Source organism: Panthera leo, chromosome B2 (assembly GCF_018350215.1).
Source record: "Panthera leo isolate Ple1 chromosome B2, P.leo_Ple1_pat1.1, whole genome shotgun sequence".
NCBI lineage: Eukaryota > Metazoa > Chordata > Mammalia > Carnivora > Felidae > Panthera > Panthera leo.
The window spans coordinates 118338896-118483074 of NC_056683.1; the positions used below are offsets into that span (position 1 = coordinate 118338896).

Genomic DNA, 144179 nt, shown 5'->3' on the forward strand with positions numbered 1-144179 from the left:
CTTTTCCTCACATCCACAAGTTAATATTCACAGATTCATTATGTCTTTATGCACGTCCATCGCCATGTTTGTAAGCCTTCTGATCCTAATAAAAACAGGCAAGGACCCTTATTTGGGGCTCTTGTCTTTTCCTGGACATTAGCCATCTCTCACTTTCAATACTGCATCCCTCTCTTTTGCTAGACAAGAGAGAAATTTAGACCCAGAGTCTACAATAGCCATGTAATAGGCTCTCAGTATCTTTCTGTCACACACAGAGGTGAATGTCCATAAAAAATGGGTGGAAGGGCCTTGATGGTGGTAGCAATGGTGGTAGTGAAGGTTAAAGCAGCTCAAGATAGCAAGGTGGACAGATTGAGGGCTGGAGAGGATTTGATAGGCCTGCTGAGGTTAAACTTATTAACTTATTTTCTTTCTTTCTTTCTTTCTTTCTTTCTTTCTTTCTTTCTTTCTTTCGAGATAGAGTGAGCCACCCATGCATGCATGAGCAGGGGTGGGGCAGAGGGAGAGGGAGAAAGAGAATCCATGCTGGGCATGGAGCCCAGTGTGGGCCCCGATCTCACAATCATGAGATCATTACCTGAGTCGAAATCAAGTATCAGACACTTAACCAACTGAGCTACCCAGGCACCCCAAACCTATTTCTGACCTGCTAGCTCTATATTGGAAGTAGATTAGACCACTGGTGAGGACTTCCAGGCAACTATGTCATTGATACTGATTAAGAGTACAGTTTTCTGGAAACAGGACTCTGAAGAGAATAACCTAGGAACCCAATGGTCAGCAGGGTGGAGCACATCATAGGTTGTTACGGAGTGGATGGGACAGACCTAGGATGGTGAGGAGCAGAAAGGACACTAGGAAGCAGCAGAAACCAGGGCAACTAGAATATCTTGGGAATACAGAACATGAATTCATACCAAGGCTATACGTGTTCTTAGAGCTTTTCCACACCTGTTTTCTGGAAACCCTTCTCCAGATGTGCCTAGCCACTTATTGTGGATTTTTAAATTCCCTCTTAGCCAAGGGATGTTCCATCTTGTTCCACTTGCCTCATTAGGTATGAAATCCTGATTTATCTTATTCACTAATTTTTCCTTCTTTCTTTTATCCAGATAACCTACACTACCTCAAGTGGGGGAATGCTGTCAGGAGTAAGGTTCAATAAAACAAGGTTAGAAAATGAATAAGCTGATTTCAGAGTGCACAGTGCCCTTTGTGTGCATTTTCATTGTCATAGTCATTTCAGATGCTCCGTGCCCTCATCCTCTCTCTCTTCTTTCCCTATCAGAACCAGCTCCTGGTTGTCATTAACTTTTCTCCACTGAGATATAAATGCTAGATAAAACATTCTATCATCCATCTCAACAATACTTGCATTTTGGTAAATAAAGGGTTAATATAGGTAAATAAAGCATTAAGCTAATGAAAGCATTCCCAACATAGTTATTGTGTAATTTCAGCATCTTGTGGTTAATGAGGGAATACTGGAACCTGAAGGTTTTGGTTTCTGAAATGAAAGTCTATGTCCGTGAACGCATGTATGAGATACACCCAGCCATGCCCACCACCTTCAGATTGGTGCTTCCTCTGCCTGGTTATCTTTGTGATCCTAGAGAGACTGATCTATGCACAATAAGTGCTTCATTTTTTTTTAATTTATTAAAATTTTTTTAACGTTTATTTATTTTTGACAGAGAGAGAGCATGAGCAGAGGAGGAGCAGAGAGAGAAGAAGACACAAAACCCAAAGTAGGCTCCAGACTCCGAGCTGTCAGCAAAGAGCCCGACACAGGGCTTGAACTCACGAACCCTAAGATCACGACCTGAGCCAAAGTTGGACGCTTAACTGATGGAGCCATGCAGATGCCCCAGTGCTTCATTTCTGATTTTAGATTGTAGAGACCACAAAAACTTTAGACTTTATTCCTCTGGAGTCATCACTGATCAAGAAGGCTAGTCAATTATCACTGGTTACTCTGTGTGGTAAGACTTCGATCTTTATTTCTCTACAAGAAATCATCGACACAGCAACATGTAAGTGTTAATATTTCCTGATAATTCCAGCATATGTTATTTTAACTTTGCTCGTGGGTTTGAGAACTAGTAGTGCGTTCTCATTAGCAGAGCTCTATTCCAGGAGTTGGAAATTAAGAAGCAATAAATCATGAAAAATACTTTCTGGTTGTAGTAATAAGTCTGGCTGTTTCAGTGTATTTTTCTATGTTTACTTAGCAAAAGTCTTAAGTAAGCCCACACTGAATAAATATGGGTCAGGGTTCCCTTCCCTCTCTTCCATTCTACTTCTCTCCAAGGAAATTGGTGTGGAAGAAAATCGCTCTGTCTGAAATGGTGACCCTCCTTGGAACCAGACTCATCCATATCTCCATCAGCTCACTCTCAAGACATTTAACTCAAGCTTCATACAGAACCCCTGGGCATTACGTTTATAGTTTCTACAGGAAGGCTTATTGAGAAGGAGAAGAATGAGGGCAAATATGGAACATCGGTGCCCAGGGAGCTGATGGAGGTTGGAATTCTCTTTCTTGCACCCTGGGAGAGTGGTGGTCTCATTGACACTCACTCTCAGTACAAGATCTTGGTTCTGGCATGAGAAGTCGGGCAAATTCCCACAAGAAGAAGAAAGGAGGAAAAGGTATGGACAGGATTCAAAGTTTCAAACTCCCTCTTGGAAAACCAAATTAATAATAAATGATTTGAAATTTTAGAATAAAAATTTTTATTTAGTGTTTTAAATATAAAATTGTATCATAATAGTATTTCCCCCCAAATACACAAGCCTCACTGAAAGTCTAATATACTCCACAGAAGCTCTTTGGTCTGAAGTATGGGTATTTCACCAGGGGTCCTGGTCACCCTGGGGTTTGGGGCTTGGGAGTCGGGGTTGGGGTGGGGGCTAGAGAAACACTGGAATTTCTTAGTTCTCCTCCCTGTAGGGAGTTTACCTTTCTAAACACTCCTGGTATTTTGGTCATATTAGGAGCATGTGGCATACCACCCAAAGAATGGATTTGGCAGTCATTCTGGTGATTTGATTAAAAAAACCCAGCCAACTGGAATAATTCAATTTGATGAGCATATTTTCTTTCTTCCCTTCTAGTTTGCCTGCTGTTTATAAAGTCATGATTCCCTAATTTTTTTAATGATTCCCAAATTTAAAACTTGTGCACAGACTGGTCCTGATACTGGTGGAAAATTTAGAACCTAGGATTCGATGCAAGCCAAGTAATTATTTTTTATGAGCTTAATTTTTTTTTTTTTTGAGCAATTAATCTATGACAAAGCAGACAAGAATACACAATGGGGAAAAGACAGTCTCTTTAATAACTGATGTTGGGAAAACTGGACAGCTACATTCAAAAGAATGAAACTAGATCATTTCCTTACACCATATCCAAATATTGACACAAAAGGGATAAAATACTTGAATGTAAGACCTGAAAACACAAAACTCCTAGAAGAAAATATAGACTATAAGCTTCTTGATATTGCTCTTAGCAGTATTTTTTCTACCTGAATCCACAGGCAAGGGCAACAAAAGCAAAAATAAACAAATGGGACTACAGCAAACTAAAAAGCTTTACACAGCAAAGGAAACTATCAACAAGATGAAAAGGCAACCTACTGAATGGGAGAAACTATTTGCAAATCATCTATCGATAATATCCAAAAAATATGAAGAACTCTTATAATTCAAGAGGAAAAAACAACAAATCTAATTCAGAAGATCTGAACAGACGTTTTTCCAAAGAAGGCATGCAAATGACCAACAGGCACATGAAAAGATGCTTAACATTACTAATCATTGGAAAAATGCAAATCAAAACCATAACAAGATATCACCTCATACTTGTCAGAATGGCTATTATCAAAAAAGCAACAAACAAACAAAAAAGAAATGATAAGTCTTGGTGAAGATGTAAAGAAAAGGAATTCTCATGTACTATTGGTGGGAATGCAAATTGGGCAGCCACTATGGAAAACAGTATGGAGTTTCCTCAAAAAATTAAAAATAGAATTACCATATAACCCAGCAATTCCACTTTTGGGTATTTATCTGAATAAAAACACTAACTTGAAAAGAGGCATACAGCCCTACCTTCATGGCAGTGTTATTTATAGTAGTCAAGATATAGAAGCTACATGTGTCCATTAATAGATAAGTGGATAAAAAAATGGTACATACACACACACACACACACACACAATGGAATATTACTCAACCATAAAAAGAATGAAACATTACCACTTTTGACAACATGGATGGACCTGGAGGATATTATGCTAAGTGAAATATGTAAGATGTAGAAAAAGACAAATATACGATTTCACTTAAATGTGGAATCTACAAAACAAAACAAATGAACAAACAAAATGAAACAAAACCCGACTCAGAGTTACAGAGAACAGACTGATGGTTGCCAGAGGAAAGGGCATTTGGGGGTGGGCAAAATGCATAAAGGGGGGATCAAGAGCACAAATTTTCAGTTACAAAATAAAATCATAGGAATGTAATGTCCAGCACAGGGAATATAGGCAATAATATTGTATTAACTCTGTATTGTGGCAGATGGTAACTAGACTTGTTATGGTGATCATTTTTGTAGTGTATATATATAAATATTGAATCGCTACGTTGAACACCTAAAACTAATATAATATTGTATGCCAATTATACTTCAATAAAAAAGAAAACAAAACAAAGGGCTGTTTCTTTTAGCAGTATGGTATCTTTCAAATACTTCTTTTTACTATTAGCCAAAGAGTAATTTAAAATCAGCAGAACTATTGTATGATATACAAATTACATTATATGCATCATATGATAATAATACATCTTTGGGGAAAAAAACCACATGGGATATTGACGATTGGGCAATAGGATCAAGGAACATCCAGAATCTTCCTTATGAAAGGGTATTTGAATATTGCATTTTATCTGGAGCTGATGATGTCTTGGAATAAGAGGCTCAAAGGGAGTGAAAATAGGCCAGGATCGTGTCAAAAAGTGATATTAAGTGGCAAAGAAGTCTTAAGTGGTTTTTTTTAGGAATGAAAGTCATTATAGTCAGGAGAGGGGAAAGGGAGGGCAGGTCTGTTTATCTTATCACAGATCTTATAAAAAAGCACTCTTTTATTTTTAAACTCCCATTTTACCTTGAAACAAAGGGTTAGTTTCTTGCATAGAGTTCTGTGTGTTTAGAAATTTACTTTGGATCCTCAGACAGGTCTGTAAATTTACACAATGATCACCTCAGGATAGAAGGTCCTTTGGAGCAATTAAGAAAAACCAGTTTGCCTCCTTTGTGGTTTTTAACCTGAAAAGTTTTTTTCAAGGTAAAAACACCTTTTTGTGTTCCAGTAGTCGTGGTCTGAAATTAAAAATGAGCATTAATTTAAAACATAATGTTAACAAGTAATGTTTGCCAATGCTTCGTTTGAAACAAAAAAAATAAAATCCTAGGAAGTTGAGAGTAAACAAACCACTACTCCAAAGTGGCAGATTCACTCTTTAGGAATAAATGGTTGGCTTCAATTTGCACCTGCTCCACAGTGACTATAACAGGAACACCATCACCAATTCTAAGCGTCCCTTAAAATTTACAAAGTGCTTTCAACGTCCAGAATCTTATCTTTCTTTTTTTTTTTTAATTTTTTTTTAACGTTTATTTATTTTTGAGACAGAGAGAGACAGAGCATGAACAGGGGAGGGGCAGAGAGAGAGGGAGACACAGAATCTGAAACGGGCTCCAGGCTCTGAGCTGTCAGCACAGAGCCCGACGCAGGGCTCGAACTCACAGACCGTAAGATCATGACCTGAGCCGAAGTCGGACGCTTAACCGACTGAGCCACCCAGGCGCCCCTTAATTATCTTTCAAACAGCCTTTCGAGATGAGCAGAACAGATAGTATTATATTATCCTTATTTTTATAATGTGGAAACCAGGGATGCCTGGGTGGGTCAGTTGGTTGAGTGTCCGACTTTAGCTCAGGTCATGATCTCGTGGTTCAGGAGTTCAAGCCCCGTCCCGGGCTCTGTGCTGACAGCTCAGAGCCTGGAGCCTGCTTCAGATTCTCTGTGTCTCTCCCTCTCTCTCTCTCTGCCCCTACCCCACTTGTGCTCAGTCTCTCTCTCTCTCTCTCTCTGTCTCAAAAATAAATAAAAGCATTAAAAAATAAGTAAAAAAAAAAAAAATGTTGAAACCAAAGCAGAAAGAAGTGAGGTAATTGGGCTAGGTCATTCAACTATGAAATAGAGAAACTAGGACTTCCACAAAGGTATTCTGATTACAAAACCTTTTCTCACCACAAAACGATACTTCTTTAACTACCTTAACAAATAGTTGCAGATCCTTCAAAATAGTATATTTGGGTGCAGTCCAGTTGGGATCCATGGATATCAGGCACAACCTAATCATGTGCTTCCCTTCCTGCTCTCACTGTCCCTTCTCTTCAAAGAGAATCTTGGCTCTTCAAAAAAGAATCCCCAAAGAAAATATCTGCAACTAATGGAAAAAGTTGTATGAGTAAATACATTTAGGAGGCAGATTTACCAAACATGTTGGAGGCCTAGAAAGAGTATTTTTATATAGATTTTTATGACTGCCCTGGGATTCCACACAACAGATGGGCAAGTAAGTACTAGGATGTTTTTAGTGCATCACAGAATTGATGTAATGAAAACAATGAAAAAAATACGTGAAATATGGATTTTTATTGAACTTATGCAAATAACTATATTGTGTAATGCCCCCGATTTCGAATCCGAGAGACCACCAAGGAGCCGATACTGATGCAAACGCACAAGGGTTTATTTACAAGTTCGAGCTTGGGCCCAAGTATACCCGACACAGCAGAGCAGGGACTTGGACCCCTAGATTAAGAGGCGTAGCAGTTTTATAGGGGCCAGGGGCCAATGAGATTGTAACACACACAGAAAGTTGCATAGTCATGTCAGTCCACACGCAGGTGGCCAATTGAGTTACAATTTACCCTATAGTAACTGTTTGAACTAGCCTATCACTTTGGTCAGAATTGGCGTGCAAGTTTGGCGGGCAAAAGGTGGGGTTTACATTCTTCGGCGGTTAGGGCTTCCGTATTCCTATATGAGCCGGTTTCCAGTAAGGGTGTGCTCAGAGGCTTGACTAGGGTGGGGGAGTGTCTTAAGCAATAAGTAGGTCATGTGGGGGTTATACGTGAGATGGTGGGTGTAGCACAAAATGGAGTTAGTCTTGCTCTGCTTGTCCAGGGGTAGGGGATTTTTGTTAAATTCCTTGGGTCCCACAATTGCCAGAAAAATATAAAAATATTCACTGACCGTGCCAAATTTGGAGGGATCAGGTAGGGGAAAAAAAGATGTTTTATCTTTGCCCTAAGTCACAGGAAGCTTAAGAAAAAAAGAAAAAGCTTTATTTATATCTAGCAAACCAAACATTACAAAATTAGCAATGTTTCGGGGCACCTGAGCAGCTCAGCTGGTTAAGTTCCGACTCTTGATTTGGCTCAGGTCATGATCTCGTGGTTTGTGAGATTGAGCCCCACGTCAAGTGCAGGTCACTGCTGCCTGCTTGGAACTTTCTCTCTCCCTCTGTCTGCCCCTCTCTCCTTCAAAAATAAATAAATAACCTTAAAAAAATAGCAACGTTTCAAATAAAAAGTCATAAAAATTATAGGCGTTATTCTCAATTCATTCAGTCCCGTGTAATTACCTCTTGTTGATCTTTTATTATGAAGCCAGCAGTGTCTCCACCAAGGGTTCTATAAATTCTTACTTAGTTGAGTGATATTTGAAAGTTATCAGAAATCTGTACTCCGAAGTACCCGTTAGATTCCTTTCATGAATTTCTCTGAAGATGAAACACGTTTTCAGGAAGCTTTTGTAAAAGGATCCAAATAAAACGGTAACCATCTATACATAACAAAAGACTTAAAATAGCCATAGTTAAACATCTGATGAGAGCTCATTATAATGCAAAAAAAATTGACAAGATCATTTATTTCTGTGACACATAACATTTTAAGATAATAATAAATAGAATTATGGCTGATATTAGGACATATCACAATTCTAGGAATGTTATATAATTCTTAGAATGCTCATATTATTAACATTCATTTATAGCATACAACCTAAGAAAGTTTACCATGGCTTATTCGACAATGCTTCTATGTAATTTAATATATTAAATAAGCCTAATTTGTGTAATATTTCTTTTATAAAAAGAGAGAATAAATTTTTTGAGATATCCCAGGGACCCTGTTAAGATTCTCAACATTTGTTTGAGGTCAAAAGACTTTTTTTAGAATTTGATTTGGGGGAAGTTTGTCAAAAATACTGAAAAGGTTTTAAAACACTTGGTGAAATAGGATCATAGGTCACTGTGAAACAATACTTAGTTATCTATTTAACCAAAGTGATAATTATAGACCTTATAGGCAAACATAGATGGTTACATAGTTCTGAGCAAAACTTAGCTCCTTTAATATCAAGAGGGTTTAATTTAGTAATCAAAGACCTGATAACACAGGAAATTGTATTGGAAAAACATAGAATCCTTGTTTTCTAAGCAGATTTCTTTAAAAAAATAAAAAAAACCTTTATTATCTCTTATGAGAAGCATAAATTCATGTGAGAAGCAGACCAATAGTCCAAGCAAACTTATTTGTTCTTTTAACAGATGAAAGAAAACTAAATTCCATTTTGATATAAGTACACTATTGATACTCAAGCTTGTTTTTTTTAATGTTTATTTATTTATTTTTGAAAGAGAGAGAGAAAGAAAGAAAGCTTGAGCACGGGGGGTGCAGAGAGAGAGAGAGTGAGAGAGAGAATCTTAAGCAGGCTCCTCACTGTCAGCACAGAGCCCCGATGCAGGGCTTGATCTCATGAACCACAAGATCATGACCTGAGCCAAAACCAAGAGTCGGACACTTAACCCACTGAGCCACTCAGGCATCCCTCAAGCTTATCTTTTCAATACTAATAACAAGTCAATTCAATCCCGTCCAGCTAAATCACATAAAAATTCTTTCCCCACCATAAACCCTCTACAACTTTCTATGTCCATTTTAGTTTGTCTCGTTATCTTTCCCATTCAGAAATAATCAGCTTTATTTTGGGACAAAATTACTTTTTTTCTCTCAACAAAAATGCATCTTTATTCCTCATTCATTTGCTTGCTAAAAACATATATCCTACTGTTTTTGCATACAGAGTTATCTCTCTTATTTCTAGTAGTTTTAATCACATATATTAGTTAGAATTCTTAACTGTTAGAAACTTTAATTTCTAGTGAAAATTAAAAAGTAAGCAATTATGAACTGTTATATCAGTATTCCTAGACTGGCAAAATTATTAATACACTTCATAATTTCTAGAAGTATATATCTCCTTATAGCACGATTTATTTAACATAACACAAGATATGTTTACTCATACACCCAAATCTCTTTAGTTTCTTTATTTAAAAAAAAGGTCAAAAGTAGGTAAACCTAGACTTGCTTAGCAATTAATGTTTTGGTATTTTATCTTATTTGGAAATGATCTAGATATTCAATAAGTTCCCATAATTTAATTTAACTTAACAAAATCCTAAGGGTGGAAGTTCTGCAAGTTACCAAATAGATTCGGAAAACTTTTTAAGTACACCTATCATAATGCAATCATTGCTAAAAGTCCACCTAAAAACTCTTCTGTTTGAAGAAGATGAGTAAGTACTCATCATCATCATCAACATCATTGTTGTTATTATTTAACTCATTTATTCTTATCATATTTAGACTACTCATGAGAATTTCTTGAGACATTAAAGCACTTAGTCATTACCTTAGGTTTTTTTCTTGCGGACAAATTTTGTGACAGAGATAACATGAGCTTATTTGAATTTTCGTAAACCTAGGTGGAATAAAAGTATCATATTTAATGCTGAGAACTCTAAAGACATATCTATATTCATTAAGCCAATAAACTTAAACTTGCTTTAATAACAACTGTTTTCCCAAGGCATGTAATTTTGAAGAGCAATAGAGTTAGTTTCTATTACCTTTTTTTGAGAATTGGAAATACTTAATTTTTAAGCACTTAATTTTAACCCGATTAAATAGAGCTCTTTTATGAATTAATTTTGGTGATACTGTCCAGAGGTAGAAAAGTACTATATTTTAATGTACATATTATAGACATACATAGAGGAGAAACATAAATAGAGATCCTATGGCTTTAATTTTAAAATTTTAGTTATGAATCAGGTATAACAATATCAAACTCACTAGGTTATCAATAACATTCAGAATAAGTGTATCCATTCAGATAGCTAAAGCCTTTTACTATTTGCAAAGAAGATTTTTTTTGTTTTAGTTTATTTATTTTGAAAGAGAGAGAGAGGAGGGGTTGAGGGGACAGATAGAAAGGGAGAGAGAGGGGGGCAGACTGAGAGCGCAGAGACTGACGCAAGTCTCCATCTCATGAAGTGTGAGATCTTGACCTGGGCCAAAATCAAGAGTTTAATGCTGAACTGACTGAGTCACCCAGGCACCCTTGTGGAGAAGACTTTAAAGATTTGTATTTGTCACTGGAAGTGATCTTCAGGAAGCTGTGATATGGAGTTTGGGCAAGGGAGCCTTTTTAGTATTTGTATTTTTTAAAAGCCCTCTTTCTCTTTTCCCCCTTAGTATCAAGCCTCAGTGGGTTGTATTTCCATTTCAAAGACACGATAAGATTTACAGCCTCAAGGAACAGAGGAAGAATACAAGTGTTTTCCTCAGAGTTTTGGGGTATATTTGCCTATTACTGGAGGTAAGCCTGAAGTAACTACTATTTAAATTTTCATTCTTTTTCTCAGGTACAGAACAATTTTGTTTTCAGTATCTTGGTTTCTTTATAATATCTGCAAATTTCTGAAGGCAAATAGAAAAGGGTCTGAGTGAATTTTGAGCTGCTCTCAGAATTCTGCTTTTGCATTTCTCAAGTCATTATAAATTAAGAATCATTGATTTTAACTTCTTTTAAAATCTGAGCTTCCACAAGCTGTCTTAAAGAGTTGGGTAGCCTTTGCCCTTAGAATGCTTAGAGGTTGATTTGCCCACTCTACCACTTTATTTTGAATTTGCCTTTTTATATCTATTGGAAAATTCCCAGCTAAGATGGAAATCAAAAGATTTCTATGTTCTGCTGTCTAGGGAAGATGAATTTTTTTGGGAGGGCATTTTGGATACCACAAAGGACCTTGCATAGGAAGACCTGAAGCTGGCAAAGTCTGATTATAGAACCCAGCAAAAGGAGCCTGATTGCTCTTACCGGGTATTTGTGCTAAATTTATTTCTGGCCTTTTTAGCATTTACATGAGTAACTTGTAGACTTTGGGCCTAGAGATTGGGCTGGCGTGCTCTCTGTAAATCTTATAGGGAAAAGGAAGTTAAAACAAGCAGCTGAGTGTTTAAGGGATTTTCTGGGGAGGGTGGAGGGGTTTGAGGTATTAAGAAAATTTGGGGAGATGAGACCAGATTTTAAGAAGGGGAATTTATGTTGGATGTGGACTTTAATTTTGTTTAAAGTTTATTCTGTTCTTTCATCTTGTTCATGGAGTCCCTAAGGCTGGCCATCATATTTTTTGTATTGACTTTTTAATTTGGTCTTTCTATAGGTACCAATCAGACAATTGTTTAGGATGATGGCCGTCTAAAATGTAGAAGTGTTTTTCAATTCAAAGGATCCATTGTATGACCATTGATGAATAGGATCTTATACTAATATAACTAGTGACTCAAACCAGCAGGTTTTTTGTTTTTGTTTTGTTTTAATGACTCAACCTGTTGGAAAAATGAATAAAGTACTGCACCAAAGATGGCTGACGGGACTAAAACAAGCTCTTGTCTCGCTTAGAGACCTCTCTTCCAGGTCCTTCTTGTCCTGTTTGCCATGCGCAGAAAACCCGCCATGGATATGGAAGCTGACAACTGTAAATTACCCTTCCCACTTGCACTCGGGGCTCAGATCCTTAGAGAAATGGTCTCCTCTGAGCCCGCCATTGTTAAATAAATCTCCGATCCACCAAGATTTCCAAGTGCTGCTTGGTTTTTCCGCCAGCATTCCAGCCTGGTTCCGTAACAAACCAAGGATGCAAGAGGCATCCCACAAGAGAGTGCAAGAGCTACAACCCTCATAGATCCAGACAGCTTAAAAGGATGGTGAAGTGAAAATGGTTTTTCTGGTCTCTCATAGGAACATGAGATGCCTCCAGTTGTAGGCCCACTAATCTGTGACATTGGGCAGGTGCTACTAAATTGAGACTTTTGTAGCATCATTGGACAACAAGTCACACTCTCAGGACATAGAACAGGACAAAAGGTAAAGCCTCATTTAGCTTTCACACAGGGGACCCACAGCAAAGTTTGTTGTAAACTGACACTGGTTTGGTAAGAACTGTGAACTCACCAGTCTGTGAGGCTAGCTTGAACAGCAGGGCTTACAAGGTCTATGCCTGTGTTTTGCCCTGTGATTCTTGATCCTTATAAATGATATAATAGACAGAAACAAAGAGAAATAGTGGCCATGTTTGGGAGGAAAAGGATCAATACAAACTGAGGGTACTCATACAAAATCTTTACCAGAGACATTATATCCAAGGAACTAGTGGGGCACCTGGGTGGCTCAGTCAGTTAAGCATCTGACTTTGGCTCAGATCATGATCTCACAGTTCGTGAGTTCGAGCCTGGCATAGGGCTCTGTGCTGACAGCCCAGAGCCTGGAGCCTGCTTTGGATTCTGTGTCTCCTCTCTCTTTGCCCCTCCCCCACTCACGCTCTGTCTGTCTCTCTCAAAAATAAATAAACATTAAAAAAAATTATCCAAGGAACTAGTTCCACAAATATTTTCTCCTGATAATCCAAATTTCATAAAAGAGCAAAAGGATTTTCACCACTTACACTTCTGTTGAATTCTCTAGATAGAGATCTGGGAGGCTGACCGGTAAGAATTCTTACTTACTGCTGGTGCTTATCAGAGGCCCTGGGATCTTCCAGTTGTAGTACCAGAACACATGGTGTCCAGCCATTGAAGTATCCTGCCCACTGTGCCAAAACTGTTAGGGAAGGGACAGTTTCCCCAACCCCTCTTGGTTCTTTTGACTGGCCTAATACCTAAATTAACATAGCACAGATTAACAGAAGAAAAATAAATTTAATTTTGTATGTACTGAGCCTCATAAGAAAATGAGATCCAAAGAAATGACCAAAGGAGGGAGCTTTTATACCTTTTACACAAAGAAACAATAAATCTGTGAAGAAGTGATAAGACAAGGAAACTTAGATTTGTGTGCTAACTGATGAGGAAACTAAGAAGTTTGTTTACAAAGCCTACTTGACTTTGAATTCCCTACCTTTAGCAATAAGGATGTCTCTATATCCTGGTGCAGGGAGGGTGCCTTTTGCATGGGACACTCATTTTCTGCTGTCGGAGAGAAAGAGTCAGAGTGTTCTTTTTGTACTGGCTCTTCTCAAGTAAGTTTAATTCTAGAGATACCATTGGCATTAAGCCTTGGCTCAAAAAAAGCAACTTCATGTTTCAGCTGCTCACCAGATGCGTCTGTCCCCAACAGCTGTTTTCCAGACAATCTCAATCATGGCTTACTTCTAGTGAGCAGAAGAACGTGATTGAGTGAAACCTTAAAGTCCTTCTGCCTCTCCTGGGAATTACTTCACTTGTGTTTACAATTTTCAGCAATTGCTAGAGAGGGGGCCTAGGCCTCCAGGTCACGTGGCAGTCTCACCTCTGAGCTGGGAAGCCGATTTCTTCTTTATGCACAAAGGCCCAACGTTGTGACCCATGGAGTCCACGTCCTTCTATCTTGAAAGACACGTAATAATCTACTGAAATAAAATTTTGATACCTTTTACGATTTGTGATTTATAAAGCTCAAACATCTCTATTCTGAACAAAATGTAAAAAAAAAAAAAACAGAATAAATCTTTATGTTACAGTTTTTTTTTTCTCAGTCAAGCATTCATTCCTATGAAGTGTCTTTGAAAGTTTGACTTCATACGATTGAGGAGAAAAAGCACAAGACATTCAATTTCCTGTGACAACCGCCTCTAGGTCATTTGTTGCAGTGCCTCAGGACTCAAATTAATTTAAAACAAAAAATATCTTTACTGATCTCCTTCCTTGACATCATTCTGCGACGTGCTTTCTTTTCAAATCTCTTTTTGATGTATAGCTTTTCTTATTTATGTGACTCCCCTTATTTTCAAAATGCATATTTGAATCTATTTTCAAATGTATATTTTATCTAATTTACTATTTCTCTTCCTATTTTCAGAATGCATATACCCGAATCCCATTTCAAATGTGTATTATTGTCATCATCTTTTTGAAGTTTCTTTTTTTTTCCACTTGTAAATTCAAGTGCCCCCCTGCTATCTGGCTCCGAAAAATATTTCCGTCAATGTTGGGAGTATCTTGAATTGTTCTCAGGTATAAAAGGGAACCCATAAAATTGGCAGATAAGAAACTGATATGTGAATGGTCTCCAGTTTATGACCCATGATTCATTTATCTCATTTCTTCCTCTCTACAGATGTTACGCAATCAGCAAAGGTCAGTTTTCAAAATCATTGGGTCTTCCTCTCATTAAACCCTACTTATCTTTCAAAGTTTGGTCCAAGCATCACTTCCTCAGGGAATCCTTCTTTGACCACATCCTACCACTGGATAGGATTCCATCCTAATTCTATAGAATTATTTTCTCCACAGAATAAACATCCAGTTTTGTGCTGACAAAGAAGGAAGAGACAGGCCAACTGTATGGGGCTGGGAGAGAATTTGGCTCTCTACTTCTTAAACAGACTTTTAACCAATTATCCTGTTTTTAAGTCCAACTCCTATGCCCTCTAACAGAAGTAACAGGTGCAGCTCATTCTACATATAAATCTAGTTGCATCTTGGTTTTTTTGCTTCTGGTTTAGGGTTAAACTTTCTTTGGTCTCCTAAAGCAGTTACCAAGGGTCCATCTGTTTTTCCACCCAAAGTTATATATTCTTGGTCATCTCTTCTCCACTTCTCTTTGCCCTTGTGGATTTATGCCTTTAAAAAAAATCATTCTGTTATTTTAGTTTGGTTTGGGAGAAAGAGAAAGAAAATATATATGCTTTGATCCATCACCATTTCCCAGAAGTCTCTGTTCATATTACTTCATTGTTTAATTTTTAAAAATCAGCTTTATTGAGGCACTTTTTGTATACAGTGAAATTCTTTGCTTTAAGGTGTGTTGTTTCATGAGTTTTGACATGTGTGTACATGGAGTCATGAACCACCACGATCACGATATAGAGCATTTCTATCACTCCCAAAAGCCTCCTTGTGCCCGTTTATAGTCAACACTGACATGCTTTCCAGCACTATAGTTTAGCTCTTCTAGAATTTCCCATAAAATTGTGTATAATATTATCCTTTTAATGTTCGGAGGACTCATAGTGTTTGTGTCACCTGTTTCAATACGGGGAATTTGTGACTTCTCTCTTTTTTTTTTCCTGGTAAGCCTAACTAGAGGTTTATAAATCTTATAAACTTTTCAAAGAAACATTTTCGGTGTCATTGATTTTCTTCCCTTTTTTCTGTTCTCAATTTCATTAATTTCTATTCTTCTCTTCACTATTTGCTTCCCTCAGCTTATCTAAATTTAATTTGTTCATTTCATTCTAAGTCATTGATTGGGAACTTCTTTGCTGATACCAGCTTAAACATCATAAAATTTCCAGTGTGTATTGATTTAGCTGCTTATAACAAATTTTGATTCATTATGTTTTCATTTTCATTAAATTAAAACTATTTCCATTTTCTCCTGTGATTTTTTTTTTTTTGACCCAAGGGTTATTTACAAGTATGCTATTTAAGGGGCACCTGGGTGGCTCTCGGTTAAGTGTCCGACTTTGGCATTGGTCATGATCTCGTGGTCCATGAGTTCCAGCCCCGCATCAGGCTCTGTGCTGACAGCTCAGAGCCTGGATCCTGCTTCAGATTCTGTGTCTCCCTCTCTCTCTGCCTCTCCCCTGCTCACAGTCTGTCTCTGTCTCTTTCCAAAATAGACATGAAAAAATTGTTTTAAAAAAGGAGTATGCTACTTAAGTGCCAAATATTTGGGAATGTTTTTATTTTTAGGTTAAATCTGTTGTGTTCAGAGAACATACTTTGTATGATTTCCATCCTCTTAAAAATACTGTGGCTTATCTTATGATCTATATTGGTTTTTTATTCCATAAGCACATGAAAAAAAAGGTGTATTTGGCTGTTGGGTGGAGTTTTTTATATATATGCCTGCTATGTCATTTTGGTTGATATTGCTATTTAATTCTTCTGTATCTTTACTGATTTTCTATTTGTTCTATCAATTACTGAGAGAAGTGTTGAAATCTTCAAGTATTATTGTAGATTTATTTTTTCAAGTTTATAAGGTTTTGCATATATATTCTGATTAAGTGCATTCACATTTAGGATTGTTACATTTTCTTGATAAACTGGCCCCTTTATCGTAAGAGAATGTCTGATATCCTTGGTAAGTTTTTTGTTTTTTGTTTGTTTTTAAACTTCTTTGTTGAATACTATTATAACATGCTCACATTTTTTAAATGTTTATTTATTTATTTTTGAGAGAGAGAGAGAGAGAAAGAGAGAGAGAGAGAGAGAGAGAGAGAGAGAGAACAAGCAGGGAAGGGGCAGAGAGAGGGAAACACAGAATCCAAAGCAGGCTCCAGGCTCTGAGGTGTCAGCACAGAGCCTGATGTGGGGCTCAAACTCAAAAACCATGAGATTATGACCTGAGCTGAAGTTGGACACTTAACCTACTGAGCCACTAAGTTGCCCCAACTAGCTTTCTTTTGATTAATGTTGCATGGTATATCTTTTTCCATCCTTTTCGTCTGTCCTATCTGTCTTTACATTTAAGGTGAGTATCTTATGCATAGCATGAAATCGGGTTTTGCGTTTTTATTCAATATGGAAACTAATTAAGGTAGCTTTAATCCATTTAAAAAAGTTTTTTTAAATCTTTATTTACTTTTGAGAGAGAGAGAGAGAGAGTGCACAAGCAGGGGAGGAACAGAGAGAGAGGGAGACACAGAATCTGAAGCAGGCTTTATGTTCCGAGCTGTCAGCACAGAGCCTGATGCGGGGCTCAAACTCGTGAACTTTGAGATCATGATCTGAGCCAAAGTTGGATGCTTAACTGACTGAGCCACCCAGGTGCCCCAGTTTTAGTCCATTTATTATTATTTTTTTTTCAGGGGTAGAATTTAGTGGTTCATTACTTACATATAATACCCTGTGCTCACCCCTACAAGTGCCCTTCTTAGTACCTATCTCCCATTTAGCCCATTCCCCCATCCACTTCCCCTCCAGCAACCCTCAGTTTGTTCTCTGTATTTAGAGTATCTTATGGTTTGCCTCGCTGCCTGTTTTTTATCTTATTTTTCCTTCCCTTCCCATACATTCATCAGTTTTATTTTTTTGAATTCCACATATGAGTGACATTATATGGTATTTGGCTTTCTCTGACTGATTTATTTCACTTAACATAATACACTCTAGTTCCATCCACATTGTTGCAAATGGCAAGATTTCATTCTTTTTGATGGCTGACTAATATTCCATTGTACCTATATACCACATCTTCTTTATCTGTTCATCAGTCGATAGACATTTGGGTTCTTTCCATAATTTGGCTATTGTTGATAGTGCTGCTATAAACATTAGGGTGCATGTGCCCCTTGGAAACAGGATTTTTGTAGCCTTTGTATAAATACCAAGTAGTACAATTACTGGTTTGTAGGGAGCTCTATTTTTATTTTTTTTTGAGGAAAAAATGGCTCAAAAGTTTTTGCAAATGGCTACAACACTTTGCATTCCCACCAACAATACCAAAGTGTTCCCCTTTCTCCACATCCTTGCCAACATCTGTCGTTTCCTGAGTTGTTACTTTTAGCCATTCTGACAGGTGTGAGGTGGTGTCTCATTGTGGTTTTGATTTGGATTTCCCTGATGATGAGCGATGTTGAGCATCTTTTAGTGTGTCTGTCAGCCATCTGGATGTCTTGTTTTTTGTTTTTTGGGTTTTTTTTTAAATTTTTTTTAACGTTTATTTATTTTTGAGACAGGGAGAGACAGCATGAACGGGGGAGGGTCAGAGAGAGAGGGAGACACAGAATCCAAAACAGGCTCCAGACTCCGAGCTGTCAGCCCAGAGCCTGACGTGGGGCTCGAACTCACTGACCGCGAGATCATGACCTGAGCCGAAGTCGGATGCTTAACCGACTGAGCCACCCAGGCACCCCTGGACGTCTTGTTTTTAAGGCTATTGTCAATATAAGTAGATTTAAATCTACCATATTATTTATTTTTTATATTCCCATCTTTTGTTTTTTTCCTGTTTCCTCTTTTCCTATTTTTTGGATTAATTTGAATAATTAACTATGATTCTATTTTATCTCCATTATTGGCATATTAGCTCTTTGTTTTGTTTTATTTTACAAGTGGTTTACTTAAAGTTTGCATTATACATCTTTGAACATGTCATAACTTATCCTCCAATAATTTTGTAACACTTCACCCATAGGGTATGAACTTTATAGTGGTAAATTTCCATTTCATTCTCCCATGTTGCATGTTATTGTTGCCATGTCTTTGACTTCTATGTATGTTATTATTAATTTTGCTGCAGTGAATTCTACTTTAAAGATATTAAAAGAAAAATCCCTGTATTTATCTAAACATTTACAATTTCCCATACTCTTTATGCCTTTGTATAGATTTAAATTTTGGTCTGATACCATTTTCCTTCTTCTGAAGAACTTCCTTTGATATTTTTTTATAGTACAATTCTGCTGGGGATATATTCTTTCAGCTTAGTTTGTCTGAATATGTTTTAATTTTACCTTTGTTTTTCAAAGATATTTTTCACTGGGTAAAGAAATCTAGTTTGACAAGTGTTTTTTCTCTCTTTCCTTTGAAGATGTCTCTCCATATCTTATTGCTGCAAAAGATTCCAACAAGTCTGTTGTGATTCTTATCTTCCCTCTAACCCCCTCTGCATATAATACAGCTTTAAAAGACTTTTTAAAAGTGTTTATTTATTTTTCACAGACAGAGAGCGTGAGTGGGAGAGGGTCAGAGACAGAGTGGGAGGTAGAGAATCCCAAGCAGTGGGCACTGTCTGCAGAAAGCCTGACAAGGGTCTCAAACTCATGAGCCATGAGGTCAGAGTCACGGCTCACTTGAGCCAGAATCAAGTGTCAGATGCTTAACCAACTGAACAATCCAGGCGCTCCTAAAATTTTTTTTAATGCTAGTTTTCAGCAATCTGACTACGATGTGCCTTGATACAGTTTTGTGTGTGTGTGTGTGTGTGTGTGTGTATGTGTGTGTGTGTGTGTGTGTGTGTGTTGTGTGTCTGTTCTGCTTGGCATTTGTTCAAATTCTGAAATCTGTGAGTTGACAGATGCCTTAAAAATTGGAAAATTTTGATCCATTTATTCAATTACTTTGTTCCATTATTTCTTCAAATATTTTTTTTCCTAAACTTCCGCCCCCACCTCCACCCCCAAAATCTTTTTCTGAAGTTCTAATTACATTTGTGCTCCTCAAATGTCCTTCAGGTCCCTGATGGTTTGTTCATTACTTTTTAGTCATATTTTTTTCTTTGTGTACTTATTTTGGATAGATTGTATTGCTGTGTCTTCAACTTCACTGTTCTTTCTATACACTGTTTTTAATATGCTCTTAAATCTATCCAGTGTATTTTTCTTTTCAAATATTGCATTTTTCATCACAAGAAGTTACATTTTTTTAACATCTTTCATTGTTTTCTTCATCATGCTACTGTTTTGCCTGTAACTTCTTTAATATATGAAGAATATTTATAATATGTATATAAATGTAATATGTATATAAGTGTATGATACTTATAATATGCTTTGTTATTTCTCCTAAGTCGCTACTAAAAAAAAAAAAAAAGAATCGGGCTGTTTGCTACATTTTATTAAGCCCTTATCTGCAGCTCCATCATCCCTGTCGTTTCTGGGTCTCTTTCTATTGATTAGTTTTTCTCATAGTAAAAATCATATTTTTCAGCCTCCTTAAATGTCTGGAAAGTTTTGACTGGACAGTTGACATGGTGTGTTTTATGTTGTCCGTTGCTAAATTTTATTGTATTCCTTTAAATTGTGTTGGATTTTGCTTTAACACATAGTTAGTTGGTTACTTGGAATCAAGGCTACTTTTAAGCTTTTGTATGGTGGATCCAGACCAGCTTTGGCTGGGTCTGTTTCAACTTCATTGTCAAGGTAATAATCTTCTGAGGAATCTATAGTGACCTGTGTTTTCTAAGGCTTTTCCACTCTGGCCAGTAAGAACACAAATGATCCCCAAAGTCTTTTTTCCCCCTAAATGTCATCTGGACATAATTCTGGCCAGATTTAAAATTTTTTTAATGTTTACTTAATTTTGAGACAGATAGAGACAGAGCATGAGAGGGGGAGGGGCAGAGAGAGAGAGGGAGACACAGAATCTGAAGCAGGCTCCAGGCTCTGAGCTGTCAGCACAGAGCCTGACACGGGGCTCAAACCTAGGAACTGTGAGATCATGACCGGAGCCGAAGTTGGATCCTTAACCGACTGAGCCACCCAGGTGCCCCATGATCCCCCAAATCTTAAGGGCACCTCTACAGATGCTCAGAGTAACCCTCTCCCCACTTTCCCTTCTCTCTCTCTTTTAGTTATTTCCTATCTGATAATTTTTCCCATAGATCATGGCTGTTTTGACTTCTCTGAATATCAATATTTGACTCTTCGATTTAGTGACACCATAGGGTTTGTTTGGATTTGTCTCCCCTGTGGCCTCAAAGTTGCCTTTCGGTTATAAGCTGATCAAATATAAAGATCACTCTGTTTTACTTATGCAAAGGATAGCAGTTCTTACCTGCCTGCACTCAGTATGAAAAAAGCGTTTTTAAATGTTTTGTCTAATTTTATTTCATTGGCAATTCAGCGTTTCTTTGAAAACTCTCCTATTATTAGTGAAGACATTGCTTTCAATGTTTTGGCCATATGCTTTTCTATTTCCATTAAGTGGCTATCTTAAAAAAAATTGGGTCATTTATCATTTTTTCTTAAGTACAAAACTTTAAATTGTCATTAACTTTAAATAATTATAAATTTCATTGCCTATTAATAAAAATAATACTTTATCTCTCATATTCATTTATTCTTTCAAAAAACTATTTGTTTGAAAGGTCAAGAACTATGAGGTACTTTTTAAAAAATCATCTACATTTTCTTTATATGCATTTGTGAGTTCCTTTTTGTTTTTGTTTTGTTTGTGTATGTATATGTTTACATTTTATTTTTTGAAAGTTTATTTTGAAATAAAATGTGACATATCCCTTTTTTATTCTGTTTCTCCAATGTTTTCCTTTCAGGTGGCTTAAGGATAGAGAACTTCCCTTTGCCCCACTATACTCCATATTATAAGAATTAAAAACTCTGTCTTACACTAGGCCAGACCTCAGCCTCTGCTGCCCTGGATAATGTCACCAGCACAGTGAGGAAGAGTACATTCTTATTCTTTGGGACCCACAGCTGCAACATTCTTGCCTTCTCCCAAGACTTCAGACTATCCTACAATTATGGCATCTTTGTAACAAACGTTCTTTCCCATGGGTGAGAAGAAAGGCCACGTGGTCCTTTGGGTGGGCCCTTTGGGTCCCATGCTCATTCGTGACCAGCTTTCATGACCATATGGATAGAAAAAATGGGATGCCCCAGACTGGTGAATTTTAAAAAAGTCAGACCTTTTATATATGCATATCAAATGTGGTTATATACTTGGAGGCATATAAATGGATAATAATTTTGAAAAGAATAATGAGTTTTCATTTTTCTGCCTTCATTTCTTTCTTTCTCCTTCTTTCCCTTCCCTATTTCTTTCTGTCTGTCTTTCTCTTGTGTGAGTGATCTGATTCCTGATCAACTAGAATTATCCACCTGCCTCAGAGCTGGGTGAGGAAGGTAAGGTAGGGATCCTCAGCTTCATTATTCCAAATATACAAAGATACAAAGATAAAGGAATTGTTATTACAATCTTTCATCTAAAAGATATAATTTGAATACTTAGCAAGGCCATAGTCTTCAAAGCCAGGTGTTGTCAAGAATGAAAAGGGTTTCTAAATTTCTCAAATTTCCACAAACATTTAAGAGTGAGGCCTGAAAGAGCTGAATATTAATTTTGCTTTAAATCATGGGAATACAGAACTTAGAATGTGATATATAAGTCCCTTTTAGGCCAGAATGAGAGAAAGTTGACTTTGATGCTATGGAGTGTGGACAGGAGAAGTGAGAGCATTAATGAAAGCCCTCAGTTAGACACTTTTATGATGAATTTACCTTTTATGAGCTGAAATCCTGGCTTGGGGTAAGCATTAGCAGGTTATATAGAAAGCATAAAGTACAGATGCTTTTACTCCACTTCCTGAGGAGCCCCCTGGAGGAACCATTGACAGAATGCTCCCCTGACTAATATAGTTAGGCAGAATATGAGTAGCACCCTGAGCTCTCTTTGACTTTCCTGTACAAAGGGAACGATTCACAAGTTCCTGCATGCATTTTGGGGATATGGAAAGTGCTGAGCTGAGAGCCAATGGAGTTATGACATAAACCTTACAGTTAAAGATGAGGTGACCCTAACTCCGAGAGCATAACATGAAGAGCTTGGACCATGGTTGGATGGAGGAAGTGGCTGTAATGAGAAGTATCTGTAGCCCTACCATGGGTTGAGGTAGAGTTTAATCAAATGTAAAGAGTTTCTGAGCTCTGTCGGAGCCAAGAAAACAAGTCAGACATTTACCAACCGCATTTCAGAAGACACAAGTGAATGTGCCCAGAGGCTAGATCAGACCTGACACTGCCCACATAAGATCAGCAAGAGTCTAAAGACAAACCTCCAAAGAAGCAAGCCAATGCAAGCCTCTTCCACACTACTTAATAAGCGCTCTTTCTGTCCAACCCCTGCCAACAAACACCCTGGGGAGCAGAGGTATGGGAGCAAACAGAAAGAAGGGGCACAATTATCCCCCAAACACTGAGTTACTCCAAAGATACTGAAAGGGACTGAGAGAATATGCCCCAAGATCACCTCAATCCCCAGTTATCCTGTGAGATGAAGGCTTAGAAGGCAAGATCATTTAATACATGCTGTGCATCTGAATACTAACATATACGTTTGTGTCTTTTCTACACATATTTCCTAACATATCAAGAGGCTTCTAAAGAGCATGCATAATGCCCACAATCTTTTAGTAGCAATTTGTTACCTTGTATGGAACTGCCCATGGAGACCTCACAATGCTTAGAGAGTTCCAATAGTAAATAAAGCTTTGAAGAGGTTGTAGGGGATGTTTGTTGTTTGGCTATCTAGCATCCAATTGTCTTTCTTCTGGAACAACATTATATATTGGGGCATCAGTCCCTTCACACCTTAACTCAGCTCAACAAACATTCAACTTTTTTTAAATGTTTATTTATTCTTGAAAGGTGGGGGGATGAATTGGAGAGGGGCAGAGAGAGAGGGAGACACAGAAATTGAAGCAGGCTCCAGGCTCTGAGCTGTCAGCACAGAGCCTGACACGGGGTTTGAACCTAGGAACTGTGAGATCATGACTCACAGTCAGGTACTCAAGTCAGGTACTCAACCAACTGAGCCACCCAGGCGCCCCCACATTGGACTTTTTATATATTACCCCCATCACTGAGGTACCCCAAAGAAATATAAAGGGATTGAGATACTGTGATTTAGTCTCTATGGAGTGGACATGGGCACAGATAGGGAATTCCTAGGCTGGGGTTAAAATGAAAACTGAAGGAGAACTACAATGCTTTGCAGGCTTACTTGGCATACTCAGGATAGAGTGCAAATTGAGAGCCTACGCATCAACGGATCTTTCAGGTACATTTTGTTGGCTTCCATGGCATCTTTAAAAATATTGACTCAGTTGCCAATATTTAAAATTTTAAATAAATATCAAAATTTCCGGCATTAATTAAAAAATCTGAAATGGATTTCCAGCTATGTTAGTGTAAAAGGATTTGCATATTCTCTCTATAAAATAGAAGTATAAAAATGGACAGATCTCTCAATAACAATAATTTTTTTTTTCAACGTTTTTTATTTATTTTTGGGACAGAGAGAGACAGAGCATGAACGGGGGAGGGGCAGAGAGAGAGGGAGACACAGAATCAGAAACGGGCTCCCGGTTCCGAGCCATCAGCCCAGAGCCTGACGCGGGGCTCGAACTCACAGACCGCGAGATCGTGACCTGGCTGAAGTCGGACGCTTAACCGACTGCGCCACCCAGGCGCCCCTCTCAATAACAATAATTTCAGGGTTCTGTAAGTTGACCGATGGCAGACAAGTTGAGAAATATTTATTCTTGAAAAACTGCTAGGGCTTTGGATAAGAACAGTGAGAATTTGAGGCTTTCAGCCACCAGAGGGGTGGACTTAATTTGGTGGGGTAGTGGTGAGGTATGAAAATGGCAAAGGTAGAAAACAGCAGGACAAATCTGTAGCTATAAGTCCAGGGGAGTGTTAAAAAAGGTCAGAAAAAATAATCAGAATCCAAAGTTGCTACAACACATTACCTGACAGCTCAGTTTTCAACCCAAAATTACAATACATGCACAGAAACAAGAAAAAGTGATTCATATTCAAGGGGGAAAAAAATCTGTGTGTGTGTGTGTGTGTGTGTGTGTGTGTGTGTGTGTGTACATGTACCCTGTTCTCTTAATTTCTCTAAAAACACATAAGGTTTAAAATAATAACACTGCATCATTGGCTTTATAACACATATAGACTAACATTAAGAGCAAAAGAAAAGGATGAGGAAAGGAAGATGTATTACAGGAAAAAAAAAAAAAAAACAACACTATATTTTCCCAGAATTAAGTCCGTATTAATCTGAAGCAGGTGGTAAGTTAAAGAGTCATGTTATACAGAGCAACTGCTAAGAAAAACTCCTTTTGTTTTTTAACGTTTATTTACTTTTGAGACAGAGAGAGACAGGGCATGAACAGGGGAGGGTCAGAGAGAGAGGGAGACACAGAATCTGAAGCAGGCTCCAGGCTCTGAGCTGTCAGCACAGAGCCCGACGCGGGGCTCGAACTCACGAGCCGTGAGATCATGACCTGAGCCGAAGTCGGACACTTACCCGACTGAGCCACCCAGGCGCCCCGAAAAACTCCTTTAAAAAAGCTGAAATATAACAGAGGAATTAGCCCAGTATAAAAAAAAAAAAAAATTAGCACAAATGTAAACAAGTGAAGGAAGAGCAGAGGGGGGAAAAAGACATGAGGCACCTAGAAAGCAAATAGCAAAGTGGCAGACGTGAATTCAGATTGTTGGCACCTTGAGGTTTTGCTGGACATGAGGTATGAGAGATGACGGAAGTGGCAGAGATTGCGGCCAACCAGAAAGTGAAGGAGTGGGCTGGACAGCAGCTCCCTCTAGACTGGGTACGTGTTTTCCATCTTTCCACAGTGTCTATTACTCTCAGTTACAGTATACGCTTCACTCAATTTTCTGTCTGCTTGATGACAAACCATGGCTCCTCCACCCCCGAGAGGCAAGCATCCCTTCCGGACCCCACAGGCTCTCCTTTTATAGATGCGTTTTCAATGGCAGCTCTCAAACCTTTCCAGGAATTAAGTGTAACTCATGCATTATTTTTTAAACATTTTTAAATGTTTATTCATTTTTGAGAGAGAGAGAGAAAGAGAGAGAGAGTGAATGGGGGAGAGACAGAGAGAGAGGGAGACACAGAATCTGAAGCAGGCTCCAGGATCTGAGCTGTCAGCACAGAGCCTGACGCAGGGCTGGAACTCAAGGACCGAGAGAAACTCAAGGACCGAGACACACTTAAGAAACTGAGCCACCCAGGTGCCCCTAAATCATGCATTATTTATGTGGAAATTAAATTGCTTTATTCTGTTAGGGATGTCAGTTGAGTGATTTAAATATGGAAAGGATACACTTACTTTTTTATTATTTTTTATTTTTTTATTTTTTGAGACAGCATGAGTGGGGGAGGGGCAAAGAGAGAGTGAGAGAGCGGGGGACAGAGGATCCGAAGCTGGCTCTATGCTGACAGCAGAGAGCCCCATGTAGGGCTCAAACTCATGAACCACGAGATCATGACCTGAACCAAAGTCAGATACTTAACCGACTGAGCCACCCAGGCAGCCCTAAACATGGAAAGAATACATTTAAACTTTTATGTAAGTTGGGGAAATATTAATATTTTGTTGGCATTTGGAAATAATGATGTAGTTTTATGGTATTATTTGTAATACCAGTTTATAAACGAGGAAGCCGACTCAGAGGTCCTGCAATCTATCTGGACAAGGTCACATAGTTATCCAAGCTTCTCCCAGAGAGTGTATTTTTGTGCTTACAAAAAAGAAAGAGAAAGGATGTCATACAAAATCTTAATATTAAGTTAACACTATGGAAAACATTTTTTTCCACGTCTTACAAAGATGAAAGAGCCATGTAGTTTTTTAGACCGGGCTAGATGTCTTTGGTGTTTTACTGGAGAATTGGAGAAAGCTGGAGAAGGTGTGGGGCAGCTGGTAAAAGAATTACTCTACAGCATATTTCCGTTTCTAAAAGCCAAGAAGAGCTGTTCCTCAATGTTGAGAAGTCACAGTTCAAACATAGATAAGTCAGTTTTATCTGGTGTTTTGGTCTTATCTGTGTCTCAAGTTTCAGGCAGCAAGGGAAAAACGTTTACGTATGTCTGTAGAGTAAAACTTAAGGAATCTCATAAAATCTTAAACTCTCATCTTTACTGTTATACTTGATTAGAGTCTTCAATCATTAAAGCAAAGTGGTTTAGGACCAAGGATGAAACATTCAATACTATTTTTTTTAAGTTTATATATTTATTTTGAGAGAGAGAGAGAGAGAGAGAAAGGGGGGGGGAGAGAGAGAGAGAGAGAGAACGAACCAGCCGAGGAGGGGCAGGGGTGGGGGGCACAGGATCCAAAATGGGCCCAGAGAGCTCAATGCAGGGCTTGAACTCACAAACCGTGAGCTCATGACCTGAGACATTTAATCGACTGAGCCACCTAGGGGCCCCGAAACGTTCGTATTAACCTTGGCCTAACCAAGAAAGTTGTGTTGCAGATTTATGTTTCATGGTTCTGTTGTACTTAGGAGTGTAAAGCCATCTCTCAGACTATTTGGAATATAAACAAGACTGAGGCAAATCTTTGCTACAGGCATCGTGATGTCTGTAGCTAAATAATCTGAGTGGCATACTTGATCCATTCTTATTCCTTTGATTTCACAATTTCAATTAGACTTTTATAGTTACCCATAGATGTTCTGACTGGCACAGGAGAGGCCTGAGCAATGTCAGAGGCCACATCCTGGTGGCCTGTTTGCCGGGCCCACCCTGCAGATGTGTTACATTTTGTTTGGCCTTTCAAGTGTTTAAAGAAATTGTTTTTCTGAGTTTTGTAGACAAAGTTTTGCAATCTGGAGAACTCACACAAACGTCTAAATTTCCTGTTTCTCTTGAGAAATCTATCTGGCCACAATGGGCACACAATCCTGCTGAGTAAATGCCTCACCCCTATAACAGGGCACACGGTTCACCCACAGTGGGGCTGCCTCTCTTATTTAGGGCATTTGAGTTTGTGACTGCAGACTATGCTGACGGGTCCCATGGGCGAAGCCTTCAAAGTGATGCTACAGTGAAGACACTGATTCCATGTGTTTTGTTAGGTTCAAAGCCACTTTGGACGTCTATGTTCAGTTTCTTTTAGATTTGATACTCATTTGACCAGTCTCCGTGGCACAGATCTTTGTCCTTGAATCTGATTTTTGGAAGCAGTTAAAGGAAAATTTGGAGCCAAGTTTGGGGTAAAAAATATGTGTGAGTATGAAATAGTGAAAACCTGTTTCTCTTGGGTGGTTTGTAAAGCTGACTCAAAGGTAATTAAAAAAAAAAAGAGCTCAATAATGTTTTGAGGGATGGCTTTTACTTCTTCCAGATGTCAGTTACCTTCCCACTAAACTTTCAAAATATCCTATTTGTGACTCTATGATGCACATATGACTTGGGTTTTATATTATTTTGTTTATTTTCTTTACCTACTTCGACCAGACTGAGAGCTATTTGATAAATATGTACTTTTATTCATCTTCGATATGGTATATATAGTTGGAGGTGAAAAGATTGAGTTGAAAAATTCATTAATGAATGAATGAATGAATGGAGTCAATATAAACAGAAAGCACCCTAAATTGACCATCTTAATGTTTATTTATTTTTGAGAAAGGGAATTTGAGCAGAGGAGGGTCAGAGAGAGAGAGAGAGAGAGAGAGAGAGAGAGAGAGACAGAGGGGGAGAGAGAGAGAGAGAGAGAGAGAGAGACAGAATCTGAAGTAGGCTCCAGGCTCTGAGCTGTCAGCACAGAGCCCCAGGGACTCAACTCAGGAGATCAAGGCCTGAGCTGAAGTCTGACTCAACCCAGGGAGCCACCCAGGCGCCCCCTAAATTGACTACTTTAAAGGGAACAACACATACTTTATATCTATTAAATATCCATGAATTGCCTACATTCGTGTAACCAAAGTGGATTGAAAATGGATTGGTTTTTTACTGTATAACTTTCTTTGGACACTGAACTCAGTCCCTGGCATTGCAAGGCAGTTGAAAGTCACCGGTTTCACCTTGACAGAGAAGAATCACTTCGCTACACACGTGTGGTTTTTCCAACTGATGAGCCAGGAAATGTAAAAGTTGTAGAATCAAAGGCGAATCAAAACCCATCAAGAATTATAGCCCACCGTTCGTGTCCTAGTTCAAAAATAAGGTTTCAAAGTATTTCAGACTGTGTTAAAATGTTCAATATTGCTAACCAAGTATCAGGGTCAATTTCAGAATAAGGCAGCATGGGCATTTTGAAACCTTCAACACAGAAAGTCTAAAGGAACTAGTAAGTAAATATATTAAAGCCGGATCAGCGATAAAAACCCAGAAACAACACAACACCGTGAAAAACTAAGTATCCATTATATATGAGCACTTTTGTTAACTAGAATGTTAAGGTTGGCTATTCCTGTCTCAGAGTAGAGTCGTAGTGGGTAGCAGGGCTTTGAGGGAATCCTCGCTCGCTTCTACGCAGGAGAAAAAGGTGGCCCCGTCCCACCCTCGACCCTCCAGCCGATTTGCACGTCCATGTAGAAACACAGGTCGGCCCGACTCCACTCCCCCGGCGTTAAGAAGCGGCACCAGCCTGGGCTGCATCCTTCTCCTCCTCCCGCTCTATTTTGGGGCCCCATGATCTCATGCCCTCTGCAGACCACATTCGGCAATTCCAGTCCAGGGCGATTGCTGCAAGTGTTCGGAAGGTGCCCGGGGCGCGGCGAGGGGAAAGCTCTGGGGGAAGTTAAAGACGCGCCCACGTAAAGGACCCAAAATAACCGACACGCAGAGTGCCCGAAATCAGACAGGAAGCCAAATAATCCGGGGCGTTGAGTTGCTTTCCCCTCACTTCTAGCGCAGGGCGGCTGGCGCGGCGCCAAGGGTCTGGCGGCGAGGGGCGGGCGCGGCGGCGGGCGGGGCGGGGCCGGCGCGGAGCCTATTAAAGGCGCAGCGAGGCGGCGGGGCCGAAGCGCCGGGGGCCACGATGGAGCGCGGCGGCGGCTCGGGGGGCGGGAGCAGCGGCGGCGAGGGCGGCCACGGTTCCCGTGAGGGCCCGGCGGGGAACGGCCACGACCCGAGCCACGGCCGCGCGGCTCAGGCACCCGGGGAAGGGCAGGCGGCCGCGTCCTTACTGGCCCCCATGGACCTGGGGGAGGAGCCGCTGGAGAAGGCGGCGCACGCCCGCACGGCCAAGGACCCCAACACCTACAAGGTGCTCTCGCTGGTAGGTCCGCGGCCCGGCGCCCGGGAGGGCGGGGAGGGCGGCGCCCGGCTCCTCCGCTCCGTGCGCGGTCAGCACCCGGGGCCCGGAGAGAGGCAGCGTTTCTGCCGCTCCTCTTCGCCTGCACGCGCTCCGCACTGTTCTTCTCTTTACCCCGGGGGAGTAGGTCACGTTCACGTGTGCCACCGATGCTTCTAAGGGCCTGCTTAGGAAATCACAGTGTTCATAGTGTGATCTTTGGAGATACCACCTCGCCCCCCCACCCCTCCCCATGAGAGTACGAAGTTTTTAGAAGGGAAAAATGACCAGCCCGCCAGCCCGAAAGTTGTCAGTCAGTCTTAGGAAGGACCAACTTTTTTTTTTTTTTTTTTTTTTTTTTTTTGCGACTGCAGTATTGATGACTTTCTTTGCATTAACTAATTTCACTTGAAAAGATTTAACAGAACTCTTCAAGTTTTGTCAGGAACTTTAGGAAAAACCTTTTCTCTTGGCTCTACTGAGGAATTTCCTTGCAGCTGTTCAGAAATTCATCAATATTCATGTTATGCGAATGTGAAGAAACGTTTACCATTCTTTGTCTACTCTTTTAACCGTAGGTTACACGGTTTTTGTTGCTAACAAAAGTAGCCATTATTCCTCTGCTATTTGTTAGGACAGTTGCAAGATCCACAGTCACTTTTATAAAGTGTTGGGGGAGGGGGTGGGAATTCATTCTAGATGGATGGTAGGAAGTGCTGGATGGAGTCAGAGCCTGGGTTCCTGGTTTAGTTGGTAGTTGCTAAGGCCTTGTATAACTCTCCCAAACCTCAGTTTCTTATTTGGTGCAATGAGGACATCGTCTTCATTGCCCACTGCATAGAATTATTGTGGGGATCCAATGGGAACAACGTCTGTGGGGAAGTAAATTGAAACTTGCAAGGAGCCATAATTTTTATTGTATTATATGGAAGTAACATTATCACTTGCTATGATTGAACAATGCTGTGTAGAGAATATCTTTTCTAATGTATGAAATCTACTTTCCTTTCATAAGCATTTCCATTTTCACTATGTTTTAGGTTTCATGGAGAGGTTATAATGCTTTGAGGAACCAACATTCCTAAAAAGATGGTGTCATATGCTTAGTACTTAGAAGTTAAGCCTAAGATTGGAAGGGTTGCAAACCACATAATGTTTGTATCTCAACATATATTTTTGCATCATATATCACTGTTTGAGTCTAGAACACGTGTTATTGATGAGAACCTAGGTTTTATCTATTGAGTACCTTTTTTTCTTTCTGTTAATGTGAGACTTTTGTTTCTAGAACATGATCACTTAAATGATTTAGTATCACTATTTTCACGTGCTTAGCCCACTACAAGTTATCCAATAATTGTACATTGTGCGCAACTCTAATGTGAAATCATTTCTAAATGCCTGTAGTCTTGAAAGGTTGCTAAATTGCCAATTATTATATTCAGTTTTTAAATCTTTCCTACTCATTTACTTATAGATCCACAATAGGTATAAGCAAAGTCCTATTTTTGAAACACGCATTTCAGTCTATGACACGTGCAATCAGCTAAACAGCATTCCATTGTGCTCTGATGTTGCACCTCTAGGGATTTTAACAGTTGACGTCAAAGAGTTCTGGAACATGTCTTCTAGAAAGGAGCTGCATTATGGGGTTCCTTTTTTCCAGTTAAACATCAACACACTTTTCATAAACTTGGAGAAATGGACTAATTGCATCTGGTGTTGGGATTCCTAGAGGCCAATCACTGATATGGTCCTCAGCCTCATGGTTTTTATCTAGCAGGATAATCACAAGAGCTGCCTTCCAGAGAATAATCAGTGGCAACTCTCGCATTTTTCTGAACATACTTTGGCTAAGCTTAAATGATGCAGTAAAGAAGGAAAGATCCTGCTCTACCCTCCCTTCTCTTTAGGTATGGTGTTTGATCCCAGGGAAAGAATTGCAGTCTCTGGTGGCTTTTGGCCCTGGGCCCTGGAAAGGCACTGAGCCAGACTGTGGAAAACTAAGAGGGCAAATACAAGTATTATTCTCTATATGCTTCAGTAGATATGTTAAATACTGAATGCCTTTCCCTGGTTCCAAATTAAATTTTGAACTGAAATTTTGACTTCAACTGAAGTCGTACTTGAAGATTTGAAAAAAATTCTTGTTCCTGGTATTTTAAAGGGCAGAAAACTTTCTTTAAAAAAAAAAAAAAAGTTATTTATTGTGAGGGGGGAGGGGCAGAGAGAGATTGGGGAGAAGGGAGAGAGAATCCCAAGCAGGCTCTACACTGTCTGCACAGAGCCTGACACAGGGCTCAATCTCACAAACCATGAGGTCATGACCTGAGCAGAAATCAAGAGCCGATGCTTAACTGACTGAGTCACCGAGGCACCCCAAGGGCAGAAAACTTTCAGCCACAGTGCAGTACATTTTTCCATTCTCCAGTGAGTTCCTCTACAGCATTACTTTGTGTTTCTGGCCTTCTGCTGTGCTTATGAATACATACACCTGCGTATGTGTACAGGGCTTTATGTATGGGTGGTAGTTATGGGGGACAACTTTCACCTTTCGGTGAAAGAGTTCTTTGTAAGTGGCCGTGGTTGCCCTTGTTTATCAGAAGTTTGGGTATGAAAATTATTACTTTGGTTAGCTTTTCTCCCCTTTTTACAACGCATTGTCTTATCTCTAAAGTACAATGTGGAGAACAATCAAGATGGTTCTCTGCTCTTAATCAGATTTGGACTTGGCATTATTCTTTGCTTTGTAAAATTTAACATCCGGCCAGCCATGGTTTCGCATATTTCAACATGACCAGAGCATCTTAGAGGTCAGAGAAGGCTCCTGTTTGCCTCTTATGGTTTTTGTGTCACACGTTGTGATAAAATGCATCACAGATTTCTAGGAGCCAAGTAAGATGATTGTGTTTACTACTGGACCTAAGAAGGTGCCTTACACTCAATGTTGGCTTTTGGTTGAATGAGTGAATGCGCTGCATTTTTGCTTAGACCAAGTGACACTTTACCTTGGCAAAGGGCAAGATGGGAAGACAGAATATACATCCACAGACCCACATGACCAATTGAAGGTCAGGAGTCTCAGGAATCTAAATATAGATGCACTAGTAGGTACGGCTCTTGGGTATAAATTCAGGGATAAGATCAAAACTGGAATATCATTCCATTAGGGCGTTGGGAGATGGAAGAGGCAGTGAATGAACTGTGAACCAGTTTCCAGCCAAGGCCAACCTTAGGACAGGCCAGACAAGGCCCCTGTGATCACTTGCATTCAGAATCAGGACCTCACTCCTGGGCATTCTCTCAGGTTCCAATGACCCAAGTGTGGCCATCTGGCATGCATAAGGTAGGTCATCCTGCAGGTACAAAGGAAAGTCTCCTCCACTTGTATCGAGGCCTCTTCTGTTTTGGTGACTTTGCTATCACACCCCAAATTCAGTCTTTGTGGCTTTTGTGGGGTATTGTTTTCTCCAGCATTGCTTTCTATTACTTCCTTCTGCTTTGAGTCATATTCTGGTCTCTCTCTGTCACCATTGATACCTCACCTATTTTCCCTCCATGGATACACAGCCATCCTTTCAACATTTTCTTTTTTCCCATCTATTCCACTTGTTCGGTTAACTCTGGACACTCAGTGTTGCTGTCCCCCACCCCCATTATTTCCTAATGGCTAGTGGCTGTGTTAAGAGACCTTGTACATTGTGTATAATACAGAACTGAGGACCATTGGCTCATAATATTTATAGAAATTCTTACCATCTTCTCATCTTCCTCCAGCTAGCTTTTTTCTCAGATACTAATATTAAAGGTAAATGAAAACAGTTTTATATTCGGTTTGAGTTTGATAAATTCCACTGCAAAGTATCTGTGTGACTTGTCACTCATAGCAAATGTATTTCATCTGTGTTTATGGGCTTTTTGGACAAGCTAGAGAACTTAATTATGGTTCATAATTGGGGGGGTAGGGAGAGAGACATTTCATGTTTCAAACAACTTAGGAACAAATAAGCTTTTGGAATACAACTTGTAATTAGAGAACTACCTTGGTTAAAATAAACATGCCTTTATCTACCATGAAACCTTTTAGCAAACGAGTTCAAGGCAGAGCATAGATTACTCTTTTAAGCCTAACAAGAACTGATATTCAGAAAACTGGCTCAAAATAAAAATCCTTTGACATCAAATCAAATCTAAGTGATGTATTTACCACGGAAAGTAAATACATTAATATATTTGAAAGGGCTTTTCTAAAGTGACCAGAATGTCCAGCTAAATATTAACTAGAACACTCTGTTTCCTGAGTATTTTAGTTATCTGAGGTTTAATTATAAGAATTAAGATAACATCTATAATAATCTTTATTTTATCCTCGCTCACTTTTAGATGTTAGAATAAGATTTGGTGGAAATGTAGGTGGTAAAAGTTTATCATTCACAAAGCACTTTGCAGTTTTAGAAAACATTTTCCCAGATAATTGATCCTCAACGCGTCAGCAACTCTGAAACAGTAAAGTATGGTGACAATTAATCCTGCTTGATAGATTAGGAAACTGAGGCTCACAGGCATGCAGTCAGGTTTCTCAAACAGCAGAGTGCTTAGGAAACAGCCCAAAACTGTTAAGGACAACAGATTGCTGGGCTCCAATCCCAGTGGTTATGGTTCAGAAAGCTTGAAATTGTTATGGACTAAATGTCTGTGTCCTTCCCACATTCATATGGTGAAGTCATAGGCCCCCAATATAATGATATTTGGAAGTGGGGTCTTTGGGAGTTGATTAGACTCAGATGAGGTTGTGAGGGTAGGCTGTCATGGTGGGATTAGTAGCTGTACAGGAAGGGGAAGAGAGAGGAGAGCTGAGCCGGCTCCCTCCCTTCCCTCCCTTCCTTCCCCCATGCCCATCTGACACTGAGGAAAGGTCCCGTGAAGACACAGTGAAAAAAAGAAGCCAGAAAGAGGAGAGTCTTCACCAGAAAGCAGTTTGGCTAGCATCCTGATCTTGGACTTGCCAGCCTCTAGACCTGTGAGAAATTTCTGTTAAATTACCCAGTCTATGACATTTTGTTACAGCAGTTTGAGTGGCACTAAGATAGGAATGGACCCAAATAATCTTGCATAATTATGACATGTACCTTAAGTTATTCAGGTGTAGTTGGTGTATTTATTCTGTTTCTAGAAAGAGTAGTTTAAAATTATAGGCGAAAGTCATCTGCCATCTGTAAGTAGGAAACTATGCAAGGACTTTTAACTACAGATTTTTATTCTGTATTAATGGCAAATGGCATCCCATTCATATGCCTTTTTATCAGTGTGATGTCAATAATCACATGTTATTCTGAACTTCCAATGTATACAAATTTTGAGGAAAACGATTTTCATCTTCTTAATTTGAGTTTCTTTCTTTCTTTCTTTCTTTCTTTCTTTCTTTTAGTTTATTTGTTTTGGGAGAGAGAGAGCATGAGAGGGGCAGAGAGAGAGAGATGGAGAGAGAGAGAGAGAGAGAGAGGGAAAATCCCAAGCAGGCTCTACACTGTCAGTGTAGAGGGAGATATGGGGCGGGAACTCAAGCCGTGAGCCAAAATCAAGAATCAGATGCTTAACCTACTGAGCCACCCAGGCACCCTTGAGTTTCCTTTTTAATACATTTTTAAATGTACCAGAATAGGAAAATAGAGTCATGATAGAAAGTCATTGTGAAGGGAGTACATTTTCACAAGCATGTCTCATTTGTGGATCGATCGTTTTTCTCCCCATATCATAGGATTTTACACAGATTTAAGGTGGCAAACATTCTATCACAGGCATGGCCTGAGATCCTCAAAGAGCATTCTAGCTTGGTTTTCAGGAAGTATTTCAGAGAAAAGTAGCTTGTTTCTAAAGCTGATTTCTTTCCCTTGAAACGCTTTTTGACATTAGTAAGCGTCTGGGGCCTACGGTCTGTCATGGAGAGAGAAATGGAAAGCAGCTCAAGTAGTTTTTTATGATGCTGTTGTGCAGCAAAAGAAAATACAGCCGTCGTTATGACATTTTTCCAGATAGAGTCTCTGTTGCTCCAGAGTACCTTTATTTTGAATAGATATGTTTCTAAGCAAAAGACAACACAAGTAGAACAAAGTTTCAAGAGCCCACATCCACATAGTTTAGACCGCAGCCCTCAACCTGCAGTGGGTGGGTCCCTGGGTGGCCAGGGGGCCATGGATTGCAAACGATTTTAGCGACAGTAGTCAGATGTTGCCTGCCCTTTTCACTGTGCTGACCTTGACACTGAGGGCATGAAGGCAGTGGCAGGGACCACTGCTGTCGCCTTAGCAGGGACCACTGCTGTCGCCTTAGCAGGGATCAAGGCAATGGGTCGCACCAGCAGCTGCAGGTGGTCCTGCACTTGCTACTAAAACACAAAGAAGTCAGTTTCACTTAAAAGAATGTACTGGGTGAGTCGGTAAAAATGTCCTTGATGAAGCAGATTTTATTAAAGCTCAGCCATAAACTACCCACCTTTTTAATAGGTGGGAAATTGGAAGTACGCACTGCTGCGTCTGAAGTGCTTTTGTTTTCCGGAGGGGAAACTCTGTGATTGAGTTGTGAGCTGGACTGGTTGCTTTTTTTTTTTTTTCCTGGAACACCAGTTTTCGTTTTTATCTGAAAGAATGGCCGACACGCACTGGTTATTCGGATTTAGTATTTGGCCCACATTTTCTCAAAATGAATAATGTTAGCTTGTCACTTGAAGGAAAACAAATTAAGGTACCTGTTGCCTATGGTAAAAATCCAGTCTTTTCAGTAAAAATCAGAATTTTGGGGAACTTGTACCTGTTATTGTATGATTGGTAGCTTCCCAACTTTTAAAGACTTTTCTGAAGAAATTGATGAAGATAGTAAGAAGTTCGACTTTTTTTTTTCCCATAAGGTATGATGACTTGTGTCAACATTTGAAAGAACTACGTAACTCAGTGAACCAGTATTTTCCAAGGGACCAATGGATGATTTACAAAACTAGGAATGGGTGTAAGTTTCATTCAAAGGGCAAGAGAGATTAATGGATTTGAATGTAACAGTATTGAACGTTCGTTAATATTGTTTCAAGTTTGTGTCCTGAATACGTGGTCATTTTTCTTGTGGTTATTGATAAGCTTTAGTGTGACTGAATTTTTTATTTTTCCTTACTCAGGAGACATTCACATCCTTGCTACTCAAGGTGTGGTCTGCAGACCTCAGCCTCACCTCCTTGGCACCTGTACAAAATGCAGAATTTTGGGCCCCACCCCCCCAGACCTTCCAAACCAGAATCTCTGTTTTTGCAGATCCCCAGGGATTCGTCTACACGTTCATGTTTGAGGAGCAGCACTCCTTAAGGATCATGAACTGGTAGAGAAGGCACACCAGCCTGAATTTCTTTAGCTGGGGCTGCTAATTAGCCTTTGTTCTTCCACAGACCTCATACATGATGCTACGATTAAAAAAAAAAAAAAAAATCCTGACTGTTCCTTAAAGACCTCAACTGTGTTGGCTTTGGCTTGAAATGGCGCTGCTGCTGGTTGCATTTGGCCCCTTTCTTTCCTTGGACCTCAGAGGCGCCTTGCTTAAAGGTGCCCATTCATTGCTCTCGTTGCGTGTACAGGACATGACATACACTGTCTCTTCCCTCCCATCACGTGTGCAGTTTCCATGTGGCAGGAGCTGACCTGCGCTCTCATTTGTTTCTTGTACTTTAACTGCCTTTTCCTCACTCTGTCCTGGCTTGTCCTTTAATTGCTCTTCATTGCTCTCAGCTGTGCCAGCTTCTGCCTTTGCTGTGACCTGATAATATTTGGATGTTCCTTCCAATTCAAACATCCATCTGAATACCCAGCGGGTTTCACTTTTACATCACACCATCAATAGAACTCTTCAGTTCAGACTTTCCACTGCCAGTACCTTCTCAACGATCAACAATATACTTGACACAAAACCAAAACAAAGAAATCTTGGACCAGGGCATTTTCAGGTGGCATTGAGTCAGGTGAAGTGTCCTTGGTGCAGAGTTTATTCCATAATATTTCATCATCCAAACACATAGGCTTCCTATAGAGAGCCATCCAGCATCACTTAGATTAGAATCTCCTGGAAACTAGGAAACAGGTGAATGGAGTCTATTCAGGTGGGAAGGGTGTGGGTTAGGAGCATTATGAATAGACCATGTTGTTCTTGTCTCTCTTTGAATTAAGAAATAAGTACAGAACAACTCTACATGTACACTAAAATACCTTACTGATCAGCTCAAAAGAAGTAAATGTGAGGAATGTTGCCATATAAAAGTATTTATACATTGGTCATCTCTTGGAAAGTGTTTTTTGGTAAAAAAAAAAAAAATGTTTACTTATTTTGAGAGAGAGAGAGAGGTTGTGGGGGAGGGGTGGACAAAGAGGGTGACGGAGAATCCCAAGCAGGCTCCATGCTGTTAGCACAGAGCCAAATGCAGGGCTCAAACTCAAACCGTGAGATCATGACCTGAGCTGCAGGCAAGAGTCGGACGCCTAACTGACTGAGCCACTCAGGCATCCCAGGTCTGGAAGCTTTTAAAGGAAAAGGGGGCATTGATTTTTCTGGGATGACTCAAGCAAGTTTTACGAGACAGGGGTCATGTAAAGAGCCTGAAACTTGGAGTTATAGGAAGTAGTTGCTGTGCGACCTTTGAACATTTGCTCTGCTTCTCTGACTTTCAGTTTCTTTGACCATGATACAAGGGGTTTGGAGTTGGTTGGCTTTCTTCTAGGTCTAAAATCTTTGTATAGAGAGCTTATAATTTTCCCCTCGTTATAAAAATACTTCATATTACAGGTGATGTAAAGTTCAGAAAATGTGAAAAAGTGTAAGAAAATAAAGATTGCGTTCTTTTTATCTGCTGTTAATCTTTCTTTTTAACCTCAGGAGTTTTCCATGTGTGCATTTCACTTCCTTTTCTAACAAAAATGAGATCACCTTACAGATACTGCTCCATTTCTTTTCATTTGTATTCTACCACGAGATTTTGTCAGTGCTAGACAGTTTTTCAGCCTTTCAAGAATAGAATTTCAAGACTTTTATTTTACTAGTTCATGGGGTAAACTTTGGAGGCGTCTCTACTCATACCTTAGTCCCCAGTAATCAAAACAAATTTTTTTAGAACACATTTTTTGTTTTATTCGTTCATTCATTCATTCATTCATTCAGATTTTTTTTAGAACACAGTTTTTGTTTTATTCATTGCTCAGCTTTACCTCCACTGCTCAGGCTTCTTTCTTATGGTTCAGTTGTTAGTTTTCCTAAACATAATACATGAGGGGAAGTGTGTGCCCCTAAACTCAGCCTTCTTTTTGCCTGTTTCTCACTGCTTGAGTACCAGTGTTACCACTTGGGGACTGGGCGTTTCAGCTTCATCCAGTCACAGCAGTCCTGGAGGTCTGTGATGTATATGTGTGGCCATGGGTCAGGCGGTATTTGTCAAGCACTTAAAGTAGACCTTTGTGCATGGTAAGAGCTCTGGAGGTGTTTGGCGAATTTATACATGCCTTTATGGAGTTGACTCTTTGTCAAACTCAATGTGAAGCACTTTTTCTCCTTTGACTGGCAAAGTTGTACGATGTAAGAGGGAGCACACGTGATGGCTGGTAAGTCCGGTCTGGGACCCACCTGTTAGGGGGACTCTGTGTCCTTTCTGTAAGATGGGACATGTGTACGTTATATGCCTAATTTGGATTCAGATGTTCGAAGACTCAGCTTGTTTTCAACTTCTGTTCTTATGCTACTGGGCCAGTTGAGAGAGTCAGACGGGGTCTCAGGATGTGTGCCCCCCGGTGTCCCAGCTCTGCTGAAACATACCTTCTATTATCGTCGGCTCAGATTTGTACTGTTTTCCAAATACACTTTGTATTAATGATTTCTGTTTTCTACCCCAGGAATGATTTTTTTTTTCTTTTACCTCCCTATTTCTTACCTGACGCCAGATACTCCCTGGGATCCAACTCAGCTTCCCCTGTCACGGGAAACATTCCTTAGCTGCTCTTTGTCTCAATATCCCCCGTCCCTGAAGGTCTCAGTTGCTACTTTATCACAGGTCATCGAGCTTAGTGGTTAAGGGCCAGACTGCTGGAATTGAAACCTGTCTTTCCAGTAAGTACTGTGTGCCCTTGGGCAAGTCCTTTAACTTCTCTGTGCCCCAGTTTCCTCATCTGTAAAATGGGGATAATAACAGTAGCTAGCTACCTCAGAGGTTTGTTTTAAGGGTTAAATGAATTAACATATGTACACTAATGAGTAAAGTACCTGAGACAGTATAGATGCTAGATTAGGGTTTATTGTTATTGCTGAGGTTGATAACTTACTAAACAAATATTTAGAGTTCCTACTGTGTGAGCAATCTTGTGTAAGAAGCTGGGGGCCAAATGGAGGCTAGGGGAAGGGAAAGACTTCCTCCCTGTTCTCATGGTCCACCCCCACAGGACCAGAGAGTTATCAAAGAATCCTATAAGACTGTCTCATGTTGACACAGTGATATGTGCTGTCTAGAAGCTAGGGGGGCCCTGAGGGAGAGTCCTGAGGGGGAGGGGACCTAGTCACAGAGGTCGAAGGTGTCCTGGGGGAAGTGACCGGTGACCCAAGAGGATTCTGCTGTACACAGGCCCTGGGAGAGCCAGGAGTAGTGTCCATTCCCGAATTGGAAGGAGACCAGGCTAGGTGGTGTGCACAGGTGTGTGATGGGTGATGAGGCTGGAAAGGGGGTCTGGGGCCAGGTCCAGGCTGGGCCTTGCAGACAGACTATTGGACAGATTTTGCTTTTTAAGAGCAATTGGACATCACTGAACTGTTTTCCTGTCTGTTTTTGTTTCTATTTTCATTCTTAATGACAAAATCTGATTTACGTTTTGGAAAGACCATTTTAGTTTCAAAATTAAAAAGGATGGCTGCTGAGGAAAGTTCGCTTTTACTCTCTTTTTACTTGGCCGTTTCATAACTGCTTTCTCTTTTCCTGCTAGATGTAAGTTCCGCATGTAGCTATTTAAGTTAAAATTTATATCAACTAAAGTCCTATGAAATAAAAAGGAACTCAGGTTTTCAGTCACGTCAGCCACTTTTCAAGTGCCCAGTGGTGAAGCTACCAAAGGGGGCAATTCAGGCAAATGCCACAGTAGCGTCTTAAAAACTTCTGTGCTAGGACTTGAGGGTTGTAATATTACAGGTTTTGTTGTTGGGTTTTTGTTTGTTTGTTTGTTTTGTTTTTACTTTTATAGTTCTTCCAGCAAGTAATAATGAAAATGTATATGGAACAGATGTTCTTTGTTCAAGAAACATTTGTTAGAACAAAATAAATTGCTCAAAAGGCTTAATTTTGTGATTGTTCATACAAATGTAATTTTAAGATTTTTTTTTTCCCAAATGAATGAGTGTAATGAAGTTGACTTAAGCCTAAATATACACATTAAAAGGTGACACATTTCTAAAATTATGTTCCCTCCTAAATTATAAGCCCTTGTATTCCCTTGTAATTTTTAAGTTCTGTCTTTAAGTCTCCACTGTAATTGTGACCGAGTAACTATTGTGTCTCTACTGAAAGTAAGTGGTCGTTTGTTATCTCCCTGTTATCCCGTTTTCTGTCCTTGGGGAGAATTACCAGGAATCCTCTGGATAGTTTTTTTTTGCTGTTTATTTCCCTCCGGGCCCATCTTTCAAGAATAAATGTAAGGTACTCTTCTGATCATTATGTTCCAAAATTTATTTTGGAAAAAACGCAGGAACAAATCACATAAACCTAACTGAGCACAATGTCCTGTCTCCACCTTTTGTGTTTTATCTCTGATCTACCATCTGTGAAGGCAAGATACCTGCCTAGGCAAGAAAAACAGTGTACCTTGGATAAAATCCATAGTTCCTTACCTTTTAGTCCATCTGTTTTGTCCACAGCCTGAGGGTATGTCTTATACCATAAAGGAGCTGCTTTTCCCTCTTTTTTCTGTCTCATGAGCTTAACAGACTTAAAATTTTTTTGTTCTAAAATCATTTACTAGTACTTTTATTTAATGACTCATATCTGTCTTGATCGTAGCTTCAAAAGAAACACCATTTTCAGGATTATTTTGGCAGACATTTTTTTTCTTGAAATCCAACTGAAGCAAGATCTAATTAAAAATATATATTTTTGTATCTAGGAGATTGAGAATGAAAAACACATGAATCTTCAAAATGGAAAGTTCTTTGCCAATATTCATTTTAGTTTAGATTATGCCTTTAGATCATGCCTTGGTGTGTGTGTGTGTGTATGTGTGTGTGTGTGTGTGTGTGTGTGTGTGTGTGACAGAGAGAGAGAGAGAGAGAGAGAGAGATCACTTGCTCTATTCACCAGGGTCCAATCACAAAAAGGCCATACTTGGTAATTTAATTAGGAGAATTTAGTATAAGAAACAAGTTGGAAAGGTGTTGGGAGGACTGGACTGAAAGCCAGACTGGATAGTGTGGCAATGAGGCCGCCACATGAAGGGGAGCTGGAAGGAACTGCCACCCTCTGGAGGGCAGGAGGGGCAAAGGGAGAAGGTGGTGCAGCCAGAGCCCAGATGATTAACAGCTTGCTTTAGTCTGGTGCATTTGTCACAGCTAAAGAACCAATATGGGTATAGCCTTTTTGACTAGAGTCCTTGCTCTGTTTGCATCTCCTTAGTTTTTCCCTGATGTCCTTTTCTGTTTGCTGTTCCCGTATCCCATCCAGGAGCACCACATTACGTTTCGTTGTCCCATCTCTGTAGCTTCCTCGTGGCTGTGTTTCTCAGACTTCCTTGGTTTTGATGCCTCTGACAGTTTTGAGGAGTGCTAGTCATGTATTTTGTGGAATGTCCTGCAATTGCGGTTTGTCCGACGGTTTTCTCACGAGTAGAGTGGGAACGTTCACTTTGGGGAGGCAGACCACTGAGCTAGTGTTTTCAGCGTTCTTCGCTGTAGAGATAGTCTTTTTTTGTACTTTTCCATCCTGTACTCTTTGAAAGCCCAGCCCACACTTACAGAGTAGAGTATGTTCTACTTTGAAGGTGGTTCATCCACATAAATTATGCCGAATTCTGTACTGGAGATTGGTCTGTTCTTATTTATACAGTCATTTATTTATATCAATTTGAACTCATTCATATTTATTTTATGCTTTATATCCAAAAATATGTTATTTGTACTTTTGCTCAAATTGTTCCAGCTTTGGCCATTGGGAGTTGGGGCCTGTGTCCCTTTGACACACCCCCCATCACTCCGTGTGTGTGTGTGTGTGTGTGTGTTTGTGTAACACTTCCTTCACTTTCTGGTACTACAAGAGGATTCAGACTTTCAGGCTCATCTTGTCCTATTTTTCCCCCTAAACATTTACTAATATTCTTAATACTATAAACTAGTGAGTATAACCCAGTCTACTTTTCCACTTGAAAATTAGAAGTGGACTTGCATAAATGTTTGCGCCTAAATTCTCTGCGCATCTAGCAAAGGGAGTAAAGTACTCATCACATCGCTCACATCCCCATATCACTGTGTGGAGTATTTTTCAGGCATTTCCCTTCGTCCAGTGAAGTGCTCAGGAACCAGGTCATTACTCTGAATGAAGCTGGCCATTTGTGTATTTAAGCAGAGTCAACTCTTCCATTGCTTCATTGATCATTTTACCTCGGGAATGATTTAGGCACAGAATCTGGGAGACGTGTGTCCTCTCCTATGGTCAGAGAGGCATACTGGTTGGTACTACCAACTTGATTGATAAATTCATCCCTGTTCAGCATCTGGTCATCAGTTGTGCAGATTCAAAACCCTCTTATGGTATTTGATGAATCAGGAATTTGGAAAAAGCTTGGCCGGGCAGGTGTGGCTCAGGGTCTGTCATGTGGTTGCAGTCAGATGGTGGCTGGAGTTGCAGCAGCATGGAGTGGGGCATCTGCTCCACTGGCCAGGTATCCTGCTCCCATGGAGGGACCTCTGCCTGTGGTCTGTATGTTTGCATGGGATAGTTTGGACATACGGCATGATAGCCTCAGAGTAGACTGCGTACATGGGGGCTGAAGGCTTTAAGAGGAAACACACTGGTGATTTCAAAATAATTGATCAGTGTTTTCTATTGTTTGGGTCTACCATAATGTATTGTATTTATTCAGTTGTTTATTAACAGAAATTTTAGGTTCTTCGCATATTTTTTTGCTGTTATAAATAATGCTGCAATAAAGAAATATCTCTGTATGCATATCCTTATACGCTTATGTGAAAACTTCTAGCAGATGAATTATTAAACTCGGAATGGCAGGAGTGGCGATTCTGTACATTTTGAATTTAGGTAGATTAATCTAAGTGACCTTTTGGAAAGGAACATACGTTTTTATGAAGATAGTGGGGAAAGTGCCTGTCTCTTTTTACATCCTTGCCAACTACATCCTTGTAGTTACTAATCTTTTTTAATGATTCTCAATTTCATTGGCTAAGAAAGGGACTCTGATTTATAGTTCTTTGATTTTTAATGAAGGTGAATGTCGTATTTTTATTAGCTGTTTCTCTTTTTTGCCTAGACTAGTTTATTACTTTTGGTATTTTAAAACCGTGGGTTATCTTTTCCTACTTGGTTTTTATGCACTCATTATCTATCATCGACATTAACCTTCTGTTGTGTGTTGAAAATGTGTTTTATCCTAGTTCCCCCACTCCAGTTTTTCTTGTGGTCGATGTTCTTTTTCTTTGGCATTACAGACATTTCTTATTTTTATGGATCAAATACGTTAACTTTTCCATTCTAGTTTTTGGAGTTTGTGCCATCCTTGTGATGGTGTTCACCACCCTAAAATGATGAACATTTTGCCCATGGTTTTCTTCTAGTGATTTCTCATTAAACCTTTAAATATTTACTCCATCAGTCATTTTATTTTGTTAGAAGGCAAGAGATAGAAATCCAGTTTACTAAACATGCTCCTGAAGATCTTTTCTCAATTGCTTTTCTTAAGAAACCACAGTAAGTCAGATTACATAAAGAAAAGCCACAAAAATGTAGTTTGCTAACTGAAGATAAACAACAGTTAAATAAGCCATCAGACCAAGAAGAGAGCGTTGATATTTAATAATTCTGTCATCACTGGTGAGCATGATCCTTGTGTGGGTGTAAACAGAAGCCCTCATGGCAGGAAGCTGCATCTGAGGAGTTGCCCTCCAGCCTTTTGAAGAGCAGCCCCTGCTTTGTTTTGAGGTGTTTTCTGTTCCTGAAAACCTTGTTCATTAGGTGCTTACCTCTCAAGATTCCGTGAGGGCGTACAGGTCATGGAGTGAAGGTTGCCGTCCGAGCTAAATCTCTATTGAAACCATCGCTTTTTACTACTGAAATAGCCACCAAATGCACCAAATGACTGTTTTACCCTTGACCTTTAACTTCAGAGAGAAATGGTCTGTGAGAGCAATTGGTGAGATCTTAGAGAAGTGATTTGCTGGATATTCTTCCCTTTGAAGTGCTTGGTACTTTTTGAAACAAAAATAAACGGACAAGTTTTTCTTTTTATTGTATCTCTGTGAGATGATGGCTTTTAGCCAAACCATGGTGATCATTTCACAATATATGTCAATCAAACCATCGTCCTATGTGTCTTAAACTTATACCGTGATGTATGTCAGTTATTTCTCAAACTGAAAAAAAATTAAATGAACATAATAGGAAGGGACACTTGAGAATTCAGCTCTCTGGAGGCCTTGCAGCATCCCAGGAAAAATTTTAACTATGGAGGATATGCTCAGGTGAGTTTCTGATCCCCTTTCTGCTTTGCCTGCAGAAGTAAGGCTCCAGGGGTGGTGTTTCCAGTTCTTTTTATGATAACAGGCCTAATAGTTATTCCACTGGCCTGTGTTCAGCCAAGAATTTTTTTTTTTCTTTTTCAAGTTTTTATTTAAATTCCACTTAGTTAACATACAGTTTAATATTAGTTTCAGGTGTAGAATGTAGTGATTCATCACTTATATATAACACCCAGTGCTCATCACAGGTGCCCTCCCTAATCCCCATCACCCATTTAACCCATCCCTCCCCCCCCACCTCGCTTCCGACAACCCATAGTTTGTTCTTTATAGTTAAGAGCCTGTTTTATGGATTGCCTTTCTTTTTCTTCTATGTTCATCTGTAGGGTTTCTTAAATTCCATATATGAGTAAAATCATTATGGTATTTGTCTTTCTCTGACTTATTTTCCTTAGCATAATACTCTCTAGCTCCATCCAAGTTGTTGCAAACCTTTTTATGGTCGAGTAATATTCTACTGTGTGTGTGTATATGTGTGTATGTATATGCTGCTGTAAACATTGGGACCATGTGTCCTTTCAAATCAGTGTTTTCGTATCCTTTTGGTAAATGCCTCATAGAGCAATTGCTGGATCATAGGGTAGTTCTATTTTTAACTTTTTGCGGAACCTCCATACTATGTTCCAGAGTCAGCCAAGAATCTCTTCTTTTTGTTGTTTTTTGTCTTAATGGTTGTTCATTCTTTGAGAGAGAGGCAGAGTCAGCATGGATGGTGGAGGGGCAGAGAAAGAGGGAGACACAAAATCTAAAACAGGCTCCAGGCTCCAAGCTGTCAGCACAGAGCCCAATGCGGAGCTTGAACCCATGAGCCATGAGATCATGATGTGAGCCAAAGTCGGTCGCTCAACTGACTGAGCCACCTAGGCACCCCAAGAATTTTAATACATTTACATATACGGAGTAATATTCCTTAAGAGGGGAGGGTATAGGAGATGGGGTCAGGAGTGATCCAAATAAAGGTAGGATCAATTGTCAGAGAGAAGTAGATTCTTAGGTATTTTAGGTTTATCAGGCACCATAGAAAATATTCCATCCCAATGTGGGACTATAGATGATGTGGCTTCCTTGGTATCACAAAACTTCAAATGTAATGCACATCCTTATTTGAAAATAAAGGCATGAGAGTTATTGCTCTTTTTGTGATTAGGGCCACAATTTTGCCATACTTATATCTTTAATTGAAAACAGTTATGATTTTAATGATTTCCTCATGGTTTATGGCAAAGTACTAACATTGTTTCTGTTTTCTTAAGCAAGCCTTTTAATTTGATATTTTATTTTAATCTGCCCTAAAAAGATTATTTTTCAATGATCATCACCAGCCCTATTGGCTATTAATATGAGCTTTCTTTGAGACTTTTCTAAAAATGCTTGCTTAATGAGGATAGATATGTCATTGAAAATCAGGGAATTGTTGAAATGACTATTTGCTTAAGTATTAAAGATGCCGAAAGCTCTTTTCTGGACTACTAATTCTAGTTAAGGGGAGAATCTCATTGTTTTATCAGCCCAAGAGACTAGTTCAACCAAATGTGAAATTTGTTTATTCAACATAATTGTTTTGAACTGCACATTCTTTTATCAGTAGCGCCTAACAGATTTATGTTAGACTGGGGGCATTGTCTTCTCCATCTTTCATATACATACTATGAGACCTGAATGTTATAAGATATCTATTTGCTATTTTCTTTCTTTCTCACCTAGGAAAAGGTTAGATGCCCAGAGCCCCGGAGTGACAAATGGTAGCATTTAAGAGAGCCAGTATTTAAAATAGTAATAATTAAAGGATTTCTATTTTGTGTCCTACTACACTGCTCTACCTCCTTCTGACTTTATTTCTCTCTCTCTCTCTTTTTTAAAGATACTAGAAAAAGAACCTAAATCTTCCAAAGAAGAGTGTGTGGTTTTTCATTGTGAATATACTTCCCCTTACTCACAACAAGAATCTACTTTGATAAAGTCTGTTAAACTAAGCCTGCTCTTGATTTCCCCTGCTTACTAAATATGAGAAGTATTTGCCATTTAAAAAAATGTAACAGATTCATAGCACGATTTCTGACAAATTAGAAGCAAGTACTGTTTGAAATGGTGGCATACATTCAGCAATTCTGTTAATCAGTATTGTAAAAAAATGTGTTGATGATGGAGTTTTAGAAGGTCAAACAAAATTTCTGTGATATGTCTTCAAAGATTGTTTTTGTGGACTCCTGTCTTAATACCTCTCACTTTAAAATTGATATTTCCCCCTTTATGTTTGTGGAAAGTGCTGTACTGGTATCCATGGAGCAGATTTATTTATTTATTAATTTATTTATATTTATGTTTAAATTTATGTTTATATTTATATTATTTATATTTATTTATTTAAATCCACAGTACTAGGAATGTCTCTGAGGGACAGTGCTGTGGCTTATGATCTTAGCTTGCTTGTAATAGAGTGTTCCTAGAAGTGCTTTAGCAGCTGGGTTTGAGCAGGGAGTAGTAACAAGTTGTGCCTCATATGCGTGGATCTTTGTAGATCCAAAGGAACCACAATAGTGTCCCCTCTGTTGGGTTGTCATTAGTCTTCCAATTGGTCCTTCTAGTTACTCTTCGAAGCAGTGGTTTGATAGCAAATGGTTTTGTCCACCAAAACCGTAGGGATTTTTTGGGTTTTGTTGTGTGTGTGTGTGTGTGTGTGTGTGTGTGTGTGTGTGTGTGTGGTTCAATAAATTGCTAGTTATTCCTGAAAGCTTCATAAAATGACTGTTCTATTTCTCTTTTGTTCTAGCACCTGCTCCTCATTCTGTCCTTGTAGTCGTGCACCTATACTAGCTATAAGATGATAAATATTACTATAATGATTTCTGCGACTCTTAATTGAGACCTATTAATGAGATAATAAAAATATCACTATTTCCATAAGTGCCAAAATTGACCTAATTGTGAGGATAAAGGGCATTCTACTTAAGACAGTTATCATATTAGATGTCCCCTGATACAGTAAAGGCAAGCATTAATATTTCTTAAACTGAATTTGATGAGCTTGACAATTGGTAAGAGAGACAGAAATATAAAAGGTATATTTCTGGAACATATCATAAATCAGAAATAAAGTTTTGAAGTCATTCTTTAAAGAAGCTGTGCATGCTTATATATCTTATATGCTATGAATTATGTTCTAAATATATTACATTTGTATTATGTTATATGAAGTTAGAACAATCTGTGAAGGATCTAGCTACTGTGTAATTTATGGTATATTTCCCATAAATAAAGATATATGCAAGTTGATCTCACTTTATCTACCTCAAGTTGTGAAGGTGGTCTCAAACTTGAAGTTTCTCTAATGTTTTTGGCAGGAGCAAATATAAATCCTATCTGGAGGAAAACACTTTCATCCTAGGCTTTAAAAACTCCTGAAAATCTTTAACATCAATAAACAGAACACAGTTAAAAACAACCAGGCACACGGAGGAAAATGGCACCGTGAGCAAAAGCCAGCAGGAATACCACACAGCAGAAGCAGACAAGCAGTGACTTCAGATGGTAGTGTTATCAGACACAGGTTATAAAAGCCTTGACTATTTTTGAAGAAAATATGGAAGAAATAATATTGAATTGGAAGAAGGGTAATTTCTTGTCATCTTTCTTTTTGTGATATATATCAGATAATGTCTTCTGGACTGTCTTCCAGCTTACTAATTCTGTTTTTCACTGTGTCCCTTTTGATGTGAAGCCTCATCACTGAATTAATTTATTTTTTTATTTCTAGACATTTTATAAACATTTTATTTTTTAGTGTTTATTCATTTTTGAGAGACAGAGAATGAGTGAAAGAAAGAGTGTGAGTGGGGCTGGGGCAGAGAGAGAGAGAGACACAGAATCCAAAGCAGACTCTAAGCTCTGAGCTGTCAGCACAGAGCCTGATGCAGGGCTTAAACCCATGAACCATGAGATCATGACCTGAGCTAATGTCAGATGCTCAGCCGATGAGCCACCCAGGTGCCCCTATTTCTAGAAATTTTATTTGTTTTTTTAAAGACTTTCTAGGTCACTTTTTGTAGTTTAATATTTTCCTGTTAATATTATCCATTTTTTCCTTTTATTTTGAATACTATCTGAAGAGGTGGCAATTTTCTAGAACGGATGAAAGACACCAATCCTCAGATTTAAGTAGCACATTGAATCTTAAGCAGAATAAATTATATATATATATATATATATATATATATATATATATATATAGTCAACAAATGACAGAATAACATTGCAGAATGCAAAAGTAAAAGTAAGCATTTTTTTTTAAAGTAAGCATATTTAAAGGTATTAAAAAAAGACCTATTTCCTTCAAAAGTACAATAGACTGACAGCTGAATTCTCAATAGCAATGATTAAAAGCATAAGATAGTGTAATGACATCTTCCCTGTGCTGAAAGAAAATAATTGCCAAATTGCAATTATATATCCAGAAAAGAAATGCCTTTCAAGAATGAAAACAAAATAAAGACATGTATAAACTAACAAATACTGAAAGAATCTGCCATCAGGAAAATTCCAAAAGATATATTTTAGGTAGAAGAAAATGGGTTCTAGACGACTCCAGATGAAAGGTGCAAAGGAAAATGCATTAAAATGCATAAAGTCATAAATATTTGGATAAATCTAAATGAACTTATAAAACAACAATGACTTAAGGGGTTTAAAAATTAGAATAAAAGTAATATTAAAAGAGAAAAAAGTCTATAAAGCTATAACCTAAGTGTCTATATCTTTAACTTATTAAAAGAAAAACAGAGTAAAATTAAACCTAGGATACAAAAGGAAAGAAAAAAATAAAGACAAGACCAAAAATCAGTAAAACAAAAAATAAACATATCAAAGAGAAGATTGACAAAGCAAAAAGTAGAGTCTTTAAAATAGAGTATTATTTCTGGTGAGCCTAATTAAGCCAAGAAAGAAAGAAGGCACATTATATCAGGGAGGAACGAAGGATCACAAATACAAAATGTACAAACACTGGAAAAATAACAAAGGGCTACTATAAATCACTTTATACTAATGTATTTGAAAATGTAGGTGAAGTGAAAAATTCCAAGAAGAAATACAACTTACCAAAACCGACTCAAGAAAAAATTAGAGCATCTAGATAATTCTATAAACCCATGAAGGGATTGAACCAGAAATTAATAAGCTTACTACACAGATCTTTCTAGGCCCACAGAGCTTTACCAGTGAGTTCTACTAAACCTCTAAAGAAAAACTAACTCCAATCTTATACATCTTTATTGTGTTGTTTTTTTTGTTTTTTAAATGAAGTTGGCATAGCTTTTCCTTTAAGGTCTTTTTGTCATTGGTGTTCTGGAATTTGAAAATCATGTAAGTATGAGCCTTCTTTGATACATCATTTTGGATATTTGACATTAGGACTTTTGGATTTGAGGATTTGCACAAATCTTGAATCCCACTGAGAATACTAATTATATGTTTGTTTTTAATATTTTTCTCTCTTCCTCTCCCTTTTTTTTCCTTTGTGTTGATATTACACTTTTTGTTTATCTTATATTGTAGGCTTACCTCAGATGAGTGGTGAATCATGGCTGTTGACTGATATTTAAGAATGAGGGAGGGGTGCCTGGGTGGCTCAGTTGGTTAAGCGTCGGACTTCGGCTCAGGTCATGATTTCACAGTCTGTGAGTTCAAGCCCGGTGTCGGGCTCTGTGCTGTCAGTTCAGAGCCTGGAGCCTGCTTCGGATTCTGTGTCTCCCTGTCTCTCTGCCCCTACCCCACTCACTCTCTGTCTCTCAAAATATGAATAAACATTAAAAAAATTTAAAAAAGAAAGAATGAGGGATATTTAAGAATGAGGTTGAATGCAACGCCTTGGTGATTCAGTCCGTTAAGCATCTGACTCTTGATTTTAGCTCACGTCATGATCTCCCGGTTCATGGGTTCGAGCCCCACATCAGGCCCTGCGCTGGTGGTGCTGAGCCTGCTTGGGATCTTGGGATTCCTTCCCTTTCTCTCTCTGCCCCTCCTCTGCTAGCTCTCACTGTCTCTAAAAAAAAAAAAAAAAAAAAAAAAAAAAAAAGAGGTTGAATGGAATCAGAATTTGTTGATTGGAGTTTGCTTAGAGTATGTAGGCAGGGAGGAGTTGCCTTTTATGCTGAAAGATCCCTAAAATGTCAAAATGGGAAAACTTTACTCTGGGTCACTAATACCCATCTACTAGCCCCCTTAGTTCTTCTGCATATGGGTTCACTGTGGAAACTTTGGAAAATAAAGGTAAGTACCAAGAAGGAAAAAAAAATCACATATGAGCCCATCAGGCAGATGTAAGACTATTTATAAAAAATATACATGTATAGCAGAAAATTAGGACTATACTGCCATTTTATTTTATAATTTATAGTTTATAGTCAATAATGTGTCTTTCCCCATGCTATTAAATTTCTTCTATGTCATCATTATTGGCTGTATAGTATTCAATTACATAAGTATTTCATATTTAGACATTTTCAATTGCTGGAGATTGCGTATGTGTCTATTTTTTTTCTTGTAAGTAATGCTACATGTAAATATTTGTAATAAATATTTATAGATAATTTTTTATCTTAAAGAAACTGCAAGAAGTGTAATTTTTGAGTCAAACAATATGAATATTTTAAGGTGTTTCAGAATTTTTCTATAGCTTCTTATTCCCACAGCATTTGAATCAGCCCAAGCATACTTTGTCACATGTGCAAATGTGGATCTGAAGTATTCTTTAATATGCAGATTGGTGTTTATATGGGTCCCTTTTTCATTAGCATGGTTTGGAGAGCTGTTGTATGGATATACCTAAAATTACTGCTACCACCATCCCCGACAAAATACTACTTTGCCTTTTTTCTGTTTCGGTTGCATCCTTTGGATAGGGTTCTTTTTAACCACTGCATGGTCTTCAACAACTGTTGAAAACAGATTACTGCAGAATTAGTAACAACAACAAAAAAGAAATAAGAAGAAGAAGAAGAAGAAGAAGAAGAAGAAGAAGAAGAAGAAGAAGAAGAAGAAAGTGTTAATATAGTAATTTATGGCATTTCTTTTAACAGCATATAAAAAAGAATACCCTGTAGTTGGCTTAACCATTGGTTATATTGTGGCTGTGTAAGAATCTATAGGGGGCTCTTAGTGAGTTGTTCCTAGTAGGAATGGTCATTTATTGAGCACCTCTGTGCCCCCTCGTCACCAATCCGGACACTTTCTGTACATTATGCTCAAAGCTTGTGCCAACTTTGTAAGGTAGGTATTATCAGCATTAGAAATGTTTCTAATGTTTAAAACATTAGAAATGTTTTAAAAATGAGGTTTAGTTAGGATATGAAGCATTCCCTTATCACACATTTTGTGGTTGTCTAGAAGTCACTGGAATGTAAGCTCTATGTAAGCACTGAAATCATTTTGTTCACTGGTGTATTCCCAGCATTAGTTCAGTCTTGACATGTAGGCTCTGAAGAAATGTTTGTTGAATGCTGACAAAAATGAATTGAGAGAGGTGGGATTTGAACCCTAGCCATTCTGAACCTGAAACTCTACCAGGAAGAAGCCAGCTTCTTCAGAGGTTTAATATTTTACTCAGAGATTGAGTTTGGTTTGCCCCAAAGTGATAGACTTGTTCAGTGCTTGGTGTCTTTTTTCCTCATTTTCATTTGATCATTTATATAAATTACATAAAATATCACTGCCAGTTGGGAAAACCTTCAATTAAGTCAAACATAACTAAAATGGTAGAGAGGGTATAAGAGGCCAAGCAAAAGTGAGAACTCTTTCCTTAAAAAGTTCTTTAATCCACTCAAGCAGTTGTTCTAACGTGTACTTTAAACTTTGTAATACTTAAAAGTTCTTCAAGAGTACAGCATTTCCTTTGAACCTCCCTTTGAATCTCCTGTGGAAGTTTCTGAGTATCTAATCCTCATCTTCTGGGGAAAAAAAAAGAAATCCCTGCAGACTCAGCGCTGTGTCGATCTGAGTTTTTACAGAGTTGTTTTCAGAAGGCATGCAGCTTTGGCCAGAGGCCAGAGGAGTGATAGGCAGTGTGGTCAGCTAATTCATCTTCATCGGATAGGCGTTTATATGACACCTGTCACATTTGAATACCAAATCCGGCAATATACCATTTCCTAAAAAAATGTTTTCGTGTCTACGTAATGTAGACATCCTTTATATAAAGCAGATACAAAGGTACTTAAACTGGCTGACTTTGTGAAGTCATATGAAGAAAAGGGGGAGGATTATGGTTTCCCCCAAATTATGTTTAATGAAGTCACAACTTGCTGATTTTCAGCTCAACAGTTATTTGTCGAATGTCTGCTATGTGCTAGGCACCATGCTAGACATGGAAAATAGAGAAATAAGTAAATCACCCCCCCCCCCGGAACTCACAGTCTGGTCAGCGACATGGATCTCATAGAACATGGTGAGAGCCGTAGTGGTTGGGATGAGGAAAGACGGAGGAGGACAGAGCGTCTCCTGAGAAAGGAGAGGCAGGTAAGACCAAGCGCTGAAATCATTTCACTCTTGGACTCATACCAGAGCTTTCCATAATGTTGCCAAAGACTCTTTTTAGAATTTGTAAATCCAGGGACACCTGGGTGGCTCAGTCGGTTAAGTGTCCGACTCTTGGTTTCTACTCAGGTCATGATCTCACAGTTGGTAAGTTTGAGCCTTGCCTTGAGCTCCGCGCTGATAGCGCAGATTGGGGTTCTCTCTCTCCCCTCCTCTGTTTGCCCCTCCCCCCGCTTGCTCTCACTGTCTCTCTCTCAAAAGAGATAAACTTAAAAAAAAAAAAAGAATTTGTAAATCCAGTCATGTCAGTTTCATATTTTAATGCCCCAGCAGCTCCCTGCTGCCTGCTCCCAAGGCACAGCCCTCTTTCAGGCACTCCCGTGTCCCCCTATTGCCCCACTGCCTACAGCCTGACTGCCTAAATTCGGATCTTGCCCCTGCCACTGGTCAGCAATCTGCAGCTCCATTTTCTTAAACCGGGTTAATCTCAGTAATCTGTGTCATAATGTGAAGATTAAACGATTTGATGCAAAACTCTGAGCAAAGTGCCTAGCACGTAGTACTGTAGAAGCCATGCTTATTGTTACCACTCTCCTTCTTTCTCCCAGACCGTGGTGGTTTTCTGTACCTCCCTGCCTTTGCACAAAGTGCCATTGCACGGATTGTCGCTACCCCGTGATTTAATTCTTAGGCTGCTTCTCACCATTTCCTGTCTTTGTCATTAACAAATTCTAAAGTCATCACCCTGATTGGGTGGTAAACTCTGAGATTAGGGATTTCACCACAAATTCTTTTTTTGTTTTATTTTTGGACCCCTCCCTCCTCCTCAGAATCTAAGTACAGTGCATATTGCAGACACTCAAACATTTGTATATTGACTGAAGGGGAAATCCCTTTGTCTCCAGATCTGTCTTTGTGAAGTTCTTTTAATCACCATTCTTTCCTTTTTTTCTCTCCACTGTGCTATTAGCATGTTAACATTTTTAAAAATGTTTTATTTATTTCTGAGAGAGACAGACAGCATGAATGGGGGAGGAGTAGAGAGAGAGGGAGACCTAGAATCTGAAGCAGGCTCCAGACTCTGAGCTGTCAGAACAGAGCCCGACACAGGGCTTGAACTCATGAACCATGAGATCATGACTTGAGCCGAAGTCAGACTCTTAACCTACTGAGCCACCCAGGTGCTCCAGCATGTTAAAAGTTTTTTACATATATCTGCTGTAGCTCCATTGTAATCATTTATTTTCATGCCCTCCGCACCCCCCCCCCCCCCCCAGCTTCATTTCTCTGTCAGGGTGTGAGTTGCTTTCATTTGTCTCTCTGGCCTTTAGCAAAGGGTCTGTGTACAGTAGGCACTCATATTTAAATGAATGCTCAATAAAGAATAATACATGTTGTATTAATACGTTTTAGGGAATCTGTGAGAAAAAAAAAATTGAGTGATTTCTTTATATCTATTTCTTTTGGTTCATTAAATGTCCAAGAAAGGCCAAACGATTTAGGTACTCTAAACAAGCAGGAAACACCCAAATCAATAGTCTTCTAACGTAGAGGCAAAATATTCTGCCAATTTACTTGTATGTCTGGTGGCTCTATGTGGTCTAAGGTAAAATGTCTCATCTTTAGTTTCTACAAGAGTATCAAAATATGAAAACTACCTAAATTGTTATAGAGGTAAAAAATGAATAGTGGATGTTGACATTGCTGTTTTAATCTACTTTGAGAAGAAATTAAAATTGAATTAGATTTCACAGCTCTGAAATTTCCTACTAAAAACTATCCTGAGTGGGAGTTGGGTAACACAGTAGTAGGTGATGTAAGTTTCATCTTTTATAGGCGTGATTATAGATGAGAATTGATTGTTCCTCTTGTCATACTTCTGTTTCATTTCCATACTCTGCATTATCTTATAAAAGTTAAATCTAGGGGTGCGTGGGTGGCTTGGTCGGTTAAGCATCCGACTTCAGCTCAGGTCATGATCTCACGGTCCGTGAGTTCGAGCCCCGCGTCGGGCTCTGTGCTGACAGCTCAGAGCCTGGAGCCTGTTTCAGATTCTGTGTCTCCCTCTCTCTCTGCTCCTCCCCTGTTCCTGCTCTGTCTCTCTCTGTCTCAAAAATAAAATAAACGTTAAAAAATTAAAAAAAAAAATAAAAGTTAAATCTAAGTAACATTTTTTTAGCAATGAAGAGGTAATAAAAAAAAAAAAAAATCATCATGCCCCTGCTGCAGTTTAATGAGAGGAGAGACCTATATATACTGGGTGTGTTTTAAACGCATGCTTATGATTTAAAAGACATTTTTTCCCAATGTTTATTTATTTATTTTGAGAGAGAGACACAGAGCATGAGCCGGGGAAGGGCAGAGAGAGAGGGAGACACAGAATCCGAAGCAGGCTCCAGGCCCTGAGCTGTCAGCACAGAGCCCAGTGCGGGGCTTGAACTCTCAAACCGTGAGATCATGACCTGAGCCAAAGTCGGATGCTTGACCCACTGAGCCACCCAGGGTACCCCCGCGTGCTTATGATTTAAATGCTTGCTTACCACCAAATCTTCCCATAGTTTTCATCAAGGTGAGACTTAATTGTAACAGAACTGTTGGCAAGTTCTTTTTTATATTTGGGAAGGACAGTACAGTTGTGGGTAATACAGCTCCATGACTGAATTTCTTACAGCAGTGAGGGAGTATGTCTTTTAAGGGAATACATTTCTGAATGTAAACAAGTTCTCTCACTGTGATTTGTATTTGTTGGTATAAACTTAACTCTGATTACTAGTGCAAGTACTTGGACTTTTGGGCCATCTTGCTTCCAAGGAGTATTTTCTGCCGATTTCAGGTTTCTCCCTTTGGTTTCACCTCCATTCCAAACTGTCCCACTTCAGAGCACTCAGACTCTGAAATTGCTTTCAGGCTCGTAACTTCCATCCCTCCTCCTTCCTTGCTCCCTCCCTGTTCCCACTTCCACATGCACCGGATCCCCTGTCTTCTCCCAGTTCTCGAACCTCCATGTGCACATGGTCTCAACCCTGTTCAGCCTTTGCAGCCACCTTTTGACTTTTATCAGCTTTTCTGCTCTGTTTCCCCTGCTTCCCATCCCCCATGCCATGTTATCGTTTTGTCCCATCTCCCTATTCCCAGCCCTGGAATTCCAGGCCACTTGGGTCCATTATAATCCACGTATTGGGGTTCATCTGGGCTCCCAGAGCTTGAAGGTCTTTATGCTTTTGTTGACTCTGTCTCCCTTGTTACCACATATTTGCAGCCATCCTCACTTAGGATGTCCTGCACCCCCTCCTTACTACAGAGCCCCAGGTAGACTTCTTCACTCTCTGGAGATATTCTTACTTGCCCAAGGAGATTGAGGGAGTGCCTCCTCAGCTTCTGGCTTCTTCTGGCTCTATCTCAGTTTTGTTGTTGTTATTGTCGTCTTTACCTTCCTCTCTGACTTCTGACATGCCTATCTCTGAGGCTGACCTCCTGAGATTGTGTTGATGAAACTGACTTTTTAAGCCAGTTTCTTAACGTGATGAACGTGGGTTATAGTTCTTGTTTTTTTGTTTGTTTACGTGTCTGTTCATTGTGGATACAAGCGGTTTTGAAATGAGCATCTTTGGACAGCTGTATTGCCCACTTGTACGAGTACAGGCAGCCCAGGTTTGCAGGACTCTGGCATGCTCAGTTTCGGTCACCACAGTTTAATTAAATAACACCAGTCCCCAAACAACATGGTTCAAATTTCAGTTCCAAGATTTATTAACTGGGGGGCGTTGCGTAGAGTGCAGCCTTTGCTGCTAGCTTTTTCAGTCCACAGATCACTGCGTACATAACACATGCGTGTGGTGGTCAGTGACCAACGTGGGTCCTTTTAAAGCCTGTCAGTGATTGGTTACTGTCTGCTTCTGTTGCTCAGCAGCTCACAGACAGCAGGGCAAGTGGTGGGTTGCTTCTGTGTCTCCTGGTGGTGAATGTACGTGACAGTTTATAAAATGGATAATTGAAAGAGAGAATTGGCCGATAAAGATGCAAACTAAAGTGATAATGCCAGAAGTGAAATTCAGTTCAAAAGTAAATGGGGTTATGGAAGGAAAAGCAAACTGCGGGAATGTTCACACTGCCTCTGTTCAGCGGCCTCCAGCTCTGCGGCCAGAGGAACTCGGGGATGGCGAGGTTATCCCCCTGGTGAGGAGTGTGGTTGTGATGAAAAGGATGCAGATGTCCCAGAGGAAATGACACTGGCACAAGAATTCATATTAATCGAACTCCTGCAGATACTTGACGATATTAAAAGTGCAAAGGTTACAACATGGGGAACTGATCTAAGCTCGCAAAGGAATGTGGCAGTTTGTTAAGGCACGGAAAAGTTTCTCACTATGGATTGCAAGTTATGTGACGGGAAGAAGAGAAAGCACTGTTCAGACTATTCTTGATAAGTTTATTACTAAGAAAACTTTAACCCTCCATGTTTTAAATTACAGTGTAGGAAATACAGATGAGATGTACAATTTTTTCATTTCCTTGTATGTTTATAATTGACCATAAGAGTTCTTAATGTTTTTGATAGAAACGTAAAAATTACCTCTCATGGAGCTCCTGGGTGGTTCAGTTGGTTAAGCCTGTGACTCTTGATATCGGCTCAGATCATGATCTCACGATTCCTGAGTTTGAGCCCCATGTCCAGCTCTGTGCTGACAGTGCAGGGCCTGCTTGGGATTCTCTCTCTCTCTCTCTCTCTCTCTCTCTCTGCCCCCGCCCCCACTTGCACTCTTGCTCTCTCTCAAAATAAATAAGCATTAATTTTTTTTTAAATTACCTTTCATATGTTTGTGTTAGTTTACACCTCAAAAGGTTTAGGAGAATCCCTTAGTGTTCTGGTACTTTGTTCCATTTTTCATTATTTACATATTTGTTCGAGCTTTTCCTCTGATGACTCTCTATTTGAATGGACGTGTGTATGCTTAGGTTTTTTTATTTCCTTAAAAAAAGGTTTCACCTAGACCCAGTTGTGTTTGAGACCCGCTGCACTCTTGCTTTCCCTTCCCTTACCCCATTTTCTTCTGCAATAAGTTAGACCTGCTGATTCAATTTACTTACGGTTTACTTTCTCTTTAGTTTTTACAGTCACTTGACATTAGGCACCTTGAGGACAAAGGTCATGTCTGTTTTGTTACTGAGTGTTCAGTACCTAAACCTGGGGACTGGTATATATGGTCAGTACTTGTTATGTTTTATTTGAGGGAGTGAGTTCCTAAAAGCCCACACCCAACATCCACCCTGCCCCATTCACCCATTTCTCTTGTGGAGCCTTCTCTGATCTCTCTCTCCCCAACCACCCCAAACTTTCTCCTTCTTTAAACAACTATGTAACTGCAGGTGCCTCCTAGAGCCTGCCAAATATGAGCCATTTATGCTGTTATTTTTACCCTTGCCCACACAAATAGCAGCTCCCTGAGGTATGTCTTTCCTGTGCATAACATAGTCATTACACATAGTTGGTACTGAATGCGTATTTTGTTGGATTTTCCTGCAAAGTGAGATTCCAGAGAGCTGTCAAGGAAACTCCATCCCACTAAAAAAAATTAAGGGTTGTTCTAGAATCTACGTATTCCCCCCCCCCTTTTTTTCTAATTCTCAAACAAAAATTCTGTCTGGTGTATGTACTTATTTTAAAATCAAAGGCCACAAGAGTGGGGAATTGAGAAAGTGGCAAAATGTTAGAGCTGGAAAGATTTTTAGAGATCCATATAGTCTCACCCTTTAATTTTATAGGTGAATAATTTGATGTCTGGAACACTTAAGTGATCTTCCCCAAATCACACAACCAGTTTGTGGTAACATTTGGGGCCACAGTGCAGTTGCCTAACCCTATCCAGTGCCCGTTCCCATAGGCTGCCATGGGGCATATGAGAATATTGTTCAGGTTTGTGTAGTTAACCTGTTCAAAGAGGCAGCTAATATTCTCATATTGCGTTTTATGGATTAGCAAGTAGGAAATTGAATCTGTAAATTGATTTTCCCCACTCCATCCCTTAATTATTTCAAGTTCTCTGACTAGATTCATTTGCATTAACTGGGAAATTCTGGAAACATTCGTCCTGGATGGCACAGATTTGTTTGCTGACATGTAAGCAAACTTTTTCTTGAAGTATAACATACATGCAGAAAAGTGCACAAAGCGTAGGCATGGGGTTTGAATTTTCACGAAGCACGCATATCCACGTGACCTGTACCCACAGCAGGAGACAGAGCGGCCCCAGCACGCTGAGAAACATTTGAAGAAATAGAAGGGTTTTGAAACTATATAATTTTCTTTTTTCTCCCTGCAGGTATTGTCAGTCTGTGTGTTAACAACAATCCTTGGTTGTATATTTGGGCTGAAACCAAGCTGTGCCAAAGAAGGTAATTGCTGCAGTATTTAGGGTGTGTGTGTGCACACATGGGTGTGTGTTGCTACTTAGTCCTCTTCAGAATGTGACTGAGAAAAGTGTCCTGTCCTAATCTGTGGGTACTCCATAGTTATTGCAGATGTGATAATGGTTTGAGTCTTCTTAAAACTCTTTTATTATTTTAGCCATGTAATGTTTTATTTAGTTGTAAAACTTCATCCTATAACAATGAAGAGGGGCTATCACCAAAAAATCAACCAAAGAACAAACCCCCAAAACAACAAAAAATAAATTAAGAGCAGTGAAACATACAAGCCAATATGGCCTAAATGTTTTGGTGCTGCGCCCTGGAGCCCTTCTCCCTGGACTCTCTCCAGGAACTCTGAGGACACTCTTTTTTTTTTTTTTTCCCAAGGAGTTAGTTGCTGAAGCAGCCTGGAAAGATTACTTGGTAACCAGTTAGCATCGCTGGGCAATCAGAAATTTATCGTTATGTGCCCTAACGGCTTTTAAAATTACGAGCATTTGTGGTTTCAAAGCTATAGTGAAATGACAATTTTAAGCTTCTACATATTTTTTTTCTTTATATTGAGTGCAGAAATCTATCCAGCATTGATGAGATTACTGTAACTAACAAAACTCTGAATCATAGTACATTGCAGTAGTCATTATTTTGGCTCTGAGGTAGGTTTCTCCCCCATGTGAAATCACTGATGGTCTTCCTAGGGAATTCAGTTTTAAATTTTTTTTTAATGTTTTTATTTCTTTTTGAGCCAGAGAGAGACAAAGCATGAGCAGGGGAGGAGCAGAGAGAGGGGGAGACACAGAATCTGAAGTGGGCTCCAGGCTCTGAGCTGTCAGCACAGAGCCTGGTGCGAGGCTCGAACTCACGGAGTGTGAGATCATGACCTGAGCTGAAGTTGAAATGCTCAACCAACTGAGCCACCCAGGCGCCCTGGGAATTCAGTTTTGAAAATTGAAAAATTATTTTCCTGTTCAACTCTTCTGTGATTATAATATTGGTCATTTAAACAAGTGTACTGATTTTTAAGTTTTCACTTATTGCTTAAATGAATTAAATGTAATAATTTCATGTGTTTGGTCAGCCATCTATCCACAGCAAAACTGTCTTAAGTTTAACAAGATGAAATAGCTACAGACTTTAATGTTCATCTAGGCATAGGCATGAAGTAGTTTAGTTTGAGTTTAAACTTTGAGTTTAGTTTAACACATAAAAATAAAACTGAAGGTTTAAAAAAAGTAATTTTAATCTAAACCTAACATAGTATGCGCAGTATTTTACAAACTACTAGGTGCTTAATAATGAGCCTCAAGTAGTAGCTATTATTCTAACAGCTCTCCCTGGCCCTGCCCAGGTCAGGAACGTTAGTATTCCTGACCTTAGAAATCACTGTTGTCATTTCATATCTTTAAAATTGCCAATTTTCCCAGTGTCATGAGGGTTAAATTCTATGGCAGTGTCTTCTTGGGTTAGGAGATCCCTAAAGTCAGGAGCTAGGATTATTCTTTTTTTTTTCTGTTGGACTTTCATTATTTTACAAGTGGGTTTTTTTTTTTCCTTACCATCCTGATGTTTTAGTAATCTGATGAGAACCTAGCTTTTTCCAGGTATATAGTAAACACAACATAAAATTATTGTATTTAATTAAAAGTTTTCCTTCCATATCTGCCATTTATCCATTTAACAAAAACTTACTGATATCAGCTATAGTCAAGCATCTTGCTGGGCGCTAGGGATGCGGTGTGCTGGGTACAATGCAGGTGTGGACTTTGCTCTCAAGAAGTTGGTAGTCCAGGGATGCCTGAATGGCTCAGTTGGTTAAGCGTCTGACTCTTGATTTCAGTTTAGGTCATGATCTCACAGTTTGTGGGTTTGAGCCCCACATCTGGCTCTGTGCTGACAGTGCTGAGCCTGCTTGGGATTCTCTCTCTCTCTCTCTCTCTCTCTCTCTCTCTGTCTCTCTGCCCTAACCCTGCTTGCACTCTCTCTCTCTCTAAATGAATGAATGAATGAATGAATGAATGGAAGTTGGTAGTTCAGTGTGAGACTGGGATATTAACCAAATACTCTAGTTCAAATGGAATTAGTGACTGAGGGGAAGGACAATGTTTTACAAAAGCTTAAACAAAGGAAATTGGACCTTGACTGGGGAGTGTAGGAACCCGATTGGATCTGAAGGTGAAATGCGTACTTTAGGTGATGGTGGGAGGGACAGTCCTGCAGAATGTCCTGCATAAGCACATTACTTCTTTGATACACCAAGAGTGAGAGTACGGTGGGTCAGATATTCTTTCTCCTCCTGAAATATTCAGATAATCACTTTTAAAGTCTTTTCTCACAGTTTGAAATTTTAGAGAATGTTATATAAGCATAAAACTTTCAGAACAAGTCCTTATTCAGAGGGGTGCCTGGGTGGCTCAGTCTGTTAAGCGTCTGACTCGATTTCTGCTCAGGTCATGATCTCATGATTCCTGAGTTCGAGCCCTGCATTAAACTCTGTGCTGACAATGTGGAGCCTGCTTGGGATTCTCTCTCTCCCTCTCTCTGCCCCTCCTCTGCTCACTCTCTCGCTCTCTCTGTCTCTCAAAATAAATAAATAAACTTAAAAAAAAAATAAAAAGAACAAGTCCTTATTCTGACTTTTCTTTACCATGCCATAAGTATTGAAGTCTTATCAGACCCGGTAAGGTTCGTAATAAATTTTAAAACTTCTTTTTTCCCCCCCTATGACAAGAGATAGAGTTTTCTTTTTGTGCCACTTTCTATGTGTATTTTGTGAAAAGATTCTTGGATAACTTCATTACCCCATCTGTATTTTCTAAAGTAGGATTTGAATCTAGCTTATGTATACGAGTTGATGTTTGCTTCTTGATTCTGTGATTAGAAACTTCTAACTCATTATTCAATATTTTCAGTTAAAAGTTGCAAAGGTCGCTGTTTTGAGAGAACATTTGGAAACTGCCGCTGTGATGTTGCTTGTGTTGACCTTGGAAACTGCTGTCTGGATTACCAGGAGACGTGTATAGAACCAGGTAAATAAAAATACGCAGGGGAAAAGATGATGTCATGGGCACTAGTCAAAGATCAAAAAAAAAAAGTTATGCATTTTTTAGAAATGTGATTTATTGAACTCACTTGAGGCTTTTTTAAAAAATTGGCCTTTGTATTTCCTTAGAGAAGAAATTTCACGTATTTTGCCTTTGTTAAACACTTTATGGATAGCAAAACTGTGCTTGTTTTTAATGTATGCCAAGAGCCTGCGTAATTGAACTTGCACTTACACTGCAAAAAGTCTTCTTGAAACATATGAGTATTTTCAGTGTGGGCTCACTAAAGCAAGAGTTCTTAGACATCCACTTCTTTTTACTGAAGTGTAGCTGACACAGAATGTCACATTTGTTCCAGGTGTACTTAGAAACCTGCCTAACACTTTGAAATAAAACCGTCAGAATGTGTATATTTTCTGTTACATTCGGATTTGTCTACATAGGACATATTTCCTATTTAAATGGGAGTAAGCCAGTTTCAGATTAAATGTTGAGAACCCTGAAAATGGCTGGTGGAGAAAGCCAAGATCTGTATATGAATTGTATAATAACCATGTTTGCCCATGTTTTCAAATGATGAAATTCTGTTTTCTTTAGTGAAACAATAACAGCTGTTGCTTGTATGCTTTCTGTTTGTTAGTTCAGGTCGACCACTGTGGTGGCAGATTCTGTGAGTAACTGAGTTATGAAATAGTTCATTGTCCCTCCTGGATCGTGCTCCAGAAGAGAACAGTTCTGTGTCTACTTCGGATGTGTTAAATTGGGACCATAACACGTCTTTTGTTGTTATTTGTTTCTAGAACATATATGGACTTGCAGCAAGTTCAGGTGTGGTGAGAAAAGATTGCCCAGAAGCCTTTGCTCCTGTTCGGATGACTGCAGGGACAAGGGTGACTGCTGTGTCAACTATAGCTCTGTGTGCCGAGGTCAGGTTCCCATGCACCATTGGGCTCTGCAGCAGCCTGACATCCTTCTAGGTGTTAGCTGGGTTTTGCACAGGTGTCATTTTTTACATTAGGAGTCATATTTGTTGACCAACTGTCTTAGCTGAAAAAATACTTAAAAAACATCTTATTAGAGTAAAATTCAAATAAAGAAAGTATGTAATGAATCTTGTACTCATCAGTCTTTTAAGAATCACTTTTATCTACACATGGCAAATCTTGTTCTGTCTATAGTAGTTCACTCTCCTGCTGCCACCCCTTCATTGTTATTTTGATATTAGCTACATTTTTAATGCTGCTTTGTGGAAAGATCATTTTTTGTAGTCCTGGCTGTCTTTACGTTCCAGGTTCCCTCGTAATGTAAATGAGGGCAATGTATGCCATGTGTTGAAAGAGTAGATGTGAAATTACTGCCCGAGGTTATATGGGGTATTATGTAAACCGATGCTGTTGTGAGGTTTCATCCAGTTACAGGGTTCTTTGAAACTGATAAGAGGAACTAAGACATCAAGGATTTAATACTAGAAGATGTTAGTGGATAAAGGAGGGTTGTAAATGTTGGCTGAAAATATGAACAACTTGAAAATGGAAAAGATGCCTTTAAGTTCTCACAAATACAGTCACATGTTTGAGTCTTGCATTTAGTTTTCCATTCACTGTTTTTCTTCCTGATATCAACTGGCTGTTATTTTGAGACATAATAACTTACTGAATTTATTGTATTTCCCTAGAACCATGACCCATATTACGTATATATGTGTTAACATGGTTTGTTTTTGGAATCTGTCTTAAGATGTCTCACAGCATCACAGTTATTGTCACTATTCAGTATGTTCACTTTGTTTTATTTCTTGAAAATATTTTAGGAGAGAAGAGTTGGGTAGAAGAAACATGTGAGAACATTAATGAGCCAAAGTGTCCAGCAGGGTAAGATGATATTCTGAGATACTGTTTTGTTAAGGTACTATTTTTTTTCTCTTTCTAAATTGAAAAGATAGAAGTAATAATTAGTCATTGGTTCATTAAATGTTATTTTTAGTCAGGCCCTGTGGTGGGCACTTGTGGCATACGGTTGATTATGGAATGATCCCCACTCTGGAAGCTAATGGAAAAAAGAGAGGTCACGACTATTTAGTCTTTAGTATTCATGAGGGTCGCTGGAAGTGTGTTGTCTTTCTCCTTAGGAAGAAAGGCCCTTTACTTAGTTTTGAGAATGAAACCTGTAGCCAGTTACTTTACAGCTTCCTTTTTATTTTTTGTATTTTGGTTCGCTTATAAATTCGGGAGATAAGCAACGTGTCTGTGAGCGAATGTTGTGTAAGTTTTATAATTCATCTTTGTTCTTTTTGTCCTTAAAGTATTTTGCCCAGTACCTTATGGATACTAGGCCATCAAAAAATCTTGTGTGGAATTCAAAGGGGGAGATTTTGTGAAGATGTAACGTAAATTTTCTTTGCTCCACTTGAGATCTACTATTTCATATAATTTGGCTTATTCATCTTCAGAAACATATTTTTACCTTTTTAAAGTAATGAGTTTTTTTCCAAACTGTTAAACATTTTAAAGCTGTACTTTAGCTTATTTTGTTTGTGTATATAATTTAGTTTTGCTTTATAAGATGGGTGTTTTTTTTTTCTTTTGGATGAAAGAGTACTTTTTTTTTTTTTTTTTGTTTAAAGCAACAGTAATAGCAGCAGCAAAAACTAAACCCAAACCAAAATATTCCAACAGAAGAGACTTTTTTCAAAGGGTACGCTCCTGTGCCTTGAGCTGTCTTTTAAGTTCAAGATATCTTGGAAAATTTAGACTTAGTGAATTTTGAATCTTTCTTTTCCTTCTACGTATTGATCATTACTTTTCAGTTGTAATGTTGATCCTTGTAGTGGATCTGTAACTCTTCCTTTCTTTACAATAAGATCATAAGTTAGAACATGTGTTATTCTACTGGAAGTTAAACCAGTGTATTTACCTGATGGCACAATAAACTGTTTATGTTTTATGTTGATTGAATACAAATAATTTTCTACAGTGATGGACCACTGAGACCCTAGGCATTGGTTCTGGAATCTTCCAACTGAGCTATGATGCAAATACTAGTTAGTGGAAATCACATACCGATATATATATTCTTTTCTTCTTCCTTTTGTGTTTGCATGTGAGAGTAAGCTGAGGAGGAGGTAGAATTGAAAAAGGCAAGAAGAGTTTAGCATTTGCTCTCAAATTTTAAATTACTGAGTAAGCTTTAAGTGGAAAGTTTTTTTACAGTTATCCTGCAGTGTTCAACTCCCTACAGTCTCCCAATTATCATTAGAAGTTCAAAATTTCTGAACCATGCCCATTTTGGTTTGGCCATGTAACAGTTTTCCATAGTTATTCACTTTGACTGAGCACATCATTGTACGTGTTTGTTGTTTTTTTTTTTTTTTTCCTCCTTTGGATTTGTGCACCACATACATCGTGTGTGTGTGTGTGTGTGTGTGTGTGTGTGTGTGTGTGTGCGCGCGCGCACATGCATGCACACGCACGTGCCCTCCTTGTTCATTTCTAGCTTTGGATCATTTGTTGTTTATTTATTTAAATGTAGTAAATATATCTCAAACTTCTCAACTAAATAGTAACATCTTTCAAATACAGTAAACTTAAAAACCAAATGTTATGGGGGCGCCTGGGTGGCTCAGTCGGTTGAGCGTCCGACTTCGGCTCAGGTCGTGATCTCGCTGTCTGTGAGTTTGAGCCCCGCATCGGGCTCTGTGCCGACAGCTCAGAGCCTGAAGCCTGTTTCAGATTCTGTGTCTCCCTCTCTCTCTGACCCTCCCCTGTTCATGCTCTGTCTCTCTCTGTCTCAAAAAAAAAAGGAATAAACGTTAGAAAAAAAATTTAAAAAAACACAAATATTATGTATAATTTTTGTGATATGGGGTACCATCTATTAGATTCATGTAGACAATATCAAAAAGTGGTTGTTCAGGAAAAATCTTAATGGAAATAAAAACATAATTTAGAAAATGCTGTTACTAACATTTATTCTCCTGGAGATTGGGAAAATATTATTACATTTTAGTAGCATTTGGTCCAGCTTTTGGAATAGCAGGAACCATGAATGATGTTCTCCATATGGTGGCTCAAAATGGTGTAAATGCTTGAAAATACTAGTAGATGATATATATATACATATGTATATATATATATGTGTGTGCGTGTGTGTGTGTGTGTATGACATATATATATAGTGAAATATAAAAGCATATATATGAATATAAATGTAATATCTCCTTTATAAGAATGCTTGTTGAACTTGTTAATTTACTTTAGATTACATACTGACCTCAGTGAAAAATTTTCATTTTTCATTTTTCCGTGTGCCAGGGAAAAATCTTCATTGGATGTGTATCCTCCTTCTGCTTCTTTAAACATTGTTTTTCTTCTTTCTCATTACCCAGGTTTGAAGCGCCTCCTACCCTCTTATTTTCTTTGGATGGCTTCAGGGCAGAATATTTACACACTTGGGGTGGCCTTCTTCCTGTTATTAGCAGACTAAGTAAGTAACTTCGGAGTTCACTGTTGAGGTGTCACAGTTTCAGTGAGATAGACTAGAGAGGCAGTCTTTTTTTTGGAAAAATACTGGCAAAATGTGTTTTAGCAAACCTCTCTATGGCAAAGTAGTTGAACCTGATGATAAGGAACTAGTCTTCAATATTGTAATTACTTTGAAGCTGCCTTTTAAATACTTCTAAGATAGTACAGTTATACACACACGCACACACACACACACACACACACAAGCACATACAACATGTGTATATATACGGTTATATATAAATATATGCACACGCATATAAATCTGTATGTATTTTTAGAATTTTGGATTCCTTTTGTGGAAAAATCATTTAATAATTATTACATCTTAAAATAGAATTTCAAAAACTGAAGGTATTTCTGATATGCTTCTAGTAGTGTAGACACTGAGTATTTGCTAGTTATCCTATAGTACCATGTAGCATCCTTCCAATTTCTTTGCTTCACTCAAGGCCTTAATTGGATGATTATTCTGTAATCAGAATTGATTACAATTGATGCAATAGTAGAATAGTTTGCAATTATTGATGCAATAGTAGAATAGTCTTTTCTTAATATTAATGCCAGGGTTTTAAACCACATTAACCCCCAGTTATATGGGTATTACTTGTATCATCGTTCCTGAAAAAGGAAAAAAAATAGTTTATGGGTATAAAAATTAGAGAACTTTGCTCATTATCAGTGATCAATAATTAAGTAGTTCCAGTGGAACGCTAAACTGAAATGGAAGTAAATACAACTATGTTGGAGTTCTGAATTGTAAAATATTATTTATTAGGCTTGAGTGTATGAGATTAGTTTAAACATTAAAATCACTCTCAGTAAATACATGTGCACATTTATTATACTTCTTTTATAACAAACCAAAATAATTTGGGAGTATCTTTTTAAAATTTCAGTTTTTCTAAATGTTTATTTATTTTGAGAGAGAGAGAGAGAGAGAGGGAGAGAAAGGAGAGTGTGAGCAGGGGAGGGGCAGAGAGAGAGGGAGATACAGAATCTGAAGCAGGCTCCAGGCTCTGAGCTGTCAGCACAGAGCCTGATGCGGGGCTCGAACTCATGGACTGCGAGATCATGACCTGAGCCAAACTGGGATGCTTAACTGACTGAGCCACCCAGGTGCCCAAAATTTCAGTTTTTAATTTCTACCTAGAAGAAAATCGTTTTTGTAAATAATTGTTTGACATGGAAAAAAAAAGTCGTCAGCAAAAAGCATGCAAGAGCAGGGAAGGCTTTATTCTGACCTGTTAGGCCCATGATGGGCTTTGAAGCTTGAATCCGGCCCTTTGTTGCCATTAAAAGGAAAGTTTGTTTCAATGGCACCAAACATTGCATCCTGAGTTCAGAATTAAATAGCTGTAGCTACCTGTATGTGACGTTTAAAAGAAATCAGTACACCATTTGCCTAAGCCCCAGCTTTGGATAATTGAGGAACATACTCTGTAATTCTGGACTGTTTGGAAGGCATTGAGATAGACACATGCCAACCTGAGGGACATTTTTTGGCAATGACTTATTGAGATGCTAGAATCATTAGGTGTATGTATTTTTTTTTTTTTTTTTTTTTTTTTTTTTTTTTTTTTAATAGTAGAGGCGGGAGAAAAGGAGCGTGACACCAGGGCTAAATCTGGAACAGTCTGACTTCTGTGCCTTTCTCTAACTTGAAGCCAGAAGATGCCTTTTTGTCTTTAGAGCAGTGTTGAGTATGTCCAGAGTGAGCTGATTCTGGATTTTCAGACTGAGACACTGCCACCCCATTGTTTTAATTTTGCAGATTTTGCTACTCGTGCAGTTTGTTTTTTCTCTCCTTTATTTTTTAATCAGTGATTCATCACTTACATATGATGCCCAGTGCTCATGCCAACAAGTGCCCTCCCTTCATATCCATCACCCATTTAGCCCATCCTTTCACCCAACACCCCTCCAACAACCCTCAGTTTGTTCTCTGCATTTAAGAGTTTCTTATGGTTTGCCTCCCTCTCTGTTTTTATTTTATTTTTCCTTCTCTTCCCCTGTGGGCATCTGTTGAGTTTCTCAAATTCCACATATGAGTGAAATCATAGGAGGCAGTTTGCTTTTTTTAAATTATCTCTTGTAATTTAGGTATGTGACCACCAAATAATATCAGACAAAGATCTAGTAGGCATCATTAGTACAAATGGTCTACCCAGAACTTAATGTTTTTGATAAGTATGGGATAATTATTTCATAGATTTAATTATTTCCTTTAATATTTATCTGAGGAAAACTAACTTGAACACTGAATTTGAATCTGCAGTGTTGCTTTATAATTAACCCTAAATTTTCATATGGTTATAAATCCCTCCTGGGTTAGTTTTTTTTAATACTATTTAGACTTACTTCGTACCAAAGCTAGATGAATTAAACAGATTATTGATTGCATTTAACAACAATCTTTGATTTTTTTTTTCCCTTATAGAAAACTGTGGAACATATACCAGAAACATGAGACCAGTATATCCAACAAAAACTTTTCCCAATCACTACAGCATTGTCACCGTAAGCTCCTCATTTCAACTTTTATATGTTCACAGAAGTGAGATGTAAATGTTACATTTTTTGAGGGAATAATTAGACATCAGATCAGAAAAGAATAACTTTTTTCCAAAATGTAGTTAAGCAAGGAAACCTAGGTTTTGGTCTTTGCCTCTGCCACCAACTAGGTGTAGTTTGGGGAGGATCCCTTTCATTCTGGTCTCAATTTTTCCATCTTGAAAAGAGGTGACTGAAGACTCTAAGAACTGAGTTCTTGGTTTCCTTTCAGCTTTAAGATTCTCCAATTTTTGTGTCTTGTTTCTTCTTATGGTTTTGTAGCTTGCTTTGTTGGTACAAATCTGTCCTACACTCATGGATTCTCAACCTGTTCCAGTCATCTTGATGTATGAGTTTAAGCAAGCCACTTTGCCTGACTCTAGATAGGATTACAGCCCTGTTTTTGTTTCAAAGTTTGCCAATTTAATTGGAGTCCAAGAGAAAAGTCAAATTCATTAGGTGTTAGGGTTCAAGCCAGAAAATGAATTCTTTAGCTTGTATTAATGCAAGCTCTTCTCAGACTGAACCAAAACATAGTTTGTTCTACAGAAATTCCTTACTCAGCAATGCAATGGGAAAATAGGGCACTTTTTTAGAAATTGAGGAAGCTGCCTGTTAATATAGGCCCTTATCCATAGTATTCCTACTTACTTTCTCCTGTTAAATAAAGTACAAATACTATATAAAACCTTGAGTGGTTGGTTGTATTTTAAAAATCCCAAAGTTTTGTTCTTCCCTCCTTAACTCTGCCAAGTTCCCTGTAGCTTCAGTTACATGTTTCTCTTTGATGATTTTGTTTTGTGATTTTATTTAACATTAAAACAAAAAATACCTCACAACTTGCATAAAACCTGTTTTTATATTTTTTAGGGACTTTATCCAGAATCCCATGGCATAATTGACAATAAAATGTATGATCCCAAGATGAATGCTTACTTTGCACTTAAAAGTAAAGAGAAATTTAATCCTGAGTGGTACAAAGGAGAACCAGTGAGTTGTTTGTTTGTTTTGGCTACTAAGATTTTTTTTTTTAATTCTCTTCTATTTCAATCAGAGTAAACTACCAGATTCTCTGGAGCTTTTAATAACCTACTTCAGTTATTGTGTCGTGGCCATCCTTTTGTAAATGGAGACAGATGCTGATCGTCCTGAACACAGCTTGTATCATTGCGTAATGAGAGTAGTTTATTTCATAACTGGGTTTGGGTAATTCTGAACCATTTTTCTTTTCTGCTTCATTCCACCTTCTATACACTAGGAGTGTATAGAAGTCGTCGGGGCAATCTTTTGATCCACACAAAACTAATGGTTTCTGAAGGAGTTAAACTTTGACTTCATTTGCATTGGCTAACACGAAGATTCTTTCTGGCCATGATTTAGATGTGTTTCTTTGTATTTTTCAGAAATTTCCACAAAAATCCCATGGGGTCTTTTTAGATAGTCTTGATATTCCTCTTAGAAGGAAAAAGAGCATGATGTGTAATTTACAGGGTATAAATTCAAATTTTAGTGCTGACACTTAAAGTTATGTGACTTTGGGCAAATTATTCTTTCTCTGCCTCCATTTTCTCATGTTTATACTGTAGATAATACTGTTAACTACCTTACGGGGTTATTGTGAGGATTATCTAAATTAATAATTGGGATGCTTAGGGGGATACTATTTAGAACTGAAATTGGCAATAAGTGCTTAATAAATGTTAGTTACATAACAAAAATGTCAGCACATTAAGCACATGTATATTTGGGGGTTTTTTCCTCTTTCCAGGGGAAACCCCATTAAGTAGGGGTGTGGCTCTGAAAGTTGCAGAGATTTCTGAAAACGGACTGTCTATATTTTTTAGGTTAATTTAAGTTCTAATTATTTCATTTTGCTGCTGTTCAGAGTCATATTAAGTGATTATTTTATAGTCTCGCTGCTGGAGCTCATTAACCTCAAACATAGTCTAGCACTTGAGAGAAACACACTGATGTTACATGAGTGTATACTTTGCTAAGAAGTGAACAGTTGTGTAATTTTCTGACTTGCCTTCATTCTCTTCCCCAGATTTGGATCACTGCTAAATATCAAGGCCTGAAAAGCGGTACATTTTTCTGGCCAGGATCAGACGTGGAAATTAATGGAATTTTCCCAGACATCTATAAAATGTATAATAGGTAGGTATAGATGCACTTTTTCAGAGTTGCTCATTTATTTATTTTTTAATCTCAGCTTCTCCTTTTTATCAAGTCCTAAGTGATAGCATTTGCATAGAACGTTAGCTGAAAAATGAGAATGGTCAGAATAAGAACTCTATCTCAGATAGCTTTTAGGGGGAGGGTAGGTGAGTTTTGAAGGGATGGATGGACAGTGAAACTGGACAAAGTTTTTTCTGGAGGTTTTCTAGAAAGTGCTGGTTACATGTTACAGTTTGCATTCAGATCTTTGGGCAGGAATAAAAAATGAAGTCATAGTGACTGACTCCAACTTTTTAAGAGTCACGAGCAAGTGAGTTCTCCATCAGGTACCTTTTGTGAAATGTATGGTGGTCACATGGGTTATTCATGTGGTAGCAATTGCTATTCTCAGATACAGGCATAATATCATCAAGTAGATGTCAGAAGCACGTTTTTAAACCTAGGTGCAGCTTTCATTGGGATGCTTATGGGGACACCATTTAGAACTGTAATTGGCAATAAATGCTTAATAAATATTAGTTACATAACAAAAATGTCAGCAAATTAAACACTTGCCTTCATTCTCTTCCCCAGATCGAAGCTTCCCCAATGTGAACCTTAACTTTTGGTCCTTTATTGGGAAAACAAGTTGGAATTTTCAAATAAAACTTATACATTGTTTCAAACACAATTAATGCATGCAATTGCTTTAGTCTTTCAGTGTGCTTTTCAATAAGAAACACACTGATATTTTAAACTCAAACAATGTCACAGACTATTTCATTTTGTTTATCCTTAATTTTAGTTCAGTACCATTTGAAGAAAGGATTTTAGCTGTTCTTAAGTGGTTGCAGCTTCCTAAAGATGAAAGGTATGTAGATGACTAATTTGTATGGTAACTACTCCTTTGTTTTATAGATATCACAGAATATTTAAAAATAAGCAGCAAGAAAACTTTGCAGTTGGCTCTGGCATTTTATATCCAAATAAACTCTTTAGGGAGCTCTTATGGCTACCATTTTGAAGAACTCCAAATCTGCAAATTATTTCTCAGAAAGATTAGAAATGTTACCCCAGTGTTGTAGACTTTTTAATCACTATCAATTGTGAAGTTATACTTTCCATTCTGTTTTACAATGTGTTTATAAAATATTACATTTTGATGCTGTTTGATTTAGACCACACTTTTACACTCTGTATTTAGAAGAACCAGATTCTTCAGGTCATTCGTATGGACCAGTCAGCAGTGAGGTAAGTACCTTTTTATCAGTGATCACTTCATGAAACCTGGTGTCATGTAACTAAACCTGCTTTGAAGCAGGTTTCTAGACCATTCTAGCAAGATTCCATGATTCTGGGAAGAGTAGTAAGCACAATTTTATTAAACCAAAGGATGCACTCTAGTAAAAATAACAGTAGTCTGGTCTATATTTTCCACAGTGCTCAGTTGAACTGATGATAAATTAAATCCCATATTCTCATTTCCAAAGCTTTTATCCACTACATTTATCCCTACATTGGCTTAAAAACTAAGGGTCTTTGGAAGTTTTGTAAATAGGTAAGACTCCAATTTTCTTTTTTTTTTTTCTTTCTTTCTTTTTTTTTTTTTTTTTAATCTTGACTTATTTTATTCTGTGTTTGAGAAACAAGAGTGTGGATAGCAAAGGTTCAGATAGCCAGGGTTCTGGCCTGTCCATAGACTGGTTTCTTTTTTTTCTTTTTTTTTTTTTTTTAGTTCTTGTTTTGATGTTTATTTGTTTATTATTTTTTTTTGAGAGAGAGAGGCAGAGTACGAACAAGGGAGGGGGGCAGAGAGAGAGAGAGAGACACTGAATCCGAAGCAGGCTCCACGCTCTGAGCCATCAGCACAGAGCCCAACGTGGGGCTTGAACTCATGAACTGTGAGATCATGACCTGAGCCGAAGTCGGACGCTTAACTGACTGAGCCACCCAGGCACCCCTAAGTTTTGGTTTTTTTCTTCTTAATTCAAGTTAGTTAACATACAGTGTAGTCTTGGCTTCAGGAGTAGAACCCAGTGATTCCTCTCTTACATATGACATCCAGTGCTCAATTTTCTATGTAAGTATAGGAGAATTAGTCAAATAACACAAGAAGCCTACTATGATCTCTCCACCTTAGGAGATCTAGCTCTGACCTCTGAGATCATGCTTACAACAGAGCTTGGGCATTAAAGAATAGGAGATTTTGTCAACAATATAGAAAATTTCAAATAACCATGGTTTTATTGAACAGTTACTAGGAAGTTAGAGATGGGGAAATGGTTCATGTACTAAGGCTGTCAACATGAGATCTTACTTGACCTGACGCCCTTTTAGGAACTTAGCCAACCCCTGGCTAGGTTTGTAATCGGTATAGTGCTTTGAAAGATCAAATACTGCTTTCAGTTTTTGTGCGGCCATAGAATTTTTATATCTTGGAGCAGAGGAAGCATTGGAACAGAAAACGATTTGAGCTTCTTTCCTTGTACTTCTAAGCTGACTTCCCTTATGCTGTATATTTTATCTGTGACCCAAGATCTGAAAAGAAACAGGGAGTAAGGATCTAGGCATATTGGTGGTCATGATGAAAGGAAGAAGAGGTATAGCCAGGGTCCCTAATCTCAGAATTCTTGTTATCTTTTCCCCCATATGACTGTAAGAGATAAAAGACTAGGGATAGCTAGAATTTCACCCTAGTCTGCATAGTTTGTGAGCCTCAAAGTCTCTTTAGCACAGAGTCCAGACCAGAGCCTATCCTAACATGTCTATTAGCTCCTAACATCTCCAGCAGCTCTAATGTAGTTACTAATTGTGTGTGCCCTTGCTTTGCTCTTTAGAGGTGAGGTAAGGAAGACACATGGTCAATAAGGTGACTGGGTCATAATTGGTGACAGGGAAAAGTTTTGTGTCAGTGTTTTCTTGGTTTGACAATTGACCAGATGCTAGTGTAATTTTTATTCTTTCACTAAATTCACTGACACAACTCATGTCTAGGTCAGTCTGGCTATAAGGAAGTCTGAGGATCATTTTGTAATTGTTTGGTTATCAGCTCATATAAATTATGAAATCGGTGCTGCCTTTTCTAATTTCACTGAAGATTTTCCAAAGGACTATTTTTGTGATTCATCTTCATTCAAGATTGAGCCCCTTGCTTTTTCTATCATAGTCACCAGCTTGTAAACTCTGTTAAATTCTAATATTACTGGCACATCAAAACCCACTTGATTTTAATACTTAAAAACTCCAACTTGCATTACTTGGGTGGCTTTGAATGAAAGACCATATTGAAGGAGGTTGTTTCATTATTACAGTGGAATAAATTGACTATAGAGATAAGACTGATTTGATACATTACAGAAAGCACATGTAGAGCTGCAAAGAATTTTCCTGGTTTTGCAAGGAGAGCCGAAAAGAGAAATGTCAAAAGCAAGTTACTAAAACTATTTGCTAGTCTGTCCTCGTGATAGATGTGTGCAAAATACATGCAGTTTGCAAGGAAATAATGGGTTGTATTCCTAGGAGTTCTAATTTAAAACATTTTTGTCAATGTTTATTTATTTTTGAGAGAGAGACACACACACAGAGTGTGAGTGGGGATGGGCAGAGAGAGGGAGACACAGAATCGGAAGCAGGCTCCAAGCTCTGAGCTGTCACCCGATACGGGGCTTGAACCTACGAACCGTGAGATCATGACCTGAGCCAAAGTTGGAGGCTTAACTGACTGAGCCACCCAGGCACACCCTAGGAGTTCTAGTTTTAAAAATCAAACATAATGAACTATAAAGCATTTCATGAACAATTTTAACATTTTTGGCAATTTAGACGATCAGGTCGGCTAGTGACATTTCCAGTACTTAGGATTGAGCATGTACCGGATTTGGGCCCTTCTTTTTATTAATGGGCATTGTCTTACCTGGCTTGTCTTAGCCTAATGCAAATCATATGTAGTTCATCATAGTAGTTGCATCCACTGAACTTTTCCTTTATGAACAGAGATAGCTTTACATAGAAATAGCCGTTAATATGGAATCCATCACATGAAATTGCTTCCCTTTCTTAGGTCATCAGAGCTTTGCAGAGGGTTGACAACATGGTTGGCATGCTGATGGACGGTCTAAAGGAGCTGAACTTGCATCAGTGCCTGAACCTCGTCCTTGTTTCAGATCATGGTAACCTGAATTTTCATCATTTACCCTTCAGGTTAAATGGTGCCCCAAAAAAGGGTTCCTTGACTGGTTATTGTTTCATTATTTCTTCTGATTGTTATAGTTAATTCTTTGTTTTTTGTTTTTTTTTAATGTAGTTTGTTGTGGAAAATGTTTAGGAAAAAATTATATAAAATATAAAGTACAAGTAAAGCACAGAATTCACAGCTATCAGTGATAATGCACCCATTTCCTGATTTGAGGAAGGTTTGTACCAGGAATTTTGAAAAGTTAAAAAAAGTTTTTTAATGTTTAATTTTGGTAAATGTAGTGTAATAATTTTAGATTTAATGAATACATTATTATGTACATCTTCTATTTAGCATAAAAATCTGATTTTAGAAGCAGTATGTATTAATTTTAGTACTATGTTAATTTCACTTTTTACTTATTTTGACCTTTAGAACATGTTTGTGTAACAGCCTTGAGAGTGCAGAAGCAATGAATGTACAAGAAAATAGAAAACACGCCCTTTGCGTTTGTTTTTTTTTTTCTTGTTGTTATTGTTTGTGTCAGAAATAATTGCTAAAAGCTATTTCTAGAAATAGCTGTAAGAAGTTTTGTTCCAAAGAAAATGCAGTTCTGGAATGACACTGAGAATTTTATAATACCAGTTACTATTCTAGGTGATCTTATGAAAACAACTAAGCTTTGCTATTTGGTCTGAAGCTGTGATATTCCTCCTCACCTACCTAAATTAGAAGAAACAATAAAGTAATTGTGGATGAAGGGGAAAATATTTTTTTTAAGTGAGATGGTGGATACAGCTGAAGTTCTGTGTCTTACCTACTAGATGTTTAACTCACATGAGCACTGAGCACATATTTATTGAATTACATTCTGGAAGTGAAGGAAATTCTCTTCTATGTGTGAAATTCCTTATTGAAGTTGTAACATGTTTGGGAATTTTTTCTCCTAGGCATGGAACAGGGCAGTTGCAAGAAATATGTGTATCTGAATAAATATTTGGGAGATGTTAAAAATATTAAAATTGTATATGGACCTGCCGCTCGCTTGAGACCCTCTGATGTCCCGGATAAGTACTTTTCATGTAAGTATATATGGATGCTAACTTTGAATGTGATTACATTCTGAATACATTCCTCTAAATTATTGTATCTCCACACTAAAGTGCATGAAGTTAATTTCCTTTGCATGATTAAATCTCCAATGCAGGTCTTCTGTACCCAAAGGGATTTTATTCAAGACATAGATCTAACCACTTATTTTTGTTTTTTGTTGCTAAGCATATTATGTGTGTGTGCTCAGTACATTTTTATGTCGTAGTGTGTGTTTTACTTGTATTGGGTTCGAGATTACTTGTACTAAAAATAAAAACAAAAACAAAAAACAAAACAAAACTTAAAAGTTCATCTGCATTCATTCAAGTTTCATTAATGACATTTCATTAAAACAACTTAGAGCTGTTATAAAATAATATTCTGTCACAAGGAGGAATGCAGGAAATTCTGTAATTCTTATAATTCCATAAATAGCTGGTTTCTGTCCTCAGAAATGACTTTCTTTTACCATTCTAAAACACAGTGAGAATGTGTTTTGTAAACAGAGAAGAAGAAATTTCAATTCTATGTTGACCACATGTGCAACCCAAATTGCCAAGGAAATTTTTTAAATGTTAATTCTTTTGCAAGTCAAGTGCATTTCCTAACTGTTTGCACCTCTGTTGTAGCCTGCTTAAAAGTCGTATACAATTGTTATAAAACCTGTTATAAAACCATATAGGCGGAGGCAGTGCCCAGAGATGTTTAAGATGGGATGACTAAGCTTTAGCTTTCTCTCATTAGGCCTCTGTTTCCCAAATTAAGGCAAAAATATCTATATTTATTTATCAATATACATACATGAAATATAAATACAAAACATTTATTGTATCTGAAATTTTTTTTCAAACTTTTCTAAAGTATGGCTAGAAGAATCTTTGGAAATCTAGACATATATTGATTCGTAGCACAGAAGACACTAAGTAAATCTGTGTGGTCTTGCTATGCAAATTCAGTTACAAAACTATCTACTTGCTCTCTCTTCTACGTTTTCCAGTGTCCTTTTTATTTGGAAATTCTGGAGTTACCAAATATCAAAGTATATAAAATAAAAAGTAACGGTTTCCTTAAATCTCCCTAATTCACACCTCATTTCCTCTCTCTAGAGATTAAACACTGTTAGGCTTGGAATGTCTTCCCAGATATCTGCTATGCGTATATAAAACACTATTTTTTTTTTAAATTTTTACACTATGAAATCATACTAGATCTAGATGCATGGTCATATAGATGGATGGCCAGATGAATGGACACACATATGGATGAACAGATGGATGGATAGATAGATATTCTTTAACTTGTCTCTTCATTTAACAGTACAACATGATTTCACAGGCACGGAGTGGTTCCTAAAGATCTGTCTCATTCCTACCAACCACTAATATATAATGGTTTAAATAAGCTGTTTGGAACCTGCTTTGAGTTTGAGTCTGACATTCAACATTTTTGTTTTATTTTTATTTCTAATTGTAGCATAACATCCATGATTAATTCTTATCTTTGTCCCCCTTCAGTTGATTATGAAGACCTTGCCAGAAATCTTTCCGTGAGTGTATTTATTTTTCCATTATTTACCTATTGTTAGTTTTAATATATATTTAGAAAAAAAGTTCAGTATCTGTTCTTGGGATTTTTTATCATTAGAATTTTTGAGTATGTGGGCCAACATTTAAACGCCCTATAGTTTTTATTTTTCAACGTTTTTTTTTTTTTTATTTTTTTATTTTTTTTATTTTTGGGACAGAGAGAGACAGAGCATGAACGGGGGAGGGGCAGAGAGAGAGGGAGACACAGAATCGGAAACAGGCTCCAGGCTCCGAGCCATCAGCCCAGAGCCTGACGCGGGGCTCGAACTCACGGACCGCGAGATCGTGACCTGGCTGAAGTCGGACGCTTAACCGACTGCGCCACCCAGGCGCCCCTAAACGCCCTATAGTTTTTAAAGATTTTTAAGGACACACCCCAATAAACCAGCATTGAAAGTTTTTAAGAATTCATTTATTGTCATCAATTAATTTTTATAACAGTAAAGAAATAATTGGAAAAATAGAAGGGAAAAAGTCTATAGTTATCTCAGCATAGGTACTGTTGGCATTGTTATATATTTCCTGCCAATCCTTTTATGCCCATTTAAAAAATAAATTCTTGACTTGGTGATGAGTTATCTATAGTACATTTTTTTTACTTGATATGTTTTATTTATTTATTTATTAAAGTTTATTTATTTGTTTTGAGAGAGAGAGAGCACACAAGCAGTGGAGGGACAGAGAGAGGGAGAGAGAGAATCCCAAGCAGTCTCTGCACAGTGTGAATGGGGCTCCAGCTCACAAAACTGTGAGATCATGACCTGAGCCGAAACCAAGAGTCAGACACTTAACTGACTGAGCCACCCAGGGGCCCCGAAGTGTTTTAAATATTGAAGAAAATGATTACCATTGCAGTTATAAGAATGTTTGGAAATGGTATCATCGATAGTAACCCAAATATTAATGAATGGCATAGTCTAAGAATTTTAGTTTTTTTTTTATGTAGCAATTATGATTTCCTGTAAAAAATACGAATATTGAATCGTTGGGAATAGAGGGACTCCGTTATTTTTGCATCTGTGACTTACTGAGCAGACTGGTAAAATTTTTAACAGAAAAAAAATCTTACGGAATTAGAATACAGTCTCAAAAGAAGTTTACACCTAAGAAAATATCGAAATAAGAGTTTTTCTTTACCTTCTGTAATATCAGTGCCGGGAGCCAAACCAGCACTTCAAACCTTACCTCAAGCATTTCTTACCGAAGCGTTTGCACTTTGCCAAAAACGACAGGATTGAGCCCTTGACATTCTATTTGGATCCTCAGTGGCAACTTGCATTGTAAGTTCTGATGGTTTCCAGGTAAACCTCACCTGATATGTTAGTCATTCAGCGTAACTGTTGGGCCCTTTTCAACAATGTTGTTGTGTGAAAACTGTGCACAGATGATTCTCTTCACTCTGTCCTGGGGCTTCTCAACCCGGGATTGACCTTTTGGGGTCAGACCATTCTTTGTTGTGGAGGGCTGTCCTGTGCTCCTGTGCATTCTGGGATGTTTGAAAGCATCCCTGGCTTCTACCCACTAGATGAAAAAGCACCCTTTCCATAGTTGAGCCAACCAAAAATGTCTGCAGACATTGCTATAGGTTCCCTGGGGAGGGCCATTCACCCCCAGCTGGGAGCCACTCCTCTGCCCACATCCATATTGATTATTTATGTTCCATGTTGGTGTTACCACTTGCCGCTCTTATCTCTTCTGCACATTACAGTTATCCTAATAATACCTTCAGATCCAGCGAATAATTGGTAAAACCTCTTTATGATAATGAGCAATTGCTTTCTTCATTTTACAAAGTTGTTTTTTCAGCTCTAAAGTTTATTGATGTGTTGGAGAATTACTTGGATGGTTAATATTGTTAATATCTCAAAACCTGATAATTAACTCTTTGGATGGTTGCCAGGAAGCCAGGGACAATAAATACCCCTGTCAAGCAAAACCTAAGCAATGAACCAGGATTCACTTTAAGAGTTTCACTGTCTCTACTTTGTCTCTACTTTTACTAGAGGGCTGTGCTTTTCGTGTTTGGAAGAAAAACATTGAAAGAAGGGATGGTTCTTGCCTTCATGGGAGAACCAATATTTTACGAACATCTATATTCCAAAGATTGCTTTAGGCTAAGCCATTTAATTTGTACAGACAACCCAATACAACAAGATTGAAACGAAGATAAGAGAACTACATGGCCAGTGTCACAGCTAGCAAATAGCATAGTCAGGGTTCAAAACTAGTTTTGTGTCAGTGCTAGTGGCTTTTTTCCTCTATGCCATCCTGCATTTATGGTTGATTTGTCTGCAAAATAAAAGATAAGGGTGGCCTCTTACTGCTTTGCAAAGCCAGGTGGTTTTGTTTACCATTTTTTGGTTTGTTTAACAAAATAGTTACTTATTCTTGATTAACAGAAATAATGTGACTTTAAATTTTGCACTATGAATAGACTTCACATCATTAATTCATACTATGTCAAAACTAGGAATCCTGCAGAAAGGAAGCATTGTGGAATTGGATTCCATGGTTCTGACAATATATTTTCAAATATGCAAGTAAGTAAATCTGATATACTTAAAAAAAATAGTAGTTTGTATCTGAAGAAAAACTGATATACAAAGTTTTGATTTATTTATTTATTTATTTATTTAAATATGAAATTTATTGTCACATTGGTTTCCATACAACACCCAGTGCTTGGTCGAAGAGGACGACCTTCCCCGATAGAGGAGGACCGTTCTTTGGTCAAGGGTATACGAGTAGCTGCGCTCCCCTGCTAGAACCTCCAAACAAGCTCTCAAAGTTTAGATTTAGAAACACGGATTGTGCTTACATGTCTTGGATGAGAATTAATGAAGCATATGATTGCATGTAGTCATTTTATTTTGAGCATGGTATTAATAGAATTTGTTAAAATATTCATGTTTCAGGCATGTATGACGTATTATATGACTTATACCTCATACTAAATTTCTAATAATCATTTTGCATATGTTTGTGTTCCGTTAAGAATATTGCTTTCACAATAAATGAAAGCTGATGATTTAAGAGGAGAAAAGATATCATACTTGTTCTAAATGAAGGTAATGCCTTACATTCATCTAGCAATTTAAAAGTTCAAAATATACGCACAACAGTTATTTAATTTAATCCCTACAGCACTGTGTAGGGTGGGCATATCCCATTTCACAGATGAGAAACAATTTCATCATCTGTTCTCTTCTGACTGTCAAGTCAGGAATCACAGTAAAGCTGAGGGAAGTATCCTACATGTCCTTAGATTACATGTGCAACAGGGGTTAACACCATATCCTATGAAGCCTGTGGGCACGGTATTTTTCTGATATCTTAACATAACCAGTTTATATATGTACAATATGGATAATATAAAATAATTTTTTTCACCAGCTACATACATAGCTGATATGAACTGATAAACTGTTAACTTTTCTGGCCAATCTAGGCTCTCTTTATCGGCTATGGACCTGGCTTCAAGCACAGCATCGAAGTTGACTCTTTTGAAAGTATTGAAGTCTATAATTTAATGTGTGGTAAGTGTGAACAGGCTTCTTTCATTTCTTCTGAAAACAGAGCTGGAATAGGATTATGAAAAGTAAGTCACACGGTGGGCATCTCTGTAGAGATGAAGATGATGTGAGACAGATCACATTTTTACCTTTCACCTTCCTGACCCAGAGTCATTGAAAAAAATATGTGGATCATTGCCATCTGATTACTGGTGTCTCTTCCATGGGTTTGCACACAGGTAAACTGCAACACCCAGAGCTGTGAGGTCTGTACATCCCCAATGCCTAGCAGTTTGCCAGGCCCTTGGCTTAATGATACGACGATTGACTCAGGCGTCAGGTGGAAGCCGGGGAAAGAGTTTGGAGTCTGTGAAGGGAACACAAAAGAGGCGGAACCTCTGGTAGCAATAATAGTTGAATGGATGACGATGTCACAGTTGTAGAAATGGAGGAGGACCCATTAGATATATTACTGACTTACTCTGTACTTTCTTAATTAATACCTTTATGGTTGGATATTATGTTTTAAGTATTACTTCCTTTTTCTGATAATGATACTAGACATTTGCAAAACCTTAAATATGTCCTGAGTATGATTCTTTCAGTGGGGGCCTATACACTCAAATGAATTAATATATCCTAAAGCACTTAAAACAGTGCCAGGCATATCCTAAGTGCTTTACTGTTTAAGTGTTTGCTATTGTTATTATCAAGAGCATGAGTTTTATTTTATTTTATTTTTTTTAATTTTTTTTTAATGTTTATTTATTTTTGGGACAGAGAGAGAGACAGAGCATGAATGGGGGAGGGGCAGAGAGAGAGGGAGACACAGAATTGGAAGCAGGCTCCAGGCTCTGAGCCATCAGCCCAGAGCCCGACGTGGGGCTCGAACTCACGGACCGCGAGATCGTCACCTGAGCTGAAGTCGGATGCTCAACTGACTGAGCCACCCAGGCGCCCCAAGAGCAGGAGTTTTAGACTCAGACAAAGCTGGTTTTGAAGCGTAGGTCTTACTACATTAGTAGCTTTGAGGCCTTGAGCAAAGCACTGTGATTATTCATCTACCAAATGTTGACAATAACTTATTAAATTGTTTTGAGGATTAATTAAGAAAAATATATTGGCACAGTGATTGACATTAGTATGCAATGGTGGTAACTATAGTTATTATACACTTTAAACTTCAGAAGTTTCGTTAGAGACGCACAGCAGAATATCAGTAATTCCATTAAGAATAGCATAGTCATGTGCTTGCTTCAGCAGCATATATGCTAAAAAAAAAAACAAAACAATAGCATAGTCATAAATGCTCTCAAATTCAAGAGAGTTTTATAGTTTTATTTTAGGTAGAGAGTAAAGAAGCCTTACATACATTTAGTTCTAAAAAGATAAAAATAGTGTAAGTCTACCATTTATTTGATTTTAAAACCTCGAGGTAACCATTTACCATTCTTGGCATTATGCAGATTTACTGAATTTGTCACCTGCTCCTAATAATGGAACTCACGGAAGTCTTAACCACCTTCTAAAGAATCCTGTTTACACCCCAACGCATCCCAAAGAAGCCCACCCCCTGGCACAGTGCCCGTTCACAAGAACGCCCAGACATAACCTTGACTGTTCATGTGATCCCTCCGTAAGTATTGACAAAAAGTGTAGCCCAGTTTGTGTGATTCTGCAGCACCCTCTGCATAGCATGTGCTATAGAAACACTTCATGATCAAATTAAAATGTGTAAGTGAGCATAAATATATATTTATGTTTAATTCCAAATAAGCACGCACGTGCAGCCCTTTTATTATTTTTCCTCTTCCTGGTTTTTGCATTTTCACATATTTTTAAATTTTTATTTATTTATTTTTGAGAGAGAGAGAGAAAGTGTAGGCGGGGGAGGGGCAGAGAGGAAGGGAGACCGAGAATCCGAAGCAGGCTCCACACTGTCAATGCACAGCCTGTCATAGGGCTCAAACCCACGAACCATTGAGATGTGACCTGAGCTGAAGTCGGATGCTTAACTTTGCCCAGGCAGCCCTCACTTCTGTTTTTATCCCTTGGTGCTGTGACTTGACTTGGGTGCAGGTTGGAAGAAGTCCAGCTAAGTTCTGGAGCATCCTGAATCATGGAATCTGTGCTACTGTCCTAGCAGTGAGGTCTTGATTATAAACCAGTCACAGTATTCTTTTCCTAAACTATATCTCAGTTTATTTTAAAGTATTTTTTAATGTTTATTTATTTTGAGAGAGAGAGAGTGAACTGGGGAAGGGAGAGAGAGAGTCCCAAGCAGGCTCTGCACTGACAATGCAGGGCTCAATCTAGGAACCTGTGAGATTATGACTTGAACCAAAATCAAGAGTCCAATGTTTAACTGACTGAGCCACCCAGGCACCCCTCAGTTGATCTTAAATTTAGAGGCAAAATAACATTTTTTGGCAAGAAATGGATATATGGCACTTTACTTTTTAAGTTTATTTTTTTTGAGAGAGACAGAAACAGTGCAAATGGGGGAGGGGCAGAGAGAGAGAAAGAATCCCAAGCAAGCTCCAAGTTGTCAAAGCAGAGCCTGATGCAGGGCTCGATCTCATGAACCATGAGATCATGACCTGAGCCAAAACCAAGAGTTGGACGCTTAATGGACTGAGCCACCCAGGCGCCCCGGCACTGTTTTCTTTTTACTCCTATCTTAACATATAGTTTTAAGAAGATAAACATTTGTGATAACAAGTGAACAAAATTGATAGTGTCCATGAAGATAGAGATTTGGGGAACAGTTGATTTTATGCCTTCTGTTTTGTTTTAGGCTCGTAGAAAGACTGTCAGAGTAGGGATAAAAATGATAAAACAGCAATTCTTATTTTTCATTGATAGTGTTGTGCTTATCTAACAATTTTGTCTTCTTGCAGCTGTCATCCGAATTTTTATCTTCTTCCTCAAAAAAAATAACTTTCACTTGTACAAGATGGTTTTATCATTGTCCCACGATGGAACAATGAGGCTGTAGAAATTGTTACAAAATTAAAACACATATCAAAACAACAACAAAAAAACCATGTCTCTCATCGCTTAAAATAGTGTTATTAACTTTTAGGTTTTGCCAGTTGTGGATTTTGAGATACAGTTGAATTTGACTGTGGCAGAAGGTAAGGAAGGCATCCTTACTCTTTTTTTTTTTTTTTTTAATTTTTTTTTAACGTTTATTTATTTTTGAGACAGAGAGAGACAGAACATGAATGGGGGAGGGTCAGAGAGAGAGGGAGACACAGAATGTGAAACAGGCTCCAGGCTCTGAGCCGTCAGCACAGAGCCCGACGCGGGGCTTGAACTCACGGACCGCGAGATCATGACCTGAGCCGAAGTCGGATGCTTAACCTACTGAGCCACCCAGGCGCCCCAAGGCATCCTTACTCTTGAGCTTGGAATGTGGAAACAGGCTTTTTCTCAACAGTGTCAACCACAGAGAACTGGTCTGGGGACATTAGCTGAGAATAGCCAGTAACATAAAAGTAGTAGGGGAGGACCACCTGATGAAACATGGCAATGTCCTTGCTCAACAGTCTAGACTGCTAGTCATAAGGAAGGAAGGGATAGTTACAGCACATCATGCATTTAGTGGAAGCTGAATAACTCTTTATGAACAGAGTTGAGGTGGTTTGAGATTTTGGAGATTTTTATAAGTTTATAAGAGACCCTCAGATTTCCATTGAAAATACTGTTAAATTTCTATCTCACCTGGTTCTTAGTTAATTACAGGAGAGTATAAGTTGATTGATTTATCTAAAATTATTTCTTCATAGATTTTTTTTTTTTTTTGAGAGAGAGAGTGTAAACTGGGAGAGGCAGAGAAAGAGAATGAGAATCTTAATTAGGCTCCATGCTGGGCATAGACTTTGGGGCTCCATGCAGGGTTAGATCCCATGACCCTAAGATCGTGACCTGAGCCAAAATCAAGAGTCAGACGCCTAACTGACTAAGCCATCCCGGTGCCCCTCTTCATAACTTTTGAGTGAAAATTAAGCATATTTAATACACAGACAACTGAGAACATTTGTCAGCTGGGACTTGGATGCTCAGTGTCACTTTGATATGATCTCTGATACACTTTGATGTAGTCTCTGATCCTTAAGTTACTTGGCTCAGTTTTTTCCTTCTGGAATAAAAAGGTGAATTCTACATTATTCCCAAATTGAATTTGCCTATATAAAATCTCTGTACATGTTTAGAGAAATCTTTGATGGCCCATGGTGACAAAGCATAGTGAAAGATGACACTTTTGGAATTGAGTAGATCTGTGTTTGAATATGAACTTAGGAACTGTATGTCCATTGGAAAAGTATTTACTCCCTGTAAACTGCTGTATTCTCATCTGTACAATGGACATATAACCTTAATTCATAGGACTATTTAAGAATTCAATTAGACGATGTCTACAAAGGACTCTACAAAGCACTTGACGCTTGGAAAAAGCGCAGTAAACGGTATATATACTATCACTATAATATCACTATCACTTTCATTCAGCTTTATCTCATAATTTCGGTTCTGAATTTTTGTTTTCCAAGCACATACATCATCCTCAAATTTTTCTTTCTGGAGATTTGCTCTAAAGAATAAGTCATTAAAGTAATGTTAAAGAATTTTAGTAATATTATTTAAGACCTATTTGCTGAAATTTCTAGCAATTTCACAGTGTCCCCTTGTGAGATCTTGATATTACACTGATCTCTCAGAATCTCCATAGGCAAAAACTGTGGTGAATCCCTTTTATTTTCTAAATCATTTATGGTTCTGCTCTTTGTAATTAGTTTGTGTGTGTTTTTTTTTTTTTTGTAGTAAAAAATAATTTTTCAATAGGGTCTTAAGGAAAGAATTAGATGAATGTTATCATTATATATTATCATATAGTTCACAGTAAGTTTGTTTGAACGGTGGTTTCATTTTTCTCCTATGACCCAAGAGAAGGTTATTAAGCGTGGCACTGTACCCTATGGAAGACCCAGAGTTCTCCAGAGGGACAGCACAGTTTGCCTTCTTTACCAGCACCGGTTTGTGAGTGCTTACAGCCATGACATCCTGATGCCCCTTTGGACATCCTACACTGTCGACAGAAATGCAAGTATTGGTCGCCCCTCTAGCTACGTGTGATTATTTCATTAATTATCATTAAGCAGAACATTAAAAGCATGGTTAATTTGGGCCAAACTAATCTTGGCTTTATAATCAGTTCCTAAATTAGGAGATCACTGAATTGGGAGTTGCAGGAATTAAGTTCTGATTCTAGCTCTGTGACTTTGAGACTCCGAGCAAATTTCTTCTTCTGGGAAATGAGGAATGTGCATGAAAGTGTCTCCCTTGCCTTGTGTTTGTTTGTTTGTTTTCATATTTTATGATTCTAACTTATGTAATCAGTTTTGCAGTCAGTCACAAGTATTCGTCTCTAAATGCATAGATGTATGAGTATAAGGACTTTCCTTGGTTGTACTCACCTTAAGGGGTCCTCACTGATGGGGAAGGCCATTAAAACTCAGTAATTTTTCAGTGTGTAACACCTATGGGAAGATCCTCAAATCAAACTACAGAGAGGCTGGGGATCCCGTCCACCTCCCAGACCACAGGAAGCCCTTGAAAGGAGTTGTGGGTAGGCGTGGTATGGAATATCCCAGAATAAGACCACCATTCCCCCTCATCCGTGTCCCCTGGCTGCTGTAGTAGAAAGAGAAGCAGAAGATAGGCCTTGAAAGAGAGAAGTGGAGAGACAATGAGATTTAGATTTTGATCAAATTAAAGTTTTAAACTAGTCTGACCAAATTTTCAAAGACTGAATGCCTGGCAAGCTACAGGAAGCCCTTAAGGGATGGAAAGGGGATTTGTGAAAGCTTAGTTGAGTCTAGCAGTTGGATTTAAAAAATAAAACTATTGTTAATACTCACTGAGAAAGCTAAATAAAAAAGGTAGGGATGTGTGCATGTATATATGTAATGTCTATGTTAAAAAAATATGTATATATTACACACCCCCACATATTCTCATATTTACATAAAGTTTCAGCCATAAATTTGTTCTAATTTTGACGACTATCTTCAAACACTACAAACATGTTTTGTACTTGACTTTGTAATATGTAGGAGTCTAGCCAGTATTGTGTAGGTCCCCATCAGATTTATTGTTTAATGCCTTAATTACGGTGTTCTTTGCTTTGGTTTGAATGTTCTGTTTTGTAATACAATCAAAGCAGCATAAATTCAGTCATCAGTGCTCCCGAGGTTTTCATGCTGCATTGTTAATTCAGTGGCTCCCCAAGCACCAGCTTTCAAGTCTATGCAGTTGTCTTTGGAAGATAGGCTCAGGTCCCCCCAAAATCGGCATTTCGCTCCCTGAAAGTTTGAAACTTGTAAGCAAAATGAACCCAGCATAATAGGCCAATATTTGCACATGTGACAAATGACTAATATCCTTAATAGTATAAAGAGTTGTTGCCTTTCAGTTAGAAAAAAGATGAATACACTGTTAGAAAAATGAGAAAATGGAGTAGGACCTAAAGGGACAAGTAGGGTGATGTTCACAGACCTTGTAGGGCGTGGTTCAACCTCAACTCTTCATAAAGCAGTCTTCTTTTCTTTTATATGCCTGATACCTCATGGCTCTTTACATTTTGTTTTTCAGGACAGTTTCTCTACAGAAGACTTTTCCAACTGTCTCCACCAGGATCTTCGAATTTCCCTCAATCCTGTCCATAAGTGTTCGTTTTATAAAAATAATGCTGAACTGAGTTACGGGTTCCTCTACCCACCACGTAAGTTTCTTCCTCCCTGACCTGCCCTTTCCCTGGTCTTCTTTCTCTCTTCCTTCTCCTTTTCTTTCTTTTGGGGCAATGGACACCATCTTTTTATTGTTGATCATCACGAATGAGAAGTATAACTCTTAGGGGAAATTTTCTAAAGCATCTAAACTTGAATTTTACAAAACCTTTAGCTTTTGTTTGGAGGGTAGTTGATTTAGTGCAGACACTGTAGATAGGACATTCTTCATTTTTTCTACCTTTCTTTTACACAGAATTTGAGAAAACTTGAGTCAGAAGGATACAGCAGGGGTCTTAGGAGGGAGATATCATTTTGTTTGTTAAAAAGAAAAACAATTTGTCAAAGAATTAGGAATAGGCAGAGCCCAAGTGTGCTTGCCCTTTACGGGGACAGAGCCACTAGGGAAGATTTTTCTCTCTCTTTTTTCTTTTTTTTTTTGAGGTTAAGTGTTCTCTTTTTAATGTGGCAAATTTGTATGTTAATGAGAAGACATTTTGAGGCTGGCCTTAAAAGGCAAAAATCAGAAGTCTCCAGGTGCTTAAATACTTTCAGTATCCAGTCCAGCCCCCAGAATAAGTGTCTGAAGTCAGAACTTGGTTATTGCTTTATGAAAATAGAGCAGATCCAAGCTGAAAATCCATACAAAGAAGCCTTGTACAGCATTTCGAGGCAGACGTCCTGTGATGTTTTTTTAGGGCAGTAGGTATTGTTCTGAAGCCAGATATCCTCTTTTTTCCTTTCACTGTAAAAGAGTTGAAGGAAAGAAGATTGTCCACACAATACATCGTAGTTGAAATAAGGCAAATAAGGTAAAAATTGAACACGTTTATTTTGGGGCTCTTATTAAGCTTTTGTTTCTTTGCTAAATTCATCTTGAGGAAGAAAATACTTAGATATTTTCCTTTTTTTTTTTTTTTTTTAACGTTTATTTATTTTTGAGACAGAGAGAGACAGAGCATGAATGGGGGAGGGGCAGAGACAGAGGGAGACACAGAATCAGAAGCAGGCTCCAGGCTCTGAGCCATCAGCCCAGAGCCCGACGCGGGGCTCGAACTCATGGACCGCGAGATCGTGACCTGAGCCGAAGTCGGCCGCCCAACCGACTGAGCCACCCAGGCGCCCCAATATTTTCCTTTTTTTAAAAGGACTTGACCAAGCACATTGCCCTTTCCCTTGACCCAGTACCTGGGAAAGTTTTATGGGTTTAAGGTGATAGCTAATTTTTAAAAATGCTACTCCCATGAAAAAGTATAATGTCTAATGCTACTCATGAAGAATGAAATAGTTGTCTTTTTTATTTTTATTTTTTTTGTAGAACTAAATAAAGGTTCAAGTCAACTATATTCTGAAGCATTGCTTAATACTAACATAGTGCCAATGTACCAGAGTTTTCAAGGTAAAAAATTTTAACCCTATATTTCATAATCTCAATGAATTTCTGTGTATTATAGGTATAATTTATATTAATAAGGTTGACCCTCTAAATTAAATGACTATCTGATACATTCTTATCGGTTTAACTTGGACAACACCAATACACAAAAATTCTACAACTATTAGACTCATGATATATTCCAATACCATTTATTCTACTCTGTATTTAAATCTCTATAAATGACATTTTTTGGTGGAAAAAGTATGTAGTCTTCTTGGAAAGTTATCCAGTTAATATAATCTACAACATCTACATAAACTTTCGGTATGTTTCCTTATTTAACTTTTGGAAGTTCTTGATAATTGCTTTTGATCTTAAAATGTATGGATTTTACATCGTTATTAATTATCGCAGCATTTGGCTCTTACAAGGATAAATATAAATTTATACCTCAAGTGACATATAGGATTTCACAATATAGAGCATACAGGAGATTTTTACTCTAATTTACATGGAGAGTACTTGTGACTATTTCAAAAGGAATGTTCAGATATTAACAATAAATCTGAATAACCTGCCTTGTTTACTGATGTTCATGGTTTTTTATGCTTTGTGGTGGTCTGTGATCACAAATTCATGGTGATGCACATGATCAGTCATGTCCAAAATAGTCTTGAATTCAACATTTGTTTATTAGTTCTGCCAAAGGCCAAAGTTGAGCAATGGATTTTTGGCCTCACATTAACACTGAAGCCAAATTCGACTTTGTCTCTGATTATTACAGATGCTGATTTCAAATGAGGTTGTTGAGTTTTTGTAACACAACAGCATGGCACCTTATTCTTTTGAAACTGCACTGACTTCCTTCTTGTTTCAGTTATATGGCACTACTTTCATGGCACCCTACTGCACAGGTATGCAGAAGAAAGAAATGGTGTCAATGTTGTCAGTGGCCCTGTGTTTGACTCTGATTATGATGGATGCTATGATTCCTCAGAGACCCTGAAGCAGTAAGACATATTTCATTTCCTCTTAAAAACAGCTGTCAAGTGGGATTACCATCCAGTTGAGTCACCAGAGCCTTTTCTGTCTGATAGTATTCATATTGATGCACGTGACATTTCCGATTACACTGAGAGCCCCTTGAAATACCTGATTAATTTTGATGTTTTGCTCAGTGTTCAGTAAAATGTTTTTTGGAGGAAAGAAGGAGTGTTTCTCTCCCACGCAGCTTAGATAAGTAATTCTTGAGCTCAGATTAAGCACTGAACTCACTGTATGTTAAGAAGGTAACATCCATGTTTAAAATCTCTATGTGTGGCTGATTGTTAAAATACTGTCTTAATTAACATACTGCTGGCTAGAAGATGAACACGTGCTGTGGCTAGAGGCATCCTGAAAGAACCAACAGGGTTATAAATCTATAGTGTCCAAGCTTAGGCCTTGAGTGAATGTCACAGCTTTTACCCAACTTTGGTTAGAGGGAGATGGAGTGACCATCTTGAAAAAAAAAACCAACAGTGGTTTTTCATAAAGGAGAGGAGAACATTTTATTTTTTTTTTAATTTTTTTTTTTAAACATTTATTTATTTTTGAGACAGAGAGAGACAGAGCATGAACGGGGGAGGGTCAGAGAGAGAGGGAGACACAGAATCCGAAACAGGGTCCAGGCTCTGAGCCGTCAGCACAGAGCCCGACGCGGGGCTCGAACTCACATACTGTGAGATCGTGACCTGAGCGAAGTCGGACGCTTAACCGACTGAGCCACCCAGGCGCCCCTATTTTTATTTTTTTTAATTCACATCCAAATTAGTTAGCATATAGTGCAACAATGATTTCAGGAGTAGATTCCTTAGCGCCCCTTACCCATTTAGCCCATCCCCCCTCCCGCAATCCCTCCAGGAACCCTCTGTTTATTCTGCATATTTAAGAGTCTCTTCTGTTTTGTCCCCCTCCCTGTTTTGATGTTATTTTTGTTTCCCTTCCCTTATGTTCATCTGTTTTGTCTCTTAAAGTGCTCATATGAGTGAAGTCATATGATTTTTGTCTTTCTCTGACTAATGTCACTTAGCATAATACCCTCCAGTTCTATCCACTTAGTTGCAAATGGCGAGATTTCATTCTTTTTGATTGCCGACTAATACTCCATTGTATGTCTGTATATACCACATCTTCTTTATCCATTCATCCATCGATGGACATTTGGGCTCTTTCCATACTTTGGCTATTGTTGATAGTGCTGCTATAAACATGGGGTTGCATGTGTCCCTTCGAAATAGCACACCTGGATCCCTCCATTTGATCTTTCTTAAAAAAGTAACATGAGTTTTGGAAGCAATTTTGCTATTAAGGCTCCAGGATAAAGAAATTGAAACATCTGCTGAGATTCACCTCCTCCCTGAGCACCGTTCTTCCAGGCAGGCTCGGAAATTACTCTTCACACACATATATCTGTAGCACATTAGTTTGTAAAATGCCAGGGGTTTTTTTTGTTTGTTTGTTTGTTTGTTTTAAACTATATCCCTTGAGGAATAAGGGTCCTAACATAACTGCCTCAGAGGTCACAGCAGTAGAATGGGTAAAGAAGAGAACTTTATACATTTTGCATTCTACCAGAGCTCTCTGTTTTAATCCATCTTCTATATTATGGCTCCACAGAAGATTAAAATTGAAAACATTGCTCCCACTACCTTAAATTTTGAAAGATGCTGAAAAACAAACAAACCTAGCTTTGAGCCCCAAGGAAATAGAATTACGATGAGGTAAAGGTGTTACTTGGGACCTCTTCGAGAATATACTACAATTTAAAAGAAATTATTGGGATGGGAAAGGAAATGCCTTTAAAACAAAGAAGAGTCACAGTTTACATCAAAATGTAAAAACATATGACTTCTCTGGAGGGGATGGAACAGAAAAAAATCCCAGACTAGTTTCCTCTCTGTCTACTATCTGCACAGTTGCATAGGGTTGAAAATACTTATCAATAATGCTTTAGAATTTTGGCTGTAGGTATTCGAGAATGATACATATTTTTTTTTCTTTAGCATCTCCATTCCAATTCCAACAAAAAAAAAATCCGAAGTTCAATAAATTCTTATAGAAAACAAAAAGTATTTAGTGTATGTTTATCTGAGTGTCTTCTAATTCATTGTTTCAGTCTGGCAGATATGTTGAGGTATCACAATGACTAACTTCATACTAACATTTAATTATTTGCATTGTATTTTTAGATGCATTGCATTAAAATTATACTTTCCTGAAGTATTCATTAAGAAGATAGTTATTTCTTTCTTAAAGTGAATATTGCCTTATCTTACAGAAACAGCAGACGCATCCGTAATCGAGAAATTCTGATCCCGACTCACTTCTTCATTGTGCTAACAAGTTGTAAAAACACATTCCAGACTCCCTCACAGTGTGGAGATTTAGACACCTTAGCTTTCATTTTGCCTCACAGGAGTGACAACAGTGAGAGCTGTGTGGTAAGTAGCCTTTGTTAGCTTACCTGACACGTTGAAAATACGGATATAAGTATATTGGTGTGTTGTATCTAACATTACTCTGGGCAAAAACGGAACTTGAATATGCATGTACTTTGAAAGGATGCACTTCACATGAACTTTGCAGGACGGTTTTAAATCTGATACTCTGAGATGACCTATCTCTGGAGAAGACCACCCTTGCCTGTTAAAAACACAAACCAGGGGTGTCTCTGTGGCTCAGTCAGTTGAGCGTCTGACTTTGGCTCAGGTCATGATCTCATGGTTTGTGAGATCGAACCCCACGTTGGGCTCTCTGTTAGCTCAGAGCCTGCTCGGGAACCTCTGCCCCCTCTGTCTTTGCCCTCCCCCTCCCTGCCCCACCCCATGCTCACGTGTGCATGTGCTGTGTGTCTCTCTCAAAAAAAAAATTTTTTTTTAAACACAATAAAATAGATCAAAATGTAAAAACATACGAATGCCTTCATATGGCATAGCCACTAAATTCTAGGTTTATTTGAGCTATGAATTTATTCTTGTTCCCAAACTGGATTTATAATTCCCAGAGTGTTAACATTGTTATAAATTAGTCTTAAAGTTATAGTTCTGTAGTATTTCAGATTAATTTTCTGTATACGACTTTATTATAAAATTCAGGTTTGTCTTTAATTATCTTTTCTTATTCTATGGTCATTCAGCATTTAGAAATAATTGTTTTGTGTTACCTTATTTGCTCAGAATTTAAAATACCTAAACTCGTCTTTGAACATCAAGACTCCATTAAAATTTTAGGAATTTTAAAGTTTTTCCTTATGGTGAGCCAAATTTTTTTTGTTTTTTTTTTTTTTCAGAGTACTTCCCAGATTTCCCAGTAGATTTTTTTTTTTCACTTTTTTTTTTTTTTGTCCATTGAACTTACACCCTCTAAGTTTAGATCTAAGTTGGCAACAAGATGTGGCTTTCTTACCAGCCTCATTTGAATGGGTGGTGGATATCTGGAGTCCTGTGGTCAAAAGGATGAGTCTGAGCTCAGCAGGAGAGAGTGCTATGATTGCTTATTCATTCCTCCCTTTATTTATTCATGTATCCCTTCTTGGATCCAGCCGTTCTTTTCTTTAATAACTACGTGTTGCCAGGGACTCTTAGTACAGAGAACACAGCAGTGAACAAAACAGATTGTGGTTTCTGCTGTGGGCCCAGGAGTGGAAAATAGGGATGTATTGCCCTCCTTGATCTAGGAGTCTATGTGTCATTCATTAAGAATTAATGAAGATATTTCACTCTTTAATTGTTTCTCTGATAAACTTTGAGATTGATCAGTTCTCATAGAAGATATTTCTCATTAAGTTATTTTTCCTTATTCTTCAGAATTAAGTACAGAAGAGCAGGATTTTACCTTTTTTACCTATGCCAACAGGCATCTAAGTCTGCTAACTGTTCAATGTTCAACACTGTATGAGTATTCCCTTGTTCATTGATTTCTTTTTTCCCAAGAGATTAAATGATCACTAAAGGTATCAGTTAGTGTTCTGCAGAAAATAAGAGGACCATGTACAGTGACTTGAGCAAGTCCTCGTGTAATGGGCCATCCAGAGGTAGACAGTCTTGGGTCAGCAGCACCATTAGGGACCCAGACCTTTCCTGTGTTCCTTTGCTGCTATTATTAGCATGTAGCGTATGTGGGCTGAAGATGGTTTCTACTTCTCTAGATATCATGTCTGAATTCTGGGCCCTTTCCCCCCAAAAGAAGGCAGCAACAGACTTACGCTTACATTTCATGACCAAAATAATGTCAGGTGTCATGAGTTAGGCACCGAGTTCCTTTCCTATCTCTATCATTCCAAAAGCTCTTGTACAAACATTTTATCAAATTCTATAATAGCAGTGTGCCTTGAAGACACTAACTATTGGACTTGAACCGGAGAGAGGATTATTTGAAGGTATATCACCCATACTTACTGATTCCTTCTGTTTCGTCTCTGAAGTAGTGACTAAGGATCAACAGGATATTGGCCTGAGAAAACAGATGTCTTACATGTACTTTGCATCTTTTCCTGTGTATGTTGGGACAGATGAAAAATATCTACTGGCCAAGTAATGCACTGAGTCAGGGCTTTTCCTTTGAGGGCCAGAGTGAAGATTGCTGCAGAGAAAAACTGAGTGGGGCAGCAATTAGTACTGGGTATAGTGATGATTGGAGGCTAATGGGAAAATGGAAACTATTGATCCATTCCCTTTTTATGTGAAAAGTCTATATTTATCCTTACCAACTAATAATGTCCCAAGGGTACAGGGATCTTTATTGAAGGATGTCTTTAAAGTACAATCATAGGGGCTCAGTCAGCTCAGTGTCTGACTCTTGATTTCCGTTCAGGTCATGATGTCATGGTTAACGAGTTCGAGCCCCACATCAGGCTCTGTGCTGACAGCACGGAGCTTGCTTGGGATCCTCCGTCTTCCCTGCTCCCTGCCTCTCCCTCACTCTCTGTCCCTCTCTCAAAAAATAAATAACGTTAAAAAAAAATCAAGTACAATTATAGACCACCAATCAGCGGATACTTTCTTCACCTGACCCTCTACAGGAGCCAGATGCAGAAAAATGGTACTTATGCATGAATGTATGATTTCTATCTCTGTTACCTGCCTCAGCTACCACTTCTGCTTCCATGTGCCAGAGCACATGCCTTTACTTCTTGTCTGATCTCATGTTAGCTGAGACTTCGCTACCAAACCAGCTGAAATTGTGTTTCACCACTTCCCCCAACGCTGTCTTCATTGCAACTGTGTAGATCACGGATTCTGATAAGAGCTGGTGTTTTTATAGTTTGCACACATCATTACATTTGATCCTCAAAAACAACCTTATAAGGAGGGTGCAGGTAAGAGAATCAGGATTCAGATGTTAACCAACTTGCCTCAGTTTACGTGGTATGAAAATGATGGAACCAGGACTTGAACCCAACTTTCTTTCTACTAATTCGCACATTCTTTCGGCCATGCCACATTGCTTCTGTTTTCCAGCATTTTTTTTAACCTCACACTGATCCAGTCTCTTGCACCAATGCAATATATGAGCATCTATTCCAGGTGTACTTTCCTTTCCCCAGATTTGAGACATCTAATTAAACAAACGTGCATAGTATATGTTAGATAGTGAGCTACTCAAGAGCAGGGATTGTACCTAACAAATCTTGTGGCCTCTGCCACCTGGGAGCCAAAGTGCCATAGCTGATTGAAATGGGAAGACAAAGTGCTTGTACAGAAAGTGAACAGACTGTTCTCCAGTGACTGTTTGTTTTACATTTCCCACCTTCATAGCATGGGAAGCAGGACTCCTCGTGGGTTGAAGAGTTGCTGAAGTTACACAGAGCTCGGATCGCAGATGTCGAACACATCACTGGACTCAGCTTCTATCAAGAGAGAAAAGAGCCAATCTCAGACATTTTAAAGTTGAAAACACAGTTGCCAACTTTTAACGAAGAAGACTGATATTTTTTATTCCAAAAAACACATCATAAATGTTTTTGAAAGAACCTTCTATTTTATACAGCCCTCTGTTCACGCTGTCGCGTTGTTTGGAAACTGTCGACCAGAGTTAGAGCTGAGAATCCTCTGTGATACGACCGTCTCAGGGAACCCTGTGGCCTCGGCCTGGCAGTAGGAAAATGTTCTTCTTGAGTCTCGCACATGTTTGAATGTGTCAGAATCGTTCCGATTTGGGAAATAAAGACAGACCATACCTAAAACTGCTCTTCTATATTCTCTTAAGGGCAGAAGTAGCTGTGAACGTTGTCTGGACACCAGACATTTGACTCTTCCTTTCGTTAATAAACTTCTGTGGAACTGGCAAACAGGGCGCTAATGGATAGGATTGGAATAATCCGTGTTACAGCATTAGTATTTTCGTAAGAATTTAAAAGTGATTCTGGATTCTTTTTAACTTGGAGTTTTATTCATCTGAGTTTTAACCAAAAAATTCAGTGGAAGTAAAAATATCTCTGAGGCCCTCTTTCTGTCTTTTCTGTATACCCTTTCCAAAGCCAAACTATGCAGTCCTGTGGGTTTTTGTTTTTAATTGTGATTTAGCAATTTCAGATTTAATGTCTTTAGCAAGTTAAACTTTGAGGCAACATCTGTGAATTATCTACCTGCTATAAAATATTACCCTACATTTGCATTAAAAAAAAGAAAGATATTCCCATCCTGCTCACTGGTAATTAACATAGGTTGAAAATAGCTCTAAAGTAGTTGTTTTAGACTGTTACAAATGTCTTGATGAAACTTCGGAGAACTTGTCAATACATGCAAGGTGACATTTTTCATCAAGGTGGTAGGAACATTTTTCTCTGTGCATAAAAATGACCCTACCAGTAGCAGAATCATGCTGAATTGTTCATTTTGTTGAAGAGAATGTGTAGCCATTGCTTTATATCTTCTTGGTGGTCATGATAAATGAACTTGATCCACTATATAGACTATACCTGTTAGTCCCGTCCTGTGGACCTCCAAAAGCTACTTTCATTTTTGGCTACGTGGGTTTGATTTAGGTGTTATATTAGTACACCACAATTTTTATTTGTCGTTCATATGCTGATCATTCTTCAACAGACTGTGGACCACAAAATCCTTTAGATAATACAATTTATATCTAAAAATTATTTAATAATTTGGAAGATGTCATTGGTTTTTGTATTAGTCCCATTGGCCTGGAGGGTTTGTACATTGTATTGTTTTGTTTATTTTTTTTTTTTCTTCCAGTCTGTCTTCTCTCTGTTGTTCCGTTTGGGGCATTTCTATTGTTCTAAGTTCACTGATTATTTTCTCTCTCTAATCCATTTTGTTGTTGAGCCCGTCCATTGATTTTTGTATTTCAGTTACTGTTTTTGTTTTTGTTTCTAAAATTTCCGTTTGGTTCTTCTTCATATCTTTTATTTCTTTGCTGAGAATTTTTATTTTTATTTTGGCTGAGACTTTGTATTTTCTCACTTATTCCATGCATATTCATAATATTCACTGAAGCATTTCTGTGATGGCTGCTGTAAAATTCTTTCAAATAATGCCAACATCTACATCATCTCAGAGGTTGGCATCTTTTGTCTTTTTTTCATTGAAAAAGATTTTCCTGGTTCTTGGCATGATGGATGATTCTTGATGAAAACCTGAATATTTTAGGTATCAGGTGGCTAGGGATCTTAGTTAAACCTTCTGTTTTAGCTGACTTTCTCTGGCATCAGCCTAGCGAGGGCACGGGGGCCTAGTGCGGGAATGAAGGACACTGTCTAGTTATTTCCAGTGGTGGCTATGAGTCCAGGTTTTCCATTCAGCTGCCATTGACACTAGGGGCGAGATGGGACCCTTGTCACTGCTGGGCAGGGTGGGAGTGCAGCTCCCCGCTGGGTCACCATGGATGCCTCCCTGGCTGGGATGTGTAGGGTGTCTTGTCACTGCTCCCACGTCGTGTCCACTGACACTATTGGCAGGAAAGCTGGGAAGACTTTATTATGACCAGGTGGGGGTGAAATGACCAGTTCCCTGCTCAGCCTTCTCAGAAATCACCCTGTCAGGGGAGTGAGAGCACTTCATTATAGCCTGCCAAGAGTGGAAGTCTAGGCTCCCCGCATGGCCTTTGCTGGTGTGGGTGGGGCCGTGGCATTTTCTGTGGGGTTTGCTGGAGTGGTGCAATTACTGTTCTCTCTCTTGCTAGGCTGCTTGTCTTCTAGTCCTTTGGCTAGAGAGCAGGACTTTCTTAGGACTTCTTTTTGGCTGCTCTGTTGGCATTTATAGGTTGGGAACTCTTCAGTTCCAAGTCTGGGACATTTGAGCAAAAGACCAAACTCAGGAGAACTTATCACAGTTTTGTTCCTTGGGTTCCAAGATCCCTAGCCTGCCTGCCTTGTCTCCACCTTTCAGAATCTTCCTATTCTTGTTTTATGTATATCTAAGCTTTTTATCTGCACTTAGCAGAAGGATATATACTTCTTTGTAGAAGTGTCTCATTGATTTTTATATATTCTTCAAAATACATGCAGACACATGATTGCCTCTATGTAAAGCATTCTAGCAGATCTTAATTAAATGGGTAGGTGTCTCTTGCCTTTGCCAGTCACCAGGAATATGAAGAATGACAAGTTATAATCCTTACAGTTTGGGGGAGGGAGAGAAGGCAGCAGAAGTGTATGTGATTCCTAAGGTGGGGCAGTAGATTTTTTAATGGAGCCACGGGCAGGGTGCTAGGGAGGACAAAGAACACACTGGGTGGGACTTGACAGGTCTCAGCAGTAACTTCCTAGATGTGGCGGCATTGGGCTAGAACTTGAAGATGAATTGGAGCTCTTCAGGTGAACAGGCAAGGAAAGGACATTCTAACATCCCTTGGATAGATGTGTTTTTGGCATTTTCCCATTTACCACTACTTTTGATATTTTCTACAGGTGTTGCTATGACCAACTTATGATTTGCAACTTTTATTTTTCTTACAGTTATTATAATCTCCTGTTCTTAAAAGTCAGACTGTAAGTGAATGCTATGCTGACTCTTTAAAGGGCATCCACATCTGTTCCTATTAGTTTTTTTTTTTTTCAGTTGCTCTTATGCAGTATTCTTATTCTTATCTTGAAAGAGGTCTCTCCTCTTACTATTTCATCAGTTGAAAACACGTGACTGGCCTACTTCCCCAGTTTGAATGGTAAATTCACATGACTATATTTGAAAATGTCTGTACCCTACTGTGTACAATAAAGGCTATTCTTGGCTTTTCATATGCAAAGCAAAACCTTTACTTACTTATCCCTAACTTTATTGCCCTGCCTCTGATCAGTACTTCCTTAATGAGGTAAATAACTTCCATATAAGATTTCATAGCTAAGTCAGCTCATTCATGGCAGAGCAAACAACCAGGTGGAACTTAAAAATATTTCCAAGTTTCAGAGAAAAGAGGGCAAACCTTAGGGGGAAGAAGGCAAATGTTCAGGTCCCAGGAGGGCAGGTCAATGTTAGGCTAGTTGGTCTAGTCCTGGTTTTAGACCAGATTGGAGCTAAGACCACCTACTTCCCCAGGAGAGGCTGTTACCCCCTGAACCTTTACTTTTTTCTGTTGTTAGCTACAGTAGCTGTACTGCCTTGACCTGTGGGTACGTGCTTATCTATAATAGGAACAGGCATTTGAACTTTGAAACTAAATGTGGTGATTACACTTCATGCTGAAACCTATCACAGGAATTTGGTGTGTGGGTGCTTTCGTAAGCATTAAGTAAAATTTTAACATGGCTACAGTCCAAGGATGTTTTCCTTGTTTTTTGGCAGTCTCAATATTATCAGGGAGAGGGAAGAATCTACAGAATATAAGTCTCTAAACTAAGAAATGTGGATTTACCAATAAAAGTTGTATATACAGAAGCTTGGCTGCTTATGTGTGTGTGTGTGTGTGTGTGTGTGTGTGTGTGTGTGTGTGTGTGTGTTTGGAGGATGGGGGCAGGGAATGGGTGGTGGTGTTTTCTCAGGGATGATACTGAGTACAGGGGTTGTAGACAATTAACCACAGCTGTATTACTGGAAGAGAAAAAAGTTCCAAAGTTCATTTCAAATTCACAGAGTAAACATCAGCTTCTGACCTATATTCTTGTTTTTGTATTTTAATTATTTGCAATCATACTTCCAGGTAAAAACAAGACAGGCATGTATAAATTTCTTTCCAGTATATAGAATTGTCTGAAACCAGAGGGAAAGCATCCAAATTATAACTTCAATAGATTTTTTTCGACGTGAAATTTTTGTACTTATCCTTTCCATTCTACATAAATAACAATTGAAGGAAAAATAAAGATTTTACTATAAATTATAGCCATGGAAGAAACTAGAGATACATAAAATGTGTTTTAGTCTGCTAGAAATGAAAGAAACTCTGGAAAAGGATTTATTTTCATAAGAAGTCAAAAGGAAGCAACAGAAAAGATGCACCTTTCATTCCACCCCAGTGTCATTGTTTTAATGTTTATTTTTGAGAGAGAGTGTGTGAGTGAGGGGCAGAGAGGGAAGGGGAGAGAGAGAGAGAGAGAGCGAGAGAGCGAGAATCCCAAGCAGGCTCCATGCTGTCAGCGCTGAGCCTGACGTGGGGCTCAAATCCATGAACCCGTGAGATCATGACCCAAGCTGAAATCAAGAGTCAGACATTTAACAGATTCAGCCACCCAGGTGCCCCCACAATGATATCATTATAAATTTAACTTCATGCTTGCCCATAAATCCTCAACTCAGGGGGCAGGATTTTAATAAAAATAACACATTCACTTTTAAAACTCTTGTAGGATTTCTGGGTGCCTGGGTGGCTCAGTCAGTTAAACATCTGACTTTGGCTCGGGTCATGGTCTTGTGGTTCATGGGTTCAGGCTTCATGTCGGGGTCTGTGCTCAGAACTCAGAGCCTGGACCCTGCATTGGATTCTGTGTCTCCCTCTCTGCCCCTCCCATGCTTGCATTCTCTCTCTCTCTCTCTCAAAAATAAACATTAAAAAAAAAAAACAAAAAATAAAGGTAATAAGTCTTTAAAAAAAAACTCTTGTAGGATTTCATTATGTATCAAATTCAGATCTCATAATTAGGATACACTTCAGCCTTCACAGAATTGAGATACAAAGAAATATAATAAATATCCAGGAAATGAGGTTTTTCTATCTCTTGATAATTTTGCCCTAGGACATCCACGTACTTTTTACTATCAAAATGTTTTATGCCGATGCCTAGATAACATTGTGCTGAATATAATACAAAGACGGTGAAACAAAGATCTCAGGACTGAAAGTTCGTAAGTTAATAGAGACTGGAAATGATTTTAAATAAATGAGACCAAAATTTCCTCAGTTCAATGAATAGATCTCATTGCTCGAATTTTTATCATTTAAAAAAATCTCAGATAAAAGCTATAATTTTGAATCTTCCATCATAATCCATTCTAGACCTTGACACAATTTCACTGTTTTGAAGAGTCGCTCACTTTTATGAAAGTCCGAACAGAAAGAGTGGTTAATCTGTGAGGCCTTTTTGCACTTGCGTGTTTTTCAGATCCCACCCCTGTTTAACTCAATAGAACACTTTAACACATTCCACTAGATTAGATTCAATTAGATCAAGACTGACAACAGATTTCAAAGCTGTGTTTACTCTGTGTCAAGGAAATAGGCATTAGGGCTAAATCCAGGGAACAAGACAGATGGGATACCTCCCCCTTGGTGCTTACTTAGCAACAGTCCATCTTGATTTCAAGATCTCGCCCAAGGCCTGTATCCTTTTGACACCAGTCTTCTCTGTACCCCTAAGCATGGTCATGTGATCTGTGGTCAGACCCTCCCAGACCTTGTAGGTGACAGAGCATCAGCCCTCAGGCGAGTCATTGTTGGTAATTGCAACCAGCTGTGTGCATGATGCATTTTATTGCCCTATAATCTGTATACAAATGTTGTTAGATGGCCTTGCAACGTCCTAAGAAGTTGTACTCAGCCCCTGATGCTAGATCCAAATGCATGGCTTGCTAATGGTGGGTGGTCTGCGACCATAAAAGGGAATAGTTTCAGGGTGGGGTGGTTAGTGGTATGTGAAGACTGTTAGCTTCCATGTGGGGCTTCCAGGAACCTGGGAGTATCTTATCCTAAAGGGAACACATTCCACAAACCTCATAAGAAAATTAAAAAGTCCCAAGAAGCTGTATTAGCTGAGCATTTCCTAGCCTGTGATCTTCTGTTAAACTTGCTAAGGCTGTACCCTTTGAGTTTTTTCCCTGAAACTGTAACTTCAATGAGATTTATGTCAAGAGTGCAGTGTTCCACAAGGAATACAACTCAATCCTGTGGGATTTTTCCCCGGTGGTTGTAACTCCCATTTAACATTAAGCAGATGTTTTTTTAAAATGATAGATTTCTTCTCATGTATTGTCTCCAAAATCATCTGTCACGGAGAACAGAAAAACTCTTTATAGCTGCTGTTTCTAGTACGGTGCCTGGCACATAGTAGTTGGTCAATTAAAAAAAAAAAGTCCAGATGAATGAAACTCAATAAGATGATCCTACTAAAACATCCATTTAAGATAGCTCAGGAATCACAGGTTACAGAAATGTAGCTAGAGGACAATCACATTGACATTAATTATTCTTTGCCTCCCCACCTTTTTTAAGTGCTAGATGGTATTTTCAATGGGGTATTTTTAAAAAGCAGGGCATCTATAGGTATCTTCCTAGTATACAAGGCAGAATTTTAAAAATATTATAAATATAACACAAATATAAAAAATAAAAATACAATAAATATACAATAAAAAATTCCTTTCAAGGGCCATTCACAGTTTTCATTCACCACATCCTGCGTCAAGCATCATGCCTGGTGAACTTTTCAGAGTTTTGACATCTCCGATGAAAAACCTCTCTACAAAGCATATGGTGTATCTCCAGCGACAAACTGCCGTCATAAACATTCACTGACAAAGGTAGAGAAGCACAGGAGCATCTGTTCATTCTCACTTCCATCAACTTCAGGTAACACTTCTGCTGTGAGGAAAAGCATATCAGCCTGGAAGAAAATAAGTAGGCGGTAGCAACCATGCTGGAGCTTCTAGAACAAATATTTCAGGCAACTTCACTTTACTAAAAAGGAGAGACATACCCCTTCTTACTGTCTTTGAAATTCCGGGCGACAGAATTTAGCACTGGCTGAGATAGTAATGAACTAAGTATTAGTGATGTGAAATCATCTCTCTCCCTCATGGAAGGTTGACAGTAAACAAATTAAATATTTATATACCCTATGAATCAGTCACATTATTATGATAACAAAGACATCTGTGAAACTAGATCAAATATGATGACAATTATAAGGATAGCTACCCTTGGGGCGCCTGGGCGGCTGTGGGTTGAGCGACCGACTTCAGCTTAGGTCATGATCTCACGGTTCATGGGTTCGAGACCCGCGTTGGGCTCTGTGCTAATGGCTCAGAGCCTGGAGCCTGTTTCGGAATCCGTGTCTTCCTCACTTTTTGCCCCTCCCCCACTCGCACTCTGTCTCTCTCAAAAATAAATAAACATTAAAAAATTAGGGGCACCTGGGTGGCTCAGTCGGTTAAGCGTCCGACTTCAGCTCAGGTCACGATCTCGCGGTCTGTGAGTTCGAGCCCCGCGTCGGGCTCTGGGCTGATGGCTCAGAGCCTGGAGCCTGCTTCTGATTCTGCTTCCCTCTCTCTCTGCCCCTCCCCCGTTCATGCTCTGTCTCTCTCTGTCTCAAAAATAAATAAACGTTAAAAAAATTAAAAAAAAATAAAAATAAATAGATACTCTTCACTGGGTACATATTTAGTTCCAGACATTGTGCTAAATGATTCACATATATTTTCTCAATTATTTTCTCAACAATTCTGTAATGTGAAACTACTAACCTTTACCCTGGCTAGTAGGTTATCCCTGGCAGGGATCTGAGCCCAGGTCTTGCTAAAACTCATGTATTTAAACAGCATGTCACATTGCCTCCTTGAAAAGCACATTGAAAATGTTCAAATTCATCAAATTCTACTCCATCAGCAGTTGAATCCCAAGCCAGTTCTTGAATTAAATTCATTAATGGAGTATTAATAGCTCGAAATACCATCATTTAAAAAAAGCGCTTATAAACAAAATAAAGGGGTACTTGGGTGGCTCAGTTGGTTAAGCGTCCAACTCTTGATTTCAGCTTAGGTAATGCTGTCATGGTTTGTGGGATAGAGCCCTGCATTGGGCTCTGTGCTGACAGTGTGGACCCTGTTTGGGATTCTCTCTCTCTCTCTCTCTCTCTCTCTCTCCCCTTTCTCTCTCTGCCCCTCCCCTGCTCTTTCTCGCAAAATAAACAAAAACATTAAAAAAAAACAAAATAAAAAATGTTAACTCTCCACTGAAAAACTGGCAAAAGTCTGGAATAAAACATTCATAGGAAAGAACTGTAAAAAAACAAATTAACCAGCATGTTTTAGCTCATAAATTAAATGCAAATGACATTTTTGTGTTTACCACGTGGGAAACGTTTTAAAAGGTGCAGACCCCCAGTGTTGCAAAGTTAATCGGCAGTGCCGGGGTTTGGGGTGGTCCTCCCTTTCTTGTTCCCCTGTAAGTCATTACTTTTATAATCTGGAAAAAAAAGACACTAGTAAAATTTGTTTAGACAAAAAAATGCTCTTCAATCATAAAGTATTTGAAGTGTCTTCACCCTTATCTATTTATGTGGTGATGCACATCCAAACAGCAGAAAAGGTCCCAGTACCTAAGGATATCGCTTAGGTGTTGATTAAGGGGTGAGTGATACTCCCTCATTTCATTGCTCGTCACCATGGTGATGTTAACACAGTTCAAAAGGCCCACTGGGACTTGAATTCCACCATACTATACAAAACCTTTGTCTTTGGTCATCTTCCTTTCCCTTCCAAGCTTCTGGTGTTCACACCTGCCCACCTTCCTTCCAGTCCCTTACGGAGAAAGTGTGATTCTTTTGTTTTTTCAGACCTGAGTTCTCATTTCCTCCCAGGCTCTGTTTTCTTCGTTATTGACCTTTCTTTCTCATGCACACTTCTGTGATTCCCATCTCTCTGCTGCTGCCGTCTCTCTGCTTTGAGTAGGTACTCGTCCTTCCGTTTTCCAATGGCGTCCACCCTGTTTTGTCTGTCCCTCGAGCTCTCACCGTGAGACCGGACAAATACGTGCCTGGTTTACATCTCCTCACTTTATTTCCTTGTTAACTTCTCCCGTTTTTTGAAACTCTGGTGAGTTGGTTAATGACCGCTCCCCTCGCCCCCCTTCCCATAACCTCCCTTTTTTTAAAAAAGAACAATGATTTCCTAATTGACAGATTTCATTTTTATTTTGGAAATGACAAAATGTGCTGCAAACTATAAGGAGGGAAATAACCATCATCCCACGCAGCCTCTCACTGTTAACATCCCAGCTCCTTTATTAGCTTCTTGATTATTGCATTAATCTTTCTTGAATATATTTTCAATCACTGCTACTGTCTCAAACATCCCTCTATGCCCCTGATTCGAGTTTTCAGCATGTTTGTTCTCTTCTTTGCTATTTGTAAGTTATCATTTTTGTATTATTATTTCTTTGGACCTGCCATCCCCTCTTTTGAAATCTCCTTTTATGGTTTTATCCTATCTTCTTCGAGATTGTTTTTATTTATTGGATTCATGCGTCTATTTTCTTTTTCTTGTTTGACCTATGTTGTCTTCTAGGTGAAATTGATGGAATGACTTTTCCTTCCTTCCCTCTCACTCTGCCTCCTTCCTTCCTCTCTTCCTCTTCCCCATGCACCTTCCTCCTTTTCTAGCCCATAGTATATTTGCTGAGTTTAATGCCATTTCTTTTCATCTTACTCCTGTTTGACATTCCGTTTTACTCTGAGATGGAGTAGGTAACCATCTTCCAATTGTATCTGAGAGTCGTTTGTTTTTTCCTTTAAATTACAGTTTCAGGGAAGAATATTTTGCTTCCTGTCCACTGTTTTTAAAGCCCAAGGGTAGAGTAGTGGTGGGAGAAAAGACAGTTTGAGATTGTCTTAGACTTTCTATGATATTTGGGCTCCTTCCCTCTTCCGAGATTGTTCCTTGTACAAATGTTCACGTCATCTGGAGTGTAAATTCCAGTATTGGACACTCATGGACTTTGGTTCATTTCCTCAATTTAGTTCATGCCCAGGAGATTTCACAACTCTGTCAACCCTTTTTTCTCTTTCCCTATTTTACTTGTAGTTTCCATTACATTTGCCGGTTCACCACTATAGTAGATTGCTCTTTTTGTCCTGCATGCTTCTCTGCAGTATGACTTTGTTCCTCCAATGCACAAAAGCCTTGTGACTTGCTCTGACCATTAGAATGTGGCCAAAGTGACTTTTTTTCACTTATGAGGTTGTCCTTAAGGGTCCTTACACCCTATGCTTTGGGCTCTGAAAATTCTCCTACCACTAGGTAAGGAAGCCAGGGCTAACCCGCTGAGTGATGAGAGACTGTGTAGAAGAGAGGCTCAGCCTACAGCCGGCACCAAGGCCCTGTAAGAGAGGGTAAGGCCATTTGTGCCCTCCAGGACTAATGGAGCTGCCTGAAGGCTGCAGTGAAAGGTGTGAGTGGCCCTAAGGAGACCACCAGAAGAACCACTCAGCTGAGCACAGCCAGAACCATGAGAAATATTGAATCATTCTTTTAAGCTACTATGTCTTGGAATGTTTTTAGGCAACAATACATAATTGCAACCTGAGTAATACTAAGTGCTACTTGAAAGATGTGGCATCGGCTTTGGCATCAGGCAGTGGGCAGAGGCTGGAAAATGGTAGAGTGACATACTGTTGAAGGCAGAGGAAAAGAGGACTACCTTTACGATATGCCATATAATGTTTGGATCCTTCAAAAACCTATCTCCAGTTGTTTATGAAGGCAACAAGGCTGAGTTAAAAGTTGAGATCCAAGTCATTCGTGTGTGTGTATGTACTGATTCATATTTAAAAGGCCAGGTTGATGCATACGATGTTTGTGGTGGAACTATTCACAATAGCCAAGAGGCGGAAGCAACTTAAATGTACATTGACAGTTGGATGGATAAGCAAAATATGGTATATGCATACAGGTAAATATTATTCAGCCTTAAAAAGGAAGGAAAATCTATCATGGGCAACAATACAGATGAACCTTGAGGACATGGGGCCGAGTGAAATAAGCCAGACAAAAAGCCAGTCTTGTACAGTTCCACTAATATGTGGTATCTAAAGGAGTCAAATGCGTAGAAGAAGAAAGAATGGTAGTTACCAGAGGATGGAGAGGGGAAGGATATGAGAGCAGTCTAGGTAGAGAGCTTCAACTTGGCAAGATGGAACATTGCAAAATGAATATATTTACCACTATAGAACTGTGCACCTAAAAATGGCTAAGATGGCAAGTGTTATGCTATATGTTTTTTATTTTTACCAGAATTTAAAGAAAAATTGAGAAGGGAGAGGACATGGTGACAGATTAGATGGTTAAGTCTTGATTACACATGGGGAATGTGCAGGTTTAGGAATATGCTTCACAGCAATTATAAATATAACGGTAGTAAAAATAACAAAACCAGTCATCACTTTAGAAACATCTTTAGCTCTATAAATGTAGGCATTGGGTAAAATCAAACATACCATAGCCACAAATACAGGTTTCCCCCACTCTCCGAAAGTAGAGCAGTCCTGTGAACCTTCTTCTAAGTAGAAATGGCATAAAGTAAAGAAGCAATGACCATTAACTTCTGGGGGAATTTTTTTGAGCATTCCCAGACTGATACCTTAGGACACGTCTTGCTAACAGAGGCACAAACTAAACTGAGAGAAAGCACAGATGCTCCCAGACACAGTTCAAAGCTACGGCATCTTGGTGCTGAAATGCTGAGTGTAGTTCTGGGGCCAGGGGCTTGACGGGGTCCCTCTCGAGACTGGTGCATGCTGCCTGGGTCAAGGCTGCAAGCACGGCAAAGCAAGTGCTGAACGCTCTTTTTGCTCTTCGACATTTTTGTAAAAACAAAAACCCTCTTCGCATTTCTTTTGGTTCGCGAAAACAGGTACTGATGTAGGTTGGTTGGTTTGTTGTAAAAGCAACGAGGCGTAACGTGCACATCGGAAAAACAGGGTAACTGTTGAGTAGTTTGGATGCCAACTCTAAACTGAGGAGTAGTTCTCCCCCTGCTGGTCATCTTGGAATTGTTCGGTTTTAGGAAAAACCGGGACTGCTGGAGTGAGAACATGCCCCGGAAGATTCGGCTGTCATTAAAATGTGGACAAACACACACACACACACACACACACACACACACACAAATAAATAAATAAATAAAAATAAAATGTGGACAACAGATGAACATAGGGGAAGGGAAGGAAAAATAAGATTAAAACAGAGAGGCAAGTCATAAGAAACTCTTAAATACAGAGAACAAACTGAGGGTTGCTGGAGGGGAGGTGGGTGGAGGGATGGGCTAAATGGGTGATGGATATTAAGGAGGGCACTTGGGATGAGCACTGGGTGTCATACGTAAGAGATGAATCACTGGGTTCTACTCCTGAAGCCAAGACTACACTGTATGTTAACTAACCTGAATATAAATACATAAATTGAAAAAATATGTAGACATTTTCATTCACCAAAATATTTCCTGTAAACTCTCATAGCCATTATCTGCAAGTATTCACTCATTCATTCTTCCATTTATTAAAATTAACATCCAGTTTATTTGGATATAGCTCATTGACTGACCCATGTATAATCTTAACAGCGTCAGGAACTGTACCGAACACTGAGGTTTCAAAAGGTGATATTGGTGTGGACCTGGGTGTGACATTTAATGGCATAATGTACACATGTGAATCATTAAATCAAATGCAGTATAGAGTTAGGAGTTGATAGTCACTCATGTACTAGAGTATAATAATTGGGGCATAAATAAGGCAGTAAAGCAATTCAGCAGAACTATAATTAGTTAATTGGATTCTTGCCCTTGGAATTCATTAATAAGAGGTAATCTGGTCATATACAGGTACACAGATATATTAATTGTCAATAAGCATTTTTTTTCTGGTTGGATTTTTTAAAGTAGCTTTTTATTTTGAAATGACTATAATTGACCCTTGAACAATGTGGGGATTAGGGGTACCAACTCCAGTGTTGTAAAAAATCCTAATATAACTTTTGACTCCCCCAAAACTTACCTACAAAAAGGCTACTATTGCCCAGAAGCCTTACCAATAGCATGAACAGTTAATACATATCTTATATATTACACACATTATATACACTGTATTCTTACAATAAAGTAAGCAAGAGAAGAGAGGATGTTACTAATAAAATCGTAAGGAAGAGAAAATACACTTACAGTATAGTATAGTTTTATACTGCAAAACTTTACTTTTATAGCATAGTTAAAAAAATTTTTTTTAACATTTATTTACTGTTGAGGGACAGAGACAGACAGAGCATGGGCAAGAGGGGGCAGAGAGAGAGGGAGACACAGAATCCAAAACAGGCTCCTGGCTCTGAGCTGTCAGCACAGAGCCCGGCACAGGACTCGAACCCACGAAGTGTGAAATCATGACCTGAGCCAAAGTTGGACGCTCAACCGACTGAGCCACCCAGGCACCCCAAGGCAGGCTAGCGTAGTTTTATCCATACTATAAGGTTATGTCATCTGTTTACGAGATAAATCGTCAGTACGTCAGTAAAACATACATACCATTTTATATGATACAAAACACGGTAGATGCTACACATATTACTAACACTAGAAATAAAAAATGAAAATTCATATTTATTTATAGGTATAATGATTCATGCATTGATAAGAATCAGCAATATGCTTACTTTATAGCAGTCTAGTACAATCAACATGATTGCTTCAAGTAGCTTAGCTTATACATGAATGGTCCTTATAAAATTTTATAGCATACAATATTACAGTCATGTTTATAATACAGCATTAGAAACATTGTTACAGTCTTTATAAAAATCACTTATGTGTGATGATAGAATGACACCCTGTTCCTCCAGTTATGAGAGAAGCATACAATATGGTACTATAATTCTCTAGAAGCAAAGCTATAAACAGTAACAAAACTAACATCTTATTAATTTTATGTTAAAAGTTACCTTACACCTGTGTAAGGATAGGCTGTCCACTTCCATATAAGTCTTGCAGACAGTATTCTACACAATGAATACTTAGGCGATAAGACTGATGACACAAAAATGTCTCATACAGTTCTTGCCATAGATATTTGCACATGAAGACATTCACACACACACGACAGATAAGTTGATGAACTCTATAGCGTGATGATTATGTACTATTGTTAAGTGGAAATGGATCATCGTAAAGGAGGAAGGGGGGGTGGTCTTGCTTTCTCAGGGGTGGCAGAGGCAGAAGAGAAGGAGGAGGTGGGAGGGGAGCAGGAGAGACAAACAGTTGGTGTAACTTTACACAACTATATCGTAATTTCTGTTGGACATTTTTGTACACTCCTTGGGATTTTTTATGTAGGCAATCATACCATCTGCAAATGAAGACAGTTTATTTCTCCCTTTCCAACCTATCATCATTTCATTTCCTTTTCTGCTTGTTTTATTTCACTGACTGGAACTTACAGTATCATGTTAAATAGCAGTGGTGAGTGGAATTTTTACCTGGTTCCCAATTCTACCAGGGAAACATTGTCTTTCACCCTGAACAGTGATGTTAGCTGTAGTTTTGTGTGTGTGTGTGTGTGTGTGTGTGTGTGTGGCAAATGTTGGTAGTTTCTCTTGGTAGACATGTAAAAGTTTAATTTATCCATTATTCTAAAGTGCAAGAAATGCCATTTTATTTAATTTTTCTCAAATTAAATCTGAACATCAGTTGCTACATTTATGATGAGTATTCATTGTTTTGTATAAAAACAGGAAGTTTTAAAATAAAAAGTTAGAAAAAAAGAATAAATAATACAAAAAACTTGCGCTCCTAGTAAAATTTTATAGTAATCATATGGATATATTCATAAAAAATTTTAAATTTCACCTTGCAGTAATTATGTGAAAAGCAGTGATCGCATTCATAGTTAACTAACCAATTAATTTGAAATACCTTTTGTGTCATCTTTTGGGTGCTTGATTTTCTTTTCATGATGAAGTTCTTATCCTTATGCATTATAGAAAATAAAGTAAGTCAGCAACTTACTGATGTTAGTTGGCCTTGCAATTATGTTTATGTAGAATTGATAAGGTTTTTTTTGACATAATGACTTTGACAAAAAAAGACTCATCTTATTGATAGAATAAAGTGGATAATATGAACTTTTAAAAATACTATTAGATCTCAGAGATATATCACCACAGGTATCTTCAGTTTAGGAAATACTAGGGGCATATGGACTAAATATACAGACGACATAGGAACTCCCTGGGAACCATGGCCTGTTTGAGTATTCATCGAGAGCACTGAACACGAAGAGGAACTATTTACAGGAGCATCATATGTGAGAAGCTCCTTTCCTTGTATCTTGAAAGGTCCCTGAAGTCTGGGCAAATCAGCAGAAATCTTCACCAGGCATGTAGAAGCTCTGAGAACAGCCAGCAATGGCTGAAGATGCCACTGGTTATGTTTCTCTGAACTGCATGGACCATCTTTCTTCAACTGGCTTTTACTTTAACAATAACAATGACACCAGGGCCATACAAATAGCCCAGAAGTTGTAGCTTATGCAGATATTTGAGATAATTTGACCTTGAGTGCTGCACCTCTTCACCCAGCAGGTGGCAGTAAGTGATTACGGAAAACACGGTAAAAGGCATCAGTGTAAAGGACCTAGGAACCAGGGCTATTTGGAAAGGTCATTCCAAGAGCATATGGGACATGATGCTAATATGAAGTTAATGTTGAATTTGAATATAACCTGCCATACTGTTTCATTTGGACCCTCTAAACTGGTGAAGTGATACTTGCTGCTTAAGCATAAAGCAGATTAACAACAGAGCTGCTTTCTTTGAATAGGGGCACGAAACCCAGAGCTTAACTTCTCAGTGCCACGTTCCCCAAATATAGCAGACCTCTGAGACTTTGAAGACCTTGCTTTGACTCAGCTTCTCACAGGAACAAGAGACTTGTAATTCTTACTGGTCACCTTCATCTAGGTGTCTGCCAGTCATTTCAAATTCAACTTGTTCCAGCTAGGTTGTAGTTTACTGGATCCAGCCTCTAGGGGCTCAAGAGAGCCAACTGATAATTTGTCAGAGATTTTTGCAAGCTGGTGGACTTTGAGATTGGCTATCATGGAAGCATTTACAGTAGAAAGTTTCTATTGTTGCAAACCAGGACCTTCCACCTCTTCCAGCTGGTTGTTAAATATTCACCAGTATTCCACTGATGCAAGCACAGTTACTTTGTCCCTTAGCAATATCTCTTCTTCTGCTCACATGTCCTATCAATTTCCAAACCTCTGATTATCTCACTCTGCAAAGCCCAGTTCAAATTCACCTAATATTTGTGACCAACCAATGTTTTCCAAGAATATTCAATGGAGAAAAGACAGTCTCTTCAATAAATAGTGCTGGGAAAATTGGATATTCACATATAAAAAAAAAAATGAAATGACCCCTATTTTATACCACTCACAAAAATAAATTTAAAAGGAATCAAAAACTTACATGTAAAAACTTACATTAAATTCCAAGAAGAAAATACAGGAAAAAAGCTTCTTGACAGGTCTTGGCAATAATTTTTTGGATAAAACACCTAGAGCACAAAGCAACAAAAGCAAAAATAAACAAGTGAACTATGTCAAACTAAAAAGCTTCTGCACAGCAAAAGAAATGATCAGTAAAATAAAATGACAACCTACATAATAGGAAAAACTATTTGCAAACCATATATCTGATAAGGGATTAATAGCCGAAATATATAAGGAACTCACAAAACTTAACAGCAATAATAATAATAATCCAATTTTAAAATGGGCAAAGGATCTGAGTAGACATTTTTCCCAAAGAAGACATTCGACAGATACATGAAAAGGTGCCCAACATCACTAAGCATCAGGGAAATGCAAATCAAAGCCACAGAAAACACAAAACCTTACACTGTTAGAATGGCTATCATCAAAAAGACAAGATAACAAGCGTTGGAAAGTGTAGAGAAGAAGGAAGTGTAAGACAGTACAGCCATCATGGAAAACAGTATGGAGTTTCCTCAAAGAATTAAAAATAGACTATCCTATGATCCTTTGGGTATATATTCAAAGGAAATGAAATCACTGTCTCAAAGAGATATCTGCATCCCCATGTTTACTGCAGTATGATTTACAATAGTCAAGACATGGAAACAACCTAAGTGTTCATTGATGGGTAAATGGATAAAGAAAAAAATACACACACACACACACACACACACACACACACACACACACACAGTAAAACCTTGGCTTTTGAGCATAATTCATTCTGGAAACATGCTTGTAATCCAAAGTACTTGTATATCAAAGCAAATTTCAAGAACTATTGGCTCAGTTGTGATCATGTGACATTCAGCATCACGTACTACTTGTATCACAAGACATCATTGGTTTATCAAGTCAAAATTTATTAGAAATGTTTGCTCATCTTGCAAAACACTCTCAGAACAAGTTACTTGTAATCCAGGGTTTTACTGTATATGCAATGGAATAGTATTCAACCATAAAAAAAGAAACAAAACTTGCCATTTGCAACAACATGGATGGACAGTATTATGCTGAGTGAGATAAATCATACAGAGAAAGCCAAGTACCGTATCATCTCACTTGTATGTGAAATCTAAAAACAAAAAGCAACAACAAAAAAACCCTTAACTTCTAGAAACAGAACAGATTGGTGGGGGTAGGGAAAATGAGTGAAGATGGTCAAAATGTAAAAGCGAAAGCCAAATTCACCTCCTCTTGCAGTGACACGGAACCTCTGGCTTCCTGAGGCACTTTGTTCATTACGGGTTAAAATAGCCTCGTATAATGTGTGTTTCTCAAGAGTCTAGTGACTAGACAGTAGACTGTGAGTTCCTAGAGGGGACTTTGAGGACTGTGCCTGGGACACTGGTGGTAACCTCAGTGGCTATGGTAGAACTTGGCACATAGCAGATACTAAGATGGCTGTGGTTTTGGTCATCACCACAAAATAACTTTGTACTTCTTTTACATTCACCTCTGACCCCAACCAACTTACTAACATTATTTTTTATTGCTCATCTTTATTCGTCCTGTTTAATTTGTTACATTTTACTCACACCGAGGCCCTTGGAGTGCCCGTAGCCAACCTCCCATCTTCTCCATCTTTGAGTCTGCTTTTCCGTGTCTCCGTGGAGTGCCCTTCCCCATTTCCTTCAGGCTGTTGCTCAAATGCCACTTTTTTCCATGGAGCTTTTCCCTCCTTACCCTTTCGATTCTACCACTCTAAGTTATCTGATCTCTCAACAGCAAGAGTCTTGAAATCGGTCCACTAACTCCTAAAATTCTGTTAAAATGGGAAACTGAACTAATCCGCTGTGGTTGGCTAGACCGCAAAGAGGAATGCTGGAGGTCATGAGGAATATTCTGAGACTTGCCAAAGTCACTCCCTTGTCCAGACCAAACAGTGCGAATGATGGATAGAGATTTCGGATGTGGGGCACGATGAACGGGAGGAGGGCCGAGTTCTGTCTATTTAAAGTGGCTGCCTGTTTGGCAACCTTCCCTGGAGGCGCAAGGGCTGTTTGTGCTCTCATCCATATCAAAGGTGCCCTTAACACCCCACCGTCCAGGTCTGTTAGCCTTCCTCATAAAACCATGTTTGGAGAGATATCTCTGGGGAGGGAATTTGGGTTTGAAACAGGAAGAAAGCAAGCCTGAAACTTAATTAGGAAACAAGAGATAGATCAAGGGGGAAAAATCAACAATTCTGAAGTGGAAAATATCTTGAGGAGTAAAAATAGTGGCTTTTACGTGGCATCTGAGGCAGTTCTGCTGCTAACCCTTTCATTAGCTGACTTCCTGTGCCCCACTGGGACGTGTTCTCTGAGGGCTGATTGCTGCTTTTGATGCTTCTAACCAGCTGGTGTCACCCCTCAGGTCCTGGATTCTACGATTCCAGAAAGATAGGTCTTTGAGCAAAGAGTTAAAGAAGCTTTGCTTCGGGAAAGCTGATCTATCAATCACTTACCAAAACTTTGTTGAACACCTGCTATGTGCCAAGAATAGTGACAGGTGCTGGGGGAGGGGAAGGATGCAAAAATAACTTTTTTTTTGGATGCTCTGGATAGAGTGAATGGCTCTCATTTGTCTGGGAAGATGATGTAAAGAATGAAGGGATTGCTTATGTTAAAAATGATTCGGTCTTCTGACTTGTAACTCTGCCCACTCCTCTTCTTCAATTCAATTTTGCACCCTTTTTATTAAAGTTGATGTGCTAAGTACTTTAATAGGCCCAAGGGATACACACTTGAATGAAATATTGTCCATTTTTCTCCAGGAAGCTCATTGCCTAGTGCTGGAGACAGATTCATAAACTTCTAACCTTAGTCCCTAAAATATGATAATAAACAGGTGTACAAAATGTAGTGGGAACACACAGGAGGGAGTAAGTTGAGGAAGGACTTAATATTTCACTGCTACTCCTTTCTCTTTGAGTCATAGACGTTTTCATCACTGTTTGACGGGTTCTAGCATCCCCCATCAGAGAGATAAAATAAACAAAAACTTCCAATTGTAAGAGAACACTATGCATGACAATTAGGCTTTTGCACTGAGCCTGGACTTGGCCTCAGAATCCTCTCAACACAGAGCTCAGGGGAGCAACGCGCTGCCGTTACCATTTGCAGAGTAGAGACCTATTTCTCGCCGCCGCTCTGTCCCAAAATGATGTCCTGCTCCTCTTTTCTGTGAATTCTTAGGGGTCTAAAATTCCTACTTTTGTGCCCTAACATTCCCTCATGAGAGATTACTTGCATACATGTTTTATAGTTTTGAATTGTGAATTCATCTGTATCTATGGAAATTCTCCACAGCCTGGTTTGGGAATATGCATCTCCAAGAAGGTTTCCACTTTGCTTTAGTTGGGCACGCTGGAAATATTAGCATTTTAGAACTAACTTTATATTAATGTCCTAACTTGGGGGTTCCCAGACCACATAAATAGTGTTATTTCAAACCTCAAACTGCTCGTGGGAAGGCCCACAGCTACAAATGCCAGGAGAGATTATTTCCTATTCGGCAGACCAACTTTTTCCTCCTGTGCTAGTTTTTTGTTTGTTTCTTTGTTGTTTGTTGTTTGTTTTTTTTTTTTGCTTTCCCCCAAGTCACTCTTCTAAGCGTGCTGGCTTTGGGGGGGTGGGAAGAGCATAAGGTAGTGGTCTTATTTTCATCTCTACCTCCTGGGATCTGTGCTCATGTAGTCGCTAAGACCCCAGACTTCTGGAAACCCTCTCCCCTTCCAAGGTAGCCTCTGTGTTATTTTGCACTCATAGCTTTAGTTTTTAAATTCTGATTATTTGAAGTCCTTATAGGATTCCCTTTTTTCTGGAGAGTTCAACAACGCGTTTTAAAGAATGTTGCTTATATTTTATCCAGCATTTCTAGCTTTGCAGTGGGAGAATGTTCATGTTATCCTCCACTGTCCAAAGCCAGAGATCTTTCCAGCAAATCCTTAATGCCAAGTATCATTCAAGCACTCCTGAGCATCCTTCGGCACACATGACAACAGGGGGTACCTGTGACTGCTGCTCCTTACCTGACTGATTATCGGCATCTCTCCAGGTCTAGATACGGAACACCGAGTCCTGCTGATTCTCCCCATAGCAGAAACAAACAATATACTTCAGGCATGAGCCAAGTCACCAATGTTTAGTGACAAATGTAGTCACTTTTCTTTATTTTTCTGTGTAATCACTTAAAATCCAAACGCCTTTATTGAAAGAGTCTAGTGTCTCTCTTTTGAGGCCTCACTCTCTCCAACAAATCACTCAAGAACTCCCAGGGATTATTTAGTACAAAGGGAGGCAGTCCTCTTCCAAGCGCCGGACAGAGCAAACTGTTCTGTCCCTCAGCACAGCTATTGTCAGTCATGGTCACATGGTGTCACTGTTGAACATGGGTCCTGCTGGGCCCAGAGCCAGTTCTTGACTGCTACAATTTCTTCCGTGCTGGTACCCTCATTTGGACAGAGAGGTTACAGCTCTTTTAGTTCACTCCCAGATTTTCAGCAACTGTTTTCTAAAGCTGTGACAGAATAGGGCCTTTGAGCCTCAGCCAAGCACTGTGCCAAACCGGCTCCTTCTCACCCAGATTCGCCCTCCCTTCTGCTTTGCAGTAGTGTTTAGACTGCATTTATTTTTCCAAGGATATTAAGCTGTCCATTCTTTTCATTTTCAATACTAGTATAAATAGTAAGTGTCACTGATGTGGGGCCTTACCATTTCAGAATTCATTGACACTCAAAACCCACTCTCTGCAGGCAGCCCAGAAGTCCAGAGAGGGCAAGTGACTTTCCTAAGAGAATTCTACAAATAAATAGAAAAACTGGAACTCCCCTTGTCCTCGTACTGTGTCTTTCAGGCTAACTCTTGCCACCCAGGTGAAAACCAAATATCTCCTGTAAATCTACACACATCCTTGCCTATGAGGCTGCTATGAGGCTGCTCTACAGTGTCTGGATTCTAGTAGATTCTCAACGTGTGGTCCCTAGACCAGGAGTATTTAGCATCACCAGGGAACATGTTAGAAATGCCATTCTCAGATCCCACCCCAGACCTCCTGAGTCAAAACCTCTGAAGGTGGGGACCAGCAATCTTTGTTTTAACAAGGCCTGCAGGGATTCTGATGATCACCAAAGTAGGAGAAACCTTTATTAGAACACTTCACTGGCTGGGGCACCTGGGTGGCTCCGTGGGTTAAACATTCAGCTTCAGCTCAGGTCATGATCTCACTGTTGGTGAGTTTGAGCCTCCCATCAGGTTCTCTGAGCCTGCTTCAGATTCTCTATTCCCTTTACCTCTCTGCCCCTACCCTGATCAGCACTCTCAAAAGTAAATAAGCATAAAAAAAAAAAAAAAAAAAAAAAGAACTCTTTAAGAGTTTTATCTGTTAGGTATTCTAAATACAACACTTGCCTAGAGGCAAAAAGGTTTTGCAGGCTTACAAAGGGTTTATAATTTGAAAAACAAATTTGAAAATATAATTTGAAATTTATAAAATTTCAAATATAATTTGAAAAACAAAAACAAGTTTTGGGGCGCCTGGGGGGCTCAGTAGGTTAAACATCAGACTTTGGCTCAGATCATGATCTCAAGGTCTGTGAGTTCCAGCCCCACCCTGGGCTCTGTGCTGACAGCTCAGAACCTGGAGCCTGCTTCACATTGTGTCTCCCTCTCTCTCTACCCCTTCCCCACTCATGTTCTGTCTCTCTCTCTCTCTCTCAAAAATAAATAAACATTAAAAAAAAAGAGGAAAAACAAATTTTATTTCCTGTCAGAAAAAGAAAATACCAAGTTGTAAATCAGACATAATAAATAGTTCATTAATTGTCTATAACACAAAACAGTATATCCACTAGTCAATTAATTTCAGTTCTTAAGATTATCAATATAATATGTTTAATTAGGAATGTGTATACATTTGACTATGTTTGATATGTATAACAGAGCCTCCAAAATACACATATACTTCCATCTTGTTTTGTCGTTTAATTCTTGAATATAGAGACTGAATTCCTCATATGGCATCTCTGCAGATTAAGGTTTAATAAATGGGAATGATAATTGTCAATTTCCAGACATGTATTTAGATGACAACAAGTATCAGTACAATTAACGAAAAGAGCAAATGACTACATTTCAGTGGACTTCCACTAAAATATCTTTTAAAATTAAGTTATTATAAGTAAGTAAAATGAGAAAAAAAACTCAAACTGTATATAGTCCTAATATTCTATACCGGCAGAGTGTTGTGCTTTCTTTCAATTTTCTTCCTTTTTTAATGTTTTTATTTATTTTTCAGAGAAAGAGAGAGAGAGCATGAATGGGGGAAGGTCAGAGAGAGAGGGAGACAAGGATCTGAAGTGGGCTCGGCACTGACAGCAGAGAGCCTGATGTGGGGCTCAAACCCACAAACCCTGAGATCCTGACATGAGCTGAAGTCGGATGCTTAACTGCAGGTGCCGTGATTTTAATTTTCTTCTTATCTCTACCCTTTTCCCTGTGTATTCTCTAACCAGATTAGATGTTTAAGTAACATGAGGTGGAGAAAGAAGAATATTTACTGATTGCTTATTATATATCAGCTACTATATGCCTAGCACATAATAAATACATCCACTGAATGCAATACTCATTTGACATTCATCTTGAAGTAAAAGGCATTTATTATTGCTTCTTTTTACGAATGTGGAAACTGAGATTTAAGAAGCTTAAATTATATTCTAAGGTCATACAACCAGTAATGTGCATCCAGGATTTAAATGCCAGCCTTTGAGACACTAGAAACTCATGATTTTCCCACACTACCATGTACCTTACTGAGAGGTAGAATTAATAGTGACTATTGCTTCTGAACAATTTTTACTGTGCAAGGAATATTGATGCCAATAACTATTGCTTTGGCACATGGAAATTTGTGAAGTAATTAAGCCTTTCTATGTCAGGATCTGTAGATTATTGCTTATGGATGAGAAGTCCAGCTTTGCTATTTGAATTGAATTTCAGAAGTTGACATTTAAGGGGAAAACTGCTTATAAGAAAATCTATTTTGAGACTTTATTACTCCCTGTTCTCTTATAAGACTTTAACCTAGCAAATCTCATCAATCTGTTTTGTATTGGTTGCTTAGAGGCAGTCTATGACTATTGCATGATTTGTCGATTATACAGAGTCACCTCCTAAAAATAGTATTATTGCTTGATCATAAGCCTGTGTGAGAGAATAGCCCAGAGCTACTGCAGACCGACAATATTCTGTTATTTTTACCTCAGCTAGGGCAAATGTAAAGGTTTAGCTCATAAATGCTCCCTTCAGACATCTGATTCCTGGAAACACAGCTCATTGAATGGTCCGGGGCTCTGCTACCTGTTATCTCTCCACCCTCAATATTTTAGGAAAAAGTCTAACTAAGGAATGGAGATTCAGCTCATAAAATCTTCTCAGCAATAAATTCATGCCAATAAACAAGTATCTCATTCATTTTAGTCCAGATGAAGGTACAGATGATATCTATTCATAGGACAAAATGTTCTTGACATGTGAAGAAGTGAAGAGGTTATTAAATAGTTCATATAGTATTTTACCATTAAAATTAAAATCTTAATCTAGAGGATGTATATGAATATGTAATAGAGGAGCATTGTTCAATAGAAATATGAGTCACGTATGTAATTTTTAACTCTCTAGAAGTTAAATTTAAAAAGTAAAAAGAGGGGCACCTGCGTGGCTCAGTCAGTTAAGCATCCAACTTCAGCTCAGGTCATGATCTCACAGTCCATGAGTTTGAGCCCCAGGTCAGGCTGTGTGCTGACCGCTCAGAGCCTGGACCTGCTTGGGATTCTGTGACTCCCTCTCTCTCTGCCCCTCCGCCTCTCACGCTCTGTCTCTCAAAAATAAATAAACATTAAAAAACATTTTTAAAAGGTAAAAAGAAACAATAAAAATTAATTGTAACAATATATTAATTTATTCTAAGATGTTTTAATTTTACATATATAATTATATATTTTATATAAAATATAGGAATGTTTAGCATATTTACATTTAAACATATTAGGTTAATATGAAAGTAATATACTTTAACAATAAATCTTTACTTTTTAATTAATTTTAATAATTAATGATATATTTTATTTAACCCAATATGCTATTATTTTAACATGATATTAATATTAAATGATTACTATATTTTACATTTCTTTCATACTTAGTCTGTGAAATCTAGTGCGTATTTGCACGTGTAGCCCATCTCAGTTGGACACTAAATTTGGGGGAGAAATATTTGATGTGTTTAGATTACATAAATGTATAGCTATAAAATAGATTCGTTACCCAAGTTGTTCTCATCACGTGAAATTTTCCAACAACGGTACTGAGTAGCAATTTTAAGTTAATCAAAATTAAATAAGTTTAAAAATTAGTTCCTCAGTCACCCTAGACACATTTCAAGTGCTCAACAGCTACCATTCTGGACGTCGCAGTAGTAATTTCCATCAAGTCTCAAACTGCATGATCACTTCAGACCTCACAGGGTGGCTTTGCTTGCTCTGAAACCCTGGATGGCCCAGGCTCTGCCCTCTGCTGGCTTGTCCTGCTTCCAACGCCATTTCTCTGTTGTTGGGCTGAGTTCCCTTTGTCAAATCCATAGCGCACAATCACGCAGATGGTGCACTGGGTAATTTTAAGGGACATCACTCGCACCATAGTGCGCGGCGAGTGGCCTTCAGTGATAACGTTGGGTCAGATGCCTCCTCGCCTGAAGCTTGGCATGATGGGGTAAAGCATCCAGAGAACCCTCAATTCCAGGTTCTCCCTTTGTAATGCCTGAAGTTCCTAAACCTCCCACAAAAGACCACCAGAGTCGTAAGTCAAAGCCAAGCGGCAAGGGTCGTTTATTGCAGGTTCGAACCTGGACCTCTGCGCACTCGTTGCCGGTGACGCTAAGAGGCCACGATCAGGGTTGGTATAACGTTTTTATAGAGAGAGACAAATAGCACAGGGGAGGTTTCAAATTATGAGGGGCCTGATTAGTTGATTTTAAAGTAAGGACATTTGTTGTTCTCTGATTGGGCGTCCTTTGTCTGTCCTTTGGCGGGAAGGCTTTGTCCGTTACTTGTGGCGGGAGGAAAAAAGGGGGAAGGGGGTAGGTGAGGAATGTGCTAAGCAAGCAGGTTTACAGAAGCGAGAAATGCTGGTTAGTTTATGTACAATCACTCATTCCATTACATATTAGACTACATTTAGGAAGTTTTACAGCCCATTCTACTACACAGCGGGTTACAATCAGGAAAGGTCTCACAATGCTCATAGCAAACAGCAAGCAAAACAGACTTCTCAGCAATTGTATTTCTTATCAAAGATATATAATAAGCAGAAAAGAGAACCTAGCTTTAAACTAAGGCAGGGCTGTCATTTGGATTCAAAGCTGTTCCTTTCACCTTCATCAGCCTCCTTCATGCTCTGTTCGGTCTCCTTAACTTCCCTCCGATCTGGCCAGGATTGGGGCAGACACCCGTGTTGTCTCTGATGATACTTCTCTCCGGAAGAGCTCTTTACCATGGACAGACACCTCCATAATGGCTCCATGGTCAGAGAGAGTTTGAGAAAATATCTTGTCCTCATCCTTCCTGATGAAGAAGGGATGAGAATTAGGGCTGGGAGTCCTCATCAACCAGGGTATCATTACTAAAGATGAAAAAAATTTTTTTTGTAAAAAAAAAAAAAAGAAACAGCAATTATATTTCAGAAGTTCTTTTGCAAGGATGAGGTAAACAGACACTTGATTTTACCATTAGAGAGAAACTGTGGAAACAATTTTACTGATGGTATATCCATCATCTCTGCTTCAAAGTCAAATGAAAGCCTAGTGGTCTTCTTCAGACTGAAAACATGAAGTCAGTGGGAAATGGGAAAAGTCAGAGGGCTGAGCTGTTCCATCATAGTCAGAGGAACCCTTTAATCATTGAGGCCACATGGCTCCATGAGTAACGGTGAGTGTTAAGTATAAGGGAGTGAGAATGGACGTGGATGGAAATCACTTTGAATCTTGGAAGCAAAAGTCAGCTGCACCCACAGAAGGAATCTGCCTCAACAACTGAACAGACAGTTTCCATTAGACAAGTCCAATCAAGAAGAAAGAAACACATCAGAAAAGATATAGGCTTTTCCGGGATCAAGTCAACAGCTCTCCATTCAAAGTTCAGGACAACCAGGGGTGCCTGGGTGGCTCAGTCGGTTAAGCGTCCGACTTCGGCTCAGGTCACGATCTCGCGGTCCGTGAGTTCGAGCCCCGCATCAGGCTCTGGGCTGATGGCTCAGAGCCTGGAGCCTGTTTCTGATTCTGTGTCTCCCTGTCTCTCTGCCCCTCCCCCGTTCATGCTCTGTCTCTCTCTGTCTCAAAATAAATAAACGTTAAAAAAAAAAATTTTTAAAAACAAAGTTCAGGACAACCAAAGGTCCAAGGGAGGAATCTCAGGGAAGGGAGTCCCTCCTGCAAGGAGCCCGGAAGGAAAGCTACAGCTCTTAGAAAACTGGAAAAGGTAAGAACAGTGTCAGTGTAGGAGTTCTGTACTCCAGGGGAGCAGTCATTTGGGGCAAGAATGTGAAGGTACATTTTTTGTCCCAGGTCAACCATAAAAACATGCTGCTTCTTAGCAGCCCCTACCTCCGCAGAGGCCACGGAGGCACCAGTACCTGCAGTGATCTCACTGCTTAAGAACCCCTTTTCCCCTCCCTCCCATTCCTCCTATTCTTCAGGTTTAATCTCAAATTTATTGCTTTAGTCCTGCTGTCTCACACATAGATTCTACTCTTTGATCTTTAGACAATATTTGACTTTTTATTGTAGTTTCTTCTCAAGGCTCTGTCTCGGGCCCCATGTTTTAAGGATGCATTTTTCCTCACCCAGAATAGTTCTGGGATAAATCATCTTCAGGGCTATTTAATCCATCGGGCGGCATAGGCACAAATCTAGGAGCCTAGGAGGTTTTCAGAGACCAGGAAGCATGTTTGAGTCCTGAAAAAAAAAAAAAAATACATATGGGCTTCAAATAAGGTAAAGAAACTAAAAAGCTGAAAGTGATAAATGGTTAATTAAAATCTACAAATATAACAGTAGTCAACTGTCTTGTCAATTTTAGTATTTACATAAATTTCATTGCATTTGGATATAATTTTGGAAGTTGAAGTACATTACATTGAAATACTTCCTAAGTATAAATAGTAATAGCTAACAAATCATAGCCAGTCATAAATTAAATGCTACCTGTAGCCAAATAGTTTTAAAAGTAAAAACATCCTTTCAAAAAAAATTTACAGCCGAAAATTATATTTAGTGTGGGATGAAGGTTTGTTTTGATATGTTTTATATGATGCACAGTGGAGCCTCCATAGTAAAAGAATTCAGAGCCTACCAAGGCCTTAAAATGACCCTGGAAACCACTCTCCACCAAGTCCATAGTCAGCTTTTCCCTTTCCTGGATGAGGCCGTTTCACATCGTAGCAGTACAACACGTCGGGAAAGTCAGTGAAATTTACATCCTGGACATACCAATTTCCAGCAGCGAGGAATTTGGCAATTTCATTAACCTCTCAGACTTCCACTTACGTGAATATGCAGAGGATTCCATAAGATGACAAGTGGGTCCAGTACCTAGTACTAGGCTGGCAGGAGTACCTAGTAGGTTGGTAGCAGAGTCTACAGAAAAGAGATGGGTTCGATCCTTGTGTCCTATGGGAGGGCAGAATTGAACAGAATTCAGAATTCGAGAATGGAATTCAAGATCAAGGATGTAAGGAGTTAAACTGTAGGAGGCTTCAGAACCTCAAACCTTATAAAATTCAGCATAGTCTGTTAGGGGGAAGGATAGACTTAGGATGAGTGTGCTCCTGGCTCCTCGGGTAGGTTGCACTGTTGTCTCCACCGACTCCCTCCCTTCCCCGTGGGGTGATTATCCATTCTCACCCATTGCCATGTCTGTTGCAGAGCCACCATATGGGTAGAATACACTTCCTGCACCATATCAGCTTCGCCACGTGACTTACCTCAGCCAATGGAAGTACAAAGGCCACGTGCAAGCAACAGCTTTAAGGGCAGTTGTGTGATTTGGCTCTGTCTCTTGTATTTTACCCTCGGCTTAATAATGATGTTGTGTACCAAAAAGGGGCTACTTTTTTAGTCTGGCTCTTGGCATGAGAAGGCACGCGGGAGCAAAGCCACAGCTGCTGAGGTACAGCTGCTAACGTGGAATCGTGCAAGACATAAAACTTTTCTTGGTATAAGCCACTGGGGTTGGGGACCGGTTTGTCACTACAGGAAAACCGATTAATATGGGTGTTCAGAAAGAAAGATCCCCAAAGAGAGAGGGCTATTCTCATTGTCCCTTTATGGGTCTCATTTGAAAAAAAAAAAAAAAAAAAGAAAAGAAAGATTTTTGCATTAATCAGCAAAAAAGAAAATCAGCACGTTCCACTGCCTCCGTAATTATGTTGTGCATGCTTTACAGCAATTAGCACTTTAACAGAATTAGAAAGGTAACATTAAAGTTAATCCCTGTGCCACCCACGTCACACAGCCACAAGGGTCCATGTCAGGATGCTGGGAGTAAAGTCATGGAGCTGTTTCCACGGGCAATGAAGTTACTAGTCTGTCCCTAATGACACCTTTTGGGATTTACTGACATAGGCATTTTACAATTTTCAATTACAAGTGTGAAATATTGTTTGTTGCCAGTTTCGTTAGCATTAGCAATTCTTTGCAAAATTCTTTCTGCGCTCCTTAGAAAATCAGCATTAGTTAAATCAGCTCATTTCCCAATGGCTTAATTTAGCACAGTACTTATTTCTCTATGGTGCAAAGCTGTTCTCTGAACTCTAGATAAATGAAGTACCTTGATGAAGAAGAGCATAAACTTTCATCAGTCATAGTGAAGTAGCAACTACTAAGATTTTATTGTTGTTCTGGTTTATTTTTACTTATTGAGCGGATGCTACTTTTAAATTTTCTTAGTATAGCCATCTGACCAGGCACTGAAACTTGAAACCGAGAGATTGTCTTTCTTTTGGAACCTTGGAATTATGGCACTAATCTGAACATTTTTGCATTATCCCATCGTCTACATATCTGCGCTCCTTAGTCTTACCGTATTTGTTTTATTCATTCATTCCGAAAATATTTATTGGCTATGTCAAGTACTGTTCTGTACCTTAGATATGCTGGAGAATAAGAGAAAGAACACATCACTCTACTAGATTTAGAAATTCGTAAGAAAAGATCTGCCTAGGTGGAGGGAATAGAAAGCTCAAAACCATGACACGAGGCTGAGCTCAGAGCATTTGAGGGATTTCCGGAAGACAGTGTTGCTAGAAAGGTTGAGAAAGTCTAGACCTTCAGGGCCTTGTGAACTATTCTAAGGAGTTTGGATTTTATTCTAATGGCAAGCCATGGGAAGATTTATATTTGAGAAACATCCCTCTGGCTGCTGAATAGAGAAAGGGTATTAGAGGAGCAAGCAGGAAGGAGACCCATGAGAAGGCTCTTGGAGAAACATACAGGATGGTCAGTAGTGACATCGACTGGAGTTGTAGCAGTGAAGGTAGGAAGAGGTGGTCAGATTCAGTATGTAATTTGGATGTAGAACTTGCTGACCAGCTGGCTGTGCAGTGTGAGCAGAAAAATGTCAAGGATGACACTTCAGCTTTTGACCTGGATGATTGGGTAAAAGGCAGTACCATTACCTGTTATGGGCAAGATTAGGAAAGAAGCATATTATTTTTGGGTAGGCCAAGGGGGAGATATTACATATCTTCCCATATGAAAGTGTTATATGTAGGGGGAAATTATGTGTTGCTGAGCTGCCTACAGGCTTGTTACTATGATGGCTGTCACTTCTCCTCCTGGGTTCTAAGATTTGCAAAAGCCACCTGGACATCTGGTAGACCATTTTAATTTGAAGCCAGGTCAACTTGCAAGAAAGTTGCAAGAAAGCCTCCTAAAAGTCATCTGTTAAGATTCTCATTATAAAGGAGGAGATGATTCAAAGACCCAGAAAAGCAGGCATATCTGTACTACATTATGCATGTAGCAGACATCTGCTCATATTTGTTTTCGTTGCCTGACTTCCATCCCAGTAATTGTACTCAGTTTCTCTCTAGTGCATGAGTTGGAAAACTATGGCCTATAGACAAAATCTGGCCTGTCTCCTTATTTTATAAATAAAGCTTTATTGGTACATAGCCATCCCTATTTGTTGCTGCAATGTCCGTGACTACTTTTAAGCTACAATGGCAGAGTTGAACAGACAGAACCTGTGTGGCCCACAAAGGGTAAAATGTTTATTATTGGTCCTTTTACAGAAAAACATGGCTGATTCCTGCATTGGTGGGACCATCATCCCCCAGCCTTCAGCCCATGTGTTTTGGGTAAAGCTGCACTCACAGACTCCATGGTTCACCTGGGCTAAACCAAACTCCACATTCCCTCTTACTGGCAGGAGTGATCCCTTTAGGGGTAAGTGTTGACCCCAGCTTGTCTAACCCATGAGAGCTCAAAATTTTGCCTGGAATTCTGGGACAAAGACTTTAGCTTTTTGGGCTGCTTGTGAGTCTAGAGGATGAAGCCCTAGGAGTGCTGGGAGCTACTTGGGACAGCTTTTTGGGGACCTATAGTAACACAAGACAGAAAAGAAGAGGTCTAGAGAGAGAGAGAGAGAGGGAGGGAGAGAGAGGGAAGCCTAAATTCTGGTCACGTGTCTTGAGTTCCTTCATCAAGTCCTGCCTGAAGCCAGTGTACCTAGGACTTTCCTGTCAAATTCCTTTTTCTTAATAAATTCCTTTTTACTTAAGCCAAGCTAGATTGATTTTTTTGTCATTTGCAACTGAAAAAAACTAATGTATATAAATAGATATAATGCTGGATTGTAATGTATGTGATTTGATAATGAGATGAAATTTAAAAATGTATGCCTTTTGACATTCTATCTTTCCTATAAAATCCAGCTCAAATTCTTTCTTTGCCATAAAGTCTCAGCTGAAAGTGTATTTTCATTCCTTTACCTTCTCATAAGATTTTTTTCCTATGCAATTTTTGGAATATTTAAAATGTTCTACTTTATTCCATGGTTATTTGAAGGCAATTGTGTCTTCTGTACATGTGTTAAGGTCTGTGAGAGCAGAAGCCACATCTTACCTTTGCATTTCCCCTAATACCTAATATAATGCACAGCACTCCTGTAGTAAGGACTAAAGAGATGACAAATTATTGAGTGTGCCTCAGTTTTGCACACTACCAATTAAAGATGAGGCAAAATGAGAGGGAGAAGGTTGAATGAAAGAGAAGATTAGTCCTGTTGCTTCCCCACCACCTCTGCAACCTTTGCCCCCCCACTTCTCTGAACTGGGAGGAGAGAATATTTAAATTAGATGCCAGATTAAAGTGTTGAACTTTTAAAAGTACTTGAATGATAAAAAGCGTATAATAACCCAAATAACCCTAAAGCTCTGGGATCTACCCAAATGTTGCAAAGAAATAGGATCATCAGATCTATCAAAACATATTTAAGGGCTTGATGTAGGGGGTGGGTGACAAAGAAAACCTTTTTCTAAGTGTGCTCTACTGAATTCAGTCCATTCCATACTCTATTCATAAATTCTGTGCCTGGTTGCTTTGTCTTGCATTTTTGGCTTTGGAATTTAAATGCCAAACATCAAATCTTTAAATATTTAAGTTCCTTAAATTATCTACAATGAAACATTAGACTTTACAGAGTAATTTATTTTTAAAGATATATTCCATATCATGTAATTCATCATTATGTATTATGTATTCACATTAGCTACTCATCAAATGGTATAATTAAATAACCAATTTAATTTAGCACATGTTTACGGAGACTATTTCATGTCCACGACGAGTTTCTGAGCTCAAGAACTCTGGAGCTGATAGGGAGAGAAATAAAACAAATCTATACACAACTAGAACAGTGCTTTCAAGTATAGCTTTCTGTGATGATGAAAGTGTTTTACCTTCACATCATCCCATGTAGATGCCACTGGTCACATGTTGTTCCTGAGCCTTTGATATATTCCTAGTGCTACAAAAAATTGAATTTCACATTTTATTTAATTTTAATTCCCTCAAATTTAATGGCCACATTTGTCTGTGGTTACCATCTGGACAGAAAAGAACCAGGATATGACATAAGTGACATAATACGGTTATGAACAGAATGTTTGGTAGAGCATTTAAAGGAAAAAGGGGCTGTTGCTGGTGAGAGGACCCATACAAGCGACTTCTGGGAAGAGCATACAAGGTGGGTAGGATTGATTTATATATAAATGTACGCAGGGGGGATGGGTTCAATGGGTGGTGGGTGTTAAGGAGGGCACACGTTGTGATGAGCACCGGGTGTTGTATGTAAGTGATGAATCCCTAAATCCTACAATTGAAACTAATGTCACACTGTATGGTAACCAACTGGAATTTAAACGAAAACTTTGAATACAAAAATGAGTGCGTAATTGTATGCACACACACGTTATGGAAGGAGCAGAGAAAGAATGTTCTAGACAGAGGGACTAGGGTGAGTCAAGGCAAAACTATTTGGGAAATATGAGTAAGTCCGGTTTTGGTTTTGGCATAAAGAAGCGTACAGGAGTACTTGGAGATTATTCTGACTTGGTCCTTTGGTACCAATTTGCAGATCTTGAATGCCATGCTGGCTGAAAGGGTAGTGTTTACCTTGACAATAGTTTTTGCTTCCTATTTTGGAGCATCAAACTTATGTGACCAGAGATACTAATCTGGTGGCAGTAATTAGGGAGACTTGTGGAGGAACAGGAAAACTAATTAGCAGTCCCATCCAAATATCACTGGCAAAAATCACGAGATCTGTAATAAGAATGGAAATAATGATGGAAATGGAAAGTTGGAGATGGTTTAGAATTTTTTCAGTTTGGAGGCGTGTGAATAGAGATTGGTACCTACATTTTTGTCTAGGGATTTGTGAAGATAGGATAGCTTGCAGAAGTAGCTTTCACCATTACGGTGAAACCTGGGAATACGCTGGAGGAAAGTCCAACCCAATGTCAGCTTATGAAGACTTCAGAGAGAGGAAAGAAAGAAGACCTCAGCGGTCTCTGCTGTTAATTGAAGCATCTAAAGAAGGGGCAGAAGTGACAGAGCTTCTGGTGACTACTTGGATTCTTCAGGAAGCTCTGCTGAGGCCGTCATTTAGTTAAAAATATTTTAAAATTTCTCTTGAGATTTTTCCTTTGGTCCATGTGTTATTGAGAAGCGTGTTGTTTAATTTATGGGTAGTTGGGGGTTTTTCTAGCTAGCTTTGTATTACTGATTTCTAGTTTAGTTCCATTGTAGTCTGAGAGAGCAGACATTGTATGGTTTCTATTATCTTAAACTTGTTAAGGTATATTTTATGGCCCAGAATATAGTCTATTTTGGTGACTGTTCTACGTGAGCCTAAGAAGAATGTGCAATCTGCTGTTGTTGGATGAAATAACCTATATATGTCAATTATATCCAGTTATTTGATGGTGCTACTCAATTTAACTCTGTCCTTCCTTGCTGCTTGCTGGATTTTTCCATTTCTGATAGGGAGGTGTCAAAGTCTCCAGGTGTAATGGTGGATTCATTTATTTCTCCTTGTAGTTCTATCAGTTTTCGCATCATATATTTTGATCCTCACATGTTGTTAGGTGTATACACATTCAAGATTGTTATGTCTTTTTGGAGTAGTGGCCCCCTTATCATTATGCAATGCCCTTCTGTATCCCTAGCATTCCTTTCTCTAAAGTCAGCTTGGTGTGAAATTAATGCAGCTACTCCTACTTTCCTTTGACTGCTGTTGGCATGATATATCTTTCTTCACTCCTTTATTTTTTTTTTTAATTGAAGTATAATTGATGCACTATGTTACATTGGTTTCAAGTGTATTCCACCCCTTTAAAGTGGGTTTATTGTAGACACTCGGTAGTTGGGTCTTGTTTTTTGATCCATTCTGGCAATGCCTGTCTTTTAATTGGTATGTTTTAAACACTGACATTTAATGTGATTATGAATATAGTTGGATCGATAATCTTGTATAATTCCATTTTCTCTCCTTGCTTGGAATATCAGTTATATGCCTCTTTTAAAATTTTTTTAGTAGTTGCCTAGAGTTTGCATGATACGTTTACAACTAATCCCAGTCCACTTTCAAATAACACCGTATCACTTTTCAGGTAGTGCAAGTATTTTATAATAATAAAATAACCCTATTTCCTCCCTCCAGTCTTTTGTATCATTGTTGTCATTCATTTCGCTTACATATAAACATACATAACTGAATACGTTTTTGCTATTATTATTTTGAACAAATTGCTTTTTTAGATGATCTAAAAACCGAAGTTTTTATTTTACCTTACTTATTCCTTCTCTGATGCTCTTTCTTTATGTAGTTTCACAAGGTAGAGAATTCTACATTGATTTTTTTCTCTCATTTATTATTTCATACGCTCTGTTCTTTCTTGCGTAGTTTATGAGAAAAAGTCGATAGAATTCCTATTTCTGCTCCTCTGTAGATAAGGTATTTTCTCTCTCCCTCTGTCTCCTTCGAAGAATTTTTCTTTATCTTTGGTTTTCTCAAGTTGAATATGACATACCTAGGCATAGCTTTTTGTAGCTTGATGTTCTTTGAGTTTCCTAGATCTGTATGGCATTAATTGAGGGGAAAATCTCAGTCATTATTGCTTCAAATATTTCTTCTGTTATCTTCTCTTTCTTCTCCTTCTGGTGTTCTCATAATGTGTATGTTATGCCTTTTGTCATTGTCCCAGAGTCTTTGGATATTCTGGGTTTTTTTCAATCTTTTTTTCCTCTTTGCTTTTCAGTTTTGGAAGTAGCTAATGTCATATCAAGTTTAGCTATATCCAGTTTACTAATGAGCCCATAAAATACATTCTTCATTTGTTACAGTGTTTTTTTTTTTATCTTTAGCATTTTGTTTTGATTGTTTATTAGAATTGTCATCTCTCTGCTTACATTATCTCTTCATTCTTGCATGTTGTCTACTTTTTGCATTAAACTCCTTAGCATATTAATTATGTATATATTTAAATTCCTAGTCTGATTATTTCAACATTTTTGCCATCTCTGGCTCTGGTTCTGATGCATGTTCAGTCTCTTCAAACTGTGTTTTGTACCCTTTTAGTATGCTTTGTAGTTTTTTGTTGAAAGGTGCACAGAATGTACTGAATAAAAGAAACGAAAGAGGACTTTAGTAATGCAGTAGTAAAGTGTGGGGGAAGGGGGAGGACTCTACAATTTTATGATTAGGCCTCAGTCCTTTGGTGAGCCTGTGCCCCTATGAACTTCATCAGTACTTCTCAGTTTTCCTCTCCTTAGGTGTGACCACGTAGCTAGAGGAAACTGGAGTTAGGTATTTCCCTTTCTCCAGGTAGGTTAAGTTCTGACAAAACCCTAATAGATTAGGCTTTGGTAAAATAATTTATCCTGAGGGCTGGCCTTGCTAAGAAGAACAAAGTGCTTTGGTGTATTTAAAAATGGTTAGGGGCGCCTGGGTGGCTCAGTTGGTTAAGCATCTGACTCTCGGTTTCAGTTCAGGTCATGGTCTCAGGTCGTGGGATTGGGCCCCATGTTGGGCTCCATGCTGGGGATTCTCTCTCTCTCTCTCTCTCTCTCTCTGCCTCTCTCCTGCTCACACTCTCTTTCTCATAATAAATAAATGAACACACAAAAAACGGTTAATTTTCCCTTTCCTCTGAACGAAGCAAGAGGGGATTTTCCTTCAATTTACCTCCTGGAGGTAAAACTCACAAAAGCATGGAGCCCTTTGTGATTGGCTCTGGGACCACTTTCCCTACAAATGAATTTATAAATAGAAGTTAAAATATTTGAGCATGGGTAAAAGGGAAGTGGAGGATTCCATGATCATGGGGTGTTTCCACCTGGGTAATAAAGAGATTAATAGTGCTATTAATAGAAATGCAGGATCACACGGAGAAGCTGATTTTGAGGGAAATTATGATGCCTTTAGTGTGGAGCACAATAAGATCGATAGTATTTCTTTTTTCCCCCTAACATCAAGAATGATTCAGCTAAGCATGTTTAAACAAAACAAACAACCTCCTTGCCCTAACTCGGGTAGACGATCCCAGACACAGTTCTCTATTAGTGACACCCATTGGTGCTTCCAGTCAACATCTCCCAGTAAAGTCTCTCACCTGTTGTTCTTGGCAATGACAGTTTCCACTGGCCACTACTTCCAACAGTGGTTAGCATGAGTTGCCATAGTAACAGCTTCCAGTGGCCGCCCACATTGTCACTGGTCCTAAGCAGCAACACCTCCCAGCAGATCTTCCTGCTGGTGAGCACTGCTCCAAGTGATTGCCAGCAGCTCCTGACTTCTATTTTCTTGGGATCCCATTAACATTTTAAAAAGTTAAATTTTAAAGGACCTGAACCCCAAAGACCTCAAGAAAGCTCCTGGTTTCCCTCAGTAGCTACTGGCAGCATTAAACTTCCAGCATCATCCCTCAAGGTCAGCTCTCAATAGGCTCCCTATAAAGCCATTCATTAGGAGTAGTTACAGTGCCGCACTGTTCTTTCCAAGTTCTTTGTATCTCCACTGGCTACTCCACATACCTCTGGTAGAAAAATCCCACAGCTGGAGATGTTGAGCTTCCGGCTTGAAAGACCAATATGTGCTTTCTCACTGTGGGGTCCCCTATGTACTCCAGCTCATGGGACAATCTGTGTGTGTAGGAGGTCACGAGACAACCATGCCATGTTTGGAATAGTGAGACACAAAGACTACCACAACAGAGTGCAGAATATTGACAAAGACTCATACCCAAAACAATGAAAGCCACGAATGTTGTGTGAGTGAACTAACAGTGTGTATAGTAACCCCCAGGACCCTGTTTCTCTTGCCTTTCCCACTTTCTTTTGCTGGGTGTCGAGGCAGAACACATGAACTGGTTTTCCCCGAGCTCCAGCACAGCCCCCGTCGTCCCTAGAAGGCTGTCTCCCAAAGGTCACACTATTAAGTCCATGACGTCCTCCCAAAGTCCATGGAACTACATTGTCTGGCTCATGCCTCACACGCATCCCTTCTCCCACCACACCTCCACATTGAGACGTCTATGCAAACACAGTCTTGGGAATTGCCCCAGACCTTTGAGAGCTTCTTAATGTAAATATACAAACTTGCCTAATAACCCTGGGTTAAAAATTATGAATGACCTGAAATAATCTTCACACTGGGATTCATCAGCCCAAATTATGGGTGAAGTTTAAAAATCAACAAATAAATAGAGTGCAAAAAGGAGCAGTCGTGTTGTAGAAAAATTTTCCCAAATCCTTGCATTTAATGTCATTTTCAGTACCTCCTAATACCTCACTAAAGAGAGCATAAGAAATACTGATCACAGATCAGAAAAAAATTAGCTACAGAGGAATTCAGACTGGGGAGAAAAAAAAGGGAATTGTGTTTATTCTCATTAAAAAAAAAAAATCCCCTAGAGTGATATAAAAGAACAAAAGAGATAAAAAGAATAATAGTTTATCTTTTATTATTGTTAATGCTAAGGGTTTTCATTTTAAAGGATGTCAATCCCAAATGGAATAAGTCAGTATAAATTGGATTGAAAAACAGAATAGTCAACACTATTAACAGTGAACAAAGATGTATAAATTCAAAGATTTTTTTCATATGGATAATTGCATTCAAAATTTTGATCCCAATTTTCTAATTCAAATTACTCTACTGAATTTTGGATTATATATGGTTTTGTGTTAAATCTGTGTTTCCTAAATTCTATCTTTTTTGTATAGCACCCATCACATCAGCACTTAGATCTGGATACTTCATGTGCTTTGTATATTATTTTAATGAAGATGATGATGATTGACTGGAGGTTACTTGAAAAATGCACGATAATGACTACAAGATATTTCTCAACCAATTAGATTCTTGGGCCTCATTATTATTCTCTTTGTCTTTATTACATCTTAGACTAAAAATGTAATTACTGTTGTATTTATTTTATAGCCCAACCTTTTCAGGGAAAGGACCCAGATGCTCTAAAGGACATTCATAAAGTCTGGTTCCTTGTATGAAACTGAGTCTATACAGAGTAATGGTTTTTAAAATATCAGACAGTTGTACTTGTTTTGAAATTTTATTTATTCATATATGAGTAAAACTTGCTGAGAGTATTATTTCCTCCCCACCCCCCTTCTCTTGGCTTCTCCTGCTCTGCCCCATGATGCTTCATGACTTGGTGTCACCAGTGCTGTTGTTTGTTCGTTTGTTTGTTTTAATTTGATAAGGGCAGTATGGATAGGAGCAGTTTTTGTTTGCCATAAAAGTGGTATTTTATGTCCATTTGCCTGCTTGTGTCCTGCTGAAATGCACATACTCATAAAGTAATGTATTGATAACTCTTATTGCCAAAGAGAAACTTAACGTGGTGAGATGTTACTTTTCACGCGAGGGTTCCAGATACCTTAAAATCTTGTTGTGCCCTATAATTAAATAATGTTTATTAAGTCCCATTAACTATATATCAAACATATAGTTTCATGGTTTCTATTCATTAGTTTCATTTTGGAATTATGTTTCAATGAATGAGCCTGCTGATAAGCTAGTAAAAAATAAATGTTGGAAGAGGTCAACCTGTCCTCTGAGATTTAAATAAAAATTAGTGTGAGTCCATCTGATATTAAAAGAGAAATCCAATGCCTCCCTAAAATATTTGTGCATTTGGAGGACTTTCTTCTTATAGATATTTATAGCTTTGAGCTTCTACCCCCATTAAATTCTCACTCTCATTTTCCATACTTACGATGCTATAATAGTTTCATTGTGTGCGAAACTTGTTATATGCACTATGTGTTATTTTTCAGAAGTTCATCATCTGAAACATCAAAAATAAGTTAACTATTTTCTGTTTATAAAGTAATAATTATTCTTTTTTAAAAGTTTATTTATTTTTGAGGGAGAGAGAGAGAGAGAGAGGGAGGGAGAGAGTAGGAGAGGGGCAGAGAGAGGGAGACAGAGAATCCCAAGTAGGCTCTGCATCATCAGCACAGAACCCTCCTTGGGGCTCGAACCCACGAACCATGAGATCATGATCTGAGTTGAAATCAAGAGTCAGATGCTTAACTGACTGAGCCACCCAGGCACTCCAATAATTATTCTTTGTAAACAATTTTGAAAATCTAGAATACTATATAGGTGGAAAAAATAACCCCCAGATAATCTTTATTAATGTTTTGGCAATATTCTTTTAAAATTAAAAATGTGCTTGAATTTATTTACTTCATTTCAAAATATTTTAGTTGAAATATAATATACATTAATAAATGTATAACACATTTTCTCGTGCTCCATTCCAAAGTAACCACTATTCTGAATTCTATCACTGTCAATTAGTTTTGCCTATTCTTCGATGTCATATAGATGAAATCTTACAGCGTATACACTTTTGTATCTGGCTTCTTTCATTCAGCATAATGTCCATGGTTCTTTTTTTATTGATGTATATTATACCACTGTATCAGTATTCTACATTCTATCCATTCTCTTGCTGATGTACATTTGAGTTGTTTTCAGTTTGCGGATGGATAGAAGTGCTTCGAGAATTTTGTTTGTGTATTTTTTAAATTTCTCTTGGATCTATACGTAAGAGTAGAAGTTTACTTGCTGTGTCATAGGTAGTTCTGTATTTAGCTTTAACAGATACTGCCATATAGTTTTCCAGTTACTATATTTGTCTAAATTACATATGTTAACTGTGCTGACAAAAATTGTGTTAGAATTTGTTGAACTAATGCAAGTCTTAATATGTTTTACGTTCTTGAGATGTAAATTTTAATTAATCAATAATTAAGTAATTAGCAATTTCTTACTAACTCTTTTTTCACTATCTTTAAACATCTGATACAGGATACAGATCTTCATGTCTATTACTTTGGATCCTGTATTTGGATATGGAATCTGACTTAGTATTTGAAGGGCATATTTTACATTGTTTATTCTTAGTCTTAGCAATAGTGTGTATATAATCAGTATGATTCATGAGGTAAAGAATAGCTATTAAAAAACTTATGAAGGGAAAAAACTTATGAAGGAAAAGCTTTCATGGTTTCATTTATGGCATGGGAGAATGAGGTAAGAAAATACACTGAATATATATGAATATATGTGAATTCCCTAGAGGGCACATGTGTTTTACACATGCTTCTAGGCACATGGCTAATTAAGGAATAGTGGCTTGAATAGCTAAGCTATTTATTTATTTACATGTTATGAACAGTTCAGATAAATCCAAAATCATGAAAACTTCAAACACATTTTGGCATATTCTCTGCTATTTTATAGTGAGGAGGTGAAAGACTTATTTTAAAAATCTTTCTGATTAGGGGCGCCTGGGTGGCTCAGTAGGTTAAGTGTTTGACTTTGGCTCAGGTCATGATCTCACTGTTCATGAGTTCAAGTCCCGCGTTGGGCTCTGTGCTGACAGCTCAGAGCCTGGAGCCTGCTTCAGATTCTGTGTCTCCCTCTCTCTCTGTCCTTTCCCTGCTCATACTGTCTCTCTCTGGCTCTTAAAAAATGAATAAATGCTAAAAAAAAAAATTAAAAAAATCTTTCTGATTATAAAATAATGCATGTTCATTTCTGAGAATTTGGAAAAACTCAGAAAATTATTGTAAAAGAATACAAAATTACCTTAAAGTAACCATCATGAGATGAGTACCATAAATTAAGAGATTTATTTCCTTTAAAAGTTATCTCAGAATTATGTCTGATGTTGGAACAGAAGGGGCCAATTGCTTCTGAGGTGCTGTGAAATGTGTAGAGTAATAAAAATCTGATACTGAAATCATCAAAGATTTTGTGTAGAATGACTAGATTCTCTGTCATTCTCAAGTGACCGATTAGGTGTTTTTCTTCAACTATCAGAATGAACTAAAAATTTAAGGACAGTTGATAGGCTTAGTGCACTGCAATTCTTATCCTTATAGAAGTCCAAATTGCCCCATCTTTAATAGGAGTCTTTTAAATTTGCCTCCTGTACCTTTTTGATATGATTTCAATGGTCTTTGTTAACTTCCTTCTTATCCAATATGAAAAGGTAGTCCCTGAATAAATGTGTTTATCTTACACATTTCTTGTGCTAGACCTGGAATAAGCCTTAGTTTCTTTTAGTGGAAAATAATATTTGAAGAGCACAGTATTGGCCTATGGATGGTTATTCCTCTTGAGTTGTCATTGTATCTAAGCCTTTTTAGTGAGCAGATGTAGGAAAAATTGTATGTATGTGTATGTGTGTGTTAAAAGATAAAATAGATCATAAGTTTATGCTGATTATTTCTAGTTCAAATTCAGAACTACAGAATTTAACTTAACCACTTTTATGTTACATCTGTATTTTGAGACTTCCTCACTAAGAATCCCAGTACTCACCAACACTCATGATAGAATTAGAATATTCATAATGGCTCACTTGCTTTATCCCACATTATACAACCAATAGTCTCAGAATAACAATACCAGCACCACCAATAAAAGCAGTTAAATATTTAGGGAGAGGCATCTATGTCCATTCTCTTAAAAATAGCTGCAGTCTACACTATCAGAGCATGCTGTATAGCCATTATACCGTGTACATTCTCCTCTGTAACCTTCATTAATTTTAGTTCTAAAGATAAGCTATATTTAATGTTCATATACCAGTTCTTATATTAATATCTCTCAGATATTTTTGTTCTCTGAGCTTTCTATCTAGTAGGTTTTTCAGAAAGGGCCCATAGGAACAATACACTGTAAATTCTTCCATATTTTTGGCAGTTTGTCTGTGTCTTTTATTCTTGAATGTTAGTTCTGTAGGATAAAAATTCCTTAATTTACATTTTCTTTCTTTGAGTATCCTAAATGTTATTCCAATTTTTTGGTATGAAGTGTTGCTGTCAAAAAGTCTGATACTGAGTTAATTTTCTTTTACTTATAAGGTTCATGTTCTTTTTGCCTAGATGTTCTGATGGTTTTTCCTTGTCTTTGTATTTCAGCAATTTTGCTAGACTATGTCTTGATGTTGGTTGATTTTATCAAGTACATGGCATGCTCTTTCTTTAAAAAAATTTTTTTTAAATGTTTATTTGTTTTTGAGAGACAGCACAAGTAGGGGAGGGGCAGAGAGAGGGAGACACAGAATCAAAGCAGGTTCCAGGCTTTGGGCTGTCAGCACAGAGCCTGACACGGGGCTTGAACTCATGAACCACAAGATCATGACCTGAGCTGAGGTCGGACGCTTAACCGACTGAGCCACCTAGGCACCCCCATGGCATGCTCTTTCAAAATGTGCTTTCAAGTCACTTTTTATTTCAGTAAAGTTTTTTTGATTTATACTTTTTGGTTTTTTTTTCTTCTCCAGGACCTCCTACTATCCATATGTTAGATCTTCTTTGCCTCTCTACAATATTTATCAATTTTTCTTGAAACATTTTCATTTCTTTTAATTTAAAAGATTTCCTTCCTCACCATCTATTCTTTTTTTTTGTTTTTTTAATGTTTATTTAATTTTGAGAGAGAGGGCCTGAATGGGGGAGAGGCAGAGAGAAAGGGAGACAGAAAAGCTCAAGCAGGCTCTGCGTTGTCAGCACAGAGCCCAACACAAGGCTTGAACCCATGAACCATGAGATCATGACCTGAGCTGAAACCATGAATCAGATGCATAACCAACTGAGCCATTCAGGCACCCTTCTTGTGTTCATTCTTGTTTGATACATTTCTTTTATTTCTAATTCCTTCCTGAGTTTTATCAACACATTTCTATGTTTTGCTACCTCTGATTTATATTGCTATTTTATGTCATTAGTTGTTTCCTTTTCATAATTTATGTCTAATCTTATTTTCTTAATGTTCTTTTGAAATAATATAGTTTTGATGTGTTTCTGGGCATGTATTTCTGACATGCTTTTATTATCTGTAAAGATTTATTCTGCCCTTTATTATTTTCATATAATAACTTTGTATGGGATTTGGCTATGATAATTTTGTTTTCCAATTTGTTATGTGAAAATAGTTTTCTTGAACTTGGTTCAGTAAGGACGCTTGGTTTAGACAGCTTTTCGAATTTCACGGAGATACTCTTTTATTGTCTTCATGCGTTTAAAACAATATGCCAGTTTACTTTCCTCAGATTTCCAGTCTTTGTCCTCTCCTCATTTTTATCCAGACCTTCTCTTTCAACATCTTTGTTGTCTCTGACCTGCTCAATTTTGATTCCATTCCCGTGAGCATGGAGTCCTCCCTTGGGAGAGAGCCCTGGTTTGTAAGATTTATTTGAGTGGGCACAAGCTTTACTCTCAAATTGGTCTCCCGTATTTCACTGTTGGCAATTTTGGATCTCTGTTCTTCTCAGAAGCCTCAGATATCCTGTTGCAACTCTTTGCTTGTTCCCACACATATGCTGACATAGGGCACGTCTTGTGGTGGTTAATGATTTTCTCCCCCTAACATTTGGGATTGAAGGGATGCCTTGCCACCTAATTTTGTTATAAATATTGTTCCTGGGATTTTGATTTTGCAGTACAGTTACTCGGTTTTTATGTGGGAAATGGAAATATTGAAAATCTATGCTTCCGTTACCACTTCTATTTTCCCAGAATTCTCAAATTCCTTTTAAAACACTCCGGCTCACTTACCATGGCCCTTCATCTTTGCATCTAGGAGTAAACTGACGGAAAAAACATGTGAACGAGACAGTGTACCCTGTATGTGTATGTACATGTGGGTTTATTTGGGGAAGTGAGGTACAGCTGCTGACAATGTGGCAATATATGGATATAGGTGCATCCTAAAAGTTCAATGTTTTGACTTTGCACATTTTGACCATGGGAAGTTTTCCCTTTGGTTTGTGGCATCGCACTGTTTGTAGAACCAGTCTTTATTTTCGAACGTATTTTTGTCTCTTGGAATGACACTGACACTACAACATTGCTAATTACCCTGTGAGGGGTTAGTTTGTCTACAACTATTTTGTTCCCCCCTAGAATCCACAGCTCTACAGATTCTGGGGAATATTGTGCTTTAAGCTGTCCTTGGAATATTTTTGTTGGCCACATACTTCAGTTCACTTTTTGGTACGGGCCCACATAGGCCCAGTATCATTTCCAGGCTTCTTGAACAATTTCCTTTTGTCACTTACCAACCTCTTGGTAAGCTATTGATCTTGAAATCTAATAGTCAAAAGCTTGGGACAATAGAAGAGTTGCTTTTAACTGAAGACAAATTTCTATTAATGTTAGCAGAAATTATCCTCCTTTTCTACTTATGCCATCATCTATTTGTGATTGGTTATCATGGCAACTGAAAACTGAATTATACAAAAATGCAACTTATTAATGGTTCCATCAGGATGCAGATTTTATACTTTTCAAATTTAACAGTAAACTTTTTGAAGTTCAAAAACAGATATGGTAGAGCATACAAACTCAAAAAATAGTTAAAACATTTTCTATGTGTAAGGTATATAGACTATAGTTTGTGATATGAAGGGTTGGAAATTAAATGCCTACAATGGTCAGAGAGGTATTAAATGTAGACAAGACCAAGTGTAATCAACAGGGGTTGTTGGAGACTAAAGTTACCTAAGAGAATTTAATTTTTCAGTGTTATTCTTTATTTTTGAGAGAGAGCAAGAGAGCGCACACGCGCAAGCTGGGGAGGGGGCAGATGATCCAAAGCAGGCTTGCTCTGACAGCAGGGAGCCGAGCCCAGCCCGATGCTGCATGCAGGTCTCAAACTCATGAACTGTGAGATCATGACCTGAGTCAAAGTTGGATGCTCAACAAACTGAGCCACCCAGGTGCCCCTAGAGAGAATTGAATTTAAATGTTTATAAGGTACTGTGAAT

At 38.5% G+C, this 144179-nt stretch overlaps 1 protein-coding gene across 1 annotated transcript; it reads left to right on the forward strand.

Moving 5' to 3' along the window:
• Positions 1-29750: 29750 nt before the first annotated feature.
• ENPP1 (ectonucleotide pyrophosphatase/phosphodiesterase 1) lies at positions 29751-99860 on the forward strand. Its single transcript, XM_042939847.1, has 25 exons — positions 29751-29990; positions 60647-60719; positions 63644-63760; positions 64576-64701; positions 65586-65646; positions 68160-68257; positions 70736-70815; positions 71719-71838; positions 72896-73005; positions 73811-73876; positions 74184-74256; positions 77066-77174; positions 78130-78261; positions 79786-79817; positions 81010-81137; positions 82328-82397; positions 83306-83393; positions 84836-85005; positions 86455-86506; positions 88321-88475; positions 90027-90156; positions 91479-91559; positions 92416-92548; positions 94858-95020; positions 98336-99860. The coding sequence occupies exons 1-25, from the start codon at positions 29751-29753 to the stop codon at positions 98504-98506; spliced, it is 2778 nt and encodes a 925-aa protein (XP_042795781.1). The 3' UTR covers positions 98507-99860.
• The last annotated feature ends 44319 nt before the right edge of the window (positions 99861-144179 follow it).

Excerpts from the sequence above, each read along its gene's own strand:
- ENPP1 (XM_042939847.1), top strand. The coding sequence starts at position 29,751 with ATGGAGCGCGGCGGCGGCTCGGGGGGCGGGAGCAGCGGCGGCGAGGGC. Across the intron at positions 81,138-82,327 it reads CCTCAGTGGCAACTTGCATT|GAATCCTGCAGAAAGGAAGC; the intron begins GTAAGTTCTGAT and ends TGTCAAAACTAG. Across the intron at positions 86,507-88,320 it reads GAATTTGACTGTGGCAGAAG|AGAAGGTTATTAAGCGTGGC; the intron begins GTAAGGAAGGCA and ends CTATGACCCAAG.